The sequence below is a fragment of the Psittacula echo genome, assembly GCF_963264785.1.
Source record: "Psittacula echo genome assembly, chromosome: 3".
Lineage (NCBI taxonomy): Eukaryota > Metazoa > Chordata > Aves > Psittaciformes > Psittacidae > Psittacula > Psittacula echo.
Genome location: NC_137736.1, coordinates 81,639,294 through 81,783,472, shown reverse-complemented (window position 1 = coordinate 81,783,472; position 144,179 = coordinate 81,639,294).

Genomic DNA, 144,179 nt, shown 5'->3' with positions numbered 1-144,179 from the left:
AAACATCAGTAGAAAACCACAAAAACTTAACATTACAGCAACTTATGAACTGTCAGACTCCTAAATCAAGGAATATGTATTTTTGGTGAGACTGTTTTGGATGAGGCATGAGTGACAGTAAATGCAACTTGCTCCTTCTCTTAGTAAAGAGCAAATAATTCTCACGGTAAAATGATTCTCCTATTTCTTTTGGTTTCACTGAAAATGCCTTTTCTTCTTTGTACACAGATGGTGTTCTTGGAGATAGACCTGAAAGACTACTAGTCTCATGATAGGTTGTTTGTTCACATAGAGCATATTCTATTATTATATACAAGGAAATTCACTACCATTTTCCTTGTTATATGTAGAGGATTTATATTGCTTTCCTAATATCTGAGCCTGGAATGTGAAAATGTGTCTGTGCATTTTTCAAATGGTAAAATTCAGAAAATGATCAGTCTAATTACTGTTGAAAACAAGTAAGAAATCAGTTATTTAAGATGCTTGTGATGTTCTGTGTTATTCTCTATTTTTCACATTTATTGCTTGATCATTTTAACTTTTTAAAATATCCATTCCTTTCTAAGTTTTCCTCAGTGTTTCTGTAGTCTCTCTTAGCTTTACCACTTTTCTGGTCCCAAGATGTTCTCTGCAAGGGATCCTTCTGTGAACTCATGCAATGATACCTTTTTCAGCCTATGCATGTAAAGCATATAAGGCATGACTTGAGCATACAAAGGCATTACACAGACAATTGATTTTCCTTTACATTTATGATTATTCTTTAACGTTTGTTGTTATTTACATTTAGGAATATTAACTTGCTTGAGTACTCATTTCAGTACGGCAGGCAAGAAACTACTTTAACTTTTGTTGGTTAGAATGTGCCAGTTAGAAAAATCAAGACAAATCAGAATCATTTGAATTTCACTGACTTTGATAATGCTGATGCATATTGTGTTCCCAATGAGCAGAGAGCTTTTCCAAAGAAAATGGGTGTTGACTGTGACCATTTGGCCTTGCTGCTGCCTGATGGTCCTAATGCGAATAAATGTGGCTCTGCTGTCAGTACAGAAAGGGTAAAAGTGCACGGGGGGTGCAGAGAAGAATGGTCTCAGTATAGCTATGGATATTTACTGTCCTGGAAGCAATGCTGAAATAAGCAAATTCCGAATCATGTCTGTGTCTGTGACATCATCTGTCAACATGTTTCAGTTTGTTTGTGCTATGGCACTTGAATATAGTTGGTGAGAGCTGCTGTCAGTTCGAGCTTGAAAACAGTCAGGCCAGGGGCTTATTTCTCCTGAGAAAGGCCAAGCAGAGCCACCCTAGTGATCCTCCAAATCTGACATTTTCTCTATTTGATGACTTCTAGAGGTGGGCATAACACTCTAGGCACACCTCTCATTCCATCCTTGCTGTGGTCCAACACCACTTCTACCAGTCCTCTGCCACGTACTGCCTGCATTGCATTTTGAAAAGAATTAATAGAAGTGGTGACATTCTTTTATATAGGAAAAACTAAGCAACCCTTATCATTCCTGAAGGAAACAAGCAATCTGGTCTAGTGGAGGGTGTCCCTGCTCATGGCAGCAGGTTTGGAACTAGATGACTTTTAAGGTCGCTTCCAACCCAAACCATTGATTCTATGATTCTATGGAGTTTGCTTTTTTTATTTTGTTGTCAGATTTTCCACCTCAGTGTTCTTTTTTATGACACCACCTCTTCTGTTTTTCAATTCATTGAGCGGGCAACTTTCTAGAAAGAGTGCTAATTGTTTTATCTCATATGAATGGATGTATGTGATTATTTTAATGATAGTAGAAAGTAATTTGTTGTCTAACAATGACAAATAATAGTATATTAACTTACTCTAAATAAATGTCTTATTTTCTCTTATCAAATATTATTGTTTTCTATCTTTAAGTCATGTTATAGTTGGAGTCACCTTTGATTTTGCAGCACCAATCAGGTTGTTAAAATATTGAGTGTTATGGACTGATTGGGTGTGACTCCACCAGGGAATATGACCTTCTGTGGCTTGACTATACTCCAAAGCCTCTGATTGCGTAAGTTTTTTGTAAAGCTTAGGGAAACTGAATGACATTGATGAGATGCCACAAGGTATCTTAATGCAAAGCCAAAAGGAGTTATCAAAGATTAAGCAAACCTGAAGTGTTTTGTTTTGTGTTGTTTTTTTAATCTGCATTTTCTCAAAAATGAACTGCAATATATTTGTCCTGGAATAGAAATCATACTTGTATGTACCCCAAATTTTAAGGTATTCTGCTGGCCTACAGATCATAGAGTTTTGCTAACAATAATGGTCCTGAAAATATTTTCCTGAAACATGAAAGAAGGTTCTTTCTGATTCTCTGGTTCTCTGTTTTTCTTTTACAGGTGACTCCTTGTAACCTGCACAGCAACAAAGCTACTAGTCAAGAGAACTTGCAGATGAGAAGCCATAGGCTATTGGAAGCTGTAGAAGACTTCAGGTATTTTTTTTCCTTAAATCATGACTGTGGACATATTTAGAATAACGACTGTGTTGTTATTCAAATAGAACAGAAATGTGAAATCATCAAGAAAATACTCATATTTATAAGAGTTGAAACATTAAATATATTTAGTTTCTGCTGAAGGTAGTAGAGGAAATTTTGCATTAAAATACTAACTACATGTCTCATTCCAACCCAAATAATTTTATCTGGTCTACATAGTTAAAACAGCCATCACCATGAGGAAAAGACATATTATATGTATTAGTCAGATGCAGATAGAATAATACAGAGACATTAATTAGCTCAAGAACTCATACTAAAGCAGTGCAAATTCTAAAAATAACACTGAGAGTACGAGAAACAAGACTGGATGTTGGAATTTACTGTTATATTTGAAGACAGCAGGCACTTTGACATACTGGTCCCCTTCCAGTCTGCAGTCCTCCCCTCTTCTGCACCACAAGATGCTGAACACCTTGCTTCCTTTTCCCTTCTGCTGACTCAGTGGTCTCACTCAGCATCTTCATTTCCATTATCCCTTCTCAAAATATCATATTGTCCTTCATGTGTCCATAAATACTTGTACTAATAAATATATTAATCTTTCCCTCTTTCCATCTCTCCCACCACCTCTTGTGATTCTGTGTAGCTAAACTATCTCTTTGTAGACTAATGGATATGTCCTGATGGCATGCAGCAGTGTTGGGTCCTCAGCCTCTTCGCACGTTGTTCCTATACAAGGGAGGATAAGGCACCCTAATAGATTTAATGGGGTCTACTATCATAACACTCATGTTTACAGTTTAGATACATAACCCTTACAAAGTATGACTGGGAGAGTGTACAGCTGTGCCTCCTGGAACAAAGCTGTCAACAGAAGATGATTCAGGAGTTCCTAGTAAAAACCACATAAATAAGCACTCTGAATAGAAGGAGCTATGGTACTGCATATAGAGATTACAACTTCCAGGTGATAGTCCATATCCTATAGATTAGTGGGGTTAAAAAACCAAACCAAACCAAAACCACCAAAAAAACCCAAACAACAACAACAACACCAACAACACTCCTCTTCGCATCATTTTCAGGGGAAAAGAGCTGTGATGGACCCTGAGGCCTACCCAATATCTCTTGCTTTGTTTCATTCCACATGCAGGTCTTGTGTGTGACTCCATGTTGTCTGATGCCCAGTTTGACATCATATTAACAAACAGATCTTTGTGCTTCAAAAGCACTACATAAATGTATTCCCCTAAAATACAGGTACAGTAACTTCCATTTTCTTCACACTCTGTGTAGTTTCAAAAAAAAAGAGAACACAAGGAAAACGAAAAAAAATACTTCTTTCTAGAGCCTCCCCTCAAAAAGATTCTGAAAGTCTCTGAAGATTTTCAGGTATCTGTTTAGAGGTAATTCAATAAGTTACCTTAATAAATGGTGTAATAATATTCTGTATAATAACGTAGACTACATGACCTCCAATGATCTCTTCCAGTTCTGGGATACTGTAGTTTTACAATAATTAAAAAAAAAAAAAAAAAGATATGGGTAGACCTAACTAATGCATTGCAGTTTAATCATATTAGTGAAGTGAAAGCAGAACACGGTTCAGACTCATCTTTGATTTTGACAGTTGCAAAGAATAAGTAACTTCATACGAACAAATTACATGAGGGTAAATCTAATGTAACAGACTATCCATCAGTAAGCTCATATATTGATTATTTTTTGGGGGAGACTCTAATGTTAATATTAATGAAAATTAATAGAGTTAGTAAATAACAGCAAGAAATTATAAGCTTAATAATTACATGAAATGAATTCAGTCGATAAAAGCTTATTGTAAAAGCAGACATCAAGCTGAACATTACAAAATGTAAACAAGACAGGCATTTCCAAATGTATAATATATATTTTGAGTTTAATAACAGGATTCTCCTGAGGCAGTAAGATGTCTTTGCCATACAAAGACAGTTCCCAGAGAAAGCTTAAAGTTCCTTGGGGTCAGATGTAAGTACTTTAATAACAAAAAGTGTCCCATTCCTGTCTTAATACATAATTTTAATTTGGAATTATAAACAGCTTCTCAAAGCAGAATTTTTAAATATGCTACATTTGTTATCCAGGCGTGTATATGAAGACTTCCTTTCTTAGAGGAAACAACCAGAGAAAAGAAAATATGATATGACATATTGATCCTTGAGACTAATTGGGGATATTCCCTTGTTAGAGAAACTGCCTGAGTGATCATTTGCACACTACATTGCAAAGCCCATGGATGGTTTTATATGAATGTACAATTTAAATTATGTGAATGACTAGATAGATACTACATGTCAGTGAAATATAAGTAGATATATAACCAGAAAATTGAAATATGTTTTCAGCTTTAGCTGTGTAACTAGGTATATCATGTAATTAAAAAGTGAGCATTAGGTTTATTTTTACAAGACCTTAAAAATTTTATAACAAAACGAGGTTTATGCAATTAGGAATTTTGAAAGAAACAAAAGTAGAAAAACTAAACAGATGAAAATAGTTCTTTGAGTCGTATCTTTCAAAAGGAGTAATTAGGGAATTATTTTATGTTGATATATGTGATATTTATAAAAATCCTCACAATATAAGCAGTATCAATTACAGTTCAATCTATAATATTACCATTTGTCTGTTAAAGCTGAGATCTGAACACCTGGCTGAAATTTGGTAACTGAAACCCCTGGATTCTTTCCATAATTGTGCTTCCTTCAAACTTTTAATAATAATAATAATAAAAAAAAGTATTGATACTCATTTTTCCCTGGTTTATCTACTTATTTTTAGGATAAACCACTCTACTGAGATTTATTTTTTTTTCTTCTTTTCAAAAGCAATAGTGATTACAATTCCTAATTACCTTAATACAGACAACCTGGAGGAGAGAAGGCTTCAGGGAGATCTTATAGCAGCCTTCCAGTACCTAAAGGGGATCTACAAGAAATCTGGAAAGAGACTTTTGGCAAAGGCAGATAGTGATAAGACAAAGGGGAAGAGCTTTAAATTGAAAAAGTGTAGATTTAGATTATATAAGGAAGAAGTCATTTAGTGTGTGGGTGGAACAGGTTGCCCAGAGAAGCTGTGGCTGCCCCATCCCTGACAGTGTTCAAGGCCAGGTTAGACAGGGCTTTGAGCAACCCGGTAAAGTGAAAGTGTCCCTGCACATGGCAGGGGGGTTGGAACTGGATGATCTTTAAGGTCCTTTCCTGTACAAATCGTTCTATGATTTTTATCTGTTCTTCAGCTGATAAAATGTACTGTCTACAAGCTTGGTGAGTTAATTTACACTCCTATAAAACACTTCGAATAAATTTATTATTTCCTCTTCTCATATAAATAACCACGTAAAATTACTCATTTTCAAATACTTGTTCTATGGCAATTTTCATAGCAGAGCCTATTTGCTCCAAGAACTGTGGCAGTCAGCCTCTTCTTAAGCACACAAAGACATTCATCTGAGCAACGTTCAAGGATGTAACATAAACTGTAGCCCAATTTTTAGACAAATGCAGATATTTGGGGACTAAAGGCTTGTAAAAGAGAAGTTTAAACTGTAAAATAAGATATTAAAAAATCACATTCAAGGTAATTAAAAAAAAATAATCTTTGTATCACCATATCATTCAGGTATTATGTTTTTATGACATGGTTTGCAGCTGTGCATGGAAGAAAAAAATTTGAGTAGATTTACATTGAGACATGGCCAGATTCTGACAGGTGTAAACCAGCATAACTTTATGGAAGATTGGCTCAGAATGAATCTCTGGCTCAGGCTATATATAATTGAATGTACAGACATCATGACTATTTGATTTAACCTTGGTTAATGCATCTGAGCCTGCAGCATTGCTTAGGGGAACAAAATAAGTGGCTTTGGATTTAACCATTAGATTTTGCTTTCTGATTACTCCATTATGTTTAAGCTTTGTCTGAGCATTTATTGTTTCCGGCGTTTTTTGTTTTTTTTTTTTTTTTTTTCTCAAAAGCCTCAAATCATGAATTGGGAATGACATCTCACTGAGAAAAAAGGTATTGACAAGTAAAAAGCAGATGGATATATTAATGTTCTGTATTTTTCTTTGATAAAAAAGCATTAAAATCCTGGGAGATAATGTGATAATTATGCATTATATATTCGGAAAGCTCTAGAATATAAGTCATCTCATAGAGGTGATGTAGTGGCATGGTATTATACTGACAGAACCAGTACAACTTATTTTATAGCAGACGTGCAAGGATGAGTTCTGACTTGCATTCTTGTAACCTTGGGAAAACATTCTCAGAACAAGACTGGTATCTGTTGACACAGAGTCAAAAAAAACCAGGCATTGTCCTATATAGCAAGTATTTTGACTGCCTTTTGGAAGATTCTGCTGTTTTTTAGTTTGTTGCTTTAGTAGAGTTATGAAGGAAAATGGTGATATGAGACAGATTTTTTTGCCAAGCAGGTTGTCAATATTTGATCAAAATTTTCTTTTTAATAAAAATTATGCAAGACATTCTCACATTATATATAAGATTTTATTAGCTAATATTAACCTTTATTAAAATATACATGAGTTCAACAAAGGACACAGTCTAAAGAAGGCTTCTTTTAATTTTCCATTTCTGTGTAGGAAGGAGAATTTAAAAGAGAAAGCAATTTGTTGTTCAGAACCTATTTTATATTGCCAGATAAAATTGTTTTCCTTCATGTGCTTTGCTTTAGTTTTGGCAAAAAAAAAAAAATCTGCTGTTTGTAAAATATAAAAATGATATTTTGTGGAATGTGAACAATTGGCCTTGGACGGGCTCAAGAGGAGTAGAATTACAGAAGAATTAAAAACAGAGAAGAAAAATTAATCTTTTACTTATCATAAATGGAAGCTTATGTTTCATTTGTATTACACATGAACTAACAACTTCCATATTTTCTTTCTGAAAAGTAGAGGGATCATGGGTAAAGCTGGTTGAAATTTTATAGTTGTTTTTCCTGCAAAAAATGACTCCTTAATCTAATATTTTGATGACAGTTTTTGTTGCTTCTAACAAGTAGGAAAATTTAAATCTGTTTTCAATGACAAATTTCTTGTGTTTTCCTCTTGTACTGATGATTTTTTTTTAAAAAAACCCCACAAATAATTAGGTTTGGGTTTTTTTTTTATTCACTAGACAATAGTGTAATCACAGACACATTCCCCAGGGAATAGTGGAACATACTGAGTTAAAATTGAGCAAAGTAGTGATAAAATTAGCACAAATAATCAACTCTTCACACAGCGAACTAACAATAGGAAACGCTATCATAGCAAGTGAGTAAGTTCTTATTATATCAGAGGTGCAACAGAGATGTTTATAATTTCTCCATCTCCCTGCAATCAACATACACGGACTGTAAAAACGTGTTTTACACTAAAATTCTCTCTGGGATAATCTTAGGAACGCAACCAACCTGGATATAAACCAGAGCAATACTATATGGCAAGAAAATAACAGAGGTACTTGACTTAGGTCAACTTACAGTTCTATCTCTTTTAATAGAAGACCAACCATCTGTAATCATGAAGGAAGATAAATTGCTTCCTGCCTACTTTTTTTTGCTGGTGTAGTTAGATGAATTTACTCTGGGAATTCAGAAAAAGAATGCAAAGAATGACCAACATTTTTCCATCTCTTCACACAAAATAATACATTAAAGGCAAAACGCTCCATTTACTGCAGCAGCAGTTGGCAGATTTTTGACACAGCCAGGAAATTGTGAGCTGAGTTTCTCCTGGAACATTTGCTATGGTTACTTTCTGATAGCAAGCAGATATTACACTGTCAAGCAGGTAAGTCTGTGCACAGGGATTAGAATGATGTGTGTTTCACTGATTGTTAAACTCTTGTTAGCCTTACAAGCTGAAATCACAGGAGAAATACTTTTAAGGCAAAATTTGTATGCTGTGTGAATGAAGGATAGGAGCAATGAACAAAATCCTGCACTTTGCAGGCCAGGTTCTAGCCCTAATTTTCTGGTTGCATTGGCTAAGTTGTGGGTAATGGAGCTTCAGCACTGAGTTTTCATCAATTAAATGTCTCATTCATACATTCCTGGAATCTAATGACCAGTGGGAAGAACCAGGTCTGTTATTTGAAGCCACTGTCAATGATTTTGTCACTGAAGTTACAGTGCCAGCTACTACTTTCTAAGAGTAGGTGTCCAAAAATAAAATCAATAAAAAAGTTTTGGAAGGCAAGTATGACCTCATACTTGAGGGCAATAGTTAACCTCCAACTACGGGATATTAAAATAAAACTTTCCCAGAGCAAAGAATATACTGCAACTGACTGGTCTGAGTTTTTTTGCTTCTACCAGGGAAGCAGCTGGCACCAAACACTGTTGATGATAGAGAGCTGGTATGCATGGCTTCTTCTTCAATGGAAGAAATTTTTGTCTTCCAGAAGGAAAAAATGTATAGGCATTTATGTTTAGAAACTACTTCATCTTTGTCTAGAAATGAATATTCCAGACATTGTTGGGATTCATGAGAGCACTGCATTTAAACAGCTTTTTGGTGGCTGGCCCAGATTGACTTGACCTGTGTCAGCTGATAAACATATACTCTAGAGATGGTATATACACAGAGTGTTACTCAGTCTGCAATAGCAAATACTATCAACTATTAATTTCTACATAGAAATATCATTAGATAGATGAATACTTACAATTATGGGTCATTCTTGTGTAAATGTTTGCAATGGGCTGTTGAAAGTGGTCTTTCTTTAGTGTAAAGAATTCAGCCAGTGTGCTGGACAACTGGCTGAGCATTTCTTGCAAGGGACTAGGACTTGCAAGGAGACAAACTGATGTTTGTTGGTTAGGAGGACTGAGCTGAAGAGAAAAGCATGTATTTGTGTATAATTGAAATGGTGTAACATCTAATTGTTTCAAGAGTCTGGAACCCAAGAAATATTCTGGCCCAGCTTTGCTAGAATGGAAAAATGGATGGGAAATCATTTGGAAGCAGTGACCAGGTTTTGTTCTCTTGTGCATTTGCCAAGACACAACCCCTGCCAATAAAACAATAAAAAAAAATAAAAAAAAAAAATAAAAAAAAAGGAACAGGCTGATGTAATTTGTCTCTAGATTTTATTATTAACTGGTTTTCATAGAATTACATTATATCACCTCAGGTTATGCCTCTTCCTGGCTGAGTGTATGCCCTCAATAATCTAAGCTACATGTAGTGCTGAGATCCATGTGTGCACCATCAAGAAATATGTACATATCATACATAGACACATGTTCACACACATGCACAGACAGATATATATATGCAGTATATATAGAATCATAGAATAGTTAGGGTTGGAAAGGACCTTGAGATCATCTAGTTCCAACACCACATATATATCCCACCACTCTTACACATGTATGTGAGCTCCTTTACATAGCAAATCCAAAAGCATGCCTTCAGTGAAAATAAAGGCACACTACAAGAAAGTGACAATTAATATGGCTGGAGGGCAAAGACTGAAAAAGGCTGTGATAGGTATCAGAAGAAGTCATCTACATGTACCACCAAAACATGTTCATAGAGCTACACATGAAGGCATTTGTGAGGGACTAGGTTTTTCTGTATGTATGACATCAGATCACTGATACGTCCTGGCCACTTACTGAGTTATGAGTAAAGCTTAAGAAATTGTTTCCAATTTTTAAAGCACCTCATGACATGACACGTGGCTCAAATGCTGTGCCATGTACCCAGACAGTGGATCAGAGCTGACTGTCAGAGTGGGGTACCTGAAGGAGAGGGGGCTGCCAGGAATAAAGAAATTAATTCCCATACTTTTCATCTAAAACCCAGAGTAATTTCCTGCCTCTCTTGGATCTACGCTTCCAGAATTTCTTGCAGTTCATGGTTAGGAAGAAGAAAACAGATAGCAGTAGGACCTTTGAAAGTCCTTTCCAACCCATACTATTCTATGATTTTATGAGTCTATGATTTCTCAGTGGCGTAGCAGTAATTAAAACTCACTGCACTGTTCTATTTATGAGGTGAAAAACTCAATGTTGTCCACATCAGAGAAGGGTAATTTCTATTTTTCCCATGTTTATTATCATAGCAGTGAGAATGGTGTTTGTCAGCAGTATAGGTCCATTTATTCCCCAAGATATTAAAGTTTCATTTTATTTTGTACGTATTTTCTGACAAGAAAAGCCCATCTGATATGCCTTGATATTTTATTTTAGACACATTAAAATGATCAAGTTTAGAAAGTTCATATAAGAAACTAGTTCTTGTGCTGTGCATGTAGGGTGGCACTTCTATATGCTTTCAAGTCTGAAAACACACTATACCTGACTAGCCACAACCAATTTTTTGTGTAGTCAAAAATACCTGATCAACATATTTGTAAAATGCCTTCATTGTAATTTTCTACATTTTTTTTTTTTTTATATAAAGATAAATGACTATGGTGTAGAAATCAATAAATGGATCTTCTCTACTGATCTGAGCACCTGATAGGAGCATGTTTTGCATTAAAGACCATCAGTGAAAGACTTTTTGGTTTTCTTTTATCATCACATAAATACTATTTTACATCAGTCATTTTGAAATTATCACCTATACACCAGTTTTCTCACACAGTCTAGAAACAGAGAGGGGGTTAAAGAAAGACAACAGTCACATGTTTGCAAGTTTAGATTGGACATTTGTCATGTTAGCTCTGAGCACAAAGAGAAGTCCTCTGGTCTATTTCCACTGACAGCAATGAGAATTTCAGCACTGCTTTGGAAAAAAATCCCTAAAGATTTCAAAACTAGGATGAGTGAGAAAACATACAAGTTTGGAAAAGAAGTTGGAATTAAAAAAAAAGTAGTTCATAGAGATAAGTCAAGTCTGTAATAGCAAGAGACAGAATAGTATCATCTAGCTCACCTTGTTCAAATCCAGCAACATTTTACAAAGCTTCCTGAATAATACTGAAACAAGAACATTTTCTTGAAGCGACTTCAATATTACAGAACACCCAAGAGGTCTGTAAACTTGTTAAAATATTAAGAAAGACATAGCTGTTAAAAGAGCAGTTCTTAAATCAGATCCCAGGTGGAATATGAAAAAAAAAGCTTCTACAGGTTCAAAGTAACACTGTTGCATTGAAAGCTGATGTTGCTCAGTTCAGTTAGAAAATACTATGAACTACTTTACTATGAGAATTTGGTAAAGGAATCTTTCATTAATAGGAAAGATTGGACTGTGCACTGCAAGTGAAGTGATGTTTACATAATTTTGAAAGATCTTTCAAATATTCAATATCCTTCTGCTGCGGCTTACTGCAAGCACCATATTAAACTTGCCATTTTTAATAAAATGAAAATGTTGTAATTAAGTAATTACATTGTGGGAAATATGCTTGCACTTTCAACAGATACACAATTAAATTCTGGAGGTGTTTTATTCTAAACAAAAGCTTTTGCACTAAAACACAACCCCAAGGGTTAGTTGTCAGCATGTATCAAGTTTAGTCTGAGACCAAATTCTGTGAGGTTTATAAAGCATCACGTTTTAGAGTAGCTAAAGACTTTGTTTAATTGCAAACAAAACTCCTCATGCTCATTTATGCCTGAGTAATTTCATATTAGGATACAATGTGAATAGTACTTAATTTCAAGGTTCAACTGTTCTGTTTACAGTTTTTAGGTGTTCAATATATTCTCCAGAATATTTAAAAAAATATTTTTATCTTTGCAACAACCCAATCAAGTATAGATTGCATAGATTTCCTTATAATTTCTTCCATTATTTGATTAGTTGCTGTTATTTTATTTACAGAAACACTGTTGAATTTACTCTCACTGTCCCACAGCAGGATGACAGGTGAGACACATGGACTTTGGTGTACCTCTTGATTTTTGTACTGAGCACATAATTTCAGAGGGTTTGGTCAGTTACACCTTTCATGTTAGTTTTGAGGTTAGCGTGGAATTAAGTCAGACTTTCAGGAACTATACAAAGGGAAATGCAGATTTCTGAAGACCCTGTTGTCCTGTGAGGCTTTGCCAGAGATCCTGAAGAGCAACATGCATGATGAGGACTGCGGGCTTGTCAGTGAGTTGTGGTCATCATTGCCCAGCCAACCAGAACAGCCCAGGTGACACAACTGGAAATAACACCAATACCTATGCAGTGCTGTAGAAATGCAGAGGGATGAATTTTATACCAGATTTGGTTGAAATTAAACATTTAAATTTAGATATGCATGGAATGTATAAGTGTCTACAGGTTGGCTTGATACTTAGGATGTTGTAGAGGTGTCTTGTTTATTTTAAACACACATGAAAATTAAGAGTTTACAAGATAAAAATATGTGAATTTCTAATGGAATGGAAAATACTATTTTTATCCAGCTGTGGTAAGTACCTCTTGATTGGCAACAATAAAAGAGAACTTTGGAAGTAGCAGAAAAAAAATGTCTGAGCGAGAAAGGAGGGAGGAAAGTTCAGGGAAAGTGAAAGATGAAGGGAGTATATATCCCTGTATGTAAACAGTAATAAGCCTTAAAGTTAAGCTCCATTAAGGAAGATTTAAGTTTCACTATGACAATTTTTCATGGATCTTTTAAGAGAGTATCCTTTGTGCAGCATCACATATCACAGTAATGAATAAATAAATTAACAATATACATCACCAATTGATTTAAGACAACATTTATGCCCAGTTTAGCCTCTTTCTAGTGCTGTAGTTAAATTGATCTAATATCTGGGACTTTTTCTATATATAGGATTATACACAGAGCAACCTTGTTCACTTGTGTTGAGTGAAAAAAGAATTACAAAATATTTTTGTAACTTGAATGAATAGACATCTAAGATTTCTTGCTTTTAAGCTTTTGTACTGTATAACAAAATCAAGAGAACAAAATTTGTCTTGAAATTTTGATATACACCTCACAGTACAAGAGCTGCAGCTCATAAAGAAATCCTGATTGAAAGATTTATCTTCTGGAAGAAATCCATGTGGATAAAGTGCCTAGATAAGAGAGGATAGAATAGCATACAGCAGAAATAAGTTCTTATGCTTTTTGTAAAAGGCATTCTTTTGTTCATTGTGTAAACTATTCTCATAGAAAGGTTCAGTGTACATATTAATTGATGAGATTTAGGAGCATCAGATATGAAGCCCACACACATTACCTCTGATTGCCTTAGAAATCGAGTTTAATGGAGCATAACAAAATAATAATATAATGCTTTCTTTCTGGGTCATCTGAGGAACACCTGGATAGCACTCACTAAGGAATGTGTGCAGAAAAATAGCAGGCTTGCCTCTGTGGGGTGTTGTCCCAGTAGGTAGCACACTGGGAAGAAGGTTTGTTGTGTAAGAAAACCAGGATTGGGTCCCATTGCTACTTTTTATCCTTGCAGCAAAGTTTGCTTGTTTACTCTATTAGATACAGAGCACATTGGCTTTTGGGCTAGGAAAACCTTGTAGCTAAAATTCTGTGAAACTTGAACAGTTAATCTAATAAATCCTCTTAGTTCTTCCTACAAGTGTTGCTCACAGTGATGAAAATATCTCTTCTGTTAAACCCTGATGTGGGCTTGCTTCAGGAAAATGATTAGGTTTGCACTGAAAACTGTTGCTTTCAGTCTAATCCCTAATGTCATGGCTGAGTTTATGCACATGCTTATTATATTCATTGGTTTCACACGGAGAAACACACATTTCAAACTAACATCTGCTTAAGCGCTGTCCTGCAGAGAGATACGTTCCAGAAGTGGAGCAATGATAGTCACAATTAGATTAAGCTGAACACAGCTATCTTATGCACACATAAATTCCTTTATTACTTTATCAGTCTTATTACCAATAGTCCTAAAAAGTATTTCTGCTTTTTATCAGTTTGACCTGTATTTCACACATATATAAATCTTACCATAGCAATCTTAATAATCCCTTTTACAGTCCCTGACAGGGTTCACTTGTGAAAGTTGGAATAAACAGAAATTTGGTTAGTACAGGAAGATTAGGAAGTGTTTATATGGTCTGCAATTGTGGTCATCTGTATCCAGCCAAAGGGGAACCTCTAATTTTCTAGTTTATGTAATTAAATTTCTAACTGGTGCACATTGAAAGCCTTTTTTTAATTTTCCTGAGAGAAATAAACTCTAATTATAATCTATGCAGGCTGCAACATTTAAATAAGCAAATAGTGGTCTATTCTTGACATTTCCTCTTCTGGGAAGAAAAACACAAAACCAAACAAATGAACTAAACCAAACACTCCACCCCAACCTCCATCCCCACCCCCAATCATGTAGGAGAGACTTGAATGTTTTACAAAGAAATTATTTCCTATAATCAAAATAGCCTTGCTATTTAGTCAAGGAATTTGGGTCTAGTAGGCATAGTAATGATTTTAAAAGACAACCAGATGCATGTTTTGTTTTACACTATTTTTTTCTCATTTCAGTAATTGTGGCATATGTTCTTTTCATAGAAACAGTTAATGATTAACAAGCAGCTGAGAAACTGAAAAACAATAGGCAGTCCTGGCTTGGAATACTGTCATAGAAAAGAAGTGACTCAGGTACATTGCCTTCTCTTAAAACACACTTCACCGATGAGTCTCATCTAAAACCAAGGAGAAAGAAAAGCTACTTGTGGTAACTTCTATAAAATATTAAGATCTTTCCAGATACTCACAAAGACATGAGCTGTGCTTCAAGGACTCTGCAAACCAAAGTTAGCCACAGATAAAAAAAGAAGTGCTAGAAGGAAAGAGCAAGGTCTGGGGATTTATTCTGTCTTGCTCAGCATAATATATAATAAAATCCACTAGAGCAAGCAACTTCAGTAAGAAATGACATTTTACATCTAATGTTAAAAACGAAGCAACAATTCCCAAACATTTTCCTTCTAAGAAAACATAGCTACTGCAGTGTGAATTAAAGGATAAGTGACATTTTCCCATGTCTTCTGCATTTTCACATGGTACTTCATTATGAAATGATTTTAGAGAACCCAGATCTACCATACCTTAAACTGTGTGCAGGAGGTGTCCTTAGCTGCAAAGAGCCCTCACAGGCCTCTTAGGGTCTTCTTTATTGACCTCTCAGGCCTCTGTTTTGTAGACAGGCTGTTACGGGATGTTTTTTGTTGCAGCAGTAATCCACAGAAAAATTTCCACAAGCTTCAGTTTAAGTATGATTTAGAGGCTGAGGTGGGAAATAACACCAGATACTCAAACCCTGTCTAACTCAGTGTAAACTCTTCTAAATGGCAAACTTCAGTCAACCTGACTAGAAAGGCATGATGTAGACACACTGCTTCCCATCTCTCTGTCCTTCAATTCTTAGGTATGCCCCATCCCTAGCTTCCCCACTGACATTAGCGAAGAGAAACACTGGGCTCTTGTTTTGAGTCAGAGGAGTGTGGACACATGGAGAAAGAAAGAAACCTTTCAAACAACTTCTCTCTTTACATGGTGTTGCAAATCTTCAGAGCAAGGCTGGATTCACAGAAGCCAGAAGGTTTCTTCCCAATGACCCACAGAATAACACCATCGGGGTGAAAGCATTTATCAAGTATATAGAAGCACGCATAGGCTTGATTACAAATGGTGTAGGGAACAGAGGAGCATAGTCAGAGTGGGCTGCCAGACACATAAGCATCCAATCTAACTTACAGTAGATAAACTCTGATAAAATTATTTGAATCTTAGAGTCTGAAATGTCACAGTATTCAACTTCATAACTCTCAAACATAGGTGTACTATGTTCTTGCAAATGTAGTGAATACATTTGGATGCTTATCTCCATACGCACTGGTATGATGTCTTCTGCAATTCACATGGGGATTGATCTAAAGCCCACTCAAATCAAAAGCAGTCATTTTTTTCATTGGTCTATAAACGAGACCACCAAAGAGTAATAGTGAGGTGAGTTTTAAAATTCATTAGCTGTGTCTCATTTTGGATAACCATTTAAAGCAACAATGTTTCTCCCCGTTTCACCAAAGCTTGTTCTCTTGTGATTTCTAGAAATTGTTCTGAGGCCTTGGAAGAAATGGTATGATCTGGGATTCAGTTCATTTTCATTCTGCCTGGACTGACCGGTATCAAATATTCTGTCATTATCTTTCCTTTTACAACATTTCTGTTTACAGGTTATCAAGCATGCAATTCAAATTATCCTGGGCTCATCGGCAAAATTCTCAGGTATTTGGTAAGCCTGACCCTGTGGGAATATCTGTGAAGTCTTTTGAATAATTTACTGAAATTGGCTCCTGAAAAAAGCAGGACCATTTTCATCCTCAGGCTAATTTGCCTGCTATTACAGATGGAAAGGTTTCTGCCACTTATTGATCAGGAAACAAAGCAACTAGGGTAAGTAAGTGGCTAAAAAAGGAGCAGAAATTAATAACTAATTATTATGGAATTAATATAAAATAATATAAATGAATAACTAATTATTATGGAAATAATAACTAATTATTATGGAAAATGTCATGCTTTGATCTAAGTAACTAATGTAATTATCAGATCATCTTAAAAAAGAAATAAGATTTAAAATAATCAGGATGAAACAGAAACTGTGGTTTAGGTTCTCAGAGATACTTAAGCATCTAAGTCACCTGCTTTGTAGTTTTGACTTATATATTTGCCTAAGATGTCTATTTTTGACTCTGATATGCAGGTAGAGTAGAGTAATTATCTCCCCAAAACCCAGAGCCATACCTCAAGCAAAAATCTACCTGATTCAGAGGCAGCCTTCTCACAAAAAATAGTAAGTTTAATTAACTGCAACTATCCTCAATTCCTCTAAAATACTGAGAGAGTAAGGCAATTTGGACTCATTGCATGCTTCCTATAAATATTCTTCTCATGGGGTATCTGATGAGAGCATCCTCAGCTGTGAAATGTTGAGGATCAAGTCTGTGCTACACCACAAGGCTTTGATGTGACTTCCATCTCATGCATCATGTACTGTAGACACTGGACAGTTGTTCAAGCTTGGGTTAAATATCTTATACTGTACAGATTTCAAACAACACATAAACACATATTTCTTCCTTTCTTCTCCATTTCATCCCACTTAACTGGGATTGGGCTACTTATCACATGTCCAGCTACCCTTCTAGTGTTGGAGGGGATCCTGGAAATAAATTAGGTCCAAGAACCTGGCAACAGGACCCTTGAGATTTAGCTATTGAAATGTCTACAGGCTTTTAAGGAGCTTATCTGTGTGCATCTGTTACTTGAGATAAACATTTGGAAAAAACTCCCAAGATTTCTCTCTTCTAAAGTTTCTCAGATCTGAAATTATTCAACTATAAGGAAGGAAAGCATTAAGAATTTACAAAGCTCATAGATGTAGTCTTTGCTGCAGAAAACTAAGACAAATGAGATACAGTCTGAAAAAGACTGGATAAACCACCATTAGTTTTAATAGTATGTTAAAAGAAATTAGTAGTATATTTAATGATATTAACATACAGAAATTAGATCATGAAGGTCCTTGTTAGTTTTTCACTTGGGTTAGTAGGGGAAAATCCAACAGGAAGTCATTTGGAACTTTCCAGAGCAAAAGCAGAGTAAGAAATGAGTAAAACCTGCAGACCTGCATGTACCAAATGTAGAAAGAGGACTATAAATTACAACTGGAGGTCACTGTGACTGAAGCTGGAAGAAATTCATGTAATGCAGGAAGACTTTATTTGTTCATGACGATATAAAAGAACACACAGCTGAAGACCAGAACGAAATTGCATCTGTGCAAATACCGCACTGTATAATTGTTAGATCTGTGGAAGCCAACATCATGACCATTCTGTTTTGTCTGATATTGGCTACTGCCAGAGGCAGGATGCTAAAGAGAGTTTGGTTCTCTAGGTCATGATTTCATATCTAATGACTGTTGGGAATGGTTGTTCACTGAGAGAAGCAGAAAAGCCTGTAAAACATAAGAAGAGCTACTGGTGATAAAGCGACTCTATATGTGCCTGAAGCAAGTTTTTATTCCCTTTCTTAGCCAAAGTGTTATGTGATTTAGCATTAATAATGTAATTATTCTGTAATAAACAGGTCTAATGAACATGATAAATTCAATGGTAAAGCTAGAAGGGAAGGGTGTGGAATACAGAAACTGCTTCCTTTTTAAAATTACGTCTTAGAATTTAACATCAAAAGCCATGGTTGGCTTTAGATTGAGTGCAATCAGTGACCATTGTGAAACCAGTTAGCTACGGGAAGGTTTTAATTCATGACACTATTACATATGTATTTTTTTGATTGAGTGCTTGCTTATTTTCTTAAGGAAAAAAATCTGTTTTTAAAATGAAAACATGTTATCACTTTGTCATTGAAGGAACAGGCAATTCGGAAGTGCAAAAATAAAAGGAACATCAATGCTATGTTTTATCCACGCAGCAGGCAAAAGGAAGCTGTGTCAAAGAGATAACTGTCAAACTCACCTAATACATGATCTGACTGAAAGCAAAAGAGATTGTGTCTTTGAGATTGTGCTGCTTCTGCTGACTGTGATTACTGCTGAGAATCCAGGAATATTGTATGTTCTATATCAAACATGTCACTTTTTCCACTGTTCTGTTAGAATTTCTCTGATTTCCAGACTCTATTATAAAATAAGCTACATTCATCAGCACTGCGTACCTGTTGTTGATCTTTGCGTCCTGAGAGTGATTAAAAAAAAAAAAGGACAGAAAAAAGCTGCTACTTCAGCTTTGAAGTGGCCAGGCTGCAAGGGGAAGTAGTTAATTCCCCATGGGTAGGCACAAACATTCCTTCACTTGTGACATGTGTAAAGGTTGCTGTTCAGAGCAGACTCCTTTCAGGACCCATTTCTTCTGGGCACTTACATTTCTAAATCCCTCAAGAGGGCCGTACTTGTGAAAAAGAGATTGGGAGCTCTGGTGTTCTGGTCTAAGTTTACACCAGCATTTCTGTGAATAAACTTTGGATCAATCCAGAGTTGGAACTGAACATGAAAAGTGTCAGTAACTCTTTTATAAGTCTTTTTGTGGTGCATCGGATTGACCCACATTACGATGTACAATAGCATGAAAGAGTGTTAGTAATCAGTGCTAATGAATACATGTACCTACCTGATTCATATACTGGGCATTACCCCTCACTAATGCTTTTGTTTTGCATTCATTAAAATTCCCATCATGACACAAAATGCTGAACATTTACTATAGCAAAAACAAAAGCAAACAAAAAAAATGAGACACATTTATTGCAAATTTCAGTCAAAAAAGATATAAATAAGGAAATCACATAGCACAGGCACATTGTCCCAATCCTACTCTACTTTAGTTCATTAATTAATGCTAGTAAAAAAGATATTTACAGTGAGACCTCAGGCGAATACTCAGAGAGAGCTTGTAGCATAATCCTTCTCTGTCTTCCCCTCTTCTTCGTTTTCCCTTCCCCCACCTGCAAAGGAGAGTAGTTACTCTTTTTTTTTTTTTTTTTTTAGAGTCCAGGAAAGACTTAGGGAAGTCCAGTCTTCATGGTTTAGATTTATTAAGCTGTTTCATAAATCTCCTTCTCAAAAAAAAAAAACCTTATAGAGCTAAAAATGACATTTGCTTGGTGAATTTTTGGTTGAATTATTATTAAAGTGGTTTTAGTAACTGTGAGATCCTAACAGAGATCTGTGCATGTAAATATGTGTCTATGTTACAAAAAGCTGGTATTTTATATTTAGCTTAAGAGACTTGCCTGGGTATAAAAAACACCAAAAAATTCTATTCCATAACAATTGAATTGTCTATCTCAGATGTTTCTAATACAAACTATCATATCTAGATGCCACGGATACTCTTATGTTTCATAAAAAAAAATACTAATTTAAACATTAAATTATACTCTTTTAAACAAGAAAATATGTAACAGAATCCACTCCTTACTACATGAAAGCCTTATTTGTACTGGTGATGATTCCCTGTAAATTCTTACAGACCACCATGTTGTGTATTCAAGTGGTACCACACATTTACTGAGAAGGAAAAGAGAAAGAGGGTCCATTTTAGAAAGGTACTTTCCATGGTATAACAAAAAGGACTGGGGCTGGTACAGTGACAAAGCAGGCTGAAAAAACAAAGTTTTTCTGCCTCTCTCTATTTTAATACACCACTTACTGCTAAGGATATGTGGTTTATGTGATAATTTATGAGAATATGGAGGAATCATAGAATCATAGAATAGTTAGGGTTGGAAAGGACCTTAAGATCATCTAGTTCCAACCCCCTGCCGTGGGCAGGGACACCCTACACTAAACCATGTCACCCAAGGCCTCATCCAACCTGGCCTTGAACACCGCCAAGGATGGAGCATTCACAACCTCCCTGGGCAACCCATTCCAGTGCCTCACCACCCTCTCAGTAAAGAATTTCTTCCTTATATCCAATCTAAACTTCCCCTGTTTAAGTTTGAACCCGTTACCCCTTGTCCTGCCACTACAGTCCCTGATGAAGAGTCCATCCCCAGCATCCTTGTAGGCCCCCTTCAGATACTGGAAGGCTGCTATGAGGTCTCCACGCAGCCTTCTCTTCTCCAGGCTCAACAGCCCCAACTTTCTCAGCCTGTCTCCATACGGGAGGTGCTCCAGTCCCCTGATCATCCTCATGGCCCTCCTCTGGACTTGTTCCAACAGTTCCATGTCCTTTTTATGTTGAAGACACCAGAACTGCACACAATACTCCAAGTGAGGTCTCACGAGAGCAGAGCAGAGGGGCAGGATCACCTCCTTTGACCTGCTGGTCATGCTCCTTTTGATGCAGCCCAGGATACGCTTGGCTTTCTGGGCTGCGAGCGCACACTGAAGCTGGCTCATGTTCATTTTCTCATCGACCAACACCCCCAAGTCCTTCTCTGCAGGGCTGCTCTGAATCTCTTCTCTGCCCAACCTGTAGCTGTGCCTGGGATTGCTCCGACCCAGGTGTAGGACCTTGCACTTGGCATGGTTAAACTTCATCAGGTTGGCATCAGCCCACCTCACAAGCGTGTCAAGGTCCCTCTGGATGGCATCCCTTCCCTCCAGTGTATCAACCGAACCACACAGCTTGGTGTCATCGGCAAACTTGTTGAGGGTGCACTCAATCCCACTGTCCATGTCACCGACAAAGATGTTGAACAGGACCGGTCCCAACACTGATCCCTGAGGGACACCACTCATTACTGGACTCCAGCCGGACATCGAGCCATTGACTACAACTCTGCGCGCGGCCATCCAGCCAGTTCTTTATCCACCAGATGGTCCACCCATCAAATTGATGTCTCTCCAATTTAGAGACAAGGATGTTGTGTGGGACAGTGTCAAAGGCTTTGCACAAGTCCAGGTAGATGACATCAACTGCTCTATCCCTGTCCATCGGTTTCGTAGCCCCATCATAGAAGGCCACCAAATTGGTCAGGCAGGATTTCCCCTTAGTGAAGCCATGCTGGCTGTCACCAACCACCTCCTTGTTTTTCATGTGCCTTAGCATGCCTTCCAGGAGAATCTGCTCCAAGAGTTTGCCAGGCACAGAGGTGAGACTGACTGGTCTGTAATTCCCTGGGTCATCCATTTTCCCCTTCTTGAAAATGGGGGTTATATTTCCCTTTTTCCAGTCATCGGGAACTTCACCTGACTGCCATGATTTTTCAAATATGATGGCCAGTGGCTTAGCAACTTCATTCGCCAGCTCCTTCAGGACCTGCGGATGGATTTCATCAGGTCCCATGGACTTGTGCACATTTAGGTTTTTAAGATGGTCTTGAACCAGATCCTCTCCTACAGTGGGCCTAGGGTCCTCATTCTGACAGTCCCTGCGTTCGCCTTCCAAGACTTAGGTGGTGCGGTCAGAGCCTTTGCCAGTGAAGACCGAGGCAAAGAAGTCATTAAGAACCTCAGCCTTCTCCAAATCCCGGGTAGCCAGTTCTCCCGATATCTTCCAAAGGGGGCCTATGTTGTCCCTAGTCTGTCTTTTACTCGCTACGTACCTATAGAATCCCTTCCTATTATCTTTAACATCCCTAGCCAAGTTCAATTCTAACTAAGCCTTCCTCACCTGGTCCCTAGCTTCCCGGACAACATCCCTGTATTCTTCCCAGGCTGCCTGTCCCTGCTTCCACCTTCTATAAGCCTCTTTTTTCCTTTGAATTTTCCTGAGCAGCTCCTTATCCATCCAAGGAGGTCTCCTGGCCCTCTTGCTGCACTTCCTTCTAGTTGGGATGCAACAATCCTGAGCTTGGAGCAGGTGATCCTTGAATAACAACCAAGAGTCTTGGGCCCCCCTGCCCTCTAGGGCTGTGTCCCATGGAACCTTACTAAGCAGGCTCCTGAAGAGGCCAAAGTCTGCTCTCTTGAAGTCCAGGGCAGTGAGCTTGCTGCACGCTCTTCTCACTGTCCCAAGGATCTCGAATTCAACCATCTCATGGTCACTGCAACCAAGGCTGCCCTGGAGCGTCACATTTCTAGGGCACCTTGAGGTAAATGTGTTTTTTGAATTACAGATCTGAACTGAAATCATTCTACTTTACCTATAGAAAGTTCCACAGGTTAATAAAAACCAGCATGTTCTTCATACAGGTAATACTGGAATCTCCTCAATGACTTGCCTCTATGCAGATTCTTAGGATTTTTTTAAGACTTTTTCTATAATTAATTTATCGGCCCGCTGATACTAGCAATGTATGCAGCCAAGCAAGGCACCCTGGTTGGTATAATTCACTTTCAATCTGTTTGTCTGTGTACTGTTATTCAGTACCTCAGCTGTGCTTTTATACTCCTGTCATAGTAGTATGAAAATCCGCTGTCCGTCGTAATACTTCAGATCCCCCCTTTCATAGGTGGGGAAAATGAAGCGCAGAAAACAAAGTTGCCTGGTTTGCCTACTATTGAATGTAACCTACTTCCAGATAAACACCTAGCAATGTATTTTATCATATAAGTTTTGTGGAAGTACAAATATTGGATTCTGTATGTTCCAGTTGAAGTGCAGACGCAGTATTAGTGTCGAACCAAGGCTGCTCTTCAGCCTCTGCCATCCTTGTGAACAACTGGGGTTTGTCTGATGCTGATAAAGAAGGAAAACAAACAGAAACCCCAAACAAGCAAAAAAAAAAAAAAAGTTTCCTGAAGAAAAGCAAAAATAGACTGCAGCTGATGCCCACTGATTGCTCTTGTCGAAAGCATGGCTTTTTAAATTTACTTTTTAAAAAATAGCTTTTCTGAAAGGAAACTACCACATTCTGTATGATGATGGGGAAGCTCAGATTTAAGCATATTACATTTTGAACCTAACCCAAATTATCTGCTTCTCATCGTTATTCACTTCATATTATGACTCAACTCATTAAATATTTCAGACTCAAATATGGTCCAAAAGAAAGTGTTTCCATGCTGCCAAGGCATCCTGAGATGGAGTTCTATTATCCATTACACTACTAAACAGGGACTTCCTCCTACTCAATTCTGAGTAACAATTTGGAAGTGAGACCTTTGTGCTCCCTCTGAATGACTAGGCTGAGTTTGTAGTTCAGGATGAATCACTTGTTCAGCAGGTACATTGAGGAAAGGGCAAATTGTGCTGCAATTGATTCTCATTTTGTAGCTGGAGTGTATATTTTCCACTTACTTCAATTGCTTTATCAGCATCAATTCAGCCTTCCAGCAAACCACACCCTTGTCAAAATTACTGCAGGAAGACGAGGCTGAGCAAGTATGGCCATTCATTTCCCCCTGGGCAAATTGTCTCATATCAACCTTCAGAGGATGCTCTCATAAAGAAAACTAGAAATCTTGTCATTTTTTCTTCTTTACTGAGAAAGTCACTGCACCTGCTATGTGATGGCAATCACACCAAACTCTGTAGTTTCTAGCCTCCTCCAAGCAATGTTTCACAGACCTTCCCTGGAACTCTTCCACTAGCCTCTTCTGGATTCCTTCTGCTTCCAGATGGAAGATCAGTAGCTCTTGAGAGCAATAACATGAAAAATCAGTAGCCCGAGAGATTCCACTTCAAAATGAAATGGGCCTAACTGAACTAGCTCAGAGCTGGCTGCCATTCTTTCTGAACAAAATTTGCACTGTAGATGCTGAACCGACTTCTTTGGAACATATCTTTGAAGGCTGCAGTACAGGTTCTCTTATTCCACCCTTTCTGAATTGCAAAGGCCATGGAGCCAGGATTTGGGCCAAAAGCTACACTCATAAAATTCTCTATAAGTACTGTATCCAGTAACAAAGAATTATAATGAATGAGGTCTGGAAAGAAATCAATCACCATTGTCAAAGACCAGACATCTTATCCCCTATGAACAATCTGATAGTGTATGTTTCACACATATAATAGGTTAAAAAAAAAAAAAGAAAAAAAAAAAAGAAAAATTATGGCCACTATGCTTACAAGAAGACTCAGAGCAATTGGAAGCCAGTTCAAGCATCTATATTTTTTAATAGGTTTAAATGTCTGGAAGCTGTCATAGAGAGAAAAAAAAAAAAGAAAAACCAAACCAAAACCAAAACCCAGCTCATATGTAAATCCAAACATATGCATTTAAGGCCAGAAATTAAAAGGTATTTATGAAAGGTGATGCTGTACATAGCAACACCTACAAGTTTCATGGACAGAGCTGAGAGCCCTGAACTGAGAACCCAAGAACTAAGAACTGTGACTAGCAAAGAGTTACCTCCTAGGAGTGGGACACAGACTTAATTGTCACATCAAATGGTGAGGCACCTTTTCCTGTGAGTAGGAACTGGTAAAGGGGCATATCTGAAACTGTAGAAGAAATCTTTAGTTTGAGGAGTGATGGATTTCTTACTGGCCAAAAATGAACATTCTGCGAGAGACAATTTAGAGCATATAAATTTGGATTTATGGGTAATTATCTCACATTTTATTCCGAACATATAGGTGAAAGAGAAACCTATCTGTTAGAACAATGAAATAAAGTTTAGGAATATAGTCAATATACCCGCTAAGTGTGCCTATATAGTTAAATGAAAGAGGGTCAGGGAGAAGGTTGATCACTGAAACCCTGATTTCCCAATGTTTAATTATAATCTCTCTCACCAGCTCTGTCCTAGACCTCTCCATCCAGATTTCTCCAAAATCTATCTGCCTGAAGGAGTCTATCTCTTGACAGCAGTGCAGCACCTTGGCATTCTCTTTTACTTACCAGTAAAGCTGCTGTGATTAGTATAAGCAGTTGTTTTAAGTGAAATAGATCACATATGAAGGATTTGTGTGTATGCTCCACTGACTTCACCAGAACTCAGGCAAGCACTTGGCTTCAAAAAAGATTAGTTCATCTCTTCCTCATTAGGGCTAGATGCCTAAAATTTAAGTAAGCCTGCATCTTATTCTGTCATATTAGGTGCTGGACTTAAATGCTTCTTAATTTCTAATTCACACATTGAGGACACATAGTGAAAACAAAACAGCAGTAGGCAAAGGGATCTTTGTACGCAGTTTGTGCAGGTAAAGGTGGGACAGAAACAAAAAAAAAAAAAAGGAAAGAAACTAGGTAAAGGGAAAGATACATTGATGTTTTTCTAGATCCATGGAGAAGGTTTCCAGACAGGTTCCAGTGCCTGAAATCCAGTAAGATAGATTGGAGATTGAGCACTGAAAGAGCAGGTTTTGACAGTCCTGTCCTGGGAGGCCAAGAGCCCAGGTTTTTACCAGGTCTGCAGAGTGACTACAGGAAAGTGTTCTATCAGCTTAGTTTCTCTCCTGAAATCAGTCCTGCAGAGGCGATTATAATGTTACCTTTATCTGCTCTGCGTGCTTAGAGCAGAGTCCAATGCTTGTGAACCAAGGTACAGAGCTGAACATGCTATAGCCCAAGTTCTGTAAAGAAAATCACTTATTTTCAGCAAAACCTTGGCAATGGAGTAGCAGGCATCTCTTCATTCAGAGTCTAATTCTGCAAAGCAGGTGAAGATCATTTTCACGTGTGCCTGCTACCAAGAACTGGAAATGAGTGTGTGCATTGCTTTGGGGTGGTACCTGATGCCTTTCAAGTTACACCTTGTAACCTGTCACAGGAGACTTTTCAGGGTGGATATGACTTTAGTTACCAAACACAAAGTGCTGACATGTCCATCTTAAGAATATGCAGTAGCAGATGTCAGTAGAGCTTCTCCGTTCTTTATGTTGAAGCCTGTCGAAGCTGGAGGCTGCTATACACCACCAAAATGTCAGCAAGGCTACACAGAAAACTTCCCTTGACTGCAGTACCTCTTATTCATGGGAATCTTTCCAGGGTAAGCAAGGAAACATTTTTCTACTTTATCTTAGTTTGCTCAAGGAACTGAAATCATCCAGGATTGAGTCACATGCCGTTTGCAGAGTCTGTGACTACAGCAGAGCAAATTCTAAGAAATCCTTTATTCAGAGTGTCCTCCAGTTCAGCAAGGCCCTGGAATTTGGGTGACCACAGGAAGCAGTTGAGAGGTTTTCCAGCCTGACCATATCAGCCGTCTCACCACAAGAACTTCCTATTTTGGCTGAGTCCCTTCAATCAATTTGGAGCTGCTCTGTATTATCAATAGGAGGGAGTTTAAGGACAGCTTGTTTGCCTTATGTTTGTGAAGTGGTTCTTGTTCCCTGGCTTCTCTTTCTTACAGCAGAGCTGCTCCTGTTTGCTCTAAGGCTTTAAATCATTGCTAAATTTTACAAAGAGAAACAGAGGTTAAAGACATATAAAAGGTTTTACACTAAGTCTCTTGAAAAGTTAACAGTAAAATAACTAACATGAAACAGAACAGAGAAAGACTTATGACATAAATGAGACAGTAAGTATAAGATAGAAGATTACTTTATAGATAAACAGCACCTAAATAATAACATAACATGTAATATCCAAAATACATATGTTGCAAATATTTATAAATTCTACTGAAACAGAAATATAAATGCAACTGCGAAACTCACAGTAAAGACTTACTATAAGTATGATATTAAAATATGGGGACATAAAAATAATAAACTACAAAGTACTCTTTGCTTTCATGCAACCTTTGAAAAGTTTCATTATCATAGGGAGAAAACAACAGTCAAAGTACAAATCCATTAGTGTCTCATGAAAATAATCTCGTGAAAGTTACTTCAGTAACTGAAAGACATTTGCATTCATGATTTTCTAGAGGTGCGGGTAAATGAATGATTTCAGTTACGGGAAAATAATATTTGCATTAGATAGCTTAACATCTGAATAGGGCAAAAGGAGTGCATCTTATCTATATCAGATCACTGCATCATATCTCAAAATTAACTCTGAATTTGCTGTTTTTCTTTCACAAAGAAGCTCTTCGTTTTCAAGTGCGGGTACAGTAGAACAAATGTTTAATTGTTTTGCTAAGTCCATGATCCTTTAATCTCAAACATGGCACAGACATATAACACTTCATAGTGGGAAAAAACTTGCTTGATTGAAATAAACGTTTGATCCCTAACAGGACATGTAGTCTACCTGGAATACAGTGGCTATCTTGTTCAATAGTTATGCACATTAGTATTAGGTAATTTAGTTGATTTGTAAGATTTCTGAGGTAGCAACTTTTTATCACTAGCTGCTTTTTAGGAAATCTGGCACTAAAAATGTTTAATTACAAATCTGGTGAAAAATACTATTTATTTGGTGAGGTTTTTTATGTTAGAATAAGCCAATAAACCATGACAACTAATATTTGTCCTCCAGCACAGAGGAAAGATATTAACATGGAAGACCAATGTTGGTTTAGTTTTTTTAATATACCTACCCACATATTGGAAATGAAAATATATTCCTTCCTTCCTTGGTGACTGGTTTCCAAAACATAGAATGATGATTATGATCCATGAAAGGGTATTTGTTCAGAGAGCGCTCAGTTGCTTAACAAGTTTGAACCAAAGCTCATTCTATAAGACACAACTAATTCCTGGTAAGGCCCAGAGGCAAATCTATAGCTAAGGCTAAGGAAATCCTGATATATTGCTTGATGTGAAAGCAGAGACTTCCCAGATCTAAAAAGAGTGAAGAGCAGAATCAGCCCTCAAAATTAGCTTCCTGATTTCACATTCACAGGGGGTATGGGCCTGTATGACAATCACATGAGACAATATCATAACACATACTGTAACATAGCTCATAAGAATTACTCTGAAAAATATAATTTCATCTTAAAAGCAACAGTGATAAACAGTGGATAATGCTTCAGTGATTAAGCTTCCAAAGGAGCTCAATACTCTTCCACTACTATACTTTGTGAAAAGATCAGTTATGACACTTCAAATGGACACAGAAACAAGAAAGATGCAGTGGTAAGAGAGTTTGCAAAAGATGTTAAGGTGTCTAAAAAAAAACACCTTTTTTTTTTTTTCCTTTCTGTTTGGCTCTGCTAATATGTCTTTGCTCAGTTTTGGTTGCATAAAGAAGCTTTGCAAGATACGTGTAAATAGTTCCATGAGAATATTTCCAAAAAGGAGATCCTCCTTGTACAACAGAATTATACATTAAGCGGTCTTTTCTTGTTCTAGTACTATCATAAAGCTTCCAAAACTGGTGGAACAAGAGCTGTGTTCTGTTATTCCCAGGACACACCTTGCTAGACAGTTTATCACTCTCTCACGTAGCTCTCACTGTCCCCTTTTGATCCAGATGAGCCCCGCAGCACAGCTGTTTTGTCTCCCCTACTGTTTTCCAACAAAATTAAACTGATTTGCAGGTTTCAGGCCAAACCATTTTGAAGCTTTGGCAAGTGAAAAGAAAGAAAACAGAAAAAACTTATGTGAGATCACTTCAGTTTGAGCCCTCACATTGACAGAAATGCTTTGCTTCACTTGCCTCAAACTGACCAGATAATTTTTATTCTGGCATGTGATCACACCTGTGGCATTTCAGAAGGATTTCCTTAAGTCTGATGATGTTGCCACAGGTCATAATCTGGCTTATAAAAAAGAGACTGGAAAAGAATTGAAACTATGGAATGGCTATTCTGTTTCCCACACATAACTATGGAGACAAGTTGTTCTCCAAAACCAGCTTTGCTTCTGAAAGCAAAGTTTGTCGTCAAGAAAACAGCTGATGAGAAACACAGCATTACTGTCTGAGTCACTGACATATGCCGTATTTCCTCAGTGTAGTTTGCTATAAGAAACACTGAGTTAGTCATAGCTAAAGCTGAAAGTGATAGAGGGAGAGAAACTCAAAAAAATTCTGCCGTGAGAAAACTCTGGAAACTCCACTACCATTACATGCATTTTTTGTTTGCTTACCTCTAGCCTAGAAAAAAATATAGAAAATATGAAACCATACAAATGAAAGTATTACTCTTATATTAGACCTCAAAAAATTCAATTGGAAGCGATGTTTTTAAATGATACTTGAAAAATTTACTGCACTATAGAAATGGGTCCTGGATTGATGTTTTGTCCATGGTGAAGTTGCAAATTTTATTCAAATATATGCATCAATCTGCTGACAAGTTTTATTAAATTTCACAATTTTGATTACTATGGCTCCCTGAAATACGGTCATTGTGTCTTACTTGTTTAATACACCCTCCCTCCTGCATATGTATATATAAATATTCTTAAAAAAAAGAACGAAACCCAACCAAACACCAAAATCCAAGAAGCACTCACATGAGGAATACTTGGCTCTTTCCTGCAGCTTTTCATAGCTGCAAGGAAGCAAGGCTTTCCCTACAGTTTAATCACACCTTTCTTTTCTCACTTACACTTCAAGACTTCCACATGCTGCCAACTGTGTTTCCAGCTAAAATCAGACATATAGAATCTTCTTGTCCCCTTGACAGACCATAAGCCTCTTCAGGGTGTTTCTGGTATTATGGCTGCATTCCTTTATTTTAATGTCAAGGCTAAGTGGACCACAGCCAAGAAACAAAATTATACCAAGTCCCTGTGTTGCTGCCAGATCATCTAAGCCAATGACTGAAATACAATTAAAATTAATTTTCCTTCTTTCTGTGGAGCTGCAGTGAACATGGAGCGCAGCTGTTGTGATCTGGTTTATGGGCTATCATTCCCACCTCACCTAGCTCTTACTGGTGCATTTTCAAAGTGAAATAATAGATGTTCTTTCCGCCTGTTTAATGGAAATTTTATGCTTCAAATTTCACATAATAATTTTCCTTCTTTATAGAGTGTCATGATTATTCAGGGTTCTTTTCAAAACAAGTAAAAGGTAAGGTGACTGGATTCTGCCTACAATTATAATGGTGTAACTCTGGGATAGTTCTACCGATTTCACAGGGAGAAGGCTGGATATGAGTCGGTATAACAAAACAAAATATAGACTAAAGTAATTCTCTATTCATACTTCAAAATACTATATGTATTACCAAAGATACTTTGCCTCATAGTGGGGTACCCAGATTGATCTACAGAGAATGTAACAGTGATGCCACTGAGTGAGACCAAAGACCTGTGTCACACACACCATTACATCCTTCACTCTGGCAAAAAGGATCCTCTTTTGTCCAGGAGGAGAGTGTCAGCTTTCCTGGCAGGAGGCCAGAGTACACATAAACTCAGGCTTACATGCAAACTTCCTCCAGATCCTACCTGTTTGCTTTTCATGGGCCTTTCTTTAAGAGCATTGAGATTGTTTTGCCAACACACTGTTATAGTGTGACAAATGAGAGAAGAATATATCTTTAGGTTTTCGAATTGTGCCTGAATTTTTATTTCCTGGAGAAGAGTTAATAGAAAGATAAAAGATTCTAACCACAGTTCTGCTCTCTAGCAATGGTATATGGATACCTGGAGATAGCATTTCCTCAAGAGTCACTTTTTATGAAAAACAAGCTCTGAATCACCCTCCATGCTGAAGAAGGAGTCATGTAGTAAATGTAAGCTGCCAAGGCAAAAATTGCTTTTTGCTTGTCCCATGCCAATTTTTTCTATTGTTAGGTTTCCACACAGAAGCATTTGATTACATAAAGTAGAAGCCATTTTCTGATAGAAGTGTTAAAATGAAAATGGATTTAGATAATGAAGCATACATTTTGGCCTGGACATTCAGCAATTTTGTAACAGCATATGCATTGTCTTACATGTCTGTTATGCGTGTTCTCTGCTCTGTGTAAATCAGTCACTATGCCAGTTTAGAAACTACACATTTTATGTCTATAAATATATGATACGATGACTGAGATCTACCTTTGGTTAAGCACATGGAGCTGTGTTATGGAAAGGAAGTTAATGGGTATATTAATGTATGCCCATATTTCAAAGAATGCTTTCAATTTATGTTTTCTCTTTAAGTAAGGATCCAGACCTGGTTTTATCTCAATTAATATCTTATTTAGTCCAATATAAATCACACAGTTCTGTTAAAATACAACTAGACATTGTATTCAAAGTCTTGGATTGTTCATGTTTTGAGGCCACTTCCAAAATTAGAATGTATGCACTTAAGGAGAAACACACAGAATGTGCTATGCTATGTGTTCTGTCATGCACAACACTGAGTGAACAAACACAAGGAATGAATGTAAAGGCTCTCTATTGAACCTTTACAATTCTGTTAAATAATTTCTGCATAATGATTCAAGTGAATAGGCATAAACTGAAAATCTTGTCCCACGTAAGCCTCTAATCTTGAGGGTCTTTGTCATTTTGTTTATTCTAACTGAAAAATAGAAAAATTACAAGTAATTTTCATCAGCTCTGAATTTCATATATTTCTGGGTTTTCATCTGTGAGTAATTTTGAGGATATTTTTTTATCAATATATATGCTGAGGAACATTTTCTTTTTGTGGAAGAATCTAGTTTTGAATGAATGCCTGTGAACACAGGTAATTCATTGTGATTTTTGGAGCTGCAAGTCTCAGTTTTATTTAGGCAGTCAGGAACCTCTGAATTATTTTTATTTGTTAATGTTGTTTATTTGTTGATGAGAAAGGATCCAAGTAGTCAATTTAGACTTCTAACATGCTTATATTTAAAAATCTCCATGAAGCTGTTTTCAAAAGGTAAGGACTTCACCCTGCTTACAATATCTGCAGCAGCTTTGCAAGACCTCTAGAAGGAGCTTCTGTCCATTGACAAACGAATTGCTTCCCTCCAAGCACTATATGGGGATCATAGTCAAACTGTTGTCCTTTACTATCTTAAACAATACCAGGAAATGTTCTCAGGTTCTGAAACTCATTTATCCTGGTAAATGGTTGAAATCTGGGTTATGCTAAGAAAAGTCTCCCAGACAATCCCTGCCCATTGTCTGGGTGTTCGTGCAGAGTGAACACTCCTCCATTGAGCAGTCTACATACATACAGCCCTTATGGTTCTGGCAGGTGAAGAGTTTGGCTGAGTGAACCAGAGGTCATTAATTCTGTGTCCTTGTCCCCAAGAAAATCAGTTCACTTTTTCTGTCCTGTTCTTAGTAGCTGTGATAATATCTGCTGGCTTTCTGCATGGTTTGAGACTTTCCTTCCAGTACTGAATAGATTTCTTAAGCCATGGTTTTATGACAAAATGAAGCCATATCTTGGAATCAATACACAGTTCAAGTCATTTCTGGTCAAGGGCAACTAGAGTTTTTCCAACAATATCAAATGTTTCCCTACTGAAAACCTATATTTTCTGTTAGTAAGAACCAAATAGTATGAATTCCAGAAACATAGGGGTTAAACATAGTCTTGATTCCATCTGGAGTGAAAGTGTATTTGTAGTTGTCATTTCAGTGATTGGAGTGATGTGTTGCCTCAATGAAGTATATGGCATTTTAATAGATTTGGGTGAGTACAAAAGGTTCCAGTTTTGCAGCAGTGGATGCAGAAAGTAATTCACGAAGGTAGTTAGTATAACTCAACAAGCTAATGAGCCCATGTGGAACTCTGCTACACTTAGTGAAGCCATTTTAAGTTCTGTAGGAAGTTAATCCTGCTCCAACAACTTTACTAAAGACTGTAAAATTATTTTTGCCAGGAAAGGGTATCAGCATTTTAATCTACTTTGTGCTGATAAAGAGAGGGAGAGGGGAGAGGTTCATTTTCATGGAATAAGATGGAGGTGAAACAAAAATCTCTTTGTCTAGAGAAATATTGCACCTGCATTAAGTTCACTGCTGATTCCTTGGTTGAAATTTGATTTTTTACCTCTCTTCCCTCCCTTCATTATTTTCAGCACTGAAGAATGTGAGGCATGTAAGCCATCCTTCTTATCACTGACAAATTTCTTTCTTCTTCTGTGAAAAAGAAAGGACCTTTCTCACCTAAGTTACCATCAGCAAGTGATCTCAGCAATGTACCTGTACCATGTAACACTATATTATACTTTCCAGAGCTTCATATTTGCATGGCGGACTTAAGAGATCCATTTCCTGTTCATGTCCTGATTAGTAAGATCTTGTAGGAATGTATTGTGGTTTTCAAGATTCATGGGGGGTAAGGTCAGCTCAAATACAGCTCTGAGGCCTTCAGATACTTTGGTGTTCGTGGAAACCTACAAAAATAGAAGATCCAGCTAGACTGGTCTGATAGACCTAAAAATCATTAAAACTTGTGTAGGCAGGTAGGTACATGAAATGAAGTAGAAAGCCTTTATAAAGGCTGTGTGATTTTGAGGATTCAGTGGATTACAGAGTCTTGCAATAAGTAACCATGTACTCTAACTTTTCCTAATTTTTTTTTGAGACCTGTTGGGCAGGTCTTCACTGTGCAATCCCTGAGCTGGCAACAGCTTGGAAAGATTTATCTTCCAGTACCACCCTCTGCTGATGTACCAACCTGATATTAAAAGAAGCCTAGCAATGTGAGTGCAGCTAGTTTGTTTCCAAATTGGATCTAGTCCAGTCAATCATGAGTGGGAAAATCTGTGTATCTTGCTTCAAAGAGTAGTTATCAATATTTTCATCTCAAGCTTGCAGAATATTTTAAATCGGATTACCCAAAAGCCTATCTTGAGCCTGGCTTTATTTATTCTATGCAATAACAACTTAAATTATGGAATGGTTTATGTTGATGATATTCACAGATGACAGCAAGGCCACAGAGGCTGCATACATTTAAGTCTATGAGCATAATTTGAAATAATGTAGTGAAAATTTATAGATCGTTCTAATTTAGCAAGGTGGACTTTTGAAAAGACCAGTGCCATATGTATGAAGCAGAAAACAAATTTTTGGTTTGGGGAAGAAAAAATCTCAGAAAAAAAGAAAATCTCAAAATACTGCCAGGGAGGTTAAAACAACACCAAAAAAGGTCCTTAAGTTAAGATGAAAAACAAGTTCATTATGGACCAAAAATTTTATATACTTTGAATAAAACACTAGAATTAATTCCACTTATACTCCAACATAATGTATTTAGCTAGGATTCCTGTGCCTTTCAGCCTCACTCCTAAAGGAGAGGTGTAGCTGGCGTAGATAGAGGTGAGAAGGCAGCAGCCCAGAAGACAGCAACATAAAAAAAGACGAAAGAAATTGAGAAAAAATTCCATACACATAGTGAAAGACCCTAGAACTCTTTAACATAGGAAAGACAAGTATAAAAAGGAATCTTGTCTCAGTATGCTATAAGATTGCAGTGATTGAGCGAGCAAATCTACCGCGTAATGACAGGACAAAATCCTGCTCACTGCTAGCAAGATGTGAGACTCCTATACAAAAACTGTCATGCGGTACTACAGAAACGGAAACACGGTTTATAGTATCTCGAAACATAAGCTGGAGGAGAATGCTTTACAGATAGAGTGCTTTTGGTTCTGCAGTAATATAGGATTAGATGAGGTTGGTTCCATGCTTCTTCAAACTTGTTTTCACAATTTTAATGACATTATAGAATCATAGAATCAGCTAGGTTGGAACACACCTTTAAGATCATCAAGTCCAATCTTTACCCCAAGACTGTCAAGTCTACCACCAAACCGTATCACTAAGGGCCTCATCTACACATTTTTTGACCACTTCCAGAGATGGTGATTCCACCACTTCCCTGGGCTGCCCATTCCAATGCCTGATCACCCTTTTGGTGAAGAAATTTTTCCTAATATTCAATCTAAACCTTCCCTGGTGCAGTTTGAGGCCATTACATCTTGACCTAAATTATGCACATTGTATAAATCTAATATTTTATTCCCCAAAACTCTATTACAATTGCCATTACTTGTGGTAATGTCTTTTAATTTTGTTTTTTAAGATCCTGCATCTACTCTCCCTTGTATTGACCAATTAGCTATTGACATTTAAGTTTTCTTTTTCTTTGTATATTGAAAAAATAATAGCTTTTTCAGCCCTGTTGCACCTCCTATTTTCCAAGACTTCTTTGAAAACATCACTGAAGTTCTAAAGAGATCATCTTCCAGATATTTTAAACATCTAAGGTGTGAATTTTACAGTCTTATGACTTAAAGTGTCTAACTTTAGAGACTGCTATTTAACATCCTCATGTAATGGAAAAAAAATCATAATTGTCCTTAGTAACAGGAACAGATGACTTGTCTTTTCCTTCTGAGCCCCTAGGGTTTTGGGGTGGTTCTTTTCGGTTGGTTTTTGGTTTTGTTTTTTTCTGGGGGTTTGGTTGTTTTTGCTTTTTGGGTGGGGGGGTTGTTTTGTTTTGTTAGAGTTTTTTTGTTTCCCCTCTCTCCTTTTTTAATTTTAATTCTGCTTTCTCTGTATGTCAGAAGGTGTGGGGGATTTTTTTATACCAAAATGAAGGCTGAATATTTAATCAGAAGAAAAAAGAAATTATTGTCTTTGGTACAACTTTCCTGTTAGTCAAACAGGTAACTTAAGTCATGTATAGTGAGCATAACCATTCCCAAAATAAAACCATCACACAATGAATTTAATGCAATAAACAATTCCTCTAACTGCATCTGTAAGACTTGCCTGCAGTACCAATAGCCTTCAACAATGTCCTCTTGTTAAGCAGCTATTAATCTTCAGTATATACCTTCTATCTTGATTGTTTTTCTCATGGATGTTGTAAACTAGAATGCTTTGTAGGTTTTTAAAGTTGTAACAAACAGGAAAGAATAGATATATGCACACGTGATTGGAGTGATTGTAGTGGTGTATATCTGTGTATCATTTTCCAAATTGTTTTAAAGTCAATTGATACCATATAACAGCAGTCTTATCCTAGAATCCTTAGGCATCAGACATTGTATGTTCTTCGTACCTTAGTATGTTGCTTGATCCTGTTTTATTTTGCAATTTCCAAAATTTCCCTTCCTACTGTACATAGGCTTGTCATTATGTTCACATCAATGTCACTCTAATTATCTTTCTTTCTGGGTGAAGAAACTAGCAGGTGAAATTTCGCAGCTGAGATCAAACCCAATCAACACTCATTAGCAGATCCAACGTGTTTAGTAAGCAGTCAGACTAAAGTGAAAAAAAAGGACCTGCTTTTAAAAACAAGGCACTCAGTTCTCTTCTGAAACGTAAATGAAAGAAGAATTAGTGTCCACAGTGAAAATCTTGGAAAAATAGCTACTAGTCTGAAGAACTAACAAGTCTTAGAAGTCTTCTCTGAAGAGAAGACAAGTCTTAAGACTTGTCTGAATCTTAACTTGTAGCAAAGACATGTTTTCAGCACAGGGCTACACAGCAATTATTCCTTTAATCCTAGGAAATTAGTAAAGCTTGATGGATTATGAGATTCTGTCCCAATGGATGTAGACCAATTGACGACATTGCTGACACTTTAAAGACCTCTATTAAGGGCAGGGTCACTGAACCTGCATCATTTGTTACTGCATTATGGCTCCTTGTACACTGACACAAACATGAAATATTTTCCATGCTCCTGGTTGCAGATAACTAAGACGAAAAAAATTGTTTCCTATTACTTCTCCTTGATCATTTATTCCTCCCTCCGTTCTTCTCTTTCATGGAATCTGAAAGAAGTTCAGGAAATTGTGTAAATGCCCTTCAGTTTGGCCACTGAACTCTTAAGAAATGCAGAACCCGGTCTGACCTCAGAGCTGTCCTTGCTTTGAGCAGAAAGTCAGACTAGTGGACTCCTGGAGTCCCTTGCAACCTGAATTTTCCTGTGATCCTGTGATTTTAAAAACTACCAGCAATTAAGAAGAAACTGAGAATGCTTAGCATCTTACAGTACTACATCTCAAGCGTGCAAAATCTTTGTGCTGTTTTTTCTTGTCATACGTAACTTCCTTCTTGGATTTTCTATAAAAATCAGTAAGAATTAGAGAAAATATACCATTCAAATGCACAAACAATCACCATATAAAACTGAAACTGCCTGGTTCAACACCGCTGGCATCTGTCCATCCTTCACAGAAATCACCACAATGCAGCTTTCCTTCACATAAGTTATTTGGCACTTTATCAAAAATAATAGGTTAAGTGCAAGACATATTAACTATGTGGTTGACCTTAATGTAATGATGTGAATTTGTCTGTGCTCTTTAATTTGAGCAGCAGTTATGATTTTCCTCCTTTGAACAGCATCTTGTGGTATGTTCCTGGATGAGAGGCCTCAAACAACTGGAATAATATTGTTACATTTTTCATAGTTCACTTCACCTGTGGCTACATCAAACTTCACATAAGTAGAATACATGGGGAACTAACTAGTTCTGCTAGAGAGGTTTGACTAAGCTGTTTTTTTTGACGTAGCTGTTCGAGTCACTTAGTATTGTCCACTACAAATGAATAAGCAATAGAATTTGCTACTAAAATGTGGAAGCAAACAAACAAAAACCAAGCAAATAAATAGTTCAGATACATGCTTAGACCACTAATTTCTGTCTACTAGCAATATCTAAAATTTCCACTAATCTTTGTGAATAGTATTTGACCTTTGTTTCTAAATTCTCACTAATTCTTTCCTTACAGAAAAATGGTAATGGTACTAAATTTTCTGCCTCATCTTCTCTCTTTTTTAGGAGTATTTGCTATTTTTGCAGCCTAAGTGTGCTTAGATGGCCTACTGGGTTTATTTGACTTGTTAGGACAGTTGATCCTTTCTCTCTATGTAACAATCCCTTTCACTTTCTGCCCTAGGCCTTGTGAAGGGCAACAAGAGTAGTAATGTTTTCATGAAGTTCTGTCTGCGTTTCCAAACTGAAGAGGTAAATTCTGTTTAGAAGCCTGCTAAACCAGAGTTCCCCTTCAGATCTCATTGTTGCCCACCCCTGTTTGTGAAGGAGAATTCCCAAATTATGTTATGTCCTGTCACCTTATATGACTGGTCATCAAGGAGTATGAGAAGAACACACTGCTCAGTACAAGACCTGGAGGAAAATCTCTCCCTTAAATAAACTAATCTGAATTCAGGCATGTTTAAATAGGTAGTGCAGAAATTTAAAGCAAAAAGTCTATGATGCGTCATTATACATCATACAGTACAGAGGCCTCTACATTAGGCCTCTGCCTGTTTTAAGATGTGGATACTCCAAAACCATGTGCATTGCATGAGGTTCTCCAGTGAGAGTATACACTTTCTGGAAAATTTTGAGCATCTTTCTGCCTATAATGCTACTTACAAACATTGAAAGTCCCTCCTGTCTACTTTCCTTCTGGAACCATGATTGCTGGGTGCCTGGCTGTGCATTAGTATCTGTTCAAGAGAAAAGGTGGACATGATTTTCCCTTGTCTACTCAAGAATAAGGTGTCCTTCTCTTTCACATCATCTTTTTGTTGAAGAACTAAGGGAAATACCTTTCTAAATGCAATGGGATAGTCAGGATTATGTGATTTATCTCTGACAGACAGAAAATCAGTGAGGACCATATGTGATATGTTTCAGAAGACAAACCTTCTGTACTTTGACTGTCTTAACAATTACACTGATTAAGTATTATCTACTCAGTGCTACAGTCTGAAAATGTGGCAAGATCAAGAATTTTGAAAACAACTCAAGATGAGAACTGTACCAATAAATATATTTTTCTGTTTGTTTACAGTTATTTTTATCAAAAATAAAAAAAAATAAAAAAACCCACAAATAGATAAATGATGTTCTTAAAAATGATTAAACAATTCATGTTTTTAACATGAGGAAGTCAGTAATATATACACACAAATTATGTGTTCATAATTCATCATCTTGTTTCTAAACATATGCTTTCTGCCAAAAGGATTTTGGCCAGAAATTAATTTAGCATTATTTGATATCTTTTCTGGCTTTGCTTCTGTCTTTGTAGGTCAAGAGGATATTTTGATACAGTGTGTTGCAGAAAACTGATTTTCCAAGCCCTGCATTTCTGTGTATTACTTATAAATGATACATTTTTACTACCTGAGAGTAATCCAGCAGTGCTGAGGTTATATTCTAGTATGCCCTTAGAAGACTAGTTTTCAAGCATGATGAAAATATATTAAAATTAATTAAAAATATACTGAGCATGTGAAAAATATAGCTTAAAAAGCCTCACAACTTTATTCAGTCCAAATCAATGCTCCTTGATCTAAATTTCAGCTTTCTCTAGTTAGTCTTTTTTGTTCCAAAAATTGAGAGTTTGAGTATCAGGAGCCTATATGAAACTTTCTAATTACATGTAGATATCTTTGCATTGCAGAATTCTATGTAGAAATTTCTGCACTGCAGAAATAGACATTATAAAGAAAATTGTTGCACAAATTTATCTTAGAACTTCTTGACCAAAACATTAGTATCATTTCTGGGGCAGGGGGAAATCAGATAAAACAGAAAACCAAAACCCCAAAATGTACCCTTTAGATTTTGCTTTGATACTGCTTCAGTATCATGTTTTCTAAATGCTCCATAAAGTTTCTTCTGCACAGGGAGGCCTAGAAGATATTATTTAATTTATGTGCTGTCCAGTAAGATGTCAGGCAGCCTTCAGGAGTGTCTCCTTTTCAGGGATCGTCTATGGTTAGTTCTTTTGCTTGCTTTTGCTGAAAAATAAAATTTTTTTTTTTTACTGTCACTTGAAAATGAGTTACATTCAATGACAAGCCATTGAATCATTAAAGTAGAAACATTTCTGTTACATTTAAGATATAAGAGAAGTTTTCTTATGCGGATGCATTTTCTGAGGTTAATATTATTCACAGACATTAGGAAATAAATGAGTTTTATGATAATGAATTGACACTTCTAGACTCTTAGATCATTTGGTAAATTGATGCTAGGCTATGGTGATCTGAAATTGCAATGACAGAGTACACTAAATTGGGGTTTACAGCTTTTCTGCTTCATCTTTCATGTTAGAAATAAGACTAAGCCTGTAGACATAGGTTATCCCACACAGCACTTGTCCCTGCTCCAAAGGCCGGAGTCAGTAAGGCTAGCTGAAGTATTAGGTTTCCAATTTGAACTTATTCAGAAGTTGCAATATGAGTTGGTTCCAAACCACAACTGAATCACGGATTTCTTCCAAGTTGCTACCATCTTGGAAACATCGTGATATGTTTGTGATAATGAAAAGTATGTGAAGTCTATGGACTACACATTAAGTACATGATTACACATACAAGAATTCTAGAGTGCATCCTCTCCTCACTTTTAACATTTACTGTTTGGTTATTGCTTGCTTTCCTTTTTTACTCAGAGTGGTTTTATTTTTGCAATTAAAATTTTACTGTTTAAAAACCTTCTGAGAAAGCAATGTGTAGCTTTCCTGTGTGCCATGAAGTATAAAAAAACTAATATCAAGTTTTTACATCCTGAAATACTAACAGTGGATACGCAGAAGGTTTCTCAAATCTGCTTAAGATTAGGCCTAAAAATAAATTGGAGTAAAAAGAATGTTTTTATGTGCTCAGATATTAGGACCAGCTTGGGCTGCAGATCATCTTGGCAGCCATTGCTGGACCTCCCTGGTGTCTAAGGAATTGCAAACTCCTTTCCAAATCCTTTCGGAAATTGCCAGTTTGATAGAATAACATTGAAGGAAACCACTCAAATTTAACATATTTGCTGTTTCATGTTCTGCCAAAACAATGACAGGACACCAGATTAGGTCATATTTTGAAAAAAAGCACAGACAATAGATTCAAATGCTGCACTTTATTATTTAAAAGATAACTTACATTTTTGAAAATGTAGAGTAGAAAGAATGTCTACAGTTTCCTGTATCATTTCTTTGTGACTAGTTGCATAAAAATGCAGCATGAACATTTTGTTTCAAGGACTAAATCCTTCTGCTTCTTTACAGAAGAAAACCATGCTATCAGATCACTGGAAGGGATGTTATTTATGTTTTATATTACTTGTAATATATAGAAAATGCTCTGAGAGCGATTATAGAAAAAAAAATCATTCTACTCCAAAAGATTTTAAATTTAAATAAGATACTGCATGGTAGTTCCCATATTTAAATTACTACATTTGTTTTACAAAGCAAATTATAAATTATTGTCTACTTCCTTAATTTTGATTGTAACTTTGATTAGAGAGAAAATTTAATAATTTGCAAATAATCTTTTATTTAAAAAAAGTAAATATCTGAAACTGGTGCAGCTAATAACCTGCTTCTCCTACTTGAAGTTACACTGAAATAAAACAAAGAAACTGAAAGACTTCCACAGCAGGTTCTATAGGAGCTAAATTCTGGTGAGCCAGAGACAGGTAGTTAAATTACATCTTCATAGATACAAACTAAGTATACTTCATATGTAATTATATCTTGATGAGAAATCTTAGTAAAGATTTTTTACTTTTTCCTAATCCTTGGCTTTTTAGAGGTTAGTTTGCAAAATAAAACTTAACTCATCACAGATTTGGAAAAGTATGGGAAACATGTGACATGTTTTGAAAGCCACTGAGCCTTGCTCTAAAATATACTGAGACCATCTGTATTAACTCCTCAGAAACAAGGAGTATATAGCCTGTGTGTTCTGATATTAACAAAAGTAATTCAAGTTGTGCTCCCATGGAGTTGTTTTGGCAAATATTGATCTTAAATCTATCAGTTGAAGGAATATTAGGTAATTTTTCTGCTGTTCTATGGCAGTAAAGAGACTCTGATTTCCTCCAACAGAGTATGGAACTTCCCTTCTGGTCCTGCATCCTTTTGTAGGCTATTGAGCACTCAAAGCTACAACTGATTTTGTTCCTAGCCAAGAATGCTCAGTTCTGGAGTTTGAAAGTCTCAGTGAATATCTTTCCACTAATAACTGCTCATTCAAGAAAAGCAAGATATTTCTTGAATATATATTTGTATTGCCAAAATTTTCTGTGAAAATTATCAAATATCTTGTTTCAAAACCACCATTTTTCATTATTATTTGCTTTAATTATGAGTCAACCACATTCTTATCTAGGGCAGCATTAATTAGAGTGCTTTGGCTTTTTAGTCCACTTTCCTGTTAATAATGATACACTATTGAAAAGAAATGTTTTCAAAGAAAATTTAAGTTTATGATTTTTCATTCAGTGTAACATAACTCTTTTTCAAAAAGATTAAACTTTATTTCAGATGGAAACATCCAGAATCCCCCAGGACCTATCAACACCAGCTTTATTTTTCCTTTTTCTGATAGCGGCTGAACAGAAATTATATAGTTTTAGGGGAGTGTTGGACTCTTTGGAAGCACTCCCACCTTCCACAGTTTTCAGTTCCTTGTAACCTTGATGCATAAAAATCATTTCACACAAGAAAATAAATCATTTTAACTCTTAGAAAGGCTTTTCAATATTATGCATAGTGGTTGATATCTTTTTTAAATGTTGGCTCATCTGCGTTATTAAATGTGTTTGAGACACACTAAAAATGAATAGAAGGATCGGTCTATTTTTCTTCCACGTCAGATAAGAGGCCCTTGTTTCCCTGTTAAAAAATTGAAATGGCAGCTGTTTTGGCAGCTGCATAGCCATGTAAACAAGATACCATTTTCAAGTTTCCACATATTTATCATATTACAAGCGCTGGGAGACTGAATCGATAAAACAAAAAACTCTAAGTAGAGATTGAGTGGGTTAGACTACCAACAAAGAGATGTGTTGTAACCTTAGCTCAAAAAAGTCTAGGACAATGAGGAATTAAAATGTTAAAATGAAAGCACATTTTCCTTCCTTAGCAGATTGATGTTTATATGTAATACAATAAAGATGCACCTGAGTGCACAAATAGATTAAGATAGAAATAATTGTGGGGTTTTGTTACTTTTTTAAAAATAAAGCAACAGTAAAAACCTCTATTAAGCAAAATAACTCATAAAATGCACCCAGTTTCAGTGCTCGTAACAGAATTAAAATGCAAAACAGAGTAATAGCTATCTGCATTTTATTTGTACAAGCTGAGTCATTAATTCTGTTTCTTCTTGTGGTCATAGAACACTGATATATGGAGAAATTAAAATATTCAGCTGGAAGTATAGAGGGTAGAATATAAACTAGTTGTACCAGAATAGATATGAAGATATTTTTGGATTGCATTTTGGAGTACTTTGTATTTATTTTTAAGACCTATACATAAGAACGTGACCATGTATGATGTAGACTTTGAATGCAGACATCCATAAATTCTGATAAAGTCAAGTATAAATTATGCATTTGAAACAGATGAATGTTGCAACTCAATAAAGCGACCAAGCATTTGTTTTGCTTTAAGCATATGAGCAGTCTCACTGGCTCTAATAGAGCTCACTTTTGCTCTTCTCTCAGTTACAGTATTCAGGTATCCAATTCAGTTACCTGGATAGGTAACTATGTCTTGTCTTTCTGCTCTATTATATAGCTTTGTGCTCTCCATATGGTATATTTTGTAGAAAATGTTCCTTAGATACTGTTTAGAGATTCCAAGTTTTGCTTAATGCCTCTGTCTTTTCAAGTTATTAAAAAACTGACTGTAGAGGGCTTTCAGAAAGCAATATAACCTGTAAAAATGGATCACTTGGAGTTTAGTCTAGAGTCTAATGGTTTTGATATTTCCAGGATAAAACCAGTTGGGAAACATTCGGACCACATGAAGACTGCCTTATTTTGGATTTAATAGAAATACAGTCTTCTGTAATTGAAGAAAGACATCCAAAAATCTTATTCCAAGCATACCCTATCTTATAGGTAGTCAGTGTTGAAATAGTGGACCATAAAGTTGCCTAACTCTAGGCGTACATACACAGAGAAAGGTGTCCTTATTTAACTCATTTATGCTTGGAAAATCTGGTCATTGCATCCCTTTTGAAATTGGGAATATAATATTTATAGCAGGACAAATCTGATACTTCTGGCTCTGCAGGGCTGGAAAGTAACTCTTTGGGTTTTTTCATTTTAACTAATGAAGTGTAGATTAAGATGTGTAGCTGCATACCAGACCCAGTTTCTCTGACAGTGTTCTGTCCTAGGAAAGAAAGACAAGTTTTATGGTCACATAAAAAAGATGGCAGTTGTCTGAGGCCGCTCAGATGCATATTTGATTTCCAAGACCTGTCCTAAAGCATCCAGGAATACGGAGCACAGAGTAATGTGATGTGGGGTGGGTAAAAATGTCTAACTTAGTTATGATGTGGCCGTCTCAGATACTTAGATACATGGCTTAATGTGTGTGTGTGTGAATGTGTGAGCATATATGTGCATAGCACTTATAATCACATACCAGTACATGCACACACATATATATTTATATACGTCTATGAGTTTTTGAAATATTTTAGCTGGGTGTGTGGCAAGAAAACTTTAAACAACCCCAATAAACCTATCTTGCCTAAAGCACTGAACTTCTAAGGCCAGGACCGACTGGTAAGTTAGTTAGCATCAAATGATGGTTTCTTGTGCAAGGACTGGACCACAGCATGTTTAATGTTCATTGGCAGTTTTCCTTCCCTTAAGGCAATAATAAAATACCTTCTTTAACATTCAAAAAAATAAAATTAATCATGAGATTCATGCAACAGTGATGCGAATTGTGAAAAATTAAAAAAAATAATAATAGAAATCTCTATGCCAGAAGAAAGAAATATGAAATTATTTTGAATGTAGGACAGAGAAATTGAAACAGGTGTCAGAGGCAAACAAAGTCCACATCCCATAGGTAGTGTTGAAAGGCTGTATGTGCCAGTGCTAAGATAAGCCGCTAGTGACAGGATCCCTACATGGGTGGTCAGATAGATACCTATCAGCGCAGATCTGAAATGTAGCCAGAACATCAATTTCAACTGCAGGTGTGCACCACAGTATGCCCTGAATCAGAAATCTGGTGGAAGCATGTGATGGCTCCCATCCAGAGAGCACACCCAGGTAACCATCCTATAGAAAATAGATGAGAGGGAGAAAGCTTACTCTGGTTTGGAGGCAGGGCCCTTATCCAGACCCATCAGCTCTGAAGTGTTCCCAATTCTCCTCCTAGTTTAGATTGCAGCCTCTATGATTTCAAGTACCCACTGTACTTCCTGTCTATCTGCCAATTTGTATAATAATAATAATCATCATCATCATACCAATTTTCAGGGTGGAGTAATAGGTCTGCAGCTGCTAAAGAAAATAAATAAATGCTTTTGCCTTTCTACAAAAGAAGTCATGTCGTTAGACAGCAATTTAGTAAACTATGTAGGCACCAAATACGGTATTTAGGACCCTAAATTTTTAGAGAAACAATCTAATCCACTTTGCATTTGATATAAGCTATGCATCCAAAAGGCCAGGCTGTCTACATGCTCTGCTATTATAAAAATATAAATGTTACCTAGGATCCAGACTGTATGACTTGAATGTCTGAAAGCTCTAGTTTTCTGTGGCAAACAACATCTATTTCCTGCACATGATTTGCTAAACTGATATGAGAAGGGCATCTAGACTTAATCACCACATCCTAAAGACTGATGAGTCCTGTGTTTCCCCAGTCACCAGAGAGTGCAGTGGTGAGACACATAGCATCATTATCCTACCCAACATCTGAAATGCACCTTTCAGACTGGAAGAGGTCAAAAATAACTGTTTTGATAGTAGTCAGTATGTTTTTATATATATTCCTGCCTGGCTGACTTGATTTTCTACTGAAACCACACTATGAAGCAGTCCCGCAAAGAAAACAAGAACATAGAAAACGTTTCTAATTGTTATAGCTCATTCCTGAAAAAAAAAATGATAGTTATAAATAAAGCTTATTTCCTTTTTCAACTTTCTCTGCTAAGAATGAGAAGCTAAGACTGCAAACCTACTAGTTGAACCTGAATAAATTTAAAGTGTCTTAAATTTCGGGGAGAGGGATTTGTACCTGCTTGGCAGAAATTTCAGATTTGTGACTAAATGGCTGCCGCATCAGCAGCTAAAAATAAGAATCATCATTTCTGCAGATTTAAGGCAGCTCTGATTTAAGCCTGTGACTGGTATCTGGTCTCCTCCTCTATGTGGTTATCTCTCTGTCTGTCAATCAAGCCAGGAGTTTTCTGAGGACAGAGAGAAGCAGCTGCATATTCAATTGGAGCTCTGAGTAGCTCATCAGCACAGCTGTTCCCCTACATTTGTTTCCAAAGCAAAAAGTCTTTTGTGTTTATATTAGGTAAGGAAATGTACTATTTGTGTCTATGAGACTTTTCATTAAAGCTTCTGAAAAGCAAAGAAGACAAAAATATGCTTAAGGGATGGAACTTTATAGGAGAAGAGCTCTGGATAAAGAGCTAATACATTTCAATTACATTTTCTTTAGTAACAGCTTTTGATGGGAACTTAATTTACTTAGGAATAAAATGTATGTTAATATTAGTGAAGATTTTAGCACTGTAGTGCTTGTAAAGTGAATGATGGTCTGGCTGGCAGTCAAACTACCTTGTATGGATCTCTTTTCTTTCCTTTTTCTTTCTCCTTTTCTCTTTCTTTTTCTCTATGTTTCTCTTTTTCTCTTTCCCTATTTTTTCTTTTTTTTTTTTTTTTTTTTTTTTTTTTTAATTTTCTTCCTTCCTCCCTTCATCCCCATCTTCTTTTTCTCTTCCACACTTCTTTTCTGCTTCCTTAGGAGGAATAGTATACAGTAACTACATTTAGAGAGAGTATATTTATGTTTATAAATTAAATTATAAACACAGGGAAGTTATGGTATGGTTCTCTTGAATGCACATGAGAATAGCACTTGATTTTAAAAAAGACAAAGGAATGTTTTGGGTGGTTTGGGTTTTGGTTGTTGTTTGTTTGTTTTGTTAGTTTCAAAATTCTGAGGCACCTTGCCTCTAAATTTCAGGGAGAACTGACTCCATTCATTTTCATGAGAAGACCCCTGTTTTAAGAACGAGACACTAAAACTTATTTTTGCAGGAGACATTCAGTTGACACTGCAAGAGATTATTCGTTGATTCCTAATTGTGCCAAAAAAAAAAAAAAAAATTGTCTTGATTTTGTATTGCTTTTGCTCACACAAATTCTGTATTGCGTAATGAGCCTACCTAAAGTGATTAGTGATTTGTGTTGATTTCCATCAAGATTTTGAAGCAGAAGGACTTGTAAACAAAAGCTGCACATCAAAAAAAAAGTGATTTCTTCTTAAAATAAAATCACTGCTTTTATAAAGATCAGCAGTTTTCCTTTTGTCTTTGTCCATTTAGATCCAGTGGTTCATAAAAATACTGACCCAAACCCATTGAAATCTATGAAAATTTCTGCTGACTTTCAAAGGCTTTGGATCATACCCAGTATACACACTCATGGCTTCAAAGTAGGAGACCCATTAAAAAAAAATGCAGTTCTTCGTGTCTAACGCTACAGTCTTTTGTTTTTTCATTATAACAATTACAACAGAAGATCTTTGTGCCAGATGTTGGGTCACTCACGAGAAACATCTGTTACCAGCACGCAAAACCTGGCTGGATCAGGGCCATTAGGAAAAATAAACAAAAATACATTCTTTGTTTTCGTTACAAGAATTATTGTAATTCTCCCAAGAACATGATCTTTCCCCACAAGAGGAAGGTTTTGTGAGCCATAGACGCTAAAACCTGAAGACACAAGATCAGTGCCAGCAAGAGCTTTCCTGGAAACTTCTAGACTCGTTTGGATCTGGCCTGAATCAAAGCAGAGAACCAGCTTCTCTCTTCGCCGACATAATAAATTTTTCTTTTCCCTGATGTTTAAGGGTAAGAAGCTAGCTTCAGTGGAAGCTGTGCATGGGACAAGGACATACACAATTCCTTTTTTCTCCTCTTTCCTCTCCTTCCTCCTTTTTTTTTTTTTTTTTTTGTCTCCTCCTTGGTAAGCCATTTGGACTAGGCTCTGTTTCAAGTTATTTAGATTGCTAAATGTTTACCAAGGAGTTAGGTCAGGCTTTTAGGTAAAAGCTATGTGTCAAGTCAATTTTCAAAGGCTAGTAGCCAAAGTTCACAGAAGGTAGTCATGTAGTCATGTACCCCAGCAGCAGATGGGAACCAGTCCCAGTGGACTTGTTCTCGGCAGAGCATATTTGTACTGGTTTATGCTAGCGGGAGAGATGTGGCCTGGGACACAGACTTAAGATCTTCTCTCTGGGAAGGGTCATGGGCTGAGTTGAAAACTTGGGGCCATGCCCAGCCATTCTTAGCAGCCGAGCTCACATCTGCAGAAGATTTCTGAAACTCCCCAAAGTATCCAGACTGACTGAGGGAAAAAGGCTAGTTTCCCTGCAAAGAAACATTGCTATTGTGCTACTAAAATATCTTTAAAGTGATGAGGGAAGGTGGAAAGTTCAAAAATAATGGTGATTGCACAGAGACTGTTATTTCAGCAACAAGTCCAGTGACTAAAATAAAATGCACTAGGGGAAGTGGTGATGCAACATGGCCAAGGGCTCCAGTAGGGTGAGGATTAGTCCTATCCAAGGAAGAGGAGAGAAGGAAAGGCCTCATTGTGAATTTCTGCATAAAATGATGGGGAGAGGAAAGGAGATTGGTGAAAGTGAAAATTTATCAAAATATATAGGTGGGTTTTTTTCATGAATATAGTGGTTGTTTCTGGGGAAAGTGTGGATTTGCAGATCTACAGTTACTCTCAGATCAAAGGTGAAATTTCTAATTATACAGTCAAAGAAATGCTAAAACTTCAGGAGAATCAATAGTTTAGTGACAGCTCCTTTTTTACCCATATATTACCCAACTTATTCTTGGTCATGACATTTTTCTCAGCTGTGTCCCCAGCCTCCTTCCTGTTTTTAATAAGGACTTTGGGTTTTCTCTGGTGCAAAGAGAGGAAAACTGGCCTCATGTGTACCCATTGCTTGTTATAGTCTTGGTATCCTGTACACACAGGTAAGACATAGAATTGCTGATGAGAACTGAGGAGAGAGGAAGTTTAGGGGAATATTAGCCCATTCCTCTTCATACATGCATATGCCTGTGGAGCACATAGCACTAACTGCCCATGTGGGAGGCTGCAGATGTCAGGCCAATATTTTTCATGACCTGTCTCAATATTATTCTCCACAAAGACCTCTGGGGTGATACTCTGAATCCCCTTAGTGAATTTTGCTTTTGCTGGTTGACACTGGCTCAGTACAACTTTCCTGCCTGGAACGTCCTGTTCATATAAGGGAAGGAAATGTGGACAGTCACAAACCTCATTCTCCTGGAATGAAACAAAAACATGTCTCTCTGGGAACACCTGTTACTGGTTTAAATGTCTGTTTACACTCACCCTTAAAACAAGCTGAAGCTCAAAGAAGGGTGGAACTTGGAAAAGAACAGACAGCTGAGAAAGATCTGTCTTGCATGGGCTGAGGATTTTAATTTGCAAAAGAACAGAACTCAGACAACCCTGTCTAGTGGAGTCTTGATGGGGCAATAGGAAGCTGGGCCATAGAATACAACTTCTGTCTGATGTCAAGCCAAATGCCCAACAGGTGTAGATTCCTATAAATCGCTGGAGCTTTCCTTCTTTATTTCCTCTTGTGGGGCATACAGACAAGCCTTTATTTGGGCTTCCTATAGGAATTTGGATTTTTTTGTATGACTTGCCTGCTGTTTTCGACATCTTGTCATTGCTATTACAAACAAAACTGACTGATCTGAACTGCTTTCTTTAATCTTTTTTGGTCAGTTATTACCTCCTACATGCTCATGCTCATGACATTCACAGTCCTTTCTTGCTGTCATTCCTCCCACTCATAATCAAACACACAAGATATGTCTCCTAAAAGAGAAGCTGATTTTACATCAGTTTTCTATGTGATGGCTTGACAGCTGCATGTCCAGAATTGTCCCTTGCTTCATGGACTAACCCTGACAATTCTACATAACCTCCTTGAAAGCAGAGGCAGATGTGTTGACCATAGCCAGCACACGTACCCTGACTAAGTACTCATTGGCAAGCTGTCAGGATTTAGTCATTGTGATTTGGAAGGAGAATTATTGTTTACACTTTCAAAATGGTAACTTTACTGTTTTAATTACATAGGTTTGCAGGGACATGTGCAAGACCCTTTGCCACTGGAGTGTGCTGTTATGAAAGGATCACCTACAACTGATGATGGAAATACTTAATTTCTTCATCTCTACTTAGCTCTGCTAGCCTATATTTCTCTAATTTTTCCTGAACATTAACTGTTCTACCTTGAACATGTTTTAAGAATTGCAAAAAAGCTGCTAACTTTTATCCACCATATGAAAGTTTCTTGGAATCTCTTGACAGCCTGGGTTTATCTATTTCTAATACAGAGTAACTGACTGAGCAGAAATTCTAATTTAGTTATCCTTACCCATAGGGTACATTTTTTCCCTGAAGCAGTCCAGAGTTCAGGTAATGAAGGTAGGTTTTTTTGCACATTGGATGAAATGGGTAGACGTTAATTCTTACAGGACTTTGGACCTGTCTTTTAAAGTACAGGAACACAATATGTCTTATATCCAACGTGGCTAAAAGTAGTACAAAGAGCAAAACTTAAAGACAGAACATTTCACCATGATCATTTCTAGGGAAAAATGGGCCTCAGAACTTTACTTTTCCTTGTGGGTCTTGCAAAGCCTCTATATGGCATTGCACAGACCACATAATGGTTTAGAGTTTACTGATGGCCTATATTTTAAAGGTGTGGATAGAAAGCAGAGGGAAAAAAAAGAACAAAATTCATATTGTTGACAGCCTAAGTCAGATTTACATTGATCTTGATTGCAACCCATATAATACAGGAAAACTGACATACTACAGAACACTGCGGCTCTTCAGATATTAGGACTGCAAAATCTGATTGCTCTATCAATAAGCTCCAGGGCAAATCTTTGCCCATATTGTATAACACATCATGCATGACTGTAGCTGAAATCAGCTGACTATGGAGAGTCTCTCGGTTTTTTTGCATCTGATAGCTGAGGGCAAACATTGCATGAACCTGTGGTCTGTGGTCTACACAGCAGACATCCAGCTGGCTAACACGACATTGTGGGTTAGGGCTTCAATAGAAGGTAAAACATAGTTTTCCTTACCTAATACCAATACTTATTCTGTTACCAGAAAAGTTGTTTCTGTTCACCTTTCACTTATTGCTGTTACCCACAGAGCACAGACAAAGAAAGAGGACAAAACCACATAATTACACCTTTTCATTAGACTTGCCTAGCTTCTTACAGATCTCATGAAAATACAGAGGAAATCTTAAAGAATTTAAGAGAAAAGCTTACCCTGAATTTCATTTTGTTCAATGCAGTGGTAGATAATGTCCAAAACCTATTTCCCAGGCTGTGGTCTTGGAGTTTCACTAGAGGCTAATTTACATGGACACAATAATGGAATGGCAGAAAGTAGAGATTTTATCAAGTCAATCTGCAAATGGATACATAAGTGATTTTATGACAAGCAGTTAGTTTTGAAGGCATTTCAAACAGAAATTTCAAAACTAGACACACAAAAAAAAAGTAGTTTAGTCAATGCTGGAAGTCATTTTAGACAAAACAAATTTATTAAATTCTGCAGAAGACTGCAGAAGATTCTGTTTCAGCATAAACAAGATAGTACCTTTAAATAATGACCGTAATGACCACATAATGATACAGAAAACAAAATAGTACTGGTGGAAATGTTTAGATGCAGTTTAGGAAAAAGACATTATTCACTGTATAAAGATGTTCAATAATTATTGAAATTAAGTGTGAAAAGCTGAAATGCCAAGTTCTTCAGATAAGAGCTTGTCCCATAGAAATGGCGGTAACAAATACTGATGTTGTATGTACTACTTTTTTTTTTGATATTTCTCTTCCTGTTAAAAGGGACAGTGAAGCCACCACTGTAGCACTTTGTTTAGTTCCAGATGCAACCCAAATGCTGAAGTTTACTACACAGACTTTCAGACTGTGAAATCATTATGAAATGAAGGTTGGACATATTGTAGAATAGATTTGTACACTAGGCCTTGCCATGGTGTTGCCCGAAATGTCTATATGTCCTCTTATCCCAGACATGTCTCTTCTGAATTCCCCAAGTTCAAGCCATGGATTATTTTGAACATTTGATTAAACAGGCAGTGAAAAGTTGTGTCTCATCAGTATAATCTTATAGGTACATTGTTATGGCACACAGTAAACAGTGAAAAATATTAGGCAATGAATCATTTAATTTTCTCTTTTATAACCTAGTGTATGAAGAAAAGCATTTGAGCAGTTGAAAACTGGTTTATTGCATGATGAGCTCTGCAACCTAAACCCTTAGATATAGGGCTGTTTTAACACCAACCAGCCCACAGTGAAAAAACTGACTCCTCAAGACTCCAGCTCAATCAGAGTACAGAAACTAACTTTCAGGCAGATGTTACAAGCAGGTGGACTACAAATTTAGAGTTGGGCAACCAACAATTTGTTGCACTTCTTTTAAACGAAAAACTACACCTCTCATTGTAAAGCTGCTGTGTCATGTTTTTATGATATATATCAGTGCTCTCAGATGTTGTTAACATAAAGCAAATACCTGTTCCTTTTGGCCTGACCCAATACTGACTGAAGTTAGGAGAAAACCTCCCACTGATTTCAAGTCTTTATCAGTAACCATAGGGGTTTTGCATTTTGAATGGCTGCATTTAATTGTTGCATATTAATTATTACTGTAGTTACCCCATGTAAATGACAAGAAAGAAATTTATGCATAGAACTTTTCAATAGTCAGTCATTAAGCACCATAAATGTTTTTAGGGTGACCAGCTAGGAAAAACACACCCACATTGCTGACTAAGTAGCATATTTTGGCAATGCTGGTCAGATAAATATTTTATTTAAAAGTATAACAGGTTTACTAGCAGCAAAAAGGTTGAAAGAGGCTTTACATTAATTGAGGTATTAAATATTGCAGAGGTGATGATTCATTACACCCTTTCTGGCACAAATATGTATCAGGAAAACATATGCTCGTATTTTGAAAGCCTTGCACGAGCCTTGCTGGAATGTCAGGCCTCTTTTGATGAGATCATTTTCTTCGTGCTTAGTGTATAGAAGTACTCAGTGCAAGTTAAAGGAGCAGATACCAGCCCTATAGAGCATTTAGCCAGGGCACAGTTGGCAAAAAACAACTATTTAGTGTAGTCTTAATCACAAGATGAGGAGTTCAGAAACAGCTCTATAAAAGACTGCGAAAGAAAACCATATGGATTTCTGGACTGCTGAAAAGTGCATATAAACATGTTGGCCTACAAAAAGCTGACTAACATTTAATTCTGTACAACAGCAGTGCCTAAAAATGGTGTTCAAAGTCAAGAATCACATTTGAGTTTACAGCAGCTATGGGACTCCTTTTGGTTTGAGACTATGAAAAAGGATGGAGTCCCAGCCAGAAAGGGCGTTGTTAGTAGAGGGGTTCTTTGACATCTGTAAAAGCATACAGAGAAAAACTTAGAAAAAAGCTAATATCAACAGCGAAAAATGTTGTGTTTTTTTTTTTTTTTTTAACTACCAGTCTTAACCTATTCACAAAAATATTGATGAACAAACATAGAAAAATCTCCATCCACCAAAATCGTCAAAATCCCCAAATGTCTTGCCATGTACTGAAGACTCATTATAACAGCTGTGATCCACATGATCTAACAACTCCTAACTGGCATATGTAAGCATAGACAGAGTTTTATTATATGAGTCCAGAAGCTGATTCTATTGTACATCACTGTCTCTAGCTTTGGTGACCTTGATTGTCTGTTGTACATTGGAGCAACTCTGTGATTAAGAGACTGGAATTATCTGCTAAGCATTGCTAAAAGCATTACAGGATAAAAATGGAAAAATATGTCTCAGATCAACACTGATGAGTAGTTTTTTGAAGTATGAGCAACTGGCTGCTAATAAGAACCCCACTGTGGTTTCCTTATGAATATGAACCAGCTAAATGAATAATTCTGTAAGTTTATGCTTGGCAAAGTTTGTTCATTAGTCTGCAAGCAACTTCTTTTTTGCATTTACTGTAGAAGATCTGATGACTTAATAAAATGGAAATATAGTGGAAAATAATATGGAAATAATAATGGAAAAAAATGGAAATAATAAATGGAAAATAAAAATAACACAGAGCTGTTCAAGCAGGTAAAGTATACTCTCATATCTTTTGAGACCAGATCTTTTACTCGGTTGCTTGGACCCCATTCCTATTGACATCAATAGGCATAGCTAAAACATGTATTAAATCAAAAGTTAACACTGGACGTTTATTATGATATGCTTCATTGATGTATCAGAGGTGCTGATAAAATGCTACAGACTACATATTAAAATAGTTTAATTTAATATTAAGTCAGAAGCTGCAAGTCTGAATTATTGTCACAGTGAAATATTATAGTTAATGTTAACTTGTTATCAAAATCTGCTGTGGTTCATGAGAGGGGTTTCATGTCTTATTATGCCCTTGAGACACTGCCATATTTCATCGTTTACCAAAACCAGTTCAAAATCCTAATCTCACTGAAGTCTGTAGGAGATTTTACACTAACTTCAGGGAAGTTGAGAACTTACTCAAGAATTAAAGAGCTCGTAGAGGATGTTATATACCATAGTTTATTTGACTTGTCATGAAAATCCTATTCCAATTACTTTGTAGTCTTATTCTCCAAAAACCAATGCCAGAGGATGGATGCATTTTCCAGTCACATAATGGTAACAAGGTGTCTTTTTCATATAGTGCAGACAGTGGTCTAAGGTCAATGCAAATGGAAACTGGAGATAAGAATGCATATTTATACTCTAGGATAGATATATTCCTCAGGATTAAAGAAAGCACCAAGGCAAGACCATCAATGATAGCTCCCAAATAGAAAACATTAAGGTGGATCAGCTGGCTCCAGAATGATACCAACAACTAGAGAAGCTTAAGCCTTCTGAAGTTCTGAAAAGTAAAGTTGATTAAAAGGCCCTTGAGTTTAAAAAATATCTTTAATAACACTTAGCCCAGCAAATGAGGACAAGTAGATCAGGAATTTGGTCAAGAACAAAGTGAAACAAATAAAAATCCTGCAAGATATTTCTTGTTTCCCTTCTCTGTTTATCTAGATGTTCATGAAGGTCACTACTATTATTATGTCTGAAGACATCTTAAGTATTTAAGAATAGATATAATAATTTATCTTTTCTTCTTTCCCACTTCATAAGCAAAGCAGCATAAGGATTCTCCACATAGGATTTTTTTTCAGCTACAGAAGAAAGATGTAGCCAGATCAATATAGTAGTGGTGATCAGTGTCTTACAAATACTGTCCTTCTACAAGAGAGAAGGGAGATTTTTTTCTCTTGTTAGTTTAAGTCACTTTCAAAATGGAATACATTAAACTGGAAAAATAGGTACTTCATCCTGAATACAGTATTGATAGTTTTGAAACAGTGGCAGTTGCTGTTCACAACTCAGTCTTTGTGATTGACTTTTGCAGGCAGTTTTTATAGTTTTATATCTAAATCAAAAAGCATCTAACTACTGTGAGACTGGAAATGACTGCTCATGATAGCTACAGTTCAATTTATTTTTTGTATGTGAAGGAGTCTTAGAAAAGAGCAACACCATGCATTGATTTTTGAGAATTGATTAGTCAGATCAACAGTGAAGGTAGTTGTGATAAGGCATTCCTGTTTTTAAACAATAGATTCAGTTGTCCTTAAGATTAAAAGATTGTTGGGTTACACATCCTTACCACAGAATCAAAGAATGGTTTGGTTTTGGAAGGAACCTTACTGATCATCTAGTTCCAACCCCCCTGCCATGGGCAGAGACACCTTCCACTAGACCAGGTTGCTCAAAGCCCTGTCCAGCCTGGCCTTGAATACTTTCAGGGATGAAGCAGCCACAGCTTCTATGGGCAACCTCTTCCAGTGTCTCACCACCCTCACAGTAAAGAACTTCTTCCCAATGTTTAATCTAAATCTGCCTTCTTCCATTTTAAAGGCATTACCCATTGTCCTGTCACTACCTGTCCTTGTACATGAGGGCTTATAACATTTTAGTGTCTTAGAACTTTTCTGAGCACAAAGCTAGAGAATGGCATGAGTATAGGTCAGCAAAGCCTAATTTACATCTCTGTGCCTTCATGGGAATTTTATTCTCTCTCATTTTAAATCACAGTTGTTGTTACACACATACACAAAATAAAACCTTTTGTTTTTTATGCAGTAAGATTTCATTAGCTAAGAGTAATAACCTAAGTGACAAGAAAGCCAAATGCATTTTTAGAAAATGAAATTTCTATCCCATTTTCCTAAACTGTTCTCTGGGATCACTGGTCTAAGGAAAGTTGGAGTTTGTTTTTTTTTTTTTATCTCACCATCCTTGTCCACCTAAATTTTATTTCTGTTTCTGATTATTTCAGATTTATAAAAGCTTCGCTCCCTTTCTTGGCTCTCCCACTTCCTAGTTGCACCACTGCTCTTTGTAATGAAGTTTCTATAGTAGCTCTACTGTCTGAGTGATCAAAATGCTCAAACTTTCCCATGAGCTGTACTGCTTCTTGATCATTACTGATCTACCAACAAAAACACCTCATCCTTTAAATACAGCACATAGAAGTTTACTGAGCTGGTGTGGTAGCAGTGAAGGGCAGCGAAGGATCCCTCATGCCACTAACAGCTTTCTTCAAGCTTTAGTAAATGAATCATGGGGGTGTTCTGGTACTGACTCAGAAATCATCCCACTTCATTACACGATTCATTGATATTTGATGTTTAATCTATGCATGAAATTTTTTTAATGAAAAAAACTTAACAAGCAAATCAGGGAATAGCCCACCCTAAGTCACTTGAGAGAAATCTTGCATTCCTGACTGTAAATAAGTTTTTTCATATTTTTCTTTTTTATAGCTTCTCAGACAGGAGCTGTATTAATATACCTGGAAGTGATACACACAGCTTGCTGAAAACAATGTTATTAAGAGAATATGTGTGGTATATCATTAATAGTTAATCAGGGAGCTTTCAAATAATAATAAAAAAAAGGCAGAAGACAGGTAACAAGGTGATAGTTGAAAAGTTGCTTCTGTAGGACACTAAAGTTTGTGCTTTGTAGTTTTAGATATTCTTTAAAATAGGTAAATATTTCACTGTTGAAGAAACCCCCCTGATATTTATTGATTGATGAGAATAATGTACAGCTGTGAATATATATTCTTTGGGCCAGATGCAGAAAAGATAGTTAGATATATGAAGAAGGATTTAGGCAGGACTGAGACACTTCAGTCTAACAAACAGACAAATCCACAAGACTTACAAGAGGTTACTTACTCTTCATTGAATACTTGGGGAAAGCCTGAAGTTGCATAAGCCTGAAGTTCTCCTCAATTACATAGGTTTCCTCTAAATTATGCAATGACAGAGACTCCAGAGCTAGCTCTGACCTCATCTAATATATCCACAAAGAAGAATGAAGAATTGCCCAGAGATGCTAATTTGTGCCTCGATGCAGTATAACTGTGTCAGCATAGACCTGAACCCTGAATAATAAGCCCTGTTTTTCAACAGGGTGGATTTAGACTCAATTATGATTTGACAAAATTATACAGTTTCCAGGTTGGATGAAGCCCAGCCAGCCATAGTATATTCCACGTTGTAAACAACCAGAAATATCACTATCACAGCTTACTTGTGTTTTAGAGTTGGAAATAGTGATAAATGGGCAACCAAAACAACAACAGCAAAAACAATTTTCATTACTTTTTTTTAAAAAAAAGTATTTTTGCTAACCTAGATGCAGACAAATACTTATTCCTTATCTTAGGTACAGAGTATATTCTAAGAATTATGTAGTATGCTGCAATTCAGTATTGTCCCGATAGTGTCATCAAGTAATTTCATGGTAGAAACACAAAGTGATAGCTGGAAACATGTTGGTATTCATTCCTTAGCAAAACACAAAAGTGACAGATTGCCTCCCAGGCTCAAAGGCTCCGTAGCGTTCCGAGGTTAGATATTTTATAGATTTTCATTGTAAGCTTTGTTCTAATTTCACCTTGAAAGAAATAGACAAAAATCCAGTTTATTCTTTAATTTGTAGGAGAAATAATGATGACTCCTAGAAACCATGGAAAACATATAAGAAACCTAGAAAACATATAAGTTTTCTTTTGAAGATTGTTTACAGTTTTCAAAATAATCTCATAGACTCTTCCAACATATCTTTTTCACTTGTGGGTTGCTCTGACATCATTATTGATAGACTTACCTTCATTATACAGGGAACAGTGTCCCCTAAGAAAACCTTTAGAAGATCAGCAAACTGAAGTCATATTTTCTTTTCCATTCAGTAAAGTAAAAGAAAAGAAAAAAATTCCTTGAAAGTAGAGGTGTAGATAAAAAAGGTAAACCCTTTATTCAGTTGTTACTCTACAGAGTACCCTTTTTTTTTAGAGTAACCTTTTTTTACAGAAAAGCCTTGCCTTTTCCCTCCAACAAGGTGGACTACACACAGATCTAAAAAGATCACGCAATTTGCTCTTCACAGGTTTTGAAATGAGAGAGTATTATTACTTGAGTTTAACAGGGTGGACAAAGAAAATCTGTGTACAGCTGTTTTAGAACTTTATAAATCTTCATATTTTCAAACATTAGAGTTCTCTGTACTCATATGAGAGAGAATTTCCTAACTACTATTTAGCTTATAAAAATCTTAACCTTAACAATTTGAAGGCCTAAAAATTCCTGAAAGTTACTATGTGTCTTTCCATAAAAAGTATGAAGCAACAGCTGAAGTGAATCTGGTGGTTTATGGAATTTCTCACATATCAAACTGTTGTGAAAATTCATAATTTAGTTTCACATAAAGGATGAAACAGTCATACAGGTTTCTTCCTTTCTGAAAATAAGACATCCATATGGGCAGGCAGATGTGACATGGGACCAATGAGAAACCTGAGATCTTCATAAGAAGCACTTGAAGACTAGCCTAGATGCTTTTCATTAGGGAAAAAAAAAAAGAAAAAAAGCCATACATGCATGCTTTGGTAACTGAATCCAAAGCTCAGTTTCAGTGATGAGCAGAATGCAAATTCCAAATGATACTCTAACTTAGAACAAGAAAAATAAGGAGGCCAGTCAGGCTGCAAAATTGACAATATTTTTCTTCTCTGTGTTCAGGTCAAGGTCTGTGAGATCAAAGACTAACAGATTTTCTGTCTAAATGTGAAATGAGTGTTTTTTTATTGCTATTTCTTTGTATGGAAAATATTCATAATGAACTTGAAAAAAAACCTTGTTCACCTGATTCTGTTCACAAAGAGAGAATTGTTGTGGTAATTAGTAGTATACTATATTTTGGAATTATAAAATTCATTAAAAGCAAAAGGGAAAACACAGTAATATTAGCATTGTTTTGAACTCTTTGAAGAAGAAAATCCTATATTCTCTATAAGAAAGATGATATCTCATAGAAATTGATTCAGAAACCATAATAAATATTTAGAATATACCTGAGTATAGTTCAAAATCTATTTTAGATGACTGTGACTGATAGCGATACACTTATATCTGTGAAAACATTATAATTTTTATCCATATATTTTTTGCAAAGAGTACTTTAAATGTGATCACACAAAGAGCTGTGAGCACAGAAACACCACAAAGTTAATAACCTAAGTTATTTGGATAACCAAGGCTATTCAGATGAAATGTTCCAAAAAAATGCTGCCATGGTTCATGATACATCACTATGATCCTACCTGAATAGCCTTAAACGATTCCTTCATCATCCATAGCTAAGCTATCAGTTTGGCAATAATAAGATGACAACACTAAGGTCAGCGTCTTTAAGTATGAAAAAGACAAAGGCAGAAAGAGAGAAAAAAAATCACTTACATTTAACCATAACGTCATGTGCTCTTATGTTGGTTTTTTGAGGTTAATGAATATTTTAAATAATAGCAAAGACTAACTACATGAGGATGGGCATTAACCGAGGATATTAATTTTGAGTTAAAACCCTCAGAAGAGCTCAGACTAAATTCAGATTGCTTTTACTGCTAAATTATTTCAAATTGATTGACTTGAATTATGCACACTCTGTTGCAGTGCAGACAAGACCTTAATAAGTCCAGTTTTGCAACCCTTTCTCTCACAAAAGTAATCCATATTCCTTTAAATGGTCTTAATTTGCTCCCTGTATCTCCATATGTTAATAAAGTTCATAGAATCAGGACCCTTGTGCAACCAATATGAGCATAGAAGTGTTAAGCGTTAGGAGTATTAGAGTTGAGAGACATTATAGTGCCAAATGGGCAAAATTCTCAGAACAGAAATGTGACATCACTTTATCAAAAGTATTGCCAGGTCTAATTGCGGATCCATGTTAGGAAGTTGCCTTAAAAGCATGTACTTAATAATAGGCGGTTATCCATGCAGACATGTCTCAGCACTGTTAGCTGGTTTTCTATAGTAAAACTGGTTTATTTATGTAACTCCAGCCTTATTTACACAATACTGGAATGGCACAGTTAACTGGTATCAGACATTATTTCTTTGACTGTTCAGAGTGAGCATGTTTGTTGCATATTCTGAAAAAACGACCTTTATGGCAGTGTCATAATAGGTAGTTCAACAGCATATATATATCCTAGAACAATGGGGGTTTTCCACAAACTGTACTACAGTTCTGTGAGAGAATAGTGTGATAATGTCTTTGTCAAAGTAAGAGTAAAATATCTCCCATTTTGTGGAAATATTCATAAGATATCCTATACGTATGGGGTTTTCTAGATAGAGTTTATCAGCAGCCATATGTAAGTAAAGGACTAAATTCAGTGAAATGCACAGTAATTTTACAGAGTCAGCATTAAAAAATTAATTTTTGTCACACTTGTAACTTTGAAGGAACTGTAATGTGGTAGAAGTCTGGATCTAAATGACATAGATAAGTCAGAATTTGATTTATATTTTCACTGATATCAGTGGGAATCAAGCATATTCAGTGTTTCCAGAATTGATTTCCAACTGTAGACACTGCCTAACATGATAAATACCACGTTTTCAATGAGGTTTTTAGCTGAATTCCAATTTCTGCACAAACCATAGAGTTTCAGTTGCAGATATCCCATCCTTCATTTTGGTCCTGCATTAGGCAAGCCATTAAACACATTTTCACTTTAGGCTTTCCTGAAGTCAGTACAGTTATTAATGTTTCCTCTTGTGTTTAAGTGCTCTCCTAGTTGGAGGTCATACTAAAGTTGGTTGTTTTCCAAATTATCTTCAACAAGCACAAATCGACTGTACTTACATTGTTTTTTACCAGATACAAAGAAATGAAGAGCATCAGATTTCCTCTAAAGAAAGGGTTTCCAGATTTTCTCTCCAGTTTCTCCTCCTCTTTATCCTACTTTCTACTAACCACCCTCAAGCTACTGCCCCTTTCTTTTGCTCTGGTCCTGCCCACCAAATTTCTTTCATCTTTCTCCTTGTGGTAACATCAACGAGGGAGCTGGGTCTCTTTAGCTTGGAGAAGAAGAGGAGACTGAGGGGTGACCTCATCAATGTTTACAAATATGTAAAGGGTGAGTGTCAGGATGATGGAGCTAGGCTTTTCTCAGTGATGTCCAGTGATAGGACAAGGGACAGTGGGTGTAAACTGGAGCATAAGAGGTTCCATGTGAACATCAGGAAAAACTTCTTTACTGAGAGAGTGACAGAGCACGGGAACAGGTTGCCCAGGGGGGTTGTGGAGTCTCCTACGTTGGAGATATTCAAGGCCCGGCTGGACAAGTTCCTGTGTGATGTACTCTAGGTTACCCTGCTCTTGCAGGGGGGTTGGACTAGATGATCTTTGGAGGTCCCTTCCAACCCTTGGGATTCTGTGATTCTGTGAAACATAAGCTAATAAACCCAGGAGGTAGATTGGGCATCCCATGTGTTTAATGTTGAATTGCCTTGTTGGTGAGAAACCTGTCTTCATGGTTCAAAACTTCATTTCAGCCTGTAATTGGAGCCTCACCAATACACGCTTTTCCTCACTCAGACTTGAGGCCTGAGACAAATTCTTCTCTCAGGCATGTTCATTATTAATGGGCAGAACTGAATGGGACTCATTTGGTTTCTCATTCACACGAGACTTATACTGAAATATCACTGTAAGCAAACTATCAGAATATTTTAATCCATAGTAATACATTCAACTCAAAGGATGGAAAGTCAGAAGAAAGACTGGGTTTATTTCACATGCTGTTTGCGTGCATAGGCTTAGTTTTCTGACAAGCAGAGAGCCTATGCAGCTTCCTATGGACTTGAAGGAGAAAACAGTCCCTGTTACAGTTTCCACCACAGTAAAAAGGACATTCAATTTTATTCAAGAAGATATGCGATTAATGTGTTAGCTCTTCGTTCCCAAACTGTTTCATTAAGTATGAACACAAGGCTTTTTATCCCTTCCTCCACCTGAGCAAAAGAACAGATGACCAAAGGACTGAGCTCACTTGTATCATCTTATTTTGTGTTGCTGAACTGGAAATATTTTCTGTTTGTTTACATTTTAGACATGCAGCCAATATCATATTTCACAGAAAAATCAACAAGATTTACACAGGATAGTGTATAGCTAAAGAGTAAAAAATGTCATTATGTAATATAAAGGAAATGTCACCTTTACTAATTAATGTATGTGTAGTTGAAATGTGAAGATGGCCTTGCAGTTCACTGTTGCAACAGTGTTTGATTAGTATTTATTCCTTCTTAATAACAAATATCTTTTCCAACCATTGATTTAGGTACAATCACACGATCACCCGAGAAATTTGAATCAGGAATTAGGTGAGTTGGAAAGCAATGGGAAGAACTGCAGATCTAGAAATCTCAAGGTTACTGTTTTCAGAGTTACCAAGGTAAATGTAGCATAATTCTTTCTGAGATATCCTTTAATATACTAGTATCATAAAGGAAATGGATCTGACCTTGCATATTCTTATTTAGAGAATTTTCATTTAGAATTTAAATATTTAGAGAATATTTATTACTGGTCTTCTTTTTACACTCTGGATGTGATTTCTTGTACATATTATCAGTCTTGTTACAAAATACCTAAATGTAATGGAGTAAAACAAGCCTGTTTAGTTTGTAGGAGTTCTAACAAAGTTGCACATGGAGCGTTTGATTCTCCTTGAATTAGCCCATCTTTTTTCAATCTCATATCTCAAATATTTCAAATCAAATTCGCCTGATACAGGCTGAAAAAATGAATTAGCTCAAGTCTGCTTGGAACTGGATTTGACCATAGGGGCTTTTTCTGCAAGTTGCATTGAATTTTTCAATGGTCATTGAGCAAATAGTGAGTAGCAACGAAAGTGAACCGGATGTGTGTTTCTTAGGTTTTACTGTAATTTTTTTCCACTCTCCTTCATGGGCCAACATCATCCAGGGTTTAAAATCACCAATGTCAGTGATGTTCTACAAAAGAATAAATTGGCTTGTTAATTTTTAACAGAGTGATAAAGGAAACTCTGATTTCATTTTGAAACTCCAGCTCTCTTTTTAAAAACAACAACAACAACAACAACAAAACCCACGGCAAACAACCCCCCCAAAAAACCCAAACCAAATCAAACCAAACCAAACCAAACAAAACCAAAACAAAACAAAAAAAGAACATCAACAAAATATTTGTTCAGAAAGAATTTTGAAGCGTCACCTAGTTAATAAACTGTATGCTGGTGTGACATTGGGCATGTTTGCTAGTGTAGTTTTAAAGTGTTTGGAGAATGTATACGTATTACTGAAGGGGTTTTTGGCACTGTCACTTGATGTCTGGATCGCAACAAGCGTTTCTTTTATTACTGACAAATAGAAAGCATGTGTTTGGCATTATTTATTGTTTTCTGTGGAACATGTGTCAAGATCTGAAAGTGTGTATTCCTATAGTCACGTACTAAGTTTAGTTGTTATAACTAAGTTGCTAATATCTGGCACAGTAACCAGTCAGCAGGATTTGATTTGACAGTTTAGGAGACTGACTTGACACCTCTGGAAGATGACGGGAAGACACTCAGCACCACACTGATATAAATACCATCACTTTCTTAGTGATTCAGAGCACATTTTCCAAAGTAGTCATTAATTCTGATCCTTTTGTTTATGAGTGAAAAAGCAGAAACTGTCCATCAGTGACCTCACTTGGCTAAAGCTGTGAAAAATGTTGCTTGGCTAGAGCTCCCAGAATTAGAAGATGTTTTGCATATAGTTCTTTCTCTGTGTGTTACTGCCATTAAGGAGATTATCTTTTTTTAAGGATGCAATCAACATTTGAAAGCTTAATGTAGAGCTTCTCCCTAAAAGGACTATTACAACATTTTCCCCTCTGATTCTGAAATTCTTAGAAGAGCTAGTCAAATCTGAGTATTTCCATTCCATGAGAAAATCACACAATTCAAAGTTACTTTAACTTTACATTGGAATGAAAGCAAATGACTTTGCAGCTTTGAAACAAACATTTCCAACTTAATTATCTTTTGTTTAATCTTTCCTTATTAATGTCACTTTTATATAGGTAAATATGTGCATGAATAATGGAAAAACTGGCATTTTGAAATGTAAAATCAAGATTGTTATTCCTAACATTCAATATATCATCTGGCATTTAACTGAAATTTCAAGCAGGTAATTGTGCTTCTACAAAACATTTTTATTTTCTTTCAATGGAAATAGGATTTCACAGAAATTTAGACTGCTGGCAGAATTTCATTGAGAAAATGAATAGGAGCGACATTGTCAATGCTAAAGTAACTAGCAGATGATAAGTGTTATACACACAGTGAAACCTGGAGTTAAATGTTCCATCAGGGGAATTTTTCTTTGTCTTCTTGTTTCTTCATTATGTTCCAAAGAATTCAAAATATTCAAAATACATAGGCATGCAAATGGAAAATCCCATTAACTTGGCAAAATAGTCATAGTGGTTGAGATGATCAGAAAGCCCCTGTTCAGCCTCTGTTTTTCCATATACAAATAATAAACATTTCATGTAAGTCAAAAGACACAAAGTATGTAATCCTAGGCTTCATTTATACACTAAACACAACATGCCAGGGAACTAGTATCTGGCCCTCAGGCCAAGTAGCCTGGCACAGCTTGCCTCTGTACAGCTGAATTGCTAGCTGGATGCGGCCAAAACTGCTCAAGGAGCACTGTAAACAGCATGGACGACTGCAAACCAGTGTCCCAGTTGTGCCCCAAATCTGTATTATTGATTAGCAGAGACATAGCCTCAGTCACTCTTGAAAAATTGCCTCCACTATTAAGGACATTGGTACACTTAGATACACAGGGTCAGATAGAATATTTGATAGTTTACACTAAAAACCAACAACAGCACAAGGGCTAGAGCTGTATTAGTATCAAGAAAGTAAAAGCAAGAGCAGTTTAATAGATAAACTAATCATTTTTTCTTTAAAGCAGTTCTTGATTTTCAATTTAAAGTGGCTGTCACCATTTCAATATACCAAGCAATATAGTTGTGGCTATGAAGTTTCAAAAAATACATTTAAGAATAAAAGTCTGTAACCTACACTTCACTAAGAAACAGTTTGGGGATATGAATAAACTCTACTACACAGTTGTGCAATGAGTAAGTAATAGGTAATGTTTTTCAAAATTGAATTAGAGAGCTATGCACTGAAAATTGCCTATTTAGCTGCAATAAGTAGCTATGTGTTTTTGCAGAAGCAGAGCTTTCTTCTTCTTCCTAGAAGTGAGTGAAATATCTGAGGAGATCAGCAAAGTAACCCAAGACCTCTCTTCTTACCTCCTGCTTCCAGTTACAGCATGTTTTGAGGCATGAAGAAGTTTTGCCCACTCATGGCAGTTTTTGCCCATGATGGCTGTGGCATGGGTCCCTATTTTGTCTGATCCTTAATTTTATCATTTCTTTGTCTTTCTAGGAAAAATAAATAGATTAGAAGGAAAACAACAGTGAAAAAATATATGGTTCATTGTTCTCAGCAAAAAAGAAAACTTTCTGGATGACTTATGTGGGCTCAAGTTGAATTAATGGGTCCCACCACCACCCGCATGAGTGCACGGGCAGTATTTCTTCCACCATGCTATTATTAAAGAGAAACCATTTCATGCACAAATCCAGAGCTGAGAGAATCTTAGGTCCTTCTCCAAGGCAAGCCAGAAAAACTATCTCACATGTAAGCTGATGAAGTCATACTAGCAAGCATTCAGTAGGGATGATCTGAGGCCATTACATATAGCCAGCACTATATGACACTACAGGACAAGGTCCAAGGTAGGTGCAAGACTTGGTCTCCAATTCGTTAAGGGATTTAATCCCTTCATCTCAAGATGAAGTACACGGTTATTTGTTCACACCACATAGGTAACTAGGTCTTGCATATAAATCCAGCTTCCAAGTAATAACTTTATCTGTTACTGTTAACAACCATTGATTTCTTAGCAACGTTTAGTACAGCAAAAGTCTGCCACGATCCGTCAAAAGGAGGCAGAAAAAGCCCAAAATGCTTGAGAACTCCAAACAGGAGACTTTTCCTTTAAATATTTGTAGTGTTATCAGTCACATTAACATTTTCCAGCCACTCTCACTCCTGGTGCCCCAAGTTTAAGGTGCTCAGTTATCTGAATTAGCAGGGCTTGCACAGGTGTGACTGAGGGCAATAATTAGCCTATTCATTCCACAGTCTGTGCTTCTTTGAGGATCCCTGGGGAACATATTACTGGCAACGGGTATTTGTGGCACTTAGTAGTTTCATGTTCAAAGCTGAATACAATATCTTACTGTGTAAATCTCCTAGGATTAACACTTTGATTAAATTTGAGACTGGACATGCTTGCCTGGAAAGAATGGGGAAGAGTTTGCTTTGTGTCCGCCTGCACTTTAGAAGTCTAAGGGAGGCAAAGCAATTTTCCTAGGCTACTGGTTGATCTAAGGGGTACAAACTGTCAGTCCCTTTCCCAGCAACATGCAACCGGTTTCATCTGAAACCTAAAAACTCAGAAAATGCAAGCACTGCACAAAATGCATCAAAATGTGGGCTAATATTTTATGTCTCATTTCTGCTGCTCCAGATGGAGGGAACTCTGCCTGAGAAAAGACTAATTTCACCCGCTGCACACTGCCAAACTGGATAGGTTGGCCAGAAATATTTTGGCAAGTGAGTTACTTATGAGAACCCAGAAGGCGTTATAACACAGTGAAATTGTTGCTGTTAAACACTGGAGTCCAGCTCTGCAGAGCGACGTTGTGAGGCCACCATTCCAGTGTTTAAAAATTCCTGTCACACATGGCCTTATCAGATGGCCTTATTTACATTCAGCTACAGGTGTCTTTACTCATACTGCATGACTAAAATGGGTGGAGATACCTGCAGAAAAGAGCTTTTCCTCATTCATTCCAAGAGCCATGATATACAACTTTAGCTGGTCACAGTGTCTGGGATAAGGGTTCAGAAGCACATAGCACTGACTTAATTGCTCTTGCTGCAGTTGATAAAATTTTTTAATGTTTTGAACTCTTGAAAATCCCATTGCATCTGTTTTCTGATATTCAGCACTTAAATCTGCTTGCTGTCTTCAGAGTTGTACTTCAACTAGTCTTCAGATTAGAAGTGTAGTTTTCAAGAGCATAAAAACTGAAGAGGCTTTCTTTCTCATGAATTTCTGTCTTTTCCTTTGATTCTTCTATAGTAAGGTGCAAGTCCCTTACAGCTGTAATCCGATAGCTTATTCATGGATAGACTGTCCTGTATATAATAAAGATCATGCTGTCGGATCTAATCACAGAATCCCAAGGGTTGGAAGGGACCTCCAAAGATCATCTAGTCCAACCCCCATGCAAGAGCAGGGTAACCTAGAGTACATCACACAGGAACTTGTCCAGCCGGGCCCTGAATATCTCCAACGTAGGAGACTCCACAATCCCCCTGGGCAACCTGTTCCAGTGCTCTGTCACTCTCACAGGAAAGAAGTTTTTCCTGATGTTCACATGGAACCTCCTGTGCTCCAGTTTACACCCACTGCCCCTTGTCCTATCACTGGACATCACTGAGAAAAGCCTAGCTCCATCATCCTGACACTCACCCTTTACATATTTGTAAACATTGATGAGGTCACCCCTCAGTCTCCTCTTCTCCAAGCTAAAGAGACCCAGCTCCCTCAGCCTCTCCTCATAAGGGAGATGTTCCACTCCCTTAATCATCTTTGTGACTCTGCGCTGGACTCTGTCAAGCAATTCCCTGTCCTTCTTGAACTGAGGGGCCCAGAACTGGACACAATGCTTTCACGAAACTTAGTACAGTACCTTATTCCAGTCATTTTCTTCCAAAATGACCAGCAGAAGAGAGAGAAGAGAGGGAAAGCATACATATAATAGACAGTGAGGCCAGCATGCCTAAAATTCTCTAGGAATCCAGACTAAGAAAATGCAAGATTTTTGACCTAAAGCAGGGCTTTTTACTTGCATGTGGACCTAATAAGTGCTTGTGAGTTCCGCAGATGGACCTTATGCAGCGTTGAACACCTGCATAGAAGAATAGTAAGAGGGATATCAAAGATGTGATGTACAAATGATGTGAGGTCCTCTGTCCAGCCGATGAGTCACTTTTCCTCCAGGCCCCATCCTGTAGGTCTCTGTAGAACTCTGTTGAACGTGTTTTCCATAGGTGCCCCTGGCACCCTTTTTTTGTGAACCCTGAATGTTTCATTTCACTGAAGCAGAACCATAGAAAAATTTAGAATTAGAGAATTTTCTGTAAGGGAGGAGGAGAAGAAGAAAAAGGAAAATAAATTGAAGCTTCAGCTTAAGCTAAGCATTGTTAGCCCATTGAATTTTTTGCAATCAAATTTCATATGCACATCCTTGGTTTCGAAGCCCTTTCCGCTCCCTGTCTCAGCTCCCTGGGTGTGCTCAGAGCTGGCATCTCATATTTCCTGTAATCAGCTTTGGTGAATCCAGCTTATGGCTTGCCCTGCCACTGCCAGTTTGTGTGCTGATTTTGTTTTTTCTGGATTGCATGTGAGAGATTACTCATCAATATGACTAGTCAAGTGATTTAATGAGTGAAGTATCGTCCAATGAATGCACACTTGTACTTCAGCCTGACTAAGCCAGCTGTCAGGGACAGCAACAGCTGCTGATTCATGAAGGAATGGAAATATTTCTTTGTTAAATCAGAACACATCCAGCAAAATCTGCCTTAAATAAAAATGACTGACTATAGCTATGCATCAAATAATCCCAAGTGGAAGTCTAGGGGTGGGGAGGAGTTTTGCAATTGCAGAAATCTGTTGTATACCAAAAGTTGTGAATTAAGTAGGCATTGATTTTCTCTTTCAATTTTATAAGGTTTATTCAAAGTCCAGCGAATTTAACTCAAATCCCAATATAGGCGGGTTATTCTGCTAGGTGAAAAAGTCCACAGACAGATCCTCACTGACTTCTGCATCTATCAGCTTTCATCTTAGACTTCTGTATCTCTCATTTCTTGAGGTGTTGCTTTGCCATACTTTCTTAAAAGGATAATTATACATATCCTTAGATACCTACATTTCCACACCCAAAATTAGTCTATGTTGGCATAAGATCCTGCTGAAAACTGTTTTCCCCAAATCTCTCTTCTTTGTCTTCAAACAGACCCCCAACTTTGCAAGCCCCAACATCAGCAACAAGCTTAATGTGCACCAGTTATGCACCATGTGAGAGACTTAGTAGCATCTCTATAATCCACACAGCAAAGGTTTCCAAAATGAGAACCATCAAAATTCTTGCACCTTCTACAAACACTTCTCATGATGTAGCATATTTCTTCCATGGCAATAAGACTTTTTCAGAAACTATAGAGATGAGACAAACCATGGTATCCCAGAATGAATTTACTCAAGCACTCAGTAAAAGATGGGGCTACTGAGACCCTGGGAGAAAAATATCTTTCACAAAACTCCATCACTAAAATCTCAGTCCTGAACTTCTGGTGACAGTTAAGTCTGGACATTAAAATCATGCTGTGCATGGATTATTTGTTTCATTGTACATACTGATTTCTCTTCTCCAACTAACTGATTCAAAGGTGATATGCCATGGATTTAAAGCATCTTTTCTTTGCACTGTGGATACCACGCACATATTTTTTCTCAGATAGCTGATTTATTAGAACAATGCTTTTTTTTGTTTTTGTTTTTAATTCAGAGCATTCATTCTGAAAGTGTATGTACACTGTAATTTACTTCTTCCTGTTGGAACTGTAGGCTTGTCCGAAATTTTGTGTTTCTTTTACAGATCTTTTCAAAGCGAACTTTATTTTGCTATGATTGAAAAGAGTAGAGCCAGTTGTTTTATTATTTTAATGTTAATAACATGATTTCTCACATATTTGGATTTTCCAGAGACAGAATGAAGGCTCTCCAACGACTTCACCTAGAAAGATTCCTTCTACACATTCAAAATAAGTCTTTTTCTGTTTGTGCGTATTTTACGTTCCCATAAGATATTTGATAGTGTCAGAAGTGTACCAGTATTTACAGTGAAGGACTCAGAAACCCCTGAATGAAACCTCTGGGTTGCGAAGCATTATTTCTGCTTGCTGGGAGAGATACATTTCTTGTTGTTGAACTGTAATTTCTAGAGGTAGGAGATGTTATGTCATGATAACACCATGAACAAATAGGGGGCCTTTCCCTCAGATATGATTCTCTTGCAGGAGGTATGCTTGCACTTGATATTTTTAGATCTGTATTATTTTTGCAAGGCATTCCCCTTAGCACATTAGTTAATCTGTTGTACAGATGCGTTGCCAAGTTTCTGTTTAAACAAAGGAGGAACTGAATATGAGTTTGCTCTCTGAAAAGTAAATGTGAGAAACAGTCTTCCGTAAGGGGAGTGATTGTCTAAACTATTGGTGCTGAAATTCTTTCCAGTGACTGAAATTATAATCTGTCTTAAAGAGGATAAATGTCTTTTGAAAAGAAAATGAATATGTTGGTAAGCTATTTCTACTATCATCTCCTCAATATATAGTTGTCTGTTTCAATGGTGCCTTTAGTGTTCACTTGTTAAAATTCAATTGGCAGATGGGCAAATACCATATCCCACAATCAGCCCTAGAGTGATAAAACTTTGTCATAATGAGCAGACTGTCTAGTTGCTCAGGGCAGTGTTTTGCATAAAGTGTTAATAGAATAATTGCAATACTAGCATTTGAAGAAAGTTGAAAATTTCCCTGTCTCTTTAAAGAGTTATCCCAGTTTACAAGTGTTCTTCAGTGGGAGGAAATGTTGTATTTCTAGTATATCAAAGGATAGGGATCTAGTACTATTTATATAATGGGAACAAGATAAGGTCTAGATAATAATAAAAATTATATATTATATGTAACAGATAAGCCTCTTATTAAGAGCAAGGAGGAAAGAATTTCAGGAATTGCTCTGTGTTATCGAAGGGCAATTTCTTATTGACATCTAAAGACACAAAATAAAGATTTGAATAAAAACAAAACCTCAAGTAATCTAATTTTCTTTTTTTCCTATGTAATAGGAAGATATAAGAGTCTCACAAACCAGCACAAAGTTTATAGCTTCCATGGCTATGACATGTGAGACAGTGGATAAATATACACATATATAACAACAAGCCAAAAAATCAGCACTATTTACCTCTGAGGCAAACACCACTGCTTATTATGAATTTCATGTCAAGAAACAAAGACAAGGCCTGTCTCGTGAAGGGTTAAAGTCTAGATTTCAGATTTCAGATTTCTAGATTTCATCTTTCTCAGATTTGGGCTGATTTAAACTATACAGAAAAGAAATATGGGGACTGTCTCCGAAAATACAGGATTTAAAAGAAGCACAGGAAAAAATAAAAAATTCTTCTCTTAGTTTTGACTTCACTCTAATGTTTTTGCCCTAGTGTGCAATGTATGCCTTCCCAGGTAACTATGGATGCTGTCTCCCTAAATACATCCTTTTCCATCGGGCAGGACTAATGAGTGTAGATGGCTGAAAGAAGAATAGTGAATTATTTCTTCCTAAAGGAAAAAAAAAAAAACCAAAACCAAACCAAACCAACAACCTAAAACACACACACACATAAAAACAAAACACAAAACAAACCAAAGCAAAAACTCAACAAAAGAACAATAAAAAACCACAAACCAACTTAAAAAAAAAAAAAAAACACACACACCAAAAAAATCTACAACCAAACAACAACCAAACTGGGAGCTAAAATTCATTTGGGTTTGTTCTGTGATGTTTTGTAGGTTGAGCTCTTCACTTTGAAATTTCTCCTGAGTGCATGCTTTGATCTACTCCAAGCTATCAGGATAGAAAAGAAGGCATGTCATATCAGATCCCAGTTGGAATGATTACCTTTCCTGTTTCACTCATGACAATCAATTCTCCTACTTAGAATTGAATTCCTTTATTAAAACATAATTAGCTTCTTTATACATTTTATTCAGTCATTTAACCTCCTGCATATCTATCCTTAACAGAAGTATTCCCTGATAGATGAAAATGTGATTTCTTTTTCTTTTATAATAGACAGTGTTCGTGGCAGAGTGATTTATCAGACCAGAGAAAACCAGTACTAAATAGCCCCATGGGTATATTCATCTTATTATTAACAAATACAGAAAAGAACTGTCTGTAGTGTAGGGTACAGCTGTGATAGTGTTGAGGAAGTTTTACAAAACTAGATGCTGCACCCCTCATCATATGACAGTAACTGCACATTACACTGCATGGCTCTAACAGAGGACTACAGATTCCTCCCTTTTCTGTTTCTCTTTTTTTCCATTTCTCTTTTTTCATTTATCTTTCTTTTTGCCTTCTTTCCTTTTCCATTTCCCTTCCCCTTTCTGTACAAGTGGCATAGAGAGAAAGGGGAAAGACAGTTGTTGAATAAAAAGAGAAGAACATGAAATAGGTTTCTGAATTGAGAAGAAAATACACATCCAGCAACTGAGAGAGTGATTTCTGAAAACTTCCAAGAGAATTCAGCCAGAAGGTAAAGTGAGCATGCATGTTTTTCTAGAGAGGTTTTATAGATGTATTTTTTTTTTTATTGCTGTATCTTTAAATGCAACATCATCTGTGTCTTTAAATGCAAAATTACTGTCTTCTTGATAATATCTTCTCTACCTTCAAATAATAGACACTAAGTGAAAGACTGTGACCTTTCCTGTGACATAAGTGTTTCAAGGATGAAGGGAAATATAGTACTCAGCCCTGCTTGTTATCTGACTTAAATCAGATTTTCCTTCCTGTAACCCTGGTAGTGGGCAGCAAAAGACAGACCAATTGTCTGAATCTCTCCCTTCACCCTTAAAGTTTGAGTATCATATTTTAATTTTTACTCTTCCTTATTTCTTTCATATAATATTAATTTAACTTTCTAATCTCCAGCAGTCTCCTTTGTTCAATATTAATCATAAAGGCTTCACTTCTCTTGTTTTATTACATATGTAAAAACCATGATGTGCCTTAAGTAGGAATACAGTTTGTCCCATAATCAATAACAAGAGGACGTCAGAAATGTCACTATGGAGCCCTGAATTATCCTCGGGGGGGGGTCACAGTCTTTCTCCAGACATTACAAAGGGAGACACAAGTGACCCTCATCATCAGGCACTGAAAGATGGGCTGGAAATAATGAGCTTTGGTGCCTTGCTACTCATTGAAATCATAGAGAATGAAAGTTACATCATCTCTTTTTAGGGTGACCTGGTTTGTTTATGGATATCCTCATGAGAGGAGTGGCAACACAGTCTTCCCACATTAATAAGGTCTCAAGAGCAGATAAATATGGTCCAGTTATTGCACATAGTTATCAGCTGTTAGACAGGAATTTTTTCTTCTCATTTCAGAAAATAAAGTAACTGTTACAGCTGAAACCAGGACAGTTGGCATCTCATTCATCTCTTTCTTTCTTCATTTCCCACTACCTCTTTTTCAGACATTTATTATTCCTTTACTGTTTCAATGCAATTTCAGCAAATCCAAGTGTTTTTCCTTTGAATGAAGGGAGGGAAAATAAACTTGCCACAGTGCCATAAACAATCTTTTTGAATTTTAACTAGATTAAACTTTCACTCTTTCTTGGGTTTTAGCAGAATTACATGGGCAGCCAGCAGATCAATAAAAATATAAAATCCTTCTAGCTGATATTTATCATGCCATTGGTCTTCCAAAAGTGTTGCTATTAAAAAGCAGATGATTAGTATCATATCCCTTAACAGATATCATAGCTCCATATAAAACAAACTATTTTTAAAACAAATTCAGTTACTCTAGGAAGAAAACAAAATTCTCCATGGCATGAGATTAGAAGACAAGGAGTAATCAAGAGATGGTTTGAAAATACTAAAATATTCATAAGAATGAAATAATCCATCCAGACATAAAAACTCTTAAAGTTTAACAAAATATTAAAAGATGACATTTTATCTGAACTTTCATTGCAGAGGAACTGTTTTATTTTGTCTGGTGTTTATACTGACTGCATGAGGGAATACCTTCATTATCATTGCAGAGTGGGTTCATACAGCATTTTTAACATTGCTAGATATTCTATTTGTAAGCTAAAGTAGTCATCTGCTTATGTGTAGTAATGTAATTCTTTTGCAAATACTCATCGATATATATGTTAACCAGCAAAGTATTTATGTGTTGACTATAAAAATGTTTTTCAGACCTGTTTTCTGATAAACAGAACATTCTCCTAAGCACACTCTGTAAGCTACCTAAATGGACAAAACAACCACAGTTTCCTAGAGGTTTTTCCAGATATGTATGGCTACCTGGGTACCACAAGAGTGGCTAGAAAAATAAAGGTAATTATGAGAATCTTTAATTTTTCTTTATAAACTTATACATAATTTTTTTGACTTAAGTATTTCTTTGTTTTCACTGCACTGAGAAGACTTGATTCTAAAGAGGAGACCAGTGATAAGTGGTGTTCCTCAAGGGTTGATAGTGGAACTGGCGCTATTTAACATCTTTGGCAGCTTCATGTACGGTGGGATTGAGTGCACGCTCAGCAAGTTTGTTGGCAACACCAAGCTGTGTGGTGCTCTTACCATGCTAGAGGGAAGGGATGACATTCAGAGGGACCTTGGTAGGCCTGAGAGGTGGGCCAGTGGGAACCTCATGAAGTTCAACAAGGGCAAGTGCAAGGTCCTCACCTGGGCTGGGGCAACCCCAAGTACAACTACAGGTTTGGTGGAGAATGGTTTGAGAGCAGCCCTGAGGAGAAGGACTTGAGGATATCATGTTATGAGAAGCTCAACATGAGCCAGCATTGAGTGCTTATCCAGAAAGCCAACAGTATCCTGGGCTGCATCAAAAGGAAGGTGGCCAGCTGGTTGAGGAAGGTGGTTCTGTCCTTCTTCTCTGTTTTTGTGAGTGCCTGGAGTACTATCTACGTTCAGACCTGTCCTGGGTTCAGCAGCAGCAGTCAGTTTTTCTCCTTCTTAGTAGCTGGTGCAGCGCTGTGGTTTTGACTTTCGGCCTGGGAAAAATATTGATAAAGCTGATGTTTTCAGTTTTGGGTCAGAGTGTTTACCCTGACCAAGGACTTTGTGAGTCTCATGCTCTGCCAGGGAGGAGGAGAAGCCGGGAGGAAGCAGGGACAGGACACCTGACCCAAACTAGCCAAAGAGGTATTCCATACCACAGCACGTAATGCCCAGGATGTAGAACGGAGAGTGCCCGGAAGGGCTGGAACACGGTGGGGTGGGGGCGAGGTACCGGTTGGTGAGTGGTTGTATTCTCTTCCTTGTTATTTCCTTTATCATTATTACTATTGGTGGTAGCAGTAGTGATTTGTGTTATACCTTAGTTATTAAACTGTTCTTATCTCAACCCGTGGGAGTTGCATTCTTTTGATTCTCCTCCCCGTCCCTCCAGGAGCAGAGGGAAGAAAGGTGGGGGGGGGAAGTGGACTTCGTGGTTCTGATTTACGGCCTGGGCTTAAACCACGACAAGACCTAGGGCTTCAAATACAAAAGGGACATGGACCTGTTGGAACAAGTCCAGAGAGTGGCCACAAAGATAAGAAGGTGGGAGTACCTCTCCTATGAAGATAGGCTGAGAGACCTGGGCTTGTTCAAGCTGGAGAAGAGAAAGCTCCAGCGAGACCTTATAGCAGCCTTCCTAAAGTACCTAAAGAGGGCCTACAGAAATCTGGAAAGGGACTTTTCACAAGGGCTTGTAGTGATAGGACAAGGGGGAATGACTCTAAACTAAAAGAAAATAGATCAGATATTAGAAGAAATTCTTTACTGTGAGGGTGGTGAGGCACTGGAACAGGTTGCCCCTAGAAGTTGTAGCTGCCCCATCCCTGCCAGTGTTCAAGGTCAGGTTGGAAGTGGCTTGGAGCAACCTAGTGGTCTAGTGGAAGGTGTCCCTGCTGATGGTAGGGGGTTGGAACTGAGTGAGCCTTAAGGTTCCTTCCAATCCAAACCATTCTATGATTCTGAGTCTTCATTGTTCCTATGTGTGACTCTGAGCCACTCCGACCAGATAACTAACAATTTCATGGAAAAATACGGTTTTCTCAACATTAGTCATTTGTCATGCCTGTGCAAATGTTTTGAATCCACTTCAGTATCTGAAATGGTGATACATATTTGAATTCAGGCATCTGAATCTGCTTAAGCAACCATTATAGTTAACAGAGATGTAGTCCATACAGTCAGCAGATTCCGAAGACTACTTTTTCTGGTTTTTCGGTTGGTTTGTGTTTTGTTGGTCGTTTTGGTCTTGTTTTGGTATCAGTATCAATTTAATGCAATTTAACAACTCCCTTTACTTAAAAAGTCATGTTGATGTTTCCAGGCAAACAGAGTAGAAAAGCAATCCAGACAACAGCTATCTTCTGACAGTGGTCTGTCATTCCCACAGCAAACCATGCATCATTTATTTATTTACAAGACTACATACATGTGGATTCAGTTAAAGAAAATATGTAGGCTGAAGTTTTTTTACTTAGGAAATTAATTGTTCTAAGAAGCATTCTGTACATCTTTTCAACATCCTACTACATCTTTTTTGCCTTATGGAAAACAGTAACAAAGAGCAATTTTTCTATATATCAAGGTCACTATGTACTTTAAAGTGCATTTTGAAAAAAAAACTAGAGGAAAGACGGAAAACTACAATTTTTGAGAAGTTACAGCTGATTTCAGTTATTTTTCTATAGTTATATTCTTCTGCAGCATTTATTCTCCTTCCAGTCACTTGCAAAATAAAAGTATCTTGCAGCAAAATTGATTAAACTTAACTGACAAAACATACCTTGTAGGCTTAAATGCTTCAGGGCTTTCTGGGACCAGAGTGCATATTTAGCAAAATTAGTGGTAGTTACTTTGATAGAAACATTTACATTACATGTTAGAATAATTTCTTTTCCTTGAAAGAATGATTGTAGCATGTATTCTACAGGAACTCACTGGTGATGCTTTATACAGTTTGATGCTGACAACTTTGGCCACTTTTATACTTGTGCTGGAAGGATCGTGCTACCAGAATGCCAGCTCAAGTTTCTCAGCATTCTCAATAGCACTGTTCTGTAAAATCGTTTATAATACAGACCATCTCTGTATATGCTGGCCAGAGATACATCCTGCTAGTGAGAACACTGTTTAAAAGCGTTCCTTTTAAAATGTTTCCAGGACAAGAATAAACCAAGCTATTTTTTTTTTCCCATTCTACTTATTCAGATTATAACTAGAATTATTTTTTTAAGGAAGTAATCTTGTTTTCAGAACATTGTTCCCACCTAGATCAGAATATACCAGAATGGGACAATATTCTGCAGCACTGGATCGTCATGCTCTGGGGGTAGAGGTTAATTGGTTATATTGTACCTGGTGTGTTGGGACCTGTCCTTTTTAATGTCATTGTCAATGGTGTGGAAGAAGTGATAGGATTCACTTTCATTAAGCTTGCAGATGGTATGAAACTGGGGGATCAGTCAATATGCTGAAGGGCAGAGCTGCCTTTTAGAGGGATTTAGCCATGCTGAAAGAATGGGCCAATGAGAACCAGGCTTTTTACAGTGGTGTATGGTGGAAGGATGAGAGGCAATGGCACAAGCTAAAATAAACTGCATATAAGGACAAACTGGGTATAAGTACAACAGTCGAAAAATGGAACAGGTTGCACAGAGAGCTTGTGTTGTCTTTGTTGTTGAAGGTTTCCAAGACCCAACCGGAAAATTCACTGAACTACCTGGTCTGACCTCTGAGCTGCTCCTGTTTTAGGCAAGAGATAGGACTAGGGACTTCCCGAGGTCCTTTCCCACCTATTGTGGGTGGGACATCTCTTGTCTCTCCTATTTATTTCTTCATACTCTGAATTTTTATATGGAGAGCATTTACGATAAAGACTCTTGTAAAGACATTTTATAGTATTGTTCTTCTGTCTCAATGGGGAAGGAGGCACACAAAAAAATGCAAACCAGAAAAACAGCTATAGAGAATGTATTTGATTCTAATAAATCAGTTTCAGACTGAAATAACCCCTTTCATTAATAAAGTAGACCAAAATGTCAATTATTAGGTATCATTGAGTCTTCATCATGTTAGTTTTTTTAGGGTCTTTCACTTTAGTTGAATGTCCTTGTCTACTAGTTGATAATTTAGCTTGCTTTCTCTTGTATGTTAGTAGTTTCAGACACTTGCAATTTCATTTTGGCAAGCTACCTTTCAACATGTGGAATAAATGTCATACCTGTCTGATCAGCTGTTTCTCAAAATATCCAAACCATTTCATTCCCTGATGGTGGATAAAATGATTTTTCTTTTGAACTGGCAGACTTGTCTTTGCTGTCTCAAGCTGTCACTGTGTGCAAATTCCTCTGCTCATTTTCATGCATTACCAAACTAGTTGGACTCATTTACTGCATCCTCTCTGTTGTAGCTAAAACAGAATTAAGAGATTAAAAAAAAAAGACCAAACAAAAAAAAAAAAAAAAAAAAAAAAAAAAAACCAAACAAAACAAGCCATAGGGGGAAAAAAAGTTCCATCTAATGTTTTCACTTTATATAGTGTATTAACTTTACATTTTTCCAAGTGAGGTTTGTTCTCCCACTAGCATTTATATTTTCCTAGTTACTGTCTTTCCAAGAAAAAATTCTGACTAGTATTCTGTCACCTTCTAAAAGATCATATCTTAACCACTTATTGCTTATTTCAGTAGAAAGCAACAGCTTTTGATACTTGTTTCATAAGCTGCCTCAGCTGCTGTCTCTGCTTTTCAATTACACCATTGTGTCCAGGTGCAAAGCACAGGTAAAACAAACATGATGTCAGTGAACAGATACACAATCTGTCCTATGAAACAAAGGCTTCAGTCTTCCACCATCAGTTTGAATGCATATTCTCAAATTCTGCCTTTTTAATTTAGTTCTTCTTAGGAAAATCGAACTTGGTCGTGATCTTGTTTCTCACACCCAAATACAGAGCAAAGCCAATGAAGAAATTTCACTGTGATAAAAAGTAAGAATGTGCTGCTTTTTTTCTAGATCTAAGATGTAGACTGATATAAGATCAATTGATTCTTTTATTAATTACCTCTGCTTTGTTGGCACTATAAATTTTTTTGTAACTGAATTTACAATGTTAATTTTAGTACATGGTTTTGATGGTAAAGTTGTTTAATTTATATGTATCATATCTTCTTTTGTTGAAGTTGGTCAAAAGATTTAACCTTAAAGATGCACCCTAATATGTGTTGGAGAAGGCTGAGTTTCCTCTGGAAAGGTGATTCCAGTGAGCAAAGTAAAAGGGAGGAAAACAGGGATGTAAACTGTAGCTAGTCGGTAAGGATACTAACCTAAGATGCAGAAGAGCTCCGTTACAGTTCTTGATTTCTGGATTTTGAGTGAGCGAGCTGGAAAACATTATTCTGAGTTTGTCAGAGTCTGATTGGCATTAAGAGGTTCAAAAGATTTTCTTCTTTGTGCCAAGGTGGAACAAAAACAAGATTCTGGAACCATGCAAATGACTGTGGAAGAGAACTGTCATCCCAGGTCAGCTGTCCCTGATTAGGACTGCTTCCTGACAGCTTGTAAAGGAGGGGTTTAGCCAATAGCTGGATCTTCCCCCTGAGCTGCCAAACATTTTCTCATGGAACAGGCATCGCAGTGGACTGATGTGACCCACTGCCATCAATTTAATATCAAATTCTAAATTCAGGTTGAAAAAAGTGACCCTACAATGCAATGCAAGCTAGTGTCATGTCGACATGACACTAATAATTAATAATTATTATAGTGTCATGTGTCATGTCGACATGACACTAACACTGAAATATTTTTAGCAAAAAGGGGGAAGAAACTTCTTTGACTGACAAATGTCTTGATCACTCTATGACTACAAGTTGCTATTGACAGAGAAAGAAGGTAAAAAACAGTGTTTGGATCCATGAGCTATTAATTGCAAGCTTCTGAGGGATATAACAGGATTGAAAGTAAGTAAAAATGGGTCAAAGTAGCCAAAAACCTAGTTTCAAATAAATGTAAGTTCATGCTATTCTGATTGCTATCTGACAATGACTGCTGTTCAGAACTCTGTATGACTACCGGAAAGAGGCTTTTTTACTGTCTGGATTTATAAATAGGAGGATCTAGCTACTTATTTCAAAACTAAACTTTGCTAAACCTGAAAATCAACTACATTTCTATACATAAGCCCTCAGTCACTATAAGACGATCTATTTCACAGACATTTCCTAGACTGGTCAGACACTAAAGTGTGCCATTGCTAATGGTATTTGCACAATTTACCAGAGTTACTGGAGATGCAAAGTACTCATAGACCTGAGTATCTGAGCTACATTTGTCAGTTTGCTGCATTCACGGTGCTCAGAAAATTAGAGATCTCAGTTTGGGTTTCTTTTTGTCCTTAATTCTTAATTCCAGAGGTCCTTAGTGTATATTTCTAATGTTAGGTAAATCACAGAAACATAATGCTATAGAACCAGGGCAAATGTGCTCATATTTTATGTATATCCTGTGTCCGTCCGTACAAATTTAGCTATTAAAAACACTAAACACAATGTAACCCAGGGAAAACACATCTGACTGAACACTTTCTTGAAAGATACAATTTCAATCTGTATTATCCCTTAAATGGTTTAGACAATGAGCACATTTATGAGAAATAAATGTGCTCATACCATTTATGAGAAAACTTACTGCACTATATCTTTTAGCTTCATTCACTGTGCGTAGTCAGCAACCTGTTTAATAAGGTATTAAAAAGAGAGAGAAAAAAAATTGCATGGTACATGGTGATACAGAGTCCACTGTATCAGCTTGCCGTGCAGTGCTGGGGAGTTTAGACACTTCTACATGTGGTCTACCATTCAGCATACTGAGTGTGCATCTGTCTAGGACTAGGTAATTCAAAATGCAGAGCTCAGGGATACATCATCCCTTCACTCCCGAGTTAAGAGTGACACTGAAGTAGCTCTACCCACTTGGGATCCTGGGTCTGGAAACAGTTCTTGTAGGAAAATACTTAAAACTTCTTTTTATTTAGGGTCTGACTGAATGACCTTGGTTCAGTACTTCTTCCTACTAAAGGGATTCAGACCCTGCATTTTGCAGAAGAATCTAGTGGTACTGTTTGGTTGGAGGAAAGAGGAAGGAAAAGAAGACAAAAAGCTCAGCATCACAGAATCTCAAATTAAAGCTCCATTCAAATCCATTTATAGACACCCATTCAAACCATTAAATTTTGACTCACTAATTTGATGATGCATCTCAGTCACAAAATGCTACAAACCCTGAAACTCAGACTGGGTTGTTGTGCCCATGTGGTACAGTGCAGGGCTTTGAAGTGGTACTAGCTTAGATCCTGAGAACAGTACAGTTCTACAGCACAGTTCTACCAGTGTCACTGTGCAGCCTCAGTGGTAAGTCCTGCTCCAATCATTACAGAATCTGTGCAAAACTACCATAGCAGCTTTTGCTTTGTGTGCAAAGGCAGCCTGTACAATGTCATCACCTGCTGTGCAGTGTAGATATGCTCCGTAACAAGAGGGATTGCTCAAATGAAATACCTTTGCATTGAAGTGCCTGCTTCCAAGAAGAGTCTCAGCAACGTATTAAAGACTGCAATCTCAAGTACTGATTCCCATGCAGTGGAATCATAGCAGAAATAAAATTTTGAGAGAGGAAAACTTCATTGCTCATTTATAACAAAATTTCCTGTCAAATATGAGTGAATATATTCTAATAGGAAATTCTGTTTCGTGGTAGGTCCTGGCATTCTTGCTGGCTTTGTAAACTAGACTTAGTCCTAGTTTTTCTAACATCTGGTGAAAATCTGAAACCTCTAATGCATTGAACATTCTGTAGCAAGCAAAAGTTAACATCAGGTAGAATATGTAGATATACGTCTCAAAAACTCCAAAGTGAGTGATATCAATCTCTCCCTTAGTGTCCCAGTCAGCTCTCCTCTGTATCTTGCAGTTGCCATAGCTTGCAGGAATAGGAAACAATGATTACTTTGCAAGTGGAGAAAGAAAAATTACTATGGACACCTCATGTGAGCCTATTTTGCAAGTTTACTTCAGCTGGAAAAAGAGGTCTTCCTGTTGGGTTACTCTCTCTCCTGGTTAGCTGTTTCAGGGTTTTTTGATTTCAAACAAACAGACAGACAGCATCAAGAGGAAAGAAATCCCAGTTGGCTGATACAAGATAGGGTCTTTTGTGAATCCTGTTTTGCTTGGCAGAGGGAGTTTTAAATTTTTAAGCAACTTTACACAACCATAAACCACTGTAATCTCAGGTCTACAGAATACATTTAGAGCTACAGTTTTCTGGGGCCAATTTGAGAACAAAGGTTTACCTTTCTTCAGTCTGTATCATTACCACTTACAGCATCAGTACCCTTCTCCTTTACAAGTGTAAATCTACAGCTTTGTTGAAATTAATGGCTCTCCCCAAAACATTGTTAACCTGCAGGGAGAATCAGATTCTGGATATCCACAGTAATAAAACTTGCAAGGCAATGGAGAGCTTAGTTACCACTTCAGACTCCTGCCTTCTAGAATGCAAATCAAATGATTCATTGGCACATGGTATACCAGGTAAGGTCGGCTGTAAGAGAGCCGACAACAACAGCACTCCATGGTCAGTCTGGTAACCAGCAACTTGGCCACATGCTAGTTCATATTATTTAAGGGGATTCAGATGTTACAGATTTGTTTTTTGTTAGATATACAGAGATAAATGATGGGCAGTAAGAAGTGTATGTTTTCTTAATTACACTGTGAATTTTCTTTCTAATGGTATCCTGCCAGTAGATGCCATACAAAGCTGATGACATGTGATCCAAGATGAGGCACAGATGCACTTTTATAGAACAGTGGTACATGTGTAACACTACGTATATAGAACACATGCGTTTGATTTTGTAAATGCTGTACTGCCAGAGGCAATCACTATTTATTTTAACCTTACAGAGTCAGAAAAGTTCTGTCTCTGTTGAAGGATTATGGCATTTCCATTCTCATTGAAACTGTAATTAATGTGCTAGATCCTATATGCGAGTTTGCAACCACTGTTGTATAGGCATTCATACTACCACTGAGACTGCCTTTGCACTCAGCAAAGCTAACCACTGCATTCTCCACCATCCATAAATCTATGTTTCTTCAGTGCAAGTCTAGACAGCAAATCTGGGCATAGAACTGGATTCATTCAGTAGATTCCTCTCATGCTCTCCCAGCAGATAATTTCCTTTAAGGACAGGAGTTAGTCTATTTCAAATTGTTCAAATGTTGTCCCAAAAGAAAACAGGAATATAAACAGGAATATATTGAGAATTTTTGTTTCCTTCCTTTTTGCTTCTTCTCAACAATAAACAAGAGGCATCAAAGGACCCCTCCTGACCAACATCAAAAGCCTAAATTTTTACTAAAGAGAACCCAAAATTAAAACCGTTTCCAATTGTGGTCAGTGGGAAAAACTCTTTTTAAAACATTTAATAAGTTTTCTCCACTTTTAAAAAGCCAAACATTTTGCACTATAGCAAATGTTTTAATTCAGTGCTGCAGTAATCTTCATTCATCTTAAAAGGAAAATAATATGGTCATAATAACCACAGCAAAGAAAAAGAAAGAGAAAATCCTTCACAGACCTGAGACTGTGGTCTCTGATCTCTGCTTTTTTCTGGATTCATTTGCAGATAATGCAGAGAATTATTTCTTGGCTAGCAGCAGTCAAGAAGAAAACATAAATAAGTATCAGGTATAGAGCAAGTTAAGAATGTTTTCTGTGGTAACCTGCATGTCAGCAAAGGGCAAGTGAGCAAAAAAAATAAAAACGGAGAGGGTGGGGGACAGAATTAAGGAAAGACTGGTCTTTAAAGACAAAGCACCAAAGGACTCTGTGAATTAGATGTGAACCCTACATGTTTCAGTAAGTGCAGTAACTGTCCATTCTCCAGATAGTAAACCACCTGATAACTGGTGCCTGCAGAACTATTTTTAGCAGAAAAAGAAGACCATGATAGGAGCCAAACAGGAGGATTTTAGCTAGGAATATTCTTTGCTTGCAGTAATACAGATCTGTTTGCTACTGCATCAGACTCAAAAGAGATAAAAAAGTGCGTAGAGAGGGCTTGAGGAGGTACCACCTATTTCCAGGCATCCACTAGTGGGACAATGTGTTATTCGTGGCATTTCTGTCCAGGTTCCTAGACTCCCTAAGGATCCATTAGCTCTCCACACCACCACTGATTTTTCATGTGTTTTCCAGGTATATGGTCCACAGGCCACCAGATCCACCAAAGAGGTAGGTGTAAGCGAGGACTCAAATCCCACTGCAAGGAGCTGCTGGATGGACAACCTCTGCTCTCACCCTGGCCCTCAAGAGGTCTGTCCCAAACTCTAAAGGGTTAATAAACAAGTAGGCTGCTAGCACTTTGCATTATTAAATCCTTGGAACACAATGTGGGAACCATGGGAGCTTCCTGTCTTTCTCTTGTCACCATGGTAGGGCCTATTGGCCCTGGGGTACTGTGGTGGACCCCTCAGATTGCTGGAGGTGGGTCAGTAGCTGGAGCCCACACCTCTATCCTGCACCAGAAACAGAGCAGTGCAAAAGGCTTGTCTCTAAAACACAGGCTCAGATCCTTGGCAACGCTCCCCCACTTAAGCCACTGGGCCTGGTAGGAAGGGAGATGGTATTACAGGCAAAATAAACAAACTGGTGTTATAGTTGTATAACAGAAACAATAAGAGACTGAAATTATTAAATCTGAAGTTGACAGTGAGTGGAACAGCAGACTCAGTCAGGCTGCAGGGAAAGCCAGCATGCTTTCATGGATCTGTAAGAGCCTCCTGTACCCAAACAAGCAAGGGTTACCAGCCCCAGAACCACCTGCAAGGTGTCTGGAAGGTCACAACTCAGCCAGCAAGCTTGCTGAGAACAGAGGGCAAGATAGCATGAAGCAAGGTAATTTGGGAGAAAATAAACCCACCTCTGCATCTTTTATAAGACCTCACTATGTTGCTGGGTGCAGCAGCAGTTCAGGGCTGCAGTGATTGGCAGTCATTGCCTGGGAATAGCATTGCTAACTAGTAGGACTGTTGATACAAGGAGTAGTGTCTTTTAGAGACAAACGAAACTTGCCAGTATTTCCCAGCCAGATGTTTAAGGAGCATGTTGTGAGATTTCAAGACACATCCTCTGATATTAGAAATGATTGTATGACTTCTGGACATCACCAGGTTTCTGGATGTGAAAGTCAGCCCATGTGGTTCTACCTCTTGAATCTGTACGCAGGTAGCAGCTGTATGGCAAGGATGTTGCCTATGGCATAGCAGTGCTTTCACAGTCGGAGTTGCTGTCACTAGTGTTGAACCAGAAGCTGTTCTCAGCTGGTAAGCTTTGAACTCTCTGCAGGTACTTCAGTGTGAACTGTGTTTCCTTTCAGAACTGCAAGTATTTACAGAAAATGTACCTGACTTGGAAGGAGAGAGTAGTAAACAGTTCCTCTATGACATGAACTGTGAAGAAACTATATTCAAAAAGCATTGCAGCTACAGTGCCAAACTGTTGTTGAATAGAGTAATGCTGCGCTTGAAAATAAGGTAGCCTATAGCTATGCAGCCTTGTGTATTTGCACCTAGTTGTGCAAAGCCAGAAGCCTTCTTGTTTGCTAGCAGCTATCTGTTACCGCAACCTCAGCTCTTGAGCAATAACTGCTATACTGACATCTTCCTATAACACTGAAATCCAAATTTTTATGAAATGTTGTTTTCTTTAAGTGATGGCTGCACAAGGGGGTGAAAAAGAGAAGAAAAGATAGGTAAACTGAGGTATAAAAGCACAAAGTGATACACCCACAATCCACCATCAAGCACATAGCAAAACTAGAAGCAGAATAAATATTTGGGAAGTACCATTGTAGCACTCTCTTGGTTAGAGAGTCAGTCTCCTTAGCAAACAGGCATGGTTACCCTGCAGCTACAGCTTGGTTTTAACTCCTCCTCCTGATAGGTCATGAGGAGGAGTGACTTGGGTTGTGTCAAGACCTTAAATGGGAGACTGGTGTAAATGGCAGATAGCCAGCAGTGAGGAGACATCTGGGATAAGACAAGGCTCTAAGGTGTGTTGTACATAGTTATGAAACTATTCTACCTTTGTTTTCTGTGTAACGTTATATTTTTAAGAACCATTCCTGCCTGAGGAGACAGTAGTTGTTTTGTTCTCTGAATTGCTGTAGCCTCAGGGTGTCAAAGTCATTTAGCACAGAGGGTTGAATTCCATGTTAAATTATGGTTCGTGGGTCACAGTATAAATATACGAGTTGCATACTTTCCAGCACAACAGTATCCCAGTGATGTCAGTGGAAGTTCACAGAGAGATTGGCATCATTCAGCTGAACAATTTGCTCCCTTTTAAGATCACAGCTGTCAAGCTCCATATTTCCCTCTTTCCACCAACTCCTAATTCCAGTTCCTTGAGAGATGCACTTCTGCCTTTTCCCCACTGCTTGCTGGAAACAACCAGCAGTGGTGCAGAAATGTGTTCAGGGAGATTTATCAGCCTGGGAGCATTCCAGGCTGCAGGTGGACATGGGTCTGTATCTGCTATCAGCTATGAGGAGTCACGCTTGGAAGCTTTTCTTTGTAACCATCAAGTCTGAAAGATGGAAGCAAGATTTTAAGTCTTGTGTCCCTGGATATGGCCTAAAGGATATTTTTACATCTCCATAGTGCAGTGTGAACAGAAACAAGCTCACTAGGTGGATGTTTTTCTTTCTCTAGCCCTAGATCTATCTGAACCAAGGACACATACATGGAAGAAAAATATTTCCACAAGCACCAAAGTCTGTTTCCTTGTAGATTTGCGCCTTATGGTGGCCTCACTTCACTATGTAAGAAGACTCAGTCTTTCCTTGCTCCTTTCTGACTGAAACTTTCCCAAGCCTCTCCCAGTTGGACCCTCTGGTGCAACAGATCATACTCAGCCTTTATCTCTCTGGTTGCATATTTCCATCAAATTATAACATAATTATTTTGAGTCCTTTCCCTTACTTTGTTTGAAGTCATTCAATGTATGTAACGGAAGGCGGTTTGTTTGGAAGAGAAACAGGAATGAGAGCAGAAAGGAAGGAAACAAAAAGAAGGATGTAAAAGTCTGTGACATGACTAGTGACTGTGGTGCTCTTAAGACATTCTAAACACTAACGTTAAGGTTGGCTGCTGCTCCCCGGCACAGAGCATGGGTTGCCTTGCACATAAAAGAATGGCTGACTTCCGACATGGGGATATGTACTTTCATAAATCTCCATATATTCATGTCCTTAAATCTCAGCTTCAGCCCCCTTGTCTTGTCTGCTCATCCCATCCCCTCCTCCCTTTCCTCATGTGGGATGCGGATGTTGTGAGAAGATGTTGATATTGGAACATTGATTTTTTTTTTTTTTTTCTCTTCTCCCTAACAAATGAGCAGGAGATTGCTTTTAGAGGTATTAAGTGGACACAGGTGGGACTGTAAACTTAAGTGCCTCCACATGGAACATCTGCTGCATGTTCTCCAGTTCCTGTTATCTTTATAGCAGAACTTGATCTTTTAACCCCTTCACAGCTGCCCCCCTCCATATTTGTGTGGAGAAGATGTGCAATGGCTTTTCTTTGATGTTTGGAGAAGTCACAATGGATCTCTGTGATGTGACTGGCATATGGCATAGCGCTTTGAGCTGCAGTGTTGTTAGCAATTTGCACAGGTGGGTGGGGGAGGAAGACAAGTGTTGTCCAGGTGTTCCCAGTCTTGCTACAGATAAGAGGATTCCAGACGTACCGCAATACATCGAATATCCCTGTTCTCCCTCCTACTTCCCTCCCTCCTGCACTCCCCCCGCCCCAGGAAATGTCTGTCTTGGGGAGAGTGCATACTTGTGGGGGTATTCCAAGCTAGCTAACAGAATTTTAGCCATTTGGGGTTTAAAAGAAATTATTTCTAAATGCTTGTTCTGGACCCAAAATAAGTGATTTTTCCTTTCACCTTCCAAATCCATCCTTCTCTTCTTTTTCCTGCTTCTTCTAAGCCTTCTTGCTTTCAAGTTTAGGCACAAAATAGAAAGCTGCCCCATCCAGTGTATATTTAACCTCTTCATTGCTGCCTCTCACTCCTCCACAGCATTTGTGCAACAGGACTGTGTGGCATTTTCCTTTGAAGTCCTACTGAAGTCAGAGTGGATCCTTGTGCTGGAGCTGCAAGCTGGCTGCCAGGTGAAGCATTCTCATATCTTTTCTATGTGCTCATACTGAAAAGAAAAGGAAAAATTGGCTGAAGGCAGACAAAACATGTAGTTCCAAACTGATTTTAACGTAGAATGAGGTTGAAAGCTGTAGACTCAGAATGAAGTTTAACACCAGTTGCTGAGGGTACCTAAATCCTAAAACTGTTGATGCCATGTTCATGAGTTCATTCGCAGCTGGAGACAATATGACATAGAATAAGGAAAAGCTGTATTGGTTGAAATGACAGTTTCTTTTAAAGCTGGTAGTTGTATAGTATGGGAGGCAACCCAACAAGGCAACCTTGTGTAGACAAGGCCCAATGTTGAGCCATAGGAACAACCATAAGCAGACCTAGTTCTCAACTATCTGCATGTGTGCTAAGTGCATGTAAAACATTACTATCCTGATTAGCAGTCTTACACCCAGTTGTGCAGTTGTTCATATTGAAGCAACTGGACAAGAAAGTGAACAATAAGGACCAAAAAAGATTCCCAAACAAACTGAGAAACACCTCAGTTTTCTTTGAAAACCCATGTCAGTGCCACCTATTCTTCTCTTCATTTGCCAGAAATTAGGATTGTGTGTTGCTCTATTTCAGTATACCTGATTTTGTGGGAAGCACATGTCTTGTTCTCGCAGTTTTTAAGAATGGAATTGCTTTCTAGGATAGGGATTGGAAAAGTATTAAGTGCATGCAGATCTCATAGAATGTCTCTTGCCCTATATGTTCTTGCTGTATGTGACTTGAACAAGAGTAGGTGAAACTTCTCTAAAAAAGTAGCGGTTTTGGCATTTTAGCTATGCAAATTTGAACTGATGTGCCAGTTTCCCTCACAATCTGATGGTGACCTTTTCCAACAGGGTGGTTTCAACAAAAGCTATGGAATAAAAATACACATTTGCATTTTTGAGACTTTTGCTACTTTTATGAAAGGTGTTGGGACAGGACCAAGGTCTGATATTAAACCAGTCCACTCCATCCTATCTTCTCACAGCTCCTAAACCGCTCTTAGATCTTTTTAACCACATCCTGAGCATCTTGACATATTTTGCGTTGATGCTTGGGATGTGCAGGAGTCTTTTCCTGCATGCTGTCTTTGCTTTGGATTCATTCCACTTCTGTTCCAGGCTTCTTCCTCTTGTGCCATTTCCCTTGTTTCTTTTGTCTTTCAGCTTAGTAAAACACCATCTAAGAACACCCCACCGCAGCTGTTTAAAAAAGTGCCGTTTCCTCTTAGAGAAAAATAAATAAGCTAACAACCAAATGTCCTTAAACCAAGATGACTTATGCAAACCATCACGCCGCTCAGTATGTATTCCATCACTTCTCTCCAGCCTATTGTCCAACTTGTTTACTTAGATCACAACTCTCTTTTGGATAATAAATCTCTTGCTATGCCCATACTTACCCGCAAAAGCATGTCGTGGTACTCTTCACGTCCTCACAATGTCCATGCCTGATGTTTCTTAAGCAGTCCTAGTTTTCACCTGGAGCATGTGCTTGGGCTAGGATCCACTGGGGAGCAAAGACACAGCCAAGCCCTGCTCCCAGGGTATGGACTTGAAAACGCTCATGGTCTCTGCAGCCTAGATGTCTCCTCTGCTCCTCTTTGTGCCCAGAACAATGGCATTTTTCTTCACTGTTCTCACTTGGCCCCTTGGCAATCTTGTCATTTAAAGAAATAATTCTCTAAGAACATAGGCCTGGCTACCATTCGCAGGATAAACACTTTTCAGGAACCCTTTGGATTTTTAACAGCTATATCTGTACTTTTAGTTTGGTACTAGTTAAAAAAACCAAAATAATTACTTAAACAACTGCCATTTCTGGGGTAATAAATGGGACAGTGTTTTCAGAAGTGTATTTAAAACATGAAGAAATGACCATGGCTGTCATGAGAGACAGCATGCCCAGGGAGAGTTAATTCAGCATAATTTTGAGTGATATTCTTGTAATGAAACAAGTCTTAGTGGGAAGTAAAGAAGTATCTCCCTCACTGTAAACCCTGTGCGAGGCAGTAAAACCTCCTGTTTTCTGTGGTAAATGCCTTAGGTCAAAAAAGGCTTAGTATGAACAGGGAGGCATCATTTTTGTTCTTCTCCTGTCCTGAATCCTGGCACTTTTAGCTGTAACAAAAATTTTAAGCCAACCCATAATTTTTGGATTACTTTAAAACCTTTGCAGCACTGTTCTTAAAGCACTTTATTTTAAACAGGAATAGCTTCATGAAAGGACTCTGATATGGGCTGAAACTAAATCAGTTTCAAGGAAATGCAGCTGGAAGCACGCTAATCTAAAAGCTTCCCAGGCAAAGCAGCACAGGCATCTATTCTGTGGGGTGTCTCCGCCCCTAGCTAAAGTGCACCAGGGCTTTCTGAGATCCATTAACCCTTGCACTGCAGCATTGCTTCACCAGCAATATTAAGAGAAGGAAAACAAGAAAGCATGTTTTCTTTCAATACCATCTCTGTACAACATGCAATTTTCAGCTGGTCAGTGGGTACAGAATGGAGGGGTTTATTTCGGCTTCCCCTGACTTTATGCATTGAACTGTAATACCAATTCAATTCCTGGGATGCAAATTGGGGTTGTTTCTGTCATAGGCCATTCATCTCATCCCAGAGATGAGACAGTTCATGTTACGTTCTATAACACCTCTCGTTCCCACCTGCTCTGCATGCAGGGTGCTTGTTTGTGCAAGCCTGCAGCGGAGGCTCATGTGTGTTGGGTCAAGCTGTGACTGAAATTTTAAGAAGCATTTTAGCTGTTTACTGAAGGATTAGAAAAACTGTAACTGACATAGTGTAAGTTTTAACTGGGAACAAAGCCAACTAATGGTGTAAGGACTGGGAGAAGGGGAAATACCAGTAAGTCTACAGAGTAGTTTGTTCTTCCCTTTACATAGAAACCCCTTTTTTAAAAAACAAAGGAGGCAAAGGAGATGATCTGTGTATGTAAATCTGGGCCTAACCAGCTTATGGATTGGCAGAGATTTGTTTTGCTTTTCCCATGAGTTTGTCATATCTGATTTTTATACCCAGATTTTTTACCCTGTCTTTTTACTACCTTACACAGTTACAACCTATGTAGCTATCAAGTCTACTGCTCTTCATGGACTGTTTCAAGATCCAAGATATTGATTTTTCTATACAGAAGATAGTTCACAGTTTCTTGTTGGTCTCTTGAACGTTAAGGCTTTAAGATAGCAGGATTTAATTGCCACAGCTAAGGAAATCCCTGTATCATATGTCCGTTCCCACCATAATTTTTTGTCCCTACAGCAATGATCACTTAATGGGACAGGTAAGCCTCCACCACTTCGATTCATAGCCTTCTATATTAACATTAACCAATGCTCCTGGAGAGTTACAGTGTTGCTCGCTGAGCAGTGTCTGCCAAGAACAACGGTTTTGGGCATGGTGGTGGGACAGGCAGTTGGGGATGCCCAGTAATTCAGCTGCCCCAGTAAAAGCCACCTGCAACAAGGACAATGAGCTTTCAGACACCACCATAGTCCTGGCATCTAAGACAGTGTTGGCAAACTACCTTTTAACTGCAGCCCCCTGAAAGTGCACTGCTTTTACCACTAGAAGTCACAGTTTACACTAATAAGCTCGCTAAAGTCAATCATTGGAATGATTCAAAACTATTTTAAAGCCACTAAAGTCTATGTTGCCCTGGGGACAGTAAAAGTAGAGGAAACCATAGCTGACCAGGTGATTTCACGCTGTGTCAGGTGATGCACTTGCATTTGCTTCCAGAAGTGTTTGCCTATTGTTTGACTTTTAGGCAGCAGAGATAAGCCCACGTTCAGAACTGAACATCTATGTGCTAATGGACTTTTCCACACAGTGTTATAATTGATAGCCATGCCAAAGATGGCAGTGATGAGGACAAGTTTGACTTCAAAAACTACAGCAGCTACATGAGCTGTTTGGAATCTCCTCTTATACTTACATATTTTCACTTATATGTCTACACAGAAAACTATCTATAATTATAAGTATAGAAAGAGATTCAGTGACATGATATATGCACATAAATAACAGCATACTTCAGTCTCAAACACCAGCATGTCTGATTTTCTATATTATAATGGGGTTTATGTTTTCATTGCATTCCAAAATAGTCTGTTTCTATTAGATTTGCAAATGTTTTTCACAAGTTTACGTAGAGTCATGTGGAGTTTAAAAGAAGATGTGTGCATAATTAGTGCATTATGAATGCTGCAGTAAATATGAGCCAGTTAGGCTTGAGAAACAAAAAGAGGAAGAATAAATTTTGTTATTGATACCCATCATGAACCCTTGCTGTTTAGTCAGAGGCAGAAAATGAATTTATTTGGTGTATGAATGGTTTTCCTGCACTCTAATGGCAAGGTCACATACTCTTATGGTTGAGAAAATTAGAGTCCAACCTAGAAATGATATTACAGATACACTGCCATCAGAAGAATAACCCTGCTCTCCTTCTCCAAAAACCCTTGCATTTCCACTGATGGTTGTGCAAATGTGGGGTCATGTCCCTTGAGAAGCTGCTGAGAAGGAAGCAGGAGCTCGTGAAGAGGGGAGCGTGGCTCAGCCCTGCCAACAGCACCCCATGATTCCGTTGATGCTAACCCAGTGTTGAAACTGCACCTTAGCTCCCAGCCTCATTGTGACCATTTTGAAACTTTTGCTTCAGTTCCCCTGTGTCTTAATTGTTTGTGGTTTTACATAAATTTTGGCAGGAAAGTCTGTTCCTCTTTCTTTACCAAAGTTGCTATATTTGCCCTCTACATTGCTTAGATGTGGTGAGAAGGAGTACCCAAGTATCTCCTGTGAAGAAGCCAGCCTTTGAAACGTGTTTTGCTAAGCTTGCCTCAGCCAAGATGCTCCCTCAAGAGCAAGCACTGTGGCTTTAAGGCTATCGTCCCAGACCCACATCACACCCACATATTTGTCCTCTCTTTGCACAGCCAGTGCCAAGCGGTGACATCTACTACAGTCTCTGGGACACGCTGGTCTCTGCTGCTGAGGAAAAAGGGGGCAAGGGGGAGGGGGACAGCCTGGAGAGAGCACAAATCTCACTGTGTTCCAGGAGGACGGGTTCCTCGCACCAGCTCTGCGATGCTTTATTTATTGCTGCTCTGCTGATATGAAGGCCATCTCCCTTGTCCCTCGGCGGCCTGCTCAGGCTCAGCCTCCCTGCCAGCTGCCCCATTAATCACACGGGGCCGTTAGGGAGTGCACACAGAGTGGGAGTCCTGCCCGCCAGTGGCCTTTAGCTGTCTCCAGTTCAATGAAATTACCTTGTGTGAAGACTTGTTTTATGAGAGATTGGTTTATTTGTAACTAAACTACTTCCTCCGTTATTTGATAAGCTCAAATATTTGCTACTGATAGTCGGAGAGTGTCACATTTATTATCCTGTTTCAGGCATTGCTTAACTCCTTTGCATTAGACTTCTTTAACCCCTTTGAGGAGAGCAGAAAAAAGGCTGGAAAAGTCTTATTCCTCTTTCTCATGCTTTAAAAAGAATTGGGGTTTATCCTGTAAAGGACGTTACTTGATTAAATTAAATTACAGTAATTCTTTATCTGTTTAACACAGTATTCACCAGAGCTGACTCACACTATTTGTTAGAAAAAATAAAAGTGAGTAATGCCTTCTTGTTCCTTCATATACTGTCATACTTCAAGGTTTAAACAAATGGCTGCATGTGAACATGAAGCATCATGGTTTCAAGGATGAGGCACATATATCATTACGAAGTCCTATTTGCTGTCTTGCTTGTGGTAGCTACATCACCTGTGACCCATTCCTGCCTCAGCCTGTGGTTTATTAACAATGTCTGAAAACCAGACTGGCTTAGCTTTTTAAAGACATATGATGTCTTTGGAAAATAAGAATCCCTACAGCTTCAAGGTGTAAATAATACTTTTATAATAACCTGCTTCCATACACTCTCAAATTTCCCCCAGGTTTGGTTTTGTTGTTTTTGTTTGTTTGGCTGGTTTTTTTTGGTTGAACTGTGGAGTTCAAAGGCTTATTATTAACTATTTTCTTCTGAGGACTCCAGCAGTAAATCTCAGTCCAAATATACAAAGGTGCTTGCATATGTTAGGAAGAACAAAAGTGCTTAACTGTATTAGAGTGATCCTTAGGAACCATGTCCAGCTGCTCTGGCTCTGCAGTACTTCTCACAAAACTTTCTTGGGCATTTGATGTTCCAGTATCGTAAATGCTGTAAGCAGTGCTGCCTTGCCTAACCTGAGCATTTCATCTGAAATTCATCTGCCTAACCTGAGCATATCTGCCAACACCGCAGGTTTTTACATCACTATCGCCCAGAAGGTATGCTTAAATGAGGAGAGGACAGGGAAATGAAGAAACAACCACTCTTTGTCTAATGAAAAGGAATAGGAGCTCAGGGTCTGGGGCTGTGAGGTGGAAAGGGTCTCCAATCCCATTTGGTTTCATAGCATCCCAGCTTCAAAACCCTGAGATACCTGAGGCCATAGGGAAAATCTATCAGAGAAAGCCCGTGCCTGCTGCAGCTGGGTAATGTGATGTGGTCATATTTCAGAGAATGTTCATTATCGATTATTAGAGAATGGTTATTTTTCTCTAATGGGGATGGTGTCGTTCCAGGACTGTTCATGCATTTTGCACAGAGAGTCTTCAAGGCATTTTGTGTTGGAGCCAGCAGGCTTTGGGGAAGGGCTTTGAACTGGGAAAACAGCATTGTGTCCTGAGTTTGCAGTGTGTTAGAATGCAGGAACAGGCTGCTCTAGTTGTGCTTGTCAAGGGCTGCAGTGAGCCAGTGCAGCATACTGTTTACAATACAGTACACTAAGTCATATCTGAAATTAATGGGACTGCTCTTATTTAAAAAAATATAAGGAAAGGGGAAAAGGGCTGACCTACTGAGAACAGGGTGAGACTGGTTGGAATCTCCCTCATGTGGAGGAAATAGCAGTTTTGTGAAAAATATAGGTAAATCAGACTTGGATAAAAGTAGATAATTTTTCTGTCACAGATGCTGTTTACCTGAATATGACTATCTCCTACGTGAATTTCATTTTCTGAAATCGATCTGGAGTACAGACATAAGCAAGTTTATAAGAATTTTTGTAGACATGGAGTTTTTGGTCTGTGCTGAAACATTATAGGCCCTCAAAGTTCAGAGGAATTAGTTTTGTTTCTCTCTGGATTTAAAATGATTGAGGGACAATATGTGTTCAGTGTGTTAGATAGGAATGAAGTAATGGTTCATTCTTTCTCTGACAGATGTACAGATATATGCAGTCACTTGCATGCTTACAAACAGATATAGAAAGCTCAGTGCACATGGCTGGGTGTCTGGTGTAAAGGGAAATATTAAGCCTATCTATCTGAAACGACAAAGTTGCTAATGCTGACTTGGGAATATGGCCTTTCAGAGCCTGCCCAGGAGAGATCAGGCCTTTTGCAGGCGGCTGAGTTTATTTCTAACCAAGAGCCTGCTGGTGAGAGTCTAAATTGGCTGTTTTAGCTGAGGTCTGCCCTGGAAGACAGGGAATGAGAATGGAGCCTGGGGAGACCGAAGGTTCATTAAATGTGCATCTGTTTTGGACTTTGACATGAAGATGCTGCTATTCCAGATGCAGCTGAAACCTTAAGGCTTTGGGCTTCTTCAGAGATGTAGGAAGATCAAAGTTTTGGCTGTGACTTCAGTACCACACCAGGAGCTCACAAAGAGCATTCTCCTTTGGCATATAAGTTTAAAAGAAAATGCATTGTAAAGTCACAGGCAGTCGGATTTTTACAAGAATATGGTCTTTAGCTAATCGCAATTTTAAAAGTGAATATGTACTTTAGATTTTACCTTGTCTTCAGTAGATCACAATTAAGCCCAGATAACTGGTGAATTTCTTTTTGATATGTTTCAAGGCACAAACATGTAATACTTACTATAGGGTGAATATACTAGCATCCTATCAGCAATTACAAACTACAATAATTTCCAAAATTTACATCTAGAAGTGCATATATAGTATATGAAGGTATATATTTGAATATAGATATATAGTGTATATATAGAATTTCGGTTTTTGCTATTCACTGGAAAAATATTGTTCCTCTCTTTAAACACCTAGATTCCTCAGGCAGCACCTGCTTTCTGTACAGATGCTTAATTCAGCCAGAACAACAACTTCTGAGTGAGTCTATGAGTATTTCTTAAAATAATTAGCCTGCATACACCAGCACAGTGTCCTATTTTTCATGTTTGCAAAAATTCAGTTTTGCTATGCTTTCATAATATCAAAAGAGCTATGTTTGTCAGTAAACCACACAGGAGATTAATATTGTTAGCAACTGTTAATCTAGCTAACATCTGAGGTATCTAGGAAAAGAAGAGGGTTCAGATTCCACACAGTGAACATGTGTTCTGTTAACATTTATTTCAGGTAAAAATGTCTTAAATAGTATTGGGAGAAATTTTCAGTGATCTGATCTGCAGGTGTTCTACCAAAAAAAGAGGAGTTGCAATCTACAAGTCGTGTGTGGCACCACGTGCACTGACAGCCCAAAATAAACATCACAGACCAATGGAAAGGAAAAATATGATGAGCACACGATCTCTGCCAGGAATCATGGAAGAAAAAACAATAAAGAAGTGTGTGTGGGGGGTTGGGTGGAAGGTGAAGAAGATGTGATTTGACTTGAGAGCTGAAATAAGTAATATCTAACACTAATGAACTCTAACATAAAGCTAACTAACATAAAGAACTCTAACATAGACCTTCATAAACAAAACATATTTAAAGACTACTTGGATGCATTTGCCTAAGAGAAAGTAAAATAGAAGCAATAGTGAGATCCAAATTTTATGCAAAGATTCAAGGATGGGATACTCTGATGTCAATAGAAATCATTCATATATATTCAAGGACAACAGTATATTCAAAGACAGCATTTTATCCATGATCTACCCATCGTTTATTTCAGTGATGTGTTTTGGTTTGTTTTTCTTGTGTATGAATGATGGTAAAATGTGAAAAACTTAAACCCTTATATTGGAATTTATTACATGTGTCATAGAATCATAGAATAGTTAGGGTTGGAAAGGACCTTAAGATCATTTAATTCCAACCCCCCTTCCATGGACAGGGACACCTCACACTAAACCATGTCACCCAAGGCTCTGTGCAACCTGGCCTTAAACACTGCCAAGGATGGAGCATTCATAGCTTCCTTGGGCAACCCTTTCCAGTATATTACCACCCTTACAGTAGTGAACTTCCTCCTTATATCCAATCTAAACTGCCTCTGTTTAAGTTTTAACCCGTTACCCCTTGTCCTATCACTACAGTCCCTAATGAAGAGTCGGAAGGTATTAGAAAGCAGTTTACCATCAACTTTCCATAGTGAAAATCCATCTCACTCTTTTTGGCACCACCTAGGGAAGACCTGCTTTCACATCTTAATATAGGATTTACTTCAGTGAACATCTTTGTACAATGTCAGTAGAATAATGAAATTGATTCCATTTTCATTGTTTTAAAGTTATGTATGGATATGCAGTTTCTCAACCAACATCTTGGTGCCGCAAATTGCACATGAATTAATCTGCCAGTTAATTTGTCTGCCAGTAAGGGAAAAAAAAATCAGCAGTTCTGTCAGGGCTGGCTTCGTCTTCCATTTGAGTCAATGGGAATTTTGTCATTGACTTAAGTGGGAGTAGGATCAGGCCCTTAATACTGTGTATTTACTTTATTTAGGCCAAAAGACACACAGAAACAGAGAAGAGACTGTTCAATGGCTGCAGTTTTATTCAGTAAGCTTGCTGCTTGCTGGCAGTATGGCAGCTCTAATGGAGCAAAATATTACAGCATTAGGGATTGCTTTTGGCAGTATGCACATTATAGCATGAGTCAAAACAGTTATGGTTATGTTTTCAAAGATGTAACGAAATTTTAGATGCTAGACTGAGAAGCCAATTGGAAATGTTAGCCTGAAAGTCTGCATGAGTCTTGTTGGGAAGTGGCTGATTCTTGATTATGATTTTTTTCTATTCTTTATGAATTAGACCTGTCCAGGTGACAGACAGGAAGGTACACCTTGAGATCCGGATTCAGTTCCAGAGCTCTGCCCTGGACATCCTGTGTGACCTCGAACCAATCATTTAATCTCTCTGCATTGCTGTGCTTTGTTTGTAAAGCATGGATAACAATTCTTTCTTTCTTCTGTCCCCAGCCCTGCCTGCTTAGCCTGTAAGCCCGTCAGGGAACAGACTGTCACATACTGCATGTTCCCTTCCTCCCAGATCAGGGCCTTGGCTTTGGCTATGATCAGAATGTTTAAAATAAGAAAATAATACTTAATGCTGTGTTCAAGGAAATACCTTCTAACATGCATATATTGAGATTTAATGCACTTTAATTTAAACTGATCATTTTTCCTTTGGGTGAATTTGTTGATGTTTAACTGACTCATGTATTTACCACAAGAGTCAGCAGGGCTACAAGCCTCTGGCTTGTCTTTCACAACTTGTGCTTTCTGTTCTAGCCCCTTCTCTACCTGGGTAGGGTTGCTGTCAACTTGGATTACCCATTACCCACAGTGTTGTGGTTTTACCCCAGTCAGCAACTAAGCACCACATAGCTACTTGCTAACACTCTGCCCCTGGTGGGATAAGGAGAATTGGGGAAAAAAAAGGTTAAAAAAAAAAAGAAGTGCATTGAGATAAGAACAGTTTAATAATTGAAATAAAGTAAAATATAATAATGATGAAGATAATGACAATAATAATAATAATAATAATAATAATGGAGGAATAAAACAAAAACAACAAAAAAAAGTGATGCATAAGACAATTGTTCACCACCCACTGACTGATACCCAGCCTATCCCTGAGCTGCTATTGGCCCTTTCCAGCTAATTCCCCCTAGTTTATATACTGAGCATGACATTCTATGGTATAGAATACCCCTTTGGCTACTTCAGGTCAGCTGTCCTTGTTATATTCTCTCCAGGCTTGTTGTGCTCCTATTCACTGGCAGAGCATGAGAAAAGTCTTCGATTTAGAATAAGTACTACTTGACAACATCTGAAATATTGATGTGTTATCAGCATTATTCTCAGACAAAATCCAAAACACTGTACTGCACCAGCTACTAAGAAGAAAGTTAACTCCATCCCAGCCAAACCCAGGACACCTCAGGTAATAATTGCTTTACATTTATTTTATATATGTAAATAAACTGAGTGTGTGCAATAGTTCCAATATAGCTAGAATATTTGAGACCTGCTGCACATGTGTGAACTGAATTATATATGTCCAGAGAGACTGTTTTGTGCTGGACAGCAGGATCTGACACTGCACAGGCCTAGTACTCAGGCACTGTTAATTTGTGAAGAAGTATGAATCCAGTGTGTTCAGGATGCATTGAATTTCCTGTGTCAGTGTAACTCAGCTGCGTTTGAGCAGTAAGCCAGAGGCTGGTAACTGGTAAGTTTATAAAAGTGTTTGACAGCTCTAAATCTGATCTCTGATGTACCTTCACACTTCACTTCATACATGTATATGAAACACCTTAGTAAAATCAGTGAGCCATATTCATGCATAAAGTTTCGTTTGCAGGTTGGGGTCAGTAGGAGCTTGTGGGTGTGTTAGATTTGCTCTGAAAATGCTTCTTTGATAATTCTCTAAGGGCTTGTAGGAAGGATGAGATGCCTTTTTTTTCTGGATTCTAGCCCAGTGTCCTGACAAGATGGGTGGTAAGCTATTTTGCCATGCCAGGAATGGTGATGTTCTGGGTTTATGATAAAGCATAGCTCTGCATGATGAAGGAAGGAGTATGCAAAATTAAAGTGCTTTTGTTAATGACAGTGTTTCCATGACTTGGGCAATTTGGTTTCACTTTCACCTTTTGGGAACTCTCTTTTTTTAGATATGGCCTTAAATGGTTTCCTCAAACATACATGTAGGAAAAAGTATTGGATCTTGTGTCAGTGAAGTAAAAACCCAGGTCCTACTAGATCCTTTTGAGAATATTGAGGTCACACTTGGAAATGCTTTGGTTCATAGAGGAATGTGACAGTCATTTTTATTACCCCCTCCATATCTCATGCTGTTACATCTGCTGGCAGAACTGGAAGGTCCCATTGTTTATTCCCAGGTCACTCAACTTTTGAATATAGAAAATGAGATTTATTTTTTTTTTCTTTTAGAAGTCCATCTGCCTACGAACCAGGCATCACAGCCCGCAGGTCAGATGCCTGCTGGGGATAACACAGAGAGCTCATACAGGTTCCAATTCAGCCCAGGAGATTGGTACCAGAAAGAGAGGCAGCACAATATCCACAGGCTGCAGCACAATGATTTCATTGATGTCCTTAAACACTGTTCCTTCCATGGATTACTGACTTGATCCGGTGTAAAAGCCAATTTGCTTAATGTATTTTATAGGAAGAACAGAACCAGCCTTTCTTGAGGGAAGGGAAAAAAAATCAATTCTTCTTATCTTTGGTGGTTTTCTTGTAGGGACAAGATGAGACTTACATGTCACAGGTAACATTAAATAGAATGGAACCTGTGCTTAGAGATCTTTCTGTTTACTGCAAATTGTTTCACAGGGCTGAGAGAGGCTTTGAGAGTGCAAAGACTGCTTGTGTTCGGTGGTGTTACTGTATGGCGAGGCAGCATACATGCAGCAGAGCTCAGTAATGTATATATCAGATGCCTTCTCAACATTTCCAAAGTCCTCAGAACCATACAAAACATAGGAATAAAAGAGTAATGATTGTGGTGTGGTTTTTTGGCTGAGAAAGTTCTTCAACCCAAATAATATGCCATCAAATCTTCAAATGTCTCTGTTTCACCATGGAAGCCTGACACTGAGCTTATAGACTCAAAATGACTGTCTGGATTAGGAGATTTTCACTGGCATAGATCATTAAAAAGAATTTTACTTATTCATTTTGTACATAAGAGCATTTTATATTCTTAGTATGTTTAGGAAAAAGAAGCACTGAACATCTCTTAGCATTAGATCACTCCTTAGGGCAAAAAGTTGTTATTATCACTTAGCTGCCATGTAACGGAAACTTAGAACTTTATTCTTCTTATTCTAGTTACAGTTCACATTGCTTTTTCTAACAAAATAGGCTTAGTGACCTTTAGCCCCAGTCTTTGAAGCTGCCAGCATGGTCAAAAAACAAGATTTGTAGTTCCAATTGTGATAACTACTCCCCTCATGGATTCACTTGCAAAATCTATGCCAGAAATGTTCTCTCCATAAGTGCTAGAAGTCAAGCTACCATGCACACTGTAAAGAGTTTCCCACGCTGAGACCTTCTATATGACTATGTGATCACTAGGACAAAAATTCACCAAAGTCACCTAATATTCCTTTTAGGCTTGAGTCCTTGGCAGGAGTCTTGTGAGCAGCCTTCATTTATTATAGTCAAACTCACTAACAGTGCAGTCATTGTGCATCATCAAAATTTTACAAGCAATACCACTGCCGCTCTTTTGGTGTGTCTTCTAGAGTGGAAAGAATGTTGCTGTAAAGTACTTTACACTAAGCCCATTTTCCCTGTCCTTATTTTATTCTTCAGTATTCAAAGATGTGTCTGTGTTCCTAAATAATTCTTTCCACTCTACAGTGTTTGCACCTTTCAGGCATTTGTATACTTATGTCTCCATGTTTAAGAGTCCTGGCCCTACAGGCAAGATTTTCTGGTTTCGCTACAGAAATTCAGTGAAGCAAAACCTGGCAGCTTTGCACAGATCTGTACACGTACAGTACTGTAGGTCTTCTGTAGTGTAACTGTAGGTTATACGTTGTACAATATCATAGCTTTTACAGTAACTTTCATTGCTTTTGGCATATTCATGTTCAATATTCTTCACAAACTATTTGTCTAACCTACCAAGGAATACTTTGTGTGACAAACTACATTTTAGGCTGTATTTCTTCCTGTAAACATGTCAAACAGTGCTTGTTTCTTTTTTAAATAAAGATAACCTATATAATCATAAAACACATTATGGTTATCGGTTCTCCTGCACTGATTTTATTCTCTTTTAGAGAATTAATCACTCACTTGCAAAACCCCCCATGTTTCTGGAAGGAAGCTCCCAGAAAGTGTTGGAGAGCATTAGAGACCTATAGTTCATCCATCTCAGCATGCGTGGATTTCAATACATATTTCCATTTTTCATGACACACTGGGTCCCTACCATCTTTAGACAAGATGAAAATCTTAAGTGTTCAACAGTGTCATGGTGCTAGTGTGGGAATTTTTCAGCTGTGACAGGGTAATTACCTAAGTGGAAAAAAAGGTCTAAAGGTAATTCTGGCACTGTGTGCAAGAAATGCTTTACTCAGTCACCATGTGGAACTGCCTTTCTTTATTTTCCAATCAGATAGGCCTGATCTTCTCTATGAAAAAAAAAACCAAACCAAAACAATAAGATGAACCCTATTCACAAAGGTAAGCACACAAAGGTGTATCACTAGGACAAGACCTTCCATGATATATCGTAGAAGCTATACCCCTTGGAGCACTTCCTGGAGTGCAAAGCATGGCTGTGAGTTGCACTATTTTCTGGGAACCCACAAATCTCCTCTTCAGCTTTCTGAGACTGCAGTGAGATTCCCAGACCATCAGATAATCCTGCAGACAAGGTGTACCAGGTCTTGCAAGCTCATGTGTTGCACCAGATGAGTGCAGAGAGGCTGATTTCATCACTATGCCAATTTGTGTACAAGGTACTTAGAGATCACTGAACTACATCTCCACCATTTCTAGATCTGGAATGAACCCAAGTGAACCCAGAGCTGCACCTTTGTGGTTTTGTTGGGACTAGGTTCCATAGAACATCTCCTTTGTTCTTCTCAGGAATTTCCTCAGAAAGCAAAAGAAAGAAGGCTGATGTTCATATTTAACTGTCTTTCAGGTAGTGGTCAAAACTCCTGAGATGCACAGATAGTTTTACAGGAGGCATGTAGCTTTTATGGTAATCACCAGTGTATGTTCATGTAAAAGCACACAACAGGCATACATCATTCTACCAGTGCCCATTACTCTGTAACACTTAGGCCAACTTTGGCTTAGTAGATCATACGTGAAAGATTATTATTGTTCAGTGAAGGACTGCAGAGACTTGGACAAAGATATGAATTTGGTTATAAATTCAATATAAATGCTGAACTCATAAGTAGCTGTGAGAAGCAGGGTTCATTGCCCTTCTTCAGACGCCTACTGCCACATTTATCCAATCTATACACATGTAAGCACGAAGCTTAAGAGTGCAGTTTCTTCCTGCTTAAGTAGAAATCAAGTCCTCAAGATAGTAATTCAAGTTTCATACTAATTGAATTACACTTGAAGAAATAATTTCTCTCTATTAACGATGTATGTTACCCAGGACAAGTGATCCTAACTTAGGTGTTTGAATTATGTGATTAAAATTGGGTAGGATGAACGTGTATCATAATAATTAATAAAGATATTTCAAGATTTTTCAGAGTAAGGTATACTACCAATCAAAATGCCAGTTCATTAATGTTTTGTTTAAAAATAGAAAGAAAGATAAGATTGTATATAATGTGTGGATTTTTTGGATCATTTCTTAAAAATACCGGAATCACATCAAGCTTATTGTGTCCTTAAAGAACATCATTTGTAGAAGTTGTGATTAACATGCCTCATGTGATCTTTATTTTTTTAAGGAAATTTCATCAGTTAACCTTCTCTAACTATGAAATTCCTTCTTATTTCTCAGTATAACAGAGAAATATTTCTCCTAACATGTGACTCGCCTCAGCTGTAACTTAGATGGTACACAGGTTATCCTAGGTGTTTCTCTGAAGTCTAGAAACTTGAATATCAAATGTCTCAGAAGAGAACTATCATAACTTCCTTTAAAAAAAAAAAGCATAACACAGGAGGGAAATAAGCTCACTTGCCATGTGTCAATTAAAAAGAAAAAAGACTAAGGTTAGAAAAAAGGTTTAAAGATTCAGATCTTAAAGAATACTCAAGAAAAATCTGCAGATGTAATTAGTTCAGCAAATGCTGAAATGCTGTCCTTTAAGAGTATACTACATTTACTTTAAATGCAAACACTCCAGGGTTAACACCTCTAGCCTAATAAGCCAATTTGCACCCTTTGCAATCTAATGCTTCATCACGTTTGTATTGAATATAAGTGTAGCATTTGATTCCTTAGGAATTGTCAGAATTAATTAAGGTAGTCAGTCTAGTCTGGTATCCTGTCTTAAACTGCATTATTATCATCCACAAATGAATGTACAAAAGACACCACTGCAGATAGTTATGGGATAACTTGCCTGTAGAGACAAGACATTCTGAAACCTTCAATGTAGCAGGGATGCCTTATATTTTCAACAGGACAGTTTATTTCTCATTTAAACTGGATAATATCATATTATTTTTTTTTGCCCAGTCCTTTTATTAACAATGCTGAGCTCTTGCTCTCCAGAATGGGCCAATAAAGTTCACAGCCTAATTAAGTATCTTTTGAAAATTAATTTCCTTTTCTTAATTTTTGTTTATCATGTAATAACCACTTGCCCTTGTGTTATTAAAAAGAATGAAAAGAAGTGGTTGATATAATTTAACTCTAAAGTTTACTTGTATATCTTTATCGTATCACTTCTCTTTATCATATCTACATTCCCATTCTGAAGTTCATTTTTCCAGTCTTTCAATAGAATCCGGTTTTGCTGCTTAATATCCTGATGGTACATTTTGGCTTTTCTAGGTTATTAAAACACTGCCTTAATTTTAAATTACTGGGGTTTACTCCTGAATGTCTGAATTAGATTAAAATATTACCTCATTCTATTTAAGTTTTTGCAAGCAAGGATTAAAGAAAATTTTATCTGCTACTTTGAATAACAGGGATTATCTAGGCATAGTAGCATAAACTTAGTAACTGTCACATTTACTGACATTTGCTATAGGCTTTTTAATGTCAAATAAGAATTACACATACAATGCTGTCTCATACAGCTGGAGGTCAAAATTAGTTCTGTGCTGTCTCTCCTGAAGTTCATAAGGTTTTCGAGGTGCATCAGATTAGCTTCTATTTTTTAATACATAAGCATATATAAATCAAGTTTTAAAATAAATCAAAGATTTAATTTTATCAAGTTTATAAATCAATCTTTCATTGTAATTAACAACTTAATTATTCACTGATGTAGTCCAAGACACTGGGAAGGAATTCCAAAGCTTTGTTGGTGTCTGAAGCTGGTTCCTGCTGCAGCGGGTGTGTACACACCCACATGCGCATGTTTGGTTGCATTTTGAGGCACAGGAGTAAGGTTAAGTGATGCGGAAATAAAACTGGTATGAAACACTGGACTTCAACCACAACACACTGACTCTCTGTGCCCACCTTTGGGGTACTCGTTATTCTTCGTTATGAATATTTACACCAAGAAAGCAAATATTTTTGTTTCCTCCAGACCTATGAGAACTCACTATTACTGTGGTCTGAGGTTGTTTTCAACCTTTTGTCTAGCATCAAATCTCCTTTTTCCACATTAGTGTTGCTCTCATGTTCAAGTTAAATCATACTTTTCCTTTCATACAGGAATAAAATGATAATCAAGTGGAAAATGGGAAAGAAGCATTGTTTATCCTGGTATTTTCCATGCTGTGGAAGCATACTTTTCTGGGTATATTAAATCACTGTGCTCTTCATCCTGGCCTTCATGGGGCTGCATAGTACTGCAGCAGTTTAGTCAGAGAAAGGAGGACCCCAGAGGGCACATAGCTTCATAGAGGACGTCCTCACTTAAATGAAACTGTGGTTGTGGCCATCAGAGAGGCATACGCATCATGAAAGAGGGAAAGACCAAGGAAACTGAATTTTTCGTTATGAATAATCTGGCTTGCAGCATGTTGGTATGTTGGCAATCAGAAAACTACTACCACTTGTATGTGTTCAGCTACAACTTCAGCCCTTAACGTTTTGCTGGTGCTCTGGTTCATCAGTTTGATGTACAAATATGGAGTTTTCCTCCTTTAGTATGGGAAAATATCAATTGTGGGTCAGAGACTTGGCAAATACACCCTACCTTTTACTTCCCAGGATTTTTTTCAGTAACAGATGCACCTGGGACCATAGCTCTGCAAGAAGGTACAGAAACTTATTACTGAGGGCTTTATGTGTACAGGAGGGAAGAGTGGAAAGATTTAAGAGAACTTCCATCACTATGGTATGATCGGGTTGTCCATAAGCTGCAGGGGTGCTCTGTAATTAGGCTGGAAAGAGTTTAAATTGCTTCATCCAGACTCCCTTTTATATCTATTTTCTTTGCCTCCACCCTCCTTTTTCTGGGGTTTGTTTTTCTTGTTTCTTATGGCTAAGTTTCCCACTCTGTGTTGGATTTCAGCCAAAGCATGTTTTTATAGGCTAGGAAGAACTTTTCCCACATTACAGACTGGCACCTAGTGGGTGCACATTAGTTGCCATTTGAGGAGCACACAGGAAGCCTGGCTAGAGAAGGGATGTTACTTTATCAGAAATTCTTTATTACAATCATATAGTTGATGTTCCTAAGAAGCTAATTGATGTAGTTGTAATTAATGATGTTTGCTTTCCCTTAGAAACATTTTGCCTCCCTTTAGGTATAATGACTGTAGTTTTAATTATTTATTTTTTTTTAATTGCTTTCTGACAGTTTCTGGCTATCAACTTTTATTTCATTTAAGTATTTCAAAGTTACAGCTGTCCATTTCTTTCATTGCCTTATGGCTTTTGTTGTTGAAGCCAGGATTATACTGTTCCAGAAACCTCCTGTTATAGTTTATATCACCTTCTATAAAGGTGCTCTTAAAATTTTGGCTTTCTGATGGCTTTTGGAGGGTCTTTTTTAAGGTCTCTCTTATTTCTACCAAAAATGTGTCTGTCACCTTGGCTTTCTGGGTTCCTCTTGACTTTCAGTGAGCTCAAGCATTTCTTCTATTGCTAAAACCTCTAAGTGAAGTCCAAGTGGACTGCTTTGTATTTGGTCACCATCCTTTGACTCTTTTGGTTTAAGCAACCCTACAAGTTAACATTTCCTAACAGCACAGCTTCTGAGGTCATTAGTTCACAAAAAAAACTGCCCATGGTGTCAAAACCTTCTCCTTATACAGGAATATCAATAAAAACCATTCTGTCTTATGCTGTTCCTCCACTGTGGAGGGTTACCCACTCAGGAGACATTTCAAAAAGTTTAAAAAATACTTAGACATCTTTAGCTGATTATTGATGTTTTTGTTATTGCCCCTGTTTTTCTGTCTCAGGTTAAAAGGAGACATAAAGAAAAGCAGTAAAACAAGTTGCATGTGTTGGACACATGAAAGCCCCAAAGGTGATAGCATGAAAATTATCAAATCTTCCATTGTCTACACAGGAGTTTTTTTTTTTTTTATATACTGGTGACTTGACTGGGATTTTTTTAATGCTGCTACAAATTATATGGATACAGAATCCTCCCAGTGACATCTTCTTAGTGAGGAACTGTACTGTGTGAACAATAAGCTACAATGTTTAGAAGTCAGATTTGCACAACTGGATGCACATTTGTAACTAGCAGGTTCCATAAGAATTCTGCCTTTGTTTTCTGTAACCCTTAGTTTTACATCACTAAGATCATTAATTTTATGACATGAATTCCATATGTTGAAAACTTTGGCAGAAAATACACTACCTTAAATCTGATAGAAAAAAATGTGACACAGTTATCCACAGACTTTTTTTACTTTCATCTTCTGTACAGAGGAAAAGTCCAATAGTACTCAAGATTGATTTTGCCAGACCCTGTTTTTACTGCTATTCATACTGCAGTTCCAGGGAACTTGTATATATTTCTAGGAAGTACTCACTACCAGTTTCAAAGAAACAATGTATTTTTTTTTTAACCTCAAAGGATTTGGATATTGATTCTTTTAAGAAAAAAAAAAAAAAAAAAAAAAAAGCAGGGGTATCAGACACAATTAATGTACTGCTTCTGACAGCTGATAATTTGTATGTTAGTGAACAGCTTAAGCCTACCACAGCATCCTTCATTATGCAAATGACTTTATGTTCCTAAGTAGTGCTTTGTCTAAAGGGCACTTTTTGTCTGTTTCCCAGCTGTACATATTGATGATGGAAACTGTTGTACTTATTACCTCTAATAATCATGTGGAAGAGCTGGTAAAAATATGACTTTCTTTGTATCTTGGATATTGCTTGTAGCTTGATCTGTATGTGCATGGATTCATACACTGCTAGTATTATCGGTGTGTCAAACCAAGGGAAAGGGATGTCATGGGCTTTCAAGCATTGTCCTGCCAAATTCAGCATCTAAGAGGTTATACTGAGGAAAATATACATGCTGCAATGCCCAGAGAGAGGAACATGTTGCCTCCTTTTTCGGATCCTTGGGATAGGAAGTGAAGGACAAACTTCCATAGACCTTCTGCCAGGGAAGAGCCTACTGAATGCTGTCCAGAGGTAATGTCTGGTCTGAGTGCTGAAGATGTGCCTGCCTTTGCCATGGCCACTTACCTCCTTTTCTACTTTACCCACACATAAAATAGGGCTCTCCACAAACACACAGGATAAAGCTGAACTGAAGACTGCACACGATTTTTGCTTCTGTTCCAGGCTAAGAGGTCGAATGTTTACATTTTTCCTTAACGTTTAAAACAAATCTATTTTTTGACTGTATTTGTTTCTAGACAGGCCAACTTTACAAAACAAGAGCATTAAAACAGCACAGGTTTTGAAAAACTGGAAAGGTTTTGGTGATATTAGGTCCATCTGTAAGTGGAAAATACATTGGTTTGTACTTTTTTCTATGAACCACTTTTCTTAAGTAAAAAAAAGACACAGAAATGTGCAAAGCACAGATTTGGAGGTTTCTGTGATTCGCTGTGGAAATTTTGCACAGCCCTGTGTAATAGTAACTTTAACTTGACACAGCCCAGTTGTTCTGGTTCTTTATTTCAGGCTTCTTTATTACATGCACCTGTTTCAACTAACTCGTAGCTGTTTCTGAAACTCCTGATTGGCCTGCAGCCAGGAAGCACTGTGTGTTCCCACAGTTAATATGATCTAGGTCTTTAGAGAGTTCATGGGGATGTGTGTAATATGAAAGTCCAGACAGATAAAAGCTTTCCCCTTACTTCTGCTCAACAATAGCTTTGCCTGTTTACTTCTTCTGGTCTCGCTACCAAAAAAATTTGGGAGAGGAGGTTGTCCTTTTAAAAAGTCTCCTGCACAGGCTGCACTTCAAGTTCACAATGAGTTCAAGGGAGTTTTGCACTGGTTTGAATTTCATTACGACCAGTTCATGCAACTCTGGACTAATCCTGTCTGTCCAGTTCCATAGTAAAACGTGGGCCTCTAATGACATCAACAAATAAAAATAACCAGCTAAATTAACAGTAAGTTCATTATGCAGTTGAATGTAAATGTAGAGATGCATTTTCTGTTTGTACTTTCATGTTGGTAAGATCAGGTAAAGTTTTTAGTAAGAAAATATGATATGGTCACCTTATTTCTGGGAAAATGAGGTTTTGTGTAAGAGTTCTCTGTGGCTATAAAGTTAGGAATATGGTAACAAGCTCTGTGGAGAAGGGTTTGCCCACTGAGTTCCAAGGGACTCAATGCCCACAACCGGTTACCATATTTTTGTTTGCAATAGCCACGTGTGAAAATGTGCCTCCTTCTTTAGCAGCCACCCAGAATTTCAAAATCTCCTCAAAACCTAAAAATAGGACAAACCTGTGTTAAATTACTTATTAAACTTTCTTCACACAATTTCATTTTTAACAGAAAAACGTTTCACCACTTCCCAGAACTTTTTTTTTTTTTCCCAAAGGGTACAAAGGGCATATATTTTCATGTGTCTCAGGAATATTTTTCAGAAAACTCACCCCATTAGAAAGTAGCTGTGCACAATTAATATTATTTTTGGAGGATTTGCTCTTTGATATCATAGAGATATCAATCAAAAGGAGCAGACAGACTTTAACTGCAGGCGTGAAAGGAAGCACTTAACAGGGTATTTTTCCATTCTGTAGCACTGTGGTTGCATGAAAGCAAAATGTGATACTCGATGAGATCAGAAAATCAGAACCTGAATCAATAACACTGCAGTTGTTTTGGGGAGGGTCAGTTTAAAGAAACAGCAGCAAATTGTGATTTAATGGAGTTAAAGGAGAAACACTGCATTGTAGTTGTTAGGAGAGTTTATTTTAATATTAGTTAGCATACTTTACTAATCATTTTGAAGAAAAGATAGATTCTAAGTGTAAATGGCAAAAGATTAATACACACTATAAAACATCTAGAAAAAAATTTAGTCTATGAAGTGAATTCGCTTACTGAATTCTACAATGAGGAATGAACACAGTCAAAAAGAAAAAAAAAAAAAGAAGGGGGAGGGAAAGGAAAAGAGTAAAAATTTCTAGAAGTGAAAATTAATTTTATTTTTCATTGAAAACCTTATTATCTAATTATTTGACTAGCTCTATGCAGAAATCGGGCTAGTGGGAAAGAGCTATATTTTGAAGTGCATAGGCAATCAACCTGAGATATGACTGCCCAGACTGCTGGAAACATTTCATTCACTCAGGGTATAAATGGCCTTTGACAGAAGCCGGGTGCCTCCTCCAGCAGGCTGTCCCACTCTTGTTGTAAGGTTACCCTCTGCAAGCCAAGCTGGCAGAACAGAGTTTGCTTTGCTTCCTGTTCTGGTCACAGTTTACAGTGTTTTAAATTGGAAGGTGGGTTTTATATTAAGATGCTGAGAAGTGGAGTGACTGTGATGTCCTATTTTGCCAGCACTGGCTGCAGAAGACCAATAACAAACAACTTCAGGGCAGAGCACCTTTTCCATGAGTCACTGCTGTTAGAGGATTGGTAAGACCAGCCAAACCAGCCAGAGGACTACTACTGGTGGTGAGTGGTTTCTGCCCAAGATTTGCCAAGATTCTGGGACCTTAACCTCCATTTCAGTCTGTGGGCAGGAATATATGCAGAGGACAGAATTTTCTGCTCCATCCCTCTCAGCTATCTTTCTATTCGTGTGATCTTTCCTCCTTTTGTTGCTTTCTGCCCTATCTAAATGTACTAATCCTTCCTCCCACAGTCTCCATGTCCATTTAGTTCCAGTATTGACCCACTCATTCCTCACCCACCTATTCATTTTTCTTTCTGTTTTTGGTTGGTTGGTTGGTTAGGTTTTTCTTGGTTGGTTTTTTGCTTGTTTGTTTGTTTGTTTTGCTTTGTTTTGTTCCCAATACATTTCCTTTTTTCTCCAACCAGAGCTTTTTCAACCTATCCTGATTCTCATACGCATTTGAGGATCTCATGACACCTCTGGCTCATATTTTTCTCACTTTTCTTCTGGATCCCCCTGTCCACTGACTTTTGTGTGTACCTTAGTCTCATCGTCTTCCCTCTGTTTTTGTCACACCTTTCACACAGTCAGTCCCAGAACTTCTTAAAACCATCTTCACACACACTTGCATCTCTTTTTGCAGTCTGTCATGAGTCTCTTACCTGATTATTAGGTCTGAATAACCACATTTCTTTCCTCAGCTTCCAAATCTAATCTCTACTCAACCAGCCTGTTTTCACCACCAAGGTTACCTCTTCCCATCTGTTTCTCCATTTTCTCTTGCAAGATCCTTTCTGACATCTAAGTTTTTACTATTCTTCTACCCACACATTATTTGGGCACCAGCAAATGAGTCTTTTTGCTCTTGTCTTTAATGTCCTGGAATAACTAAAAGTAGCTGTTTCAGGGAAATCCAGAAGCCCTGAAGGCCCAGAAGCCCCAGAATGAAGATTGGGTATTCTGACAGCCTACTTCAATCCTTTGAGTATAGAAACAGTAAACAAATAAGATTATTGTTTATGTATGTACGCCATACACTCAATACCAGCAGCTGTGGGTGGATTTTATCTGCTGAATTCTGGCAGTATCTATAAGGCAAATGTAAACTAACTTCTTTGGGTTTTTTAATTTGATCACATTTTGGAAGGGTCCAGGTTTTAGTGATTTGTTTCAGTCCACAGCTACTTCAGATTTCCCCAAACTAAATTTATTTTTTTTTCCCCTTGAATATATTTTTGTAGTTGATTATATGTCAGTGTGCCCTGGCAGCATCCTGGGGTGCGTCAAACAGAGCAGAGCCAGCTTTATGGTTAACAGAGGTGATTGTCCCGCTGTATTCAGCACTGCTGCATCATCACCTTGAGTACTGTGTGCAGTTCTGCCCCTCCTTTTAAGATGAATATGAAGGTCCTTGAACACATCCAGAGGAGGGCAACAAAGCTGGTGAAAGGAATGTCCTGAGAAAAGTAGCTAAGTACTCTGGGTTTGTCTAGTTTGGAGAAAAAGAGGCTGAGGAGTGACCTCATTTCTCTCTACACCTTCCTGAGGAGGCTGGAGGGAAGAAAGCACAGCTTGCTTCTTCCTGTGTGATAGGATGTGTGGTAATGATGCAAAGATACACCAGGGGAGGTTCAGACTGGACATGAAGAAGTTTTGCTAAGACCAAACAGGTTTCATAGGAAGGCAGTCGATGCCCCAAAACTATCAGTTTTTAAGAAGTTTTGAACAATGCCCTTAATAACATGCTTAGCATATATAGAATAAATAAGTATACAGATTAAAATAATAACGCACTTTCTGGAGAAGTAAACTATTGTTAAGACTTTCAAATTCCTATGCTTCCAGAAGAGTTGATAGCTTCCCAGTAGGCAGTATATGAGCACAGTATGTAACGTCTATTTTCATTCTTATAAATGCAAGTCAAAAAAAAAAAGAAAGAAGGGTTGATAGGATGAAATATTAAAATGGAAAGAGGTTAGGAAAAAGAATATGACATACTGCTGAATAGATTACTAGTGTGTAAATTCACTTAATGCTAGGTGACTGAAAACTGTTGCTGTTGATTGTAAAGCGTTTCTACGGTTCCAGTTACTGCTTCAGTGTGGGGTGGTGGGATGGTTGTTTGGGATAGTGGTTTTGGTTGGGAGTTTTTGTATATGGGTGGTTTGGATTTTTTTATCTAGTAGTAGTTTCAGGTAAAATAAAACATAAATATTTTTATTAAGAGGAACTAGTTAACACAGGACTTTCCTTACAATTTTTTCCCCAAAAAAGGGTGTTGCAGAGTCAAGCTCTTTCTTAACTGTTTCCTTTCTGGCCTCTTGACTCATGCATTCCTGGGAGTACAGACAAAGAAGGAAGGATGCTCTCACATAAAATTCTCAGGGATCCTGGGGCACAGCTCTGTTCAAACACCCCTGGCTGCATATGTTTTCTCTTGGACAGTCATTCAAACCACTGGATATTATGTACATACTTGTTGCTTCATCTATGTTTAAGACTTTTTCTGTATCATGGCTGGAAAAAAGTTGCCCAAATGTATCCTCGGAATAAACTGCTGTCTTCCAGGGTGATAGGAAAGTCTTGAGACGCACTCTTGTTCTTGACTCTTGTTCAGTCTGCTCTACTAGCTCTTGTGAATACCTTACCTATGGTCATTAGTCTGCAAATGCTAGGGTGCCTAATTCACTGCTATAATTTCCATTCTGTTTCCTGGGTGATTAAGTTTCGGGCTCATAGTGTTCAGGATCCCTCACTGGATTGCAGCTGTACTTCAAGGAATTGAACAAGGAAAAAAATATAAACACAGCTTCTACAGATTCTCAGTCTATAGATAATGTATTACACTTTATCCTTATACAGCTCAACTTTCTCTTGAACTGGTAACAGTTTACAAATAATGTGCAATTAAGCCTTCCTCTTGCCTACTTCTAAACAATAAATTTGCATAAGCTTTTGGGTTGTTTCAAGTAGAAAAATACCATAGGCAAGTTTTGTTAAAACCTGCAAGGTGCATTGACCCTTCTGTTTGTGCAAACTTAGAACGCTATGTAGTAGAGAAAATCAGAAACAATACACCTCCTGCTGTCTCCAACCCTCTGACATGCTCAGGGATCTCAGTGACATGGAGTATACATAATTAATCAACAACCACTCTCTGAGTACACTTTCAGCATGTTTGCCGATGGTAGTCTGCAACCTACTAGCAAGCAATTTCTCATGGCAAGGTCAAGGATCAAATAACAAGAAGTTTAAATGATCCAGCAGGCAGATTAGATAAAAATGGAAGACTTGCCTAAAAAGCCGTTACCTTTTCTCTCTGCATCTCTAACTTTGTTGATAGAACAGCTTCTTATTTTGTGAAGAAAGGCTAATAAAGACAGTATGATGAAACCTTTGGTGAGATAATCATCTTTAGGGCAGAGCTCTATCTGCAAAAAATATCCTATTTTATTTAAAGGCAATACACTGGCTTTTCATATATCTGATGACTCGGTGATGGTTTTATTTCTATTTAAACAGATGTTATCTTTTTGCTAGCAAAACAGCCTTAGAAAATGAAAGTTCTGCATCTAAACAATATCCATATTAGAAAGGATATTCACTGAGATTTAAAGTACGTTCAGTCTAACATCATGTCTTCAACAGTGGCTGGTACATGGGACTTTTTGTGATCTTCTATGAGTTCTTTCACCAGTCAGTCCAGGTATGCCATTCTCTCAGCTCCTACCTACCTTAGAAGTTGGTGGGAGGATGTGCTCTGTTCACCACAGCCACTGGAGAACCCACACTGGAGCAGGGGCAAAATTTGAGAGGGAGAGAGCAAAAGAGAGAAACTGCTACATATTGACCATACCCACCTGCATCCTGAGCCCCATGACACTCAGGGTACAAAGACGAGTCTTGAGTTAAAAGACAAAGTGAACTTTGCTGAGTCTGGGAGAGGGGAAAAGGAGTGGTGTTGTTTTAATCATAGAATCATAGAAACAGTTAGGTTGGAAAAGACCTTTAAGATCAAGTCCAACCATTAACCCAGCATTACCAAGTCCACCATTAAACCATGTCCCTAAATCTACATGTCTTTTAAATATATCCAGGGACAGAGACACAACTGCTTCCCTGGGTTGCCTGTTCCAATGATTGACAACCCCTTTCCAGTCTAAACCTCTCCAGGCACAACTCATCCATTTCCTCTTGTCCTATTATTTGTTACCTGGGAGGAGAGACCAACAACCAACTCACTACAACTTCCTTTGTCTTTATTTCTCACTATATGAATTGATTTTTGTTGGACCTTGCCACTACATGGCTGAGCCCGTGGACAGTTGAGGTAGTCCTCTCAGGAAAGAAAGATAAAAGATAGCTCTCAGTTCCCTGGGATGATGGTGCAATGATGTGATGCTGATCTGTTCAGCTGGAAAGAGCAGAGCATTGGAAAGGCAGTCTTGCCATAATAAAGTCCATACTGGAGGACACACTATGCAACCCTGAGCCAAAACTTCTAACAATTTCTATGAGGTCTGTATTTTCTCCACTGAATTCACTTGCTCATCAGGCACTGGCCTGGAGCAATGAAAGTCCTATGTATGAGTGGAGAATTAATAGGAACAGTGCTTAGTAAAGATCATTTAGGGGAGGAAGTATAAGGGAACAGGACAATATAAAGTAATAGTATTCCCTTTCTGCAGTTAAGGGGTTTCCTGATTCAGAGGACAAGGCAGGAAAGCATCTGTCCTCCATGACTTTGTTTAATTATTGTATCCAACTGCACATTTGCCTCCTTGTCTTCCTGTGGCAACGAATTCCATCAATGTGAAATCTTAAAAAAAAAAAAAAAAAAAAAAAAAAAGAGAAAAAAGAAATAAAGAAAATAAAAACTAAAACCTTGAATTTCTTTTAATTTTCTGGCAGTTGTTTTGATTGTTTGTCTCTTAGTTTTATTAGAGAAAATAATACGTAATTGATATCTGTATATTTTCTCTATAACTTTTATCGTTTTAGAAGCTTGTATCAGTCATCTCTGTTCTAAATTGAACAGCCTACGCAATTCAATCTCTGCTTAGATAAAAGCTATTCTATAGCCCTAATTATCCTTGCTATTCTTTTCTATTATTTGTCTAGTTTCACTGTGGCTTTTTTAAAGCAGGTGACCAGAATCAGAAAAAATGTCCAGACAGGTCTATGATGTTGATTTATACATAGCATAAGGATGCTTTTGTCTTGTTTTTTTTTGTTATGTTTTTTATTTTTTTCCTGGGATTTTCTGTCATTAAAGTTGCATTTCTATAACTACTTAGTATTTATTTTTTTAAAACTATGAGTAACAACTCCAGCGTGTCTTTCCTGGGTGATAATATAGTTGAAAGTGTATGTTTATTTAAGTTTATTTTCCTCCTTCTATGCTTTTTTCTGCTTATTCAGATTGAATTTCACCTCATGTTTTGTTACTCAGACACCCCGTTGCCATGTGATCTTGCTACATTTCTACTCAGTCAGCTTTGACTGTTCCAAACAGTTTTGTGTCATTGACAGGCTCTGTCACCTGAGCATTCTCCCATTTTTTGTGTCAATCCTGAATATTGTGAACACAGCACATCACTCAGGGGCCAGCTAGCAGCCTTCACTGGTTGTGAAAGCTGATCATGTATTTACACCAAGTGTCTTCAAGTTCCTGAGTGGTTAGATATTTATCTAATAAATCATGTGAAAGGTCTTTCAAATTTCCCCTCTTCAGTTTCCTAAAAACTTTGGAGGCTTCTCACCTTTTGCTGGCAATGTTAACAGTCTCGGAAGCATTTTCTCTGTCCTTAATCATGCACATATTATTTTTATGATGAACACTGCTTTTAAAGACACTCTCAAGCAGGAAACCCCAGAAGCTATTCTGGTGACATAAGCAGCAATCTCCTTGTGTAGCTTGCCAAAAGTCTAAAGAACAAGAGGAAATCTAAAAATTGTAATGCACATATATGCATGTGCATGTTTATTTTTAGCTGGCTGGATTTTTATCTTGAAAACACATGGCTTTTCCTTTTCAGGCAATTAGTTAGTTGACTGGGATAACTGTGTCCTCACAGGACACAGTTAGATAGAGTCCACCATTCTTTCTCTTTACATGTGTGCAAACAATGGAAAAGCAATATACTTAAAGTTCTTCACTGGGGACAACTTTATTCTGTAGTGCAGGCAGTATACTAGAAACAGGAGAAAAGGTCATTCGTTGGTGGCTGGACTACATCTAAGCAAATTATAGTTACTTTTTTCAAGATACTGCAGCTTTAGCATATCATTGAACTCTGAGTCTCTAATTTGTGGAAGCTGGCATAAGTAAGAGTCTACCCCAGGACTTGTGGCATTCACCTCTCACAGAATTGGGCTCATAACTATTAGTGAAAGATTTATTTTTGAACATTTAAAATTAAAGGCCCTGTATTCCCAGAAAATTATCAGAGTAAACTGTATTCTTCCCAGAATATACATATTGTACATACAGACTTTCCTGAAAGGAAATATTCTACAATAATTACTACCAAAAGCATTATTCTGTGCTTTCTTGGAACAAGAGAATGCTGGAAAGAAACCAAGTTATTTATTTAGATATTTTACATGCACAGCAAGACTGCATGTTTTGTTTATTTTAAGTAAATATATTTTTATTAATGTTGGGCACTAACTTGTGAGAAGGTAAGAACCTTCACTGCCATTTATAAATTAATGAAGCTTGGGACTGCTCAGCAATTTGCAGATTTGGATTCCAGTTATATAGGGTATTACATAGCCAGCTACTGAGCTGAAAAGACTTGTTTAGCTGAAAGAAAAGACTTGTTTAGAGTATGCCAAAGAGGTAAAATGAGGAGAGGCTTTAGGGAAGAGATTACAGATGGGTATAATTAGGTGAAATATCAGGAAAACACTTTCTAATCATGAGGATTATTAGCCTACAGAACAGTGCCTCAAGGGAACCATTTCAGAGGCAAAGGAGTCTACAAGCTGAAATACAAGCCTTAGTCTTTGCCTTCCCTGATTCATATTCCTTACCCTTTTCTAGTGTCTTCTTAACAGAAATTATATTTTCTATTTAAAATATATTATATATATGTGTGTATATATATACATAGAAGTGTATTTATGTATGTATGTATGTATGTATTTATTTATGGAGGGAGGGTGTCTCCCCTATTTCTCCTTCACTCCTTCAATACACACAGTAACTACATCAGGTTTGCTCACTGTGCCTGGGACAAGGTCAGTGCTGCTTGAACGTGATCATGCAAACATTTACTCATATAACTTACCTTACTCTAAGACCTAGACCAATTACTCCATGTTGAAATCAGCAGCGTGTATGGAAGTAATGACTTCCGTGGCAGTCACTGTTAAGAACACTGAACTTCAATATTGCATTTCATAATGGTAAATTAAGGAATCTGAGAACTCAGAACTGCAGTCATCCATACAGTTGCATTGCTAGAACATTTCCAGTCACGATTTCGTCCTGTGACAGCTAGCATTCTCCAACATGACTTCTTAGCCTAGTCTGAGAGTTAGCAAGCTCCCAGTAGATGAGGGACTGAGTTTTAGAGAATAAGAGAGCTTAATAATAGTATAGCTAGGTGCTATTCCATGCCATGTGTCCTCAGAGTCAGAAAATGATTTTGGTACTTCCAATTTATTGAGTTAGGCTTTAATTTTGAAAATATATATAATCAATTAGATTCCATAGCTTCTTAGTATACAGAACTGTTTATTTGCTATCTGTTGTCTCAAAGATGTTTTGTTTTCTTGGTACTACTGAAAGTAGCACTTGGGGAAAAGATTACTCCACTAAAATCCTGTCACTTTCTTCAATGCTATGTAAATTTTCAGGGTGGGACCTTTTTATAATGCTGATCTGTTTTCCATAATCCATTTGACGAGTTACAAAACCAAATTTGTGTGTAAGACCAGACCATAAGATTGTGCATTAATGCACTAAGAAACCTCAAATGAAGTACATATGACAAAACATGTAATGAATCTGAGCACAAGCAGTTACAAAAGAAATGTAACAACTTTCCTTTTTCCTTTTCCTTAGTTATGCCAATTATGTTGTTTTATTTTCAGTTTAATTTCTTTAAAATTTTTAACTAGTTTTTCTTCTTTGGGTAACTCAGGGCTCTGTGCTGGTTCCCACCATTGGATTACTGTCAATGTATCTTGACAATTGTCAGTGCCTGCACAGATTGTCAAAGACACATGTTAATGTTGATTTGTCTTGAAGTGCGGGTTCAGAGGAAGGATTTTATATAATTTTTTTCCACCCTGTGTATCATTCTGAGTCTTGTTACTCTCCTCCATTCTTTTACAGAGGTAAAACCATTCTTCTGTGTTTTTCCTCCCCCTTCTAGGAGTTTTGCTCACTGTTTTCTCTTTGCCATCACCCATATCCTGAAGATATAAAAGTGAAAATAATTTCTTGTATGGCAGAATTTTTATTCTTTATGTTTAGCATTTTGCATTTAAGACATCTAATGTGAGGATTACATAATAAAATGCAGATATATACAAGACAAAATAGCTGTAAAACTTCCATTTACATATTTCTTTCACATGGTACCTTTTATTTTAGAGAAGATACCTAAAGCAGGTTGATAAATTGAGTCCAAAAAGTGTTTATTTCTCTCTTCATTATGGATGTCAGCAGCTGGACTTACTTAATTCTTGCTTGTTATTTACAGAACTCATTCAAACATCTGTTTTTTTTGGTAAGACAATACCTGAGTGAAGCATTCTTGTCTACCTTTGACATTTACCAGGATGAGATAAGTTACCCCATTGGGATACTTGTTTCTCTCTGCTGACAATCTGCTTTGACAATCAACCAAGGTGGTTAAAGCTGGTTAAAGTTAGTGAAGGTCTTGCTTAATGTACCTGAGATTCTCAATCCTGTGTCCAGGATGAGGTGTTCACTTTTTCTTGGGAAGAGAGAGCAGACTCCATAGAGGAGCTCTAGCCCTTCAGTTTTTGCACTTGACTGTTGCTCTGAACACATGCTCTTATGCTAGCAGCAGTGAGCTGATAGCCTTTTGTGCTAATCCATCTCTTTTTTAATCTCTTTAACTGGAGCGATGAGGTCCTCTTGAATTGGTATCTGCTTCAAGCCCACTAGCTGTGCTACAAAAAACATTAAATCTTGAGTTAAACATGTTGTATATTGCAAGCGTTCATGAGTATTCACGTTAAATATTGGGCTTTATTTTAAGGGTATCTCTGGTCAACCTTTCACTTTCATACAGTGCTTCAATGCCAGACTGAAAATCACTCTACTGTACACGTGACCTTATTAAATCTTTGGCAATAATGTACATTTTCTGATTCTTCCTTCCCTAGTATTTGTTTTGTCAGCACAAGTTCCCTCCAATGCAATAACACATTCTTCAGGTGTGGGTACTTGATCTGGACTTAATGTTGCATTAATAGCTGTACCAGAGGTAATGTGATCCCTTTACACCTACTTCATGTTTCTCTGCTCATAAATTGTGGAATCATTTTAGGTCTTTTTAGTCACAGAATAACAGCACTAGTTTAACGGGAGTATTTTTTTTTTTATCCTGTCATGGTCTTTTCTTAGATTACAGAGACTAAAATAGTTCCTCAGCCTTAAAGTGTGCCCTGAGTTGTTTGTCCTTACTTTTAAAAATACATATTCATTCTACTTATCAATTGGTGCAGGTGACTCTTTCAGTGAACTGTATTGACATTTACCATTCTGCTGGTTTTGTTTTTGGGTTTGGTTTTTTTTTTTCTTAGCCACAATCTTCATTAGCAATCATTTTATTCTTTCTTACAAATTATTATCAAAATATTTTGTGCTGTATTGTAGAGAGCCAGTTTTGGTGGAACCTCATTTAAAAAAAAGATCTCACTGATGATTTTTTATTACATTTGCATTTAATTGTGGAAGAAATTATGGGAAGAGTTTCCTTTTCTCAGGAAATTTCTGATTTTTATTTCAATCACTTCAGAAAATATCAGTCTGCATAAATTAAATTATAAATAACTAATGTTAATAGAACAAGTTACATAAGAATATTTCTTCCTGCATTTGCTATGCCAGTTTTGTCTATAATTTGGCATATAAAAGAAAAAACTGAATAACAAAAGCATAAAGCATACTCATTTTCATAACTTGATGAAGTCAAATCATAGCTGGTATGTGATTTAGGATGCCTGGATCTCAGGTAACTTCTCTGCAGTAGTTTCTATAATAAAACCAGACTAAAACTATGTGGCTGTTAAAGAACAGGCATGCCAACATACAGCTGTTCATAATGGGGGAAAGAGTCACGGCAACCAAGTAAACTCATCTTGGGAATATTGAGACAGCCCAAAAATATTTTTCAACATACCCCAAGACCCTGTCACTAACTATTTTGTTTACAAAAATACTAGCACTTTCCTGGCATCGCTGCATTTTCCCACACAATTATGCTGACTTTGTAGCATTCAGTTGCAAATGCATATTTAGATACTATTAATATTGTATTATTATTATTATGCAGGTAAATATAGCTGAATTTATAGATATAAAATTACATGCAGAGGAAAATATTCTTTTATATATATATATATATAAAACTGCAGTTAGAAGAAAGAGCTGCACTTCAAACCTCACAGAGATTGCTAGCCATAAAACTTGGAAGAATATCTATAGTGCTATCAATCCACTTACTGCTGCAGATGCAAGCTTGTGTGTGAATTTTGAATTAAAAATCTGGCTCTTTTCTTCATTCCTTGAATAATTTCTCTCTGTTCTCCTCCTCTCAGAATATGTAGACATAGTATATGCTGCATACCAGAACTTGTACTATATCCACATTCCTCTTAAATGGATGTTACATTTCTCTAGCTGTATCCAGAAACAAATTTATCTTTTTTCTTTTATTTTTATTTGATGCCAAGTTTGATCTACATATTTTGAAGCATTCAAAAAATAAAATTACCAATTTTAGTGTTCATCATATAATTCTCCAAGAATACAAACAAAACAACACATAAAATGGGTCCCATAAACAGAACATTAAAAAACAACCTCTTGCTGGAAGCTCACATGAATGATTCGTTCAGAACCTCCTAGAGATTTTAACAGTTTAAATACCATGGGTTTAGTTTAAACTTTAAGTAAGTAAGGAATGGCAGTGATGCCAAACTTGACTACAAAAGATCTCTTCTTCGTGAAGCAATAATTATTCACATTTACTATCTCCCTTCTCAAAAGAGAAACAAAATAAAGAAAAAAAAATCCTACAAAAAAAAAAGAAAAAAGAGCCTTGTGAGAAGTCCAAGGCAGAATGCCAAAGACAGCATTCAAAATTAAGAGTTAGTTAAAATGAGAGGGACTGGATTTGTACAAGTAGAGACTTAGCAGCATGACAGGTCACCCTACAGGCACATGTGCTGCCTTTTTTTTTCTTTTTTTCCTAAATATAAAAAAGAAATAAGGAAAGAAATTATGGTTTTGTGGGTTGAGTATTGACCTGGGTTTGGTTCCTGTTCTGCTTCCAGTCTTACTTTGAAGAAATCACTGAGGGTCAAACCACATTTGATGTTAATGCAGCACAGTCAATAAAGTCATGCTGCTTTAATCCTTCTGAAAATCCTGTTGGTAATATTTCTGAGCCTCAGTTCCTTACTCATGACATTATGGCTAATACTATTTCCTTTCTCCTGCCCTTTTTCAAGCTTGCCTATTTATGCAAAAAAAGAATCGCCTTGTATACTTAATTGTCTTAATGAATGCCTGTTAACACAGAAAGCTCTGAGCACTCTCTTATCCACACAGTAAAGTGAAGGAGGGTACTCAAGGACACAGGACAGTTTATGCTCCTATTTCTAATGTTGCTGGAAAGCTGTTCTTTCTGTGCTTTTGCTGTTGCTGGGAGTGTTTAGGCTAGCAAATGTGTAGTAAGAGTGAAGTAGAGCTTCACTATCAATTGAGCAGATACAGCCTAAATCCAGAAAGGCGTGGAAGCTTTGTAGACATTTTTTTTCTTTCACAATTTCCAATTTTGAGTGTGATTTGAGGTACCTTGCTCCCTCCTTGGCCTCTACAGAGCCAAATTCAGGCTTATAGATAACCACTCTGCAGTTCCGGAAGTCTCTTTCTCCACTTACAGTGTGAGTCGGCATCCAGGGATTTTGTCATTACTTTTCTTCACTGAAGTACAGAATGGTGATGCACAAACCAAATTTTTCAGTGTGAAATTTCTACTGTTTTTAGTACTTCTAGCTTCTTGATACGCCAAGGGAACAGTCTCATCACTTTTTTAATTTTTTTTTTCCTCTGTGGCTAGGAAGCAGATATGCAAAGGCAATGGAAATGAGGAGTTTCATTCAGAGAGTTTTATTAATGTATCTCACTTCCAGGAGAACAAATATTACTCTCACTATACAGAAATTATGAAGACTAAAGGTGTAGAAATGTGTACAGAGAATTCACATAGGACCTGGTTTAGCCTTCCTTAGCTAAAATCTTTCGCAGTTTTTATAAAATGCAGGAGAACAGATAGACTACTTTCTTCAGATCCAATTGCATTGGATATAAAAAAATTATCTTTTCTGAAAGAAAAGATTTAACAGTAGCACACCTGTTTGTTCTGTGTTTTAAATTGTTTGCTTGTTTGTTTTAATGCAATTACTTAGAAGTTCCTCGCCTAGAAAAGGAAGAAGGATGCTTAAACTTAGTTTTCTAACAAGTGACACATAAACATATAGAGACAAGCAGATCTCTGTTCTTTGGAAAAACTATAGACTGTACTGCACCACAATAGTCAGCTGTGCCAGTAATTTTGACATTCCTTTGCAAATTAGCCAAGCTTTGTGAGTACAGGTCTACTTTACTGCACAGGGGGGCTTTCAGCTCTTGGAATCTGGCAGGGGTTCAAGATCAAAGTGTTGCTTTGAACCCACTTGTTAGCCATGCAAAATAAACACAATTCACCTTGCAATAAAAAGCATCACTGAAGAAAAAAGGGGAAAAAAGGGGAAAAAAAAAACATTTTAAAAAAACCCTTCAAATGCAAATTCAATACTTACACTATTGTTTCTAAATTAAACCAGAAGAAAAAAAAAAAAAAAAAGAAATGCTGTAAAAAAATGATCCACAAGTAAAAGTCTTCTACAAACAGGGAGAAGTCACTATTTTTTTTCCCATGGTCACTATTGCAGACAATTCTTTAAAGCACAGAGAGCATCCTGATGTTGCCATAAAAAGTTTCCTGGCTAATTATTTGCCAGCACAACTGTTCACTTCCTGTGGTGGATTTATGCTAAATCCTGTTATTAGTCTTGCTCTGCAATTGCCATTGTCTGTGACTGGAAGCAAGGCTCAAAGGCTACAGTCAGCCTTTTATTACAAAACATGTGAATGGAGATTTGACCCAATGTTCGTCCACTTCCCCTTTTGGTTTTATGTAAGCTGCTGAGCCTTTCGCTATAAATCACTATGTTGAAATGAACTTTTACTCTTTTTCTTACTCTTGTAACCCTGTAGTGTTTTGGCTGGTTTTCTTTTTTTTTTTTTTTTTCATTTTTATAAAGCATCTTCTTTCTTCTCTATTCCTTTTTTTATCTTTATTAAAAAAAAAAAAAAAAAGGCATTTCAGAACACTTTAATTACAAACTACCACCACGGTCTCACAAATCTTGGGAATCATAAAAAAGTCTTGAAGTCTTAACAATAATGCAATTCTTGAATTCTTGTTCATAAAAAATAAGAAAATGCCCCCTCTTAAGTTTTAGTCTAAACTATAATTTTAAAATTGATTTATTAACAAGGAAAGCTTAAAAGTAGTTACTGTTTAAATGAAAGATTTCCCATCATATGCACACTGATGATGTATTTCTCTGAAGCGTTTTATACTTTGTGTATTCAGGCAAAATTTGGAGTCCTTTTTTATTGGACAATAAAAGCTTGCTAGTGTAACTATATGGAGACACAGGGATGAAAATTACGTCTAAGACTGAAACATTTCTGAAAGTTTTAATCATTATAGATAGAGGACCCAGTCTTGCAATCACTGGACAGTATAAAATTCTCATTAAAGTGATAGAGCCAAACTCTCAGTAACGGCAAGAGGAGATTTACTTGTATAATTATGTCCAAGCTAGGTACCTTTTTTTGTTAGCACTTGAGTCACATACCTGTTGTTCTTTCTCATTTAAATTTAAATTAAATTATTTAAATTAAATAATCCCTTGGAACTAAAACTTACTATTAAGGTATTATTTGTAATCTTTTTCCTCCTCATGCCAATATCAATTGGAATACTTGTGCTTAAACTGGTATGGCTGAAATCCCTGAAATCTCTAGATAAATTCAATGAGATTTGCCACTGAATGCAAGAAAAGTAAAACCAAACTTGCAAACAAGTGAAAAAGAGGTGAATGTAAGGAATTCTCAGCCCAGTTCTTTTCACATTTCCAAAGGAGAAAAAGAAATCTTTCAATGATATCTAAAAGACTTTTGTACTGGTCTGAAAACCAGTTTTTAACAAATAATAGTGTAATAGTTTTTGAAATTGACTAGATATAACTGTCCAGTGGAAAACCACTAATACTTGGTAGCTACATATGTCAAAATGGAAAAAGCAGCAGGAAACAACAATCTCCCTCCAATTCATTTCCTCTACTAAGTTTACAGAGATCCACATATGTTGTTTAGAGAAAGTAAGAAGGAATAGTCACCAGAATAGCTTATTTCTTTCAGACCCAAAGCCTGAAGTGCCTTGTCTATGGTTATAGTAACTATATATATATACTATATATATATATACTATATATATATATACTATATATATATATACTATATATATATATATACTATATATACAACATTACTATGAAGGCCCCAGGAAGGTTCACCCAGGTGACCATCGCATCTGCCTGTAGACAGGAGACTGGTTCAAATTCAATCCACAAGCTGAAAACACTGGAAGCAAAGAGTTCAAACAACTAAGGTAGTGTTCATGAGGAGTTTATTAAGTTTGCTACTACTTGGATTAATAGTTAATTTGTCATGTTAATCCACTCATGAGTCCTGTAGAGGCAAATCCTGTCTTCCCTGACTCAAGCCTAAAGAGCCGGGCTTTGCTCAGGGTCATGCCTCAGGTAGCGGGATAGTTTGCTTGCTTTTTTTTTACTTCCAGCAAAAGCCCACCTTCCAGGAAAAAGAGGAGCAGGATTTTTCCCTCTTTAGCTTATTAGTTTCAGATGTTCACGTTTTAAGATTTTTATTCTTAAAAAAATAATTTTTATTTGTTTTGACTTTTATTTTCTTTCTGAAGTTTTTTAGTTAGTTGTTAAGAAACAGTGCCTGAAATAATGAATTATATTGTGTAAAGTGCTGATTTAATTTGAGGAGAATGTTTTTAAGAGAATGTTTTACATATGACCTTTCTGAGAAAGTCACAGTTTCTTCGTGTAATCTGAAGCGCCCATCATAATTTCTATAGACTTTGTTGACATCTCCTGCTGAGCGTAGAGCTGATCAGCTTCTGACTTCCTGGGAAAGAGTTCCACTAACAAGGCTGCCCCTATTCCTTCATGTTAGCAAATGCTTCTGCCTTCCAGCTGAAGCCTCGTCACTCTGAAGACAGTGGCAACTTGCTCTGTTGCTGTCAGTGGGATGAGGATCAGCATGCCTTTGTCTGTGAGAAGCTCATAAAGAGTCTGTACCTCCTTTTTCATAAGCAATCTGACAATTTGGTAAATCTGGTAAGTCTGACAAATTCACTTTGCTACTGTGTCCTCAGAATTCAAAATTTATTTCTACAAAATACTAGCTTGCATATTTCAGGTGAAAAGAGGACGTCAATCCTCTGTGGAAAGTGAGGTTTAGTTCCTAATTAACAATATATGTCCTGTAACTGTAATCAATGTATTAAATGCAGAATGTGCTGAATTTTAGTGTGTTCAGACAGTGAGGAAAAGAAACTACTCACAAGTCAAATAACTCTACACAGTTTATTCCTTTCTGGGATTTAGAGTTTTGTTTTGTAAGTTTAATGTGACTGTTTGAAAATAAAATGAGTTGTGATTTAGTATGAGATTATTCTGAAAGTTCATCATGTTTTCACCAGTAACACGACCACATATAATAAAAGCTATTAAAAATCAATGTTTGTCCATAGTTACTACACAGTTGGTATCTCCAAATATTTTGAAAGAAATGTTGTAAAGAACCAAGTGGTAATTGTTGACAAATGTTAGGGTTTTTTATAGGAAACTTGGAAGATGCAATTTACAATGGATGTATAGAACATTTATTTTTACATTAACATTGATCCATTTTCTTATGAAAGGAAACATTACTTTTTAGATGTCTTTTTCTTCTTCCCTACTTATTTTTAAATTTCATTGAAGCAAAAAAAAAAAAAAAAAAAAACCCAAAAAAAACCAACCAACTAGTAATTGTAGTTTATTTGGTTTGAGGACATAGTTAGAAAAAAAAACAAGCCAAGCCCAGAAAACTGTAAAGTGTCTAATTGTACTCTGGAAGTTGCAGAAAATACAAAATATATAGATTCTTCTTTTGTTACTGGTGAGAGAGAACAGAAATAAATCTGCCAATAACTACTACACAGGAAAGAATGACTCAGACAGTTCTTATTCAGGTGAAGAGTGATGTTCAGTATAAGAATTTCTCTTCTAAAGATAAAGATGTTTGTCATGTTGCTGATGCACCCAGATGTGAAAAAGAAAGGTAAAAACCTATGGGTTGTTCCACACTCTTCTCCTACATCTTGCATGGACTACTTGTTTCCATCAGAGGAAAAGACTGACATGTCTAAGTTACCTGTATGTGAAGTGGCCATATTACAAAGCCAGGAATCAGACCAAAAAGATGGTCTGGACAGAGTCTAGAAAAGATTTCATGCAATGCCATGGGGAACTATTTCTAAAAACAGAGGCAGATCTTAGGGCTGTGGAGAAACTATCGGGAAAAGGGTAGTTTTCGGTGTATTTTCCATGTCATTTTATTTCCTGTATCTTTTTGCTAGACTGTGTCCCTTCACTCTTTACCATCAAGTCCTTGGTATAGTTTCATGTCTTCTATAATGCTGTAGATATAAATAATCAGAAGCCAGCATTCCTTAATTCTTTCCTTTTGAGATTTCAAGTTCATATTGCTTGCATTGTGTTATCCTCCAGGCAGATGGATCTTCAGCTGAAATTTCAATTCAATTGATCATTGATGTAGACATCCTGCTGTGTAGACATACTCATCGTGACATCTAGAAGTCTTGGACTCCCTCTCGGGTAAACAAAAAAAAAAGGCACTTCTAGGATGTGATTCATCTCATCCCAAAGCAGATATCTTAAATAAGTCATATTAATCAAGTCTTAAAACTACTTGCTTCCCTCTGCTTACTTTAAGGGCAGCCTGGGGCAGCCAATTCACATATACACATGTCAGCACTTGCTTCCGTGAATGCTGCTCTTGAGAAAGTGAGTTTGGTATACATTTGGACCATATTTTCAAAAACATAGAGGGTTCAATAGCTTCTACTGCTTTCTATATTCAATTGAGAACAATGGGAAGTGTAAAAACTTCCTTGCATCATGATATGTTTACAGTATATGTTATGAGCACGCCCAAGTAAGTTTTGTCTGTGTTCCAAGCTGTAAAAAGGCACCTGACAAGGTAGCACATTGCTAAACCCCAGCCTAATTTAATTCCCAAGCCATATGATTCCTGGTAAAGCATGAAAGAAATCGGCTTTATGTACTTGAAAATAAGGATAGGATTTGCTAGTTTCTTTCATTTCTATTTTGCAACAATGTTCTGGTTCTTACTAGCTCAATTAGGATATTTACATTGTTTCATAATTGATTTAATGAGGAGGATTATTTAAATGCAATGTGTTGAGACAAATAATTAACTACTGTGGGCTTTTTTGGAATAATGATTAATGATGCTGTCCTAGCTCCAAATGCATGTTCACAATGATGCATTCATAGGGATGTGACAGGTGATAATAAATGTGTTAACATTCAACTATTGTACTCTACTATGATCCAAGCAGGATTTCCTCTTATTGCCCAGTTTACAATAAACTACTGCAAAACTGAAATAAGAAAGACTGCTCCAGTGATTTGTAGACTGCTGTAATTCTTGCTGTCTTGAAACCCATAATTTTATAAATTCAATTTTGTACCAAAATGAGCTTTGAGCTAATGTACTTTCCGAGAACTAAAAGGAGATTTGCCCTGAAGGTCTTTAGCTGCAAGAATGGCACAATATGCATTTGTTAGGCTAACTTCAGGTGTATTTAGTGCTCCTTGTCACACAACATGGATAATTGCTAATACTAAACTCAGTGGAGCCTCTTCCTGTCTTCTGCCTAAAGTGAGAATTTGAATTACAAGGGAGCTAGTGTGTTATCTGGGTTGGATCAGTGACTCTCACTTGTCTTGAGGAAAAACTCTTAAATAGATTTGAGAATGACATGGTGAGCCAACACAAGTAAAATCTTCCCAGAAGTCATTTGTTGTTTTCTTGTTTGTTTCTTGTTTCAGATCCAGAAGAAAATTTTGAGTTAGATGCTGATCTGTATGGAAGGAGCTGGGAGAGGAGGATGGTTGCATCAGCTACAGAGGACAGAAAGTATGGAGAATAAAATACAGATACAGAGACATGTATTTAATGTCCAGCTGCTGTAAACATGGGGGTGACCTTGTTGTCTGGTAAGCATTAAATTGATTAATAAAGTATGAGATTTGTGAAACTGTAAACTGTTAATAATATTCCTTAGAATACAAAATAGCTCAGCCCAAAAAATGTTGGTTAATTAGTATGTAATGATTTTTCTAGGTCTGTGTAGGTTTGGTTTTCACATTTAAATTAATTTCCCTTTTCCATTTATTAACATATCTACACACTATTTAATTATGTATACTCACAGAAACTTTGTGCATATTTGGGGAGCAGGCTCACGGCCCGGCTTTTTAAAGAATGCACAATACCCATGTGACTGCAGTTGAATTGTCTAATAATACCTATATGCTTTAAAGACTTGCACTGTAGCCAAAACATGTCTGCTTGCATTCCTCATTTCACTTAAGTGGCTTTTCTTATGAAAAGGTTTTGTTTGTATTCCTGCAGTTGGTAAAAAAGGAGCTGCATGCCAAAGAAAAACCAACCTAAAACACAGCGGAAAAGGTCCTGAAAAAGACCATTGCCACCTGTTTTAGTCCAGATATTAAATTAAAGTTTAAAATACTTTTTAAACTTTTAAACTTTTTTAAAGTTTAAAATACTTTTTAAGCCTCTAGAATTTAACATCACCAGGTCACAGCCCAGGATTTTGTGATTCTGAACGGGAAAGCCTCGTGCAAGCAAGGGGACTCCAGAAAAGTAACTGCAGAGAATAACCATTTAAAGAACAAACTTGTAAAAATGACATTTTATGTCTTCATTCAGGAATTCTTTATAACCAAACCGAAGCAGTATCGTCTGCCACAATTTACTTGGTTTATTTACTTGCTACTGTAAAATTCCTGCCGCAGTTCTTGTTGGATTTCCTCAGGAATGTAGAGTTCAAATATACTGGAGGAGCACAAATGCAGTCTTAAGTAACTTCAGTCAGTTTGCTCAGGATTTTCTAAAGCAACTTTAGTTAGTTGTCTTTTTTTCTGCAACTCTAAAACCTGCTGATTTCATTTTAGCTTTGTTAAATTTTTGCATTCCTGTCTGAAATCTCATATGCACATCACAATCACTGTAAATGTTTTCACATAAAAATTGAAGATGTAAATGAAGTACTGGGGTTGCTGTCTGGTTTTAGTTACAATGTCTGTTTGTTGACATCTCTCATGAAGGCCTGCTGTGTCTCTGGCTCTGTCTACTTCATTTCCCCTCTAATTAGGCTTTGCCCTCAATTAAGTTAATGATGCAACTTTTCCTATAGATCATTTGCCCCTTCAATCAATTAGTAGAATATGAAGGGTGCATCCCTCTTTGGCTTTGGATTTGCTTGCCTCGGGGCAGACTGTTCAGTTCACAGAAGTACTTAGGCAAAGCAAGCTGTTTGCTCTGAAATATGTAACCTGACTGAATTAGGGCTCACAGAAGTATGATCTTGATTAAAACAAAACAAAACAAAACAGAACCAAACAGAAAACCTCAATTATTTATATGACAGCTTAGAAATAGCTACAGCAATCTGGAACAGCAGAGAAATTACAGAAATGCGGCAGGTATTACATGGCAAACATTTTGTTGAGTGCATGCAATCATGGCCAAAAGCAGAGCAAGACTGAGCAGTGACTCTCCACATGCACTTTTTTATATATTCCTGTCTTTCCTATGTCCCATCACAAATTCTTGTTATCTTCCCTTTTCTGAGTCTTCTTTGACCTCCTCCAAAAGTGAAACAGCCCACTTGGCCCAACTTACCTCTGCAGAAAGCAGTCCCTAATGTCCTGCTCTCCCACCTGCCGTTCAACTGTGACCTGGGATTGTGACCGCTTACACATCCCATCGGATTTCCTGAGGTCAACATCAGTCCATCCCTGGCATGGTGTGATCCAATCTTGCTACCCTAACACAGTTGTGGGCTCATTGATTGTGCCTGCTCTTTTTGCTTAACCATCCAGTAAGCCTCCAAACACAGCCCATCTCATGGTTTTTTCCCCCAGATTCCTATTTCTCTAAATCCTACAAAAAAAGTGGTCTCTGCACTGATACTTTTCCTATCATTACTCCACCATTTATTTCCTTGCTTTCCCACTTTGTTTCTCCTCTTTCCTTCTCCCTGTCTCATTTGTCTGAAACATTACTGTGAAGTAACTGTACATAATATTTAACAATATTTACCATTTCTACTATATCTTCTGCCTCATATCTCATTTCTAAATCTCCTCTTTCCTCTTGAAGAAAAAAAACAAGCCCTGCATCCCCTACTTTGATGTTTATATGCCATATATCAGCTCTTATTTCTTCTTATTCCCAGTCTATTTGCTTCATAGACTTAGTATCGGTGATAAGAGGAGGTGTGATTTTTACCTTCAGGTAGCTAGCAAGCCAGAGATGTCCTGAGGTGAAACCAAAGTAAAGATCAGAGCTTGTTAGTTTTACCACCAGCTAAACTTGCTGAGGTCAGCCCTACACCTTGGCCGGGGGCTGACCTCAGTAAGTTTACCTGGTGGTAAAATGACAGAGCTTGCTCTTCACTGTGTTTTTACACAGGAATCCACTGTGCCTTTTAATTATTTGGGGTAAAAGAATTACCTCTTTTCATTAGGCAAGGGAAGCCCTTCTCTCTTTCACTTTTTCTTAGCCATGTCTTTTAAACTGCATATGACAGCATTCTCCTTATTCATAAAGAACTCTTTTATTTATAAATAATCCTCTTTCTAAACATAGGTAACTCCTTTTTCCTAACTAGCCTTAGCTTCTTTTCTCAGCTGCTGACCTCCAGTTTGTTTGGATTCATTGCCTAGTTTAGAAGACATAATCTTTGGGTGAAGTCATCTGCCTTGTTCTGTGCTTGTTCACACCTATGCATGCAATGCCCTTCATATACAAAGGGTCCTCAGAAAAAAGGAGAAAAGCGACCCTTACTCAATAGCCTCCCCTACTTATAGCACTAGCTAAAATAAGATGTTAACATCAATACCTGCTACAAAGATATTTCTCTTTAAAGCAAACCCAAGAACTTGTAGTTACAGTAGGAACGTGCCATATGTCCACTGAAGAAACTTCAAATACCAAGATCATAGGGGTCATTAAGGCAGCTCTGCTGAGGCAAACCTGGCAGCAATAGGGAAGGCTCTTATTCTGAGGATGCTGGGGCCCATCACAACCAGAACTTTATAACCCTGAGAAAAATCTTCCTGATTACACCCTTATGCTAGGTGTCAGCAATACATATACTAGCACAGAAGCCGGCAGTGTAGCACGCCAGAGCAGGAAACATCCTCCACCTGTGTGACAACCCTTAGTAGGATGCCACACCACCTAAAAAGCAATAATACTTCCACTGGACAGATTCAAAGTCATGCTTTATGCTTGATTGTATAGCCTTAACATGAAGAAAGAACCTCAGGCTGTATTTCAGAGCAATAAATCAAAGAAGCAGTTTTACAGTATCTGCATTATCCAGCTTCCCTCACACCTCAGACCTTGGATTTCCCTGGACATATATGTGTCTTGTAACATACATGTAACTTGTCTGAGGCCACAAGGCATGTTGTTATCAGCACAAGAAAGAGCCCAGAATGTCTTGTTGCATGCCTGTATCCAGTCTCCCATGTAAATCCATATGTGAATGCTTTTTCAAATACAGTAACTGTTCAACATATTAACTGACTTAAATTCAGGAATGTGATAGAACTAGGTTTTTTTCTTTATTGAAAAGTAATTGAAACATTCTTTAGGGTTTCTATGTACCATTTTGAGTAGCTTTGCACAACATGAGGGCTGATTTCTCTGAACTGTTCAGTTGTACTCACTTGCCACTTTTGCAGTGGACATTTCAGTATACTAAGCATACAATGTATGTGCAAAGTTCAGTTTGATATAGCGCAACATTATTCCAGTGGCAATAGTGTTATCAGTCTGTTTAATTTGCACATCATGAAACAAACAAATGAAGACAATGTTTCACCATATGTTGGAAAGCAGATAGACAAAGGCTCTTTCCGGATGAATAAGAAAGAGATCATTTGTTTATTTAATATTCATAGTCAAACAAGTAATTTTTATAAAGCAAGGGTATCTTAAAATGATATCAAACGTGCAGTATTTGTTCCCATCACAGTTCATGCTATAGAATCATAGAATCATAGAATAGTTAGGGTTGGAAAGGACCTTGGGATCATCTAGTTCCAACCCCCCTGCTGTGGGCAGGGACACCCCACACTAAACCATGTCACCCAAGGCCTCATCCAACCTGGCCTTGAACACCACCAAGGATGGAACATTCACAACCTCCCTGGGCAACCCATTCCAGTGCCTCACCACCCTCACAGTAAAGAATTTCTTCCGTAGATCCAATCTAAACTTCCCCTCTTTAAGTTTGAACCCATTACCCCGTGTCCTGTCACTACAGTCCCTGAAGAATAGTCCCTCCCCAGCATCCCTGTAGGCCCCCTTCAGATACTGGAAGGCTGCTATGAGGTCTCCATGCAGCCTTCTCTTCTCCAGGCTGAACAGCCCAAACTTTCTCAGCCTTACAAAGAATGACAAGGACATGGTCATAACACATGTATGCTGGCCTTTGTAAGTCACAGATTTCTTAAGAGAAACTGAATAAAAAGCAAGACAGTGTAAAGCTGTATGTCTTGATTCAGCATTTTAAGGGAAACTAGAGAAAAACCACAACTGAAAGTGAGATTGGAAGTATCATGCAGCATGCATTTGATATACTGTGTCCTTTGAATCACAGCATTTTGACAAACAGATATTTACCAGTTCAGCCATCAGTTGTCTTAATGAATTCGGTAAACAGTAAAGATAAGACAATCATAGAAACCCTTAAAACACTTAAAGCAATGGAATCTGAATGACAAGGGATAGGATTCATGTCAACCAAATAAGCTATCAAGTCCGAGTTGGGTTTTTTTTAGGCTCTCTATGTCTACAAAGGGGAGTGACAGACATCTTCAGAGGGTGGATCATCCCTTCTTAAGACCAATGACTAAGACTGACGGAAAGAATTGCCCACTGGAGGTAGCTATTTTTCTCAATTGACTATTGAAGGCACCTGAGTGGCTAGACTTAGATCCTTCTTTCCACATGCCTTTCAGCAGCAGAAATTTAACTCAGATCCTGCAAGCACTAAACACATATAAATCCAAGCTTCTGGCTAGTCCTAGCAACATGAAGGATCCTCTCAGAGTATTTACAGTCAAACATACATGACTGACTGAAAATTTAAAGACTAAAATATCCCTTCTTCAACATGTTGAATGAACATGAGCCGGCAGTGTGCGCTCGCAGCCCAGAAAGCCAACTGTATCCTCGGCTGTATCAAGAGGAGTGTGACCAGCAGATCGAAGGAGGTGATCCTGCCCCTCTACTCTGCTCTTGTGAGGCCGCACTTGGAGTATTGTGTGCAGTTCTGGTGTCCTCAACATAAAAAGGACATGGAACTGTTGGAACAAGTCCAGAGGAGGGCCACGAGGATGATCAGGGGACTGGAGCACCTCTCATATGAAACCAGGCTGAGAAAGCTGGGGCTGTTCAGCCTGGAGAAGAAAAGGCTGCGTGGAAACCTCATAGCAGCCTTCCAGTGTCTGAAGGGGGGCTATAGCGATGCTGGGGAGGGACTCTTCATTAGGGACTGTAGTGACAGGACAAGGGGTAAAGGGTTGAAACTCAAACAGGGGAAGTTTAGATTGGATATAAGGAAGAAATTCTTTACTGTGAGGGTGGTGAGGCACTGGAATGGGTTTCCCAAGGAAGTTGTGAAAACTCCATCCCTGGTGGTGTTCAAGGACAGGTTGGACAGAGCCTTGGGTGACATGGTTTAGTGTGAGGTGTCCCTGCCCACGGCAGGGGGATTGGAACTAGGTGATCTTAAGGTCCTTTCCAACCCTCACTATTCTATGATTCTATGATTCTATGTTCTGAACACCTAGGCTTCCATATTTCCCTAGAAACTCAAACATAGATGGGATTTTTTCATTATTATAACATGAAGCCTATCTGGAAAAAAAATACATGATAATCATCTGCACAGATCCGATTCTTTTAATTTCTAGTAGAGTACTCACATTTTTGATGGAACAAAGAGTTGGAAGAAAGAAAAGAAGGTTGTGAAAATTGAGCTGTAATATATTTGGGGTGGATGTGGACATTTTTGCTTTCTTCATCTTCTGTTTCTTTATAGATAAGTAATCTTTTGCTTATTGTTGAGGTAAAAGCATCATCCCGGGAGTAAGGTGAAGTCAGAGATCATGAGGACTCTCCACAGCTGTAGACTGTAAATGGGAATGGGTGGAGTTTTTCTGACTCAAGAGAAAGAGACATCTTCTGTGATATCTGGATGTAGAACACAGAATATTGAACACCAGGATCACTGGTGAGGAGGTTATTGTTGGGCTATGTGCTGCCTTATGCTGCACCACGTATCAGAAAAGCTAGAACTTCTCAGTGACATCATTCACCTTCCCCAGATAGACTGTATTGAGGAAAATGTAGCTTTAGGTGGCAGAGTGTATGGCTCGCAACGGTTAAGAAAGCCTCCATGTAGAAGAAGAGACTAATAATGGGTATCTGGAATCACTAATGAGTACAAAAGGAAGCAAAAGTTGAGAACCATTTTGATATTATGAAGAGGTAATGTTTGTGGCATTTTTTCTTTTTTTTTTTTTTTTAACTTTTTCCTCTTCCCACTACATTCACATGTGTCTTGTCTGGATTTCATTTCACCCATGTCCTCATTTCATCAGCTTACATTACAACTGTATTCCTTTCTGAAGTCTTGCTCTGTGTGGCTGATGTCCAAGTCCTGAACTGTCTAACGACTCTTGTCCTTAGACTCTGGACTAACTTTTAGGATGCAGGGAGCAAGCTACAATTTTTGTTACAGCACCAAAAATTCAGAATGGAAAGTCATAACCAGGTACACATTTCCCAATGGTAGCAAGAAGATAAGAGAAAACTCTTCTCTTCCATATGTGTAAACTAGGAAAAGATTGGTTGCAATGGGGCCAAAGTGAATCAAAACTGGAACAGTCTGTGTTGAGAATGCTCATCCATGGTAGTGCTGCTTTCTAAAACGATTCATGTCTCAATCAATGTAATCTTTAGCTTTTAAAAAGACTGTAAGGTTGTAGGTCTGCACAGGAATTATTAGTTTTTTCAAGCTGGCTGGCTGGCAACAAGGGCAGAATAAAACAATTCACTTGAGTAAAGCAATGAGTAGTCACTGATCTTATGAACTGTTTGTGGGGAGATCTGAAAGAATAATTTATATAGCTGTTTCAAGGAGCAAAGGCCACTTGCAAAGGCAAATTAGAATTTACTCACTTAGAAGTAGTCTATTGCCAAGTTTATTGAATGTATTTTATTCAGTACTGGCTGAGTGCATTGATTCTGACATTTGCACAAAGATTTTCCTGATGAACCAGAGAAATGGTTTGGGCTTTTTTTTTTTTCATTGTCAGATTGGCACGACTATAGTTCTACACACATAATTTTAGTTGTATATTAGAAAGGCATGAAGATCCCTCAATGTAACAACAACAGGAAAAAAGAACTCTTTGAATAGTTTTGTCCTCTCTGTTCTTACAAAAATTACACCAGTGAAGAAGAAACACATAACTTTTGAGGAAACTGCATGCAAACCTGATAGCTAAATTGAAAACAAACAAAAAGAGTCAGCTACAAACTATGGAGATGCAATACTTTGAGTATTTCATTTAAAATTATTTAGGTACTTGTTGAAGGAAACTATTTTATTTAAGTTTATACATAAACTAATGTCAATATAAATATCGCCTTAAGTATTATTCATTGCATTTTCAGGACAGTTGAGGTATCACTTTGAGGCAAAGCATAGTTTTAGTTAGGAAAAGTCATGATGGTAACCTTTGATCTTTATTTCCTACAGTTAATACCATCATAATTCTTTTTATCTTATCATGTACATACACATTCCTAGGACTTAAAGCCAGTGGTTATGCAAGAAGTTATTTGTAGTTTAAATGAAGGACTTGGATGATAAATCAAGAGGTTTTATACAACACTAACTTGTGATAAATCATTTTTATACTGTTCTGCTCTCTCCAGTATTGCACCAACTCCAGCTCATACCAGCGCATAATAGACAATATATGAACTTTTGTCTGCTTCTTTATTTAAATAAATCGCAATCTTTTGGGAGAAGAAGTCAATTTCTTGTGTGTTTGTATAGCTCTAAGCACAATGTGAGTTTAACAAATAGAAATAAATAAAAGTGAAATAAGAGAAAGCCTGGACGTTCTTGTTAAAAAAAAAAATCCCTAAGCTGGAAGATTACAGGTGGGATCAATCATGACTAATTTTCATCTTATCTTAAAATAATTCACAAAGAGTTGTGGTCAATGGCTCGATGTCCGGCTGGAGACCAGTAACGAGTGGTGTCCCTCAGGGATCGGTGTTGGGACCGGTCTTGTTCAGCATCTTTGTCGGTGACGTGGACAGTGGGATTGAGTGCGCCCTCAGCAAGTTTGCCGATGACACCAAGCTGTGTGGTTTGGTTGATACGCTGAAGAGAAGGAATGCCATCCAGAGGGACCTCGACACACTTGTGAGGTGGGCTGATGCCAACCTGATGAAGTTTAACCATGCCAAGTGCAAGGTCCTACACCTGGGTCGGAGCAATCCCAGGCATAGCTACAGGTTGGGCAGAGAAGAGATTCAGAGCAGCCCTGCAGAGAAGGACTTGGGGGTGTTGGTTGATGAGAAAATGAACATGAGCTGGCTTCAGTGTGCGCTCGCAGCCCAGAAAGCCAACCGTATCCTGGGCTGCATCAAAAGGAGCGTGACCAGCAGGTCGAAGGAGGTGATCCTGCCCCTCTGCTCTGCTCTCGGGAGACCTCACTTGGAGTATTGTGTACAGTTCTGGTGTCCTCAACATAAAAAGGACATGGAACTATTGGAACAAGTCCAGAGGAGGGCCACGAGGATGATCAGGGGACTGGAGCACCTCCCGTATGAAGACAGGCTGAGAAAGTTGGGGCTGTTAAGCGTGGAGAAGAGAAGGCTGCGTGGAGACCTCATAGCAGTCTTCCAGTGTCTGAAGGGGGCCTACAAGGATGCTGGGGAGGGACTCTTCATTAGGGACTGTAGTGATATGACAAGGGGTAACGGGTTCAAACTGAAACAGGGGAAGTTTAGATTGGATATAAGGAAGAAATTCTTTCCTGTGAGGGTGGTGAGGCACTGGAATGGGTTGCCCAGGGAGGTTGTGAATGTTCCATCCTTGGCGGTGTTCAAGGCCAGGTTGGATGAGGCCTTGGGTGGCATGGTTTAGTGTGGGGTGTCCCTGCCCACAGCAGGGGGGTTGGAACTAGATGATCTTAAGGTCCTTTCCAACCTTAACTATTCTACGCTTCTATAATTATATCTAAAATAGGTCAGCAGAATCACTGTGTGGAAATGTTTGTTTGTTGACAGTAAAGGAAGCTTAAAATGACTAAGTCAGATGTCGACATCGATACTATAGATAGGGAGAGGTTTCCTAATCTAAATTATTACCTACAGACCATATAGGAATTTTAAGTTTACACTACCAAAATGAAAATAATTTCTTTAACATATGTGTGGCACATCAAGACATTACCAGAAATGCCCGCTTTTAACAATTCCTGAATATTTTGAAACCAAACTGTGTAAAGTCTGTGTAAAAATCAGGGTCATTAGAGCCCTTTTTAAACGAGGTATACACATGTATGTGCTCAGCAGCAGTCTGAAGCCTGAAACTATAATCAGGAATGATCCGGCTACATGACAGTACCTTGTTGCAACACTGAGCAGGAGGAAGAAAGGCACATGAAAAGAGGCTGCGCAGCTGTCTGGTCACTTCTCTGTCATGAAACATAGACAATTCTTCAACATTATAATAACACATTATAATTATAAGAGGGTGTTTCCAAATGGATGAACTCCCCTTCCTATCCCTCATCCCCCTCCGCATAGGTCAGTATCAGTCATCCTGTTAATGGCAAAGGGATTTAGATAATTTCTATCATTATTCATTTAAATAGGTCCTAAACTACAGAGGAAAGTAAAATTAAACATGTCTAGATGGAGTTGTCTCTTGAAAGCATTTACCCTTATGAAAAGCACATAGAAATAGCCCTTAGAACATGAGAAACGTATAATCACAGTTCATGCACATAATTTATCCTCTATGTTGCACTTTGATAACTTGTTATGGTCAATAAAGCCATTATGCCTTCCTATGAATACAAGTCTTGCTTTTTAAAAATGTCTGATGTATAACAGTGAATTATCCTTCCAGAATAACAATGCAATCAAAATCAATGTAAGGCCTGATTAATACCACAGAAAGTTGTCCAGCAGCCAAAATAGTCTCAATGAGTCCATATACTGCATGTATATATACAGAGACATATGTATATACACATACTTGCCTATTACTCTTATCATATTTGTTCCTGTTCAAAATTTTATGAGTCAATACAGGAACAAATAGACAAGCGGAAGAGATAATTCAAATAAGAACATTAAATGCTTTTTTGTACAGCTAACTATTCATAGTTAAGATTTACACAGATTTCTCAGAAGGGACTCATGTCATACATATCATTGGCATCATGCAAATTTTGAGCAAAAACTAGGAGTAGATGACAACTAGTGTGAGCCACATTTGTTCTTGGTTATATTTGCAGTGCCATTTGTATTCAACCCTCAATATAAACTGTGTGTAAATGATTGTTTTAAGTAATTATGGACCAAGGGTTGAATCCCACAAACTTTTGCACACTAGAATAGTGCCACTGATTTTCATCTGATCCTGATTAACTTTGCAGTGTAAGAGAAGCAGGAATTTCCTTAGAAGAATAAATTTAAGCATCCTAAATTTAAATAAAAAGTGAAAAAGTGCTTTAGAAAAATTCTTTCTTTGATGTATTTCTCTGTTATGTCAAGAAATGTTAAATACAGACTAATTTGTTGGGATATTATTCTGTAATATTTCATTTGGCTTGCATTCTTTATTATTTCATTAAATGTCATCAAAGATTTCACTTGCAGACTAAAACATTTGTATGCTATATTTTTGTATCTTAATGGAGCCAGTAAAGAAATAAGAAGTAGAAATACCATAAGGAGTACTTTCTTCTGGACATCTTATGACTGTGGACCATCTGCAGCTAATTTAATATACTCTTTGCCTTTCTTGGTATATTTTATACTATAAGACCACCAAGATTAATTTAGATTAAAATGAAATATTGGATCCAAACCCATTTGTTGTTTTCAATTTCCATTCCTTGTGTTATATTATTACCTTCTGCATTACTGATTTGCATGTGAGCCAGCATCTTTCAAATGAACTCAAATGTCTTAATGGAAGCACAAAGATAGAAGACTTTCACTCATCTGCACAATCTGGTTTTCTTTTATCCTATCCAGAATTCATGGGACATATGTGATTGCAGATAAAACAAGCTTTGCAGAGGCACAGCATGAAGAAAAACAGGTTATGTTCCCTTACATCATCCTGCTAGTATGGTTTCACTCAGGGGTAACACTCCATTGAGGAGATCACTGTTTTATTCTTGGGCCTGTCTGCTGAAACCTCCATGAAGTGTGCCAAGCAATATTCATTGTCCCACAATCTAGACGGCTGTCCATTAAGAATCAGTGTGGCAGTACTTCCCTTCATCACTTCATGAAGCCAGATAAACAGCTGTCTTGCAAGATTCATGCTCAACCCAGGTTGGATTTGAACTGTTTACCTAGGACTAAATTGCTTCTTATGTACCTTTACTGATCTCACAGGTGCTGGTGTCATTGCATGTTAGAAAATTGATTCAAATTAGCCATTTGTGTACCACAGGAAGAACAATTTTAAATGTTGCACCCAGCTGAATTAAGATGATAATCTTGAGCATTTGATGTGTTGACTGTACCCTTTTTTATATAAGGACTTGTAAGTACTGAAGAAAGCAGGGGAAATTTGCCTTCATGAATCTGACACTGCTCTTAGCTCATGTTACTGTCAATGACATCAGATGCCTTCAGATAAGCTCTTTCTTAACTGACATGAGTTCAGAAAAAATTGGGGGAAAGAAAAGAAGCAAAAAAAAAAAGAAAAAAGCCAATGTTATTTGTACTTAAGGACAAGCAAAGTAATATACTGTCGTGGTTTAAGCCCAGGCCGTAAGTCAGCCACGCAGCCCTCTTGCTCATTCCCCCCCTTTCTTTCCCCACCCCCTGCTCCTGGAGGGATGGGGAGGAGAATCAAAAGAATGTAACTCCCACCGGTTGAGATAAGAACAGCCCAGTAACTAAGGTATAACACAAACCACTACTGCTACCACCAATAATAATAATGATAAGAGGAATAACAAGGGAAGAGAATACAATACCACTCATCGATACGCAGCCCAACCGAGCAGTGAGCCAGCCCTTCCGGGTAACTCCTAGTTACATCCTGGGCATGACGTGCTGTGGTATGGAATACCTCTTTGGCTAGTTTGGGTCAGGTGTCCTGTTTCTGCTTCCTCCCAGGTTCTCCTCCTCCCTGGCAGAGCATGAGACTCACAAAGTCCTTGGTCAAAGTAAACATTACTGAGCAACAACTAAGAATGTCGGTGTTATCAGTGCTGTTCCCAGTCCTAAAGTCCAAAACACAGTGCTGCACCAGCTACTAAGAAGGAGAAAAAATGCTACTGCTGAACCCAGGACTGATTCCCAGTGAACTAAATTTGCCTTGACCCCATCCAGATGGTTGATGGTCTCCCTTCCCTGCACTCCTTGTTGCTGCCACCTCACAGGCTCTGTTGCCTGATTTTGAAGTCAAGTACCCACATCCTCACTTGCTAAATTAAAAAATAAAGTTCCCTGGTTATGGGCAAGGAAGCAAACCAGGAGATCGACATTCATAGCGACCTCAATGAGGGTAAAGGAGCAAATGTGTAGGGCAGGGAAGGTGAAGCAGAGTGAGAAAGAAAACTGTAAAATCAGAAAGCAAAATTGTTGGCATACTCTATTTTTCAAAAGGAAAAACAGAAAAATAAGTAAAAATATTTAAATTGCATCAGACAGATTGTCAGTGGAATAGGTGAAGACTGGCCTAGCGTTTATGCT